Source organism: Peromyscus eremicus, chromosome 4 (genome assembly GCF_949786415.1).
Source record: "Peromyscus eremicus chromosome 4, PerEre_H2_v1, whole genome shotgun sequence".
Classification (NCBI taxonomy): Eukaryota; Metazoa; Chordata; class Mammalia; order Rodentia; family Cricetidae; genus Peromyscus; species Peromyscus eremicus.
The window spans coordinates 68,222,869-68,361,048 of record NC_081419.1 but is presented as its reverse complement, the minus strand read 5'-3'; the positions used below and the strand labels follow the sequence as shown (position 1 = coordinate 68,361,048).

General features: G+C 51.0%; 7 protein-coding genes and 2 long non-coding RNA genes across 27 annotated transcripts in view; 5 read left to right on the top strand and 4 right to left on the bottom strand.

Moving 5' to 3' along the window:
* The first annotated feature begins 23,572 nt into the window (after nt 1-23,572).
* On the top strand, nt 23,573-30,560 carry Slc35c1 (solute carrier family 35 member C1). 2 transcript variants are annotated; one of them, XM_059260977.1, is made up of 3 exons: nt 23,574-23,918; nt 25,125-25,654; nt 28,660-30,560. In XM_059260977.1, exons 2-3 carry the CDS (start codon nt 25,156-25,158, stop codon nt 29,217-29,219), a joined length of 1,059 nt encoding a protein of 352 aa, XP_059116960.1. In that variant the 5' UTR covers nt 23,574-23,918; nt 25,125-25,155; the 3' UTR covers nt 29,220-30,560. The 2 variants fall into 2 exon arrangements, with proteins under 2 accessions (XP_059116959.1, XP_059116960.1); XM_059260976.1 differs by having other exon boundaries at nt 23,573-25,654.
* A 3,567-nt stretch (nt 30,561-34,127) lies between these two features.
* Nucleotides 34,128-35,375, bottom strand: LOC131908383 (uncharacterized). The gene is made up of 2 exons (XR_009378572.1): nt 35,288-35,375; nt 34,128-34,578 (listed from the first exon to the last, which is right to left on the bottom strand). It is a non-coding gene; the product is annotated as an uncharacterized LOC131908383 (long non-coding RNA).
* A 16,816-nt stretch (nt 35,376-52,191) lies between these two features.
* On the top strand, nt 52,192-83,682 carry Cry2 (cryptochrome circadian regulator 2). Its single transcript, XM_059260975.1, has 12 exons — nt 52,192-52,462; nt 59,522-59,630; nt 61,940-62,082; nt 63,593-63,777; nt 64,371-64,459; nt 70,236-70,376; nt 72,797-73,108; nt 73,318-73,469; nt 73,584-73,786; nt 74,004-74,096; nt 74,682-74,823; nt 81,526-83,682. Exons 1-11 carry the CDS (start codon nt 52,251-52,253, stop codon nt 74,819-74,821), a joined length of 1,779 nt encoding a protein of 592 aa, XP_059116958.1. The 5' UTR covers nt 52,192-52,250; the 3' UTR covers nt 74,822-74,823; nt 81,526-83,682.
* Nucleotides 83,683-86,021: 2,339 nt separating this feature from the next.
* Mapk8ip1 (mitogen-activated protein kinase 8 interacting protein 1) lies at nt 86,022-104,026 on the top strand. Its single transcript, XM_059258903.1, has 13 exons — nt 86,022-86,119; nt 96,105-96,233; nt 96,288-96,393; nt 98,243-98,548; nt 99,907-99,988; nt 100,153-100,965; nt 101,106-101,181; nt 101,620-101,792; nt 102,063-102,172; nt 102,331-102,447; nt 102,614-102,684; nt 102,795-102,893; nt 103,273-104,026. Exons 1-13 carry the CDS (start codon nt 86,022-86,024, stop codon nt 103,343-103,345), a joined length of 2,253 nt encoding a protein of 750 aa, XP_059114886.1. The 3' UTR covers nt 103,346-104,026.
* Nucleotides 104,027-104,095: 69 nt separating this feature from the next.
* Nucleotides 104,096-104,806, bottom strand: Frey1 (Frey regulator of sperm-oocyte fusion 1). Its single transcript, XM_059260974.1, has 3 exons — nt 104,645-104,806; nt 104,418-104,491; nt 104,096-104,252 (listed from the first exon to the last, which is right to left on the bottom strand). Exons 1-3 carry the CDS (start codon nt 104,746-104,748, stop codon nt 104,131-104,133), a joined length of 300 nt encoding a protein of 99 aa, XP_059116957.1. The 5' UTR covers nt 104,749-104,806; the 3' UTR covers nt 104,096-104,130.
* A 1,814-nt stretch (nt 104,807-106,620) lies between these two features.
* Pex16 (peroxisomal biogenesis factor 16) lies at nt 106,621-112,809 on the bottom strand. Of its 5 annotated transcripts, none has more exons than XM_059260969.1 (12): nt 112,711-112,804; nt 111,812-112,269; nt 111,581-111,616; nt 110,739-110,815; nt 110,264-110,397; nt 110,035-110,135; nt 109,156-109,236; nt 108,882-109,034; nt 108,724-108,796; nt 108,477-108,596; nt 107,352-107,416; nt 106,621-106,803 (listed from the first exon to the last, which is right to left on the bottom strand). In XM_059260969.1, the coding sequence occupies exons 2-12, from the start codon at nt 111,921-111,923 to the stop codon at nt 106,745-106,747; spliced, it is 1,011 nt and encodes a 336-aa protein (XP_059116952.1). In that variant the 5' UTR covers nt 111,924-112,269; nt 112,711-112,804; the 3' UTR covers nt 106,621-106,744. The 5 variants fall into 5 exon arrangements, with proteins under 5 accessions (XP_059116952.1, XP_059116954.1, XP_059116953.1 ...); XM_059260971.1 differs by having other exon boundaries at nt 111,886-112,269; XM_059260970.1 differs by having other exon boundaries at nt 112,161-112,269.
* A 4,170-nt stretch (nt 112,810-116,979) lies between these two features.
* On the top strand, nt 116,980-123,151 carry Large2 (LARGE xylosyl- and glucuronyltransferase 2). Of its 4 annotated transcripts, XM_059260965.1 has the most exons (14): nt 116,980-117,245; nt 117,322-117,419; nt 117,725-117,807; nt 118,024-118,147; nt 118,342-118,513; nt 118,632-118,736; nt 120,253-120,365; nt 120,441-120,566; nt 120,644-120,799; nt 120,923-121,083; nt 121,523-121,801; nt 122,096-122,245; nt 122,356-122,551; nt 122,680-123,151. In XM_059260965.1, the coding sequence occupies exons 1-14, from the start codon at nt 117,143-117,145 to the stop codon at nt 122,887-122,889; spliced, it is 2,076 nt and encodes a 691-aa protein (XP_059116948.1). In that variant the 5' UTR covers nt 116,980-117,142; the 3' UTR covers nt 122,890-123,151. The 4 variants fall into 4 exon arrangements, with proteins under 4 accessions (XP_059116948.1, XP_059116947.1, XP_059116949.1 ...); XM_059260964.1 differs by having other exon boundaries at nt 120,644-121,083; XM_059260966.1 differs by lacking the exon at nt 122,680-123,151 and having other exon boundaries at nt 120,644-121,083; nt 122,327-122,472.
* A 4,324-nt stretch (nt 123,152-127,475) lies between these two features.
* Phf21a (PHD finger protein 21A) overlaps nt 127,476-138,180 on the bottom strand; it is a 182,740-nt gene continuing 172,035 nt past the window's right edge. For 7 of the 10 annotated variants that reach the window (XM_059260957.1, XM_059260956.1, XM_059260955.1 and 4 more), the window contains 5 exons: nt 136,018-136,181; nt 130,915-131,070; nt 129,240-129,315; nt 128,817-128,920; nt 127,476-128,010 (listed from right to left, as the gene is read on the bottom strand). In XM_059260957.1, the coding sequence (XP_059116940.1) occupies nt 127,756-128,010; nt 128,817-128,920; nt 129,240-129,315; nt 130,915-131,070; nt 136,018-136,181 (755 nt within the window). In that variant the 3' untranslated portion in view covers nt 127,476-127,755. Of the gene's footprint in view, nt 128,011-128,816; nt 128,921-129,239; nt 129,316-130,914; nt 131,071-136,017; nt 136,182-136,252; nt 136,276-138,180 lie in introns of all 10 variants that reach the window. The other 3 variants (XM_059260961.1, XM_059260962.1, XM_059260963.1) reach the window with 1 other exon arrangement.
* Nucleotides 129,346-138,180, top strand: part of LOC131909373 (uncharacterized) — a 15,828-nt gene continuing 6,993 nt past the window's right edge. For both annotated transcript variants that reach the window (XR_009378832.1, XR_009378831.1), the window contains exons 1-2: nt 129,346-129,433; nt 130,884-131,090. This is a non-coding gene — a long non-coding RNA (uncharacterized LOC131909373). The remainder of the gene's footprint in view (nt 129,434-130,883; nt 131,091-138,180) is intronic.

Sequence of the window (138,180 nt, the reverse complement as noted above, 5' to 3'; positions counted from 1 at the left end):
TGTGTGTGGGGGGGGGGGGGGTGTCTGCTCTCTGCTGCCCAGGGGTGTGCTCTACAAGGCCCTGGGGTCTACTCTCCACTGCCCAGGGGTGTGCTCTACAAGGCCCTGGGGTCTACTCTCCACTGCCCAGGGGTGTGCTCTCTGAGTCCTGGGGGGTCTGCTCTCCACTGCCCAGGGGTTTGCTCTCCGAGGTCTAAGGGTCTGCTCTCTGAGGCCTGGGGTTCTGCTCTCCACTGCCCAGGGATTTGCTCTCCAGTCTGAGCTGTGGCAGGTAAGTGGAAGGAGTGTGTGGATGTTCGTGTGTTATAGACTCAGCTGTTGCCTGGGTTGTTGGAGGAGAAATCAAATGCTTGTATCTCTCGCCTGACTTTCTATTCTGAGGCTCACAGTCTCAAGCACCCTCCCATGGCTCTGGGGATTGGCTAAACGGGGATTGCTCACCCACCCATCTTGCACAGAGCCATGGGTTCCAGCCTCAGTACCACATAAACTGGTACAGTGGTGTACACCTGTAATCCCAGCACTTTGTGAAGGAGCCGGAGTTCAAGGTTATCCTCAGCTATGTAAAGAGTTCAATGTCAGCTTGTGATATGTAAAACCTGGTCTAAAAAGAAATTAAATAAATAAAATAGCCTCCCAGAAGACAGATGTGGTGGTGCATGCCTTTGATCCCAGCATTATAGGTGAATTTGTGGGTTTGTGCCAGTCTACATAGTGAATTCCAGACCAGTCAAGGCTACATGAGGAACCCCCACCCCACCCCCCAAAAAAAAGCTGAATGTGGCTGTACACCTGTTACTCCTGTGCTGTGAGAAGGCAGAGGCAGGAGGATTGGGGGTGTGGTGGTTTATATAGGTTTGGCCCCCCATAGACTCGTGTGTTTAAATGCTTGGCCCATAGGGAGTGGCACTATTAGGAGATGTGGCCTTGTTGGAGTGGGTGTGGCTTTGTTGGAGGAAGTGTGTCACTTTGAGGGTGGGCTCTGAGGTCTCATATATGCTCAAGTTACAGCCAGTACTCAGTCTCCTGCTTCCTGCAGATCAAGATGTGGAACTCTCAGCTCCTTCTCCAGCACCACGTCTGCCTGCACGCCGCCATGTCCTACCATAACAATAATGGACTAAACCTCTGAAACTGTAAGCTATCCCCAGTCAAATGCTTTCCTTATAAGAGTTGTCATGGTCATGGTGTCTCTTCACAGCAATAGAAACCCTAACTGAGACCAGGGACTTGTTGCCAGTCCAGCTCCAGGCTCAATGAGACTGTGTCTCAAGGGAATAGAAAGGTGGAGATTACAGAGCAGAGCTCATAGCTTTACCTCCACGCATACACAGACACACCCCACACAGGTACACCACACACACAGACAGACAGACAAAATAAAAGCAGATAAACAATAACAAAACGCTGTAAACATGTAGCTGCTGAGAAGTGTTATGTCATAGCCGTGATACGGTCACAGTGGGGAGAACAGGGCAGAGCGAGGTATCTGGTACTTAGTGGGGAGTGGGGGAGCTGTAAAGACCACATGAGATGGGGGACACTTGGCTTTGTGAGACAAGAGTTCCAACTGACAAACCAGGTCATCGAGAGTCCTCCACTCACTCACTTACGTGGTACTGAGGCTGGAACCCCTGATGTCTGGATTCACTGTAGAGGGAAAGACAGTCAAATGCCAGCACCCAACAGATTGTAATAATCCCTTCTTTAAAAACACAAAACAAATGTTATAGGACCTGTTGATTTTTCATAGGATCTGTTGGTGTTTTTTTATTTTCAAAATGGTTTTAGACCTGGAGGAAAGTCATTGAGCGCCTAGATCAAGCCGCACCTGAACCTCTCATCACTTCTGGGCTTTTTTGAGTTTTCAGGTTTGAGTTGGGGGAGTTTCTACTTTCTGCTCCCTGAGACTGGAAGAGCCCTGACTGACTCATGTAAAGCTGGACGCACGGAAACAAAAGCCATCCTCAGGCTTAGGCTCTCTGCCATACCTCAGCTCTGTTTCTATGTTGCTTTCACTCTTAAGCAGGCTTTGCTCTCCCATCCAAAGATAACATCTAAAAGTCTGAATTCAACTTAGCTGCTTCCATGCAAAGAACACAGTCAGCATCTGTCACAGCAATACTGTGTAACAAGCATTTCCAGAAAGCTCGGTCGCTTACTACAATCTTTTGTAGTAAATCTCATAAATATGTGGGTCATGGGGCTATGCTGGGCTCCAGGCTTCAGCTGGGTTTGGTGAACTCTCCATCCTGGAACCTCCAGAGGAAGCTGTCATAGCCAACTGGGCAAATCTTCCTCAAAGTGGCAGTCAGGGGCAAACACACCTCACGCTTCCTTCAGGCCTGACTTGGAACTGGTAACTTGTCACTGCTGGACAGCTTCCATAGACAGAAGCAAGACAGGTAGCTGAACCCATGGTGGATCAGAGAGGAAGACTACTCTCCCACAGCAAGAATGGCAGGGAGGAAAAGGACTATCAATAGATAGCTTTATCTTCCTCCAGAGAACCTCCTTGAACTGAGTCCCTCACCTGACTCGGGGTGGCTACCCTCCCCACTGTGCCCTGGGTGGGAGATGGTAGGGAGGCTCATGGGCACTGTAACCATCATCAAGGCTACAGGGCCTTTGTAGGTACAGTCAGTCAGTCAGTGAACGGGTGAACTGCTTAGACCAGTGCTCAGTGTCTCTCAAAGCACATACCCATCTCCTGGGAATTTTATGAAAAGCACAGTTTCCATTTTGATGGGTCGGGCAGAGCCTAGGAGTCCTTTCTACAAGGACCTGCTGGGGTGCCTAAAGACCAACTACAGCATCTGAGTCTCTCAACCTTCAAACGCTACTTTTGCGTTTGCAAAACCCCTATCCCACCTGCCATGCAGACTTACTTGGCTACATCCTAGCTATTACCCCTTGTTCAGCCTATGCTCCTCAACTCCCTGCCTCTAGGAAAGAGCTCAGTCTGGACCAGCCTGGAATCAGAAGCAAGTATCACTGCACTTCCCATTAACTGCCCTAAAATGCTCCCTGTAATACCATTGATGTGATCCTCAAGACTCAATTATGGTTATCAGGCAATTAGGTGCACCACAGCGAGGTGATTGCAAAATTAATGCTGGCACCATCCAGCATCTTTGGATCCTCCCAGGGAACATGACTCCACCATCCCACATCTGGGAGACAAAGAGCAGCTGATCTCCCCCAGGGCTCTAAAAAGAATGTTTTTAGGAGAGGACTCTGGAGCTCCAAGGGGAGGGGACAGCTGATTCAGTATCTGCAGAAAGCCCTGAGCAGCCTGTAGCCTGCAGAGCAGCTGCAAAGTAAGGTAAAATCATGCAGAAGAATTAAAAAGGAAATCTCATCTTGGCTACACTGTGCTGGGCAGCGGTCAGTGCTGCTAAAGGCTGATATCATCGCCTTTTAAAGAGAAACAAATCCTCCCTACCTTCAGGTTGTTAGGGAAATGGCTTGTGTGTTGCCTCACTGTCTCCAGGGGCTCCTGTCTGAGCCTCTGTGTCCCCAGCTATGAAACAGGAGAGTAAGTCATGCCCAGCCTGTGAGCTAGACGAGAGGACAGTGTGGAGGTGACTTCGGAGCTTGCTGTGGACAATGCCAGTTCCTAGTGACACTGTGCCTATTTCCATCTCCACCCTCAGGGGGCCACAATTCCAGGTCTCTGTCCTTGGGAGACCATTGTACAAAGGGCAGTGGGTGTTCACTCACTTGGGACAGAGAAATTTGCAGTTATCTGGATGTGGAGAAAGAAGGATCCATGTCTGAATGGGATCTTCGACTTTTAAATGAACTTTAACCTATACCGTTAGTGAAGTGGTGCAGTGGGGACCCCAGGAAAGGGAGATGGGTGGAGGTGAGGAGCAAAGGACGTCAGCTTCCAGAGGAATGGGGGAGCCTTGGTGACTGAGAGTCTCTCTTACCATCTTGCCATCCCAGTTGCTGAAGCACACACCTACCTGGACATGTGCACTTCACTCACACACAGACACAGGCACAGTCCCACAGCAACATGTACGAGCACATGCCTATAAACTAGGGAAAGTAGGCTTCAGGGAAAGTCACCGACCGCAACATGCATTCCAAAGCAGACATACACAGAGATATATACAGAGATAGCCACTCACAGAGACCAACATACATGATCAGATGCATGCACAAACAAAGCACACACTCATACACATACATAATCACTTCAAACCAATCCTCTGGCCTCACAGCATCCTTTATAGTTGAGCCTGTGACTCCACAACTGTCCACTAGACTGCGCTCCTGCTCTAGAAGTCCCGAGGCCCTAGTCCGTTCAGAATAGAGAGCCAAGACTTGCTTGTGAAGACTCCCTACCCTTTCAAAAGTGAGAAAACTTGAGGGAGAGGGAGTGTATTCTAGCTCCTACCGGGCGATCCCTGCCCTGTTTCTTACAGGATATTATGGCCTAAAATGGAGAGCCAGGCCGAACCTGTAGTCACCATCCTGTTTATAGGGGAGAGATAAAAGAAGCTGAGGTTACGAAACATGAGTTCTCAGGTTCATCAGACACAGTCCCTAAGTCACTGACTCTGTGACCATGAGTGAGTTATGTGGCTTCTCTGTTCCCTCTCTCCTCATGTCAGACCTCCCCAGTTCTTCTGCAAACCCACTTCCGCATCCTCATGTGTCTATTCAGATCACCGGCTGCTCTCCCAATCCAGGTCTCATCTCAGCAGCACTACACACACACACGCGCACACACACACACACACACACACACACGCACGCACGCACGCACACGCGCACACGCACGCGTGCGCACACACACACTCTCACCCATGCACATCCAACCAGCCTCCCTGACCCTCTCTGCAGAAACTTCTTGCAGCTTTGAAACTGCCACATTGTTTCAAAGTTTGTTTGGTGTGTTGTTTAGTCTCCTTCTGGATGATGCTCTCTTAACGAAAGCAAGACCTGAGTGTCCTCCTTATGCTTGTATGGCCTCAAGCATGATGCCTGGTGGGACCCAAGGCCCAGGCAAGCTCCCCTGGCTCTGCACACAGCCTCAGCTCTGTGCTAGTGCTGCCCTCCAGTGGCACTAGGACCATGACGGCTGCTTTCTCTAGTGCTCAGGGTAACCTTTCCACCACCTCCTCTAGCCGGTCCACTACCATCTCTGTGGGACGGTGGAGAAGGAAGGACCTTATCTCCCAATAGTCATCCTACCTGGGTTTGAATGACCAGCCCCTGAAAAAACTAAGCTTAATGTCAGAAGACACCGGACTGTGATATGGTATCTGTCTCTACAAAGTTCCCTGAGGGGAACAAGCCAGTCCAACTCTATTTTATTGATGAAACCACTAACACCCAGCCCCACAAAAGGCAAAATTGCCTGGCCTGGAACTGGAGAGATAGTCTGGTGGTTATGAGCTCTTGTTCTTACAAAGGACCCAAATTCGGTTCTCAGCATCTACATTGGGCTGCTCACCCACAATGGCCACAAGGGATCTGACGCCCTCTTCTGGCCTCTACAAACACTCGCACACACATGGCATGCACAGAAATAAAATATTTTTAATTGCCTGCCCTAAGGTACCTAAAAGCCTTCATCCTCCACCCTGCTTGAGCACAGGGCAGCTGCATCTTGCAAAATGCACGCTTGCAAGTGGAAAACTACCCCGAAAAATCCGCTCCTGGTGTAGTATGTTTCTGCTCTGAGGCCACTTTTTCTTTTCCTGACATTGTCACTAATATTTCACTGAGGCCCTGCTGGAAATTAGCAGCGCGATTCCAGCGTCTGGTAGCATCTCGCTTCCTTCCCGGAGTTATTGATTTTTCGGGCTCCTGCTTCAGCACCACCACTGATAGAGCTTTCGGATGACATCGTTACGAAACAGGTAAGAGTGACAGCAGCTGTGACTGTGGACAGAGGCAAGCTGGTGGTCGGATTCGCCCGCAGAATTTACAAACTGCAACGCGCGTAAACGAGAGCGCATGCGCTGAAGAAAGCAGCTGTCCGGGTTTAATGACCCTGGCCACTGTGCCTGTCTCCAGCTAATAACCCACTTAGTGCCTCCAACTCTAGGAACTTGGGCAACGGCTGGGAGGCTGTTTTCGGTGGTTTTGTTTGTTTCAACATGGTGGGGGCGTTGCATTGCGATCAACTTCGCACAAGCAACTTCCACCTTGCCAAAGCTACTTAGGGTAGCCTCGATTCTCAGGAAGGTCTCTCTGGTTGTGCCCTTACCTCCACCACCCCAAGAAGGTGCGATATAGGAGCACGCTCAACAACAAAAAGGAGAGAAGAGCCTGCTTCTCCCTGCTGCCCTGCTCCCAATACAGTGGCAGAGAAACAGGTGTGCTTGGTTGCGGGACATCGAAGGCCACACTTATCTGGTCTCTTGATAGCCAAAAACATCAGCTAGGGCAAAGTCCATGGCCAGAGCTAGGACTTGCTGCCTGGAGGAGAGGAGCCTTACTTCCCTTCTAGACCCCAGCTACCCCAGAGCTTTAAGTTAGTCCCCAAATTACACTGTGGACAAGCCCTGTTCTCTAGACCTCAGCTTTCCCCTCTGAAAAATGAGATACCTTGGGTTCTCCTGCTGCCCCAACTTACACTGCCTCAGAAGGCAGAACTTCTGTGCCTGTTCCGCCGTTATGAACCCCTCTATTTACCTTCTGCCACTCAGAGCCGCTCAGGTCCTGCCCAGCTACAGCTGTGACTCTCCCCACCCTCATGTTCCCTTTTCTCTCACCAACCTCACATCTGTCGGGTTCTGGTGCCCCTCCGGGATTCTGTCCCGTTGGCAGGGTTCTGGTGCCCCCTCCCCAGGATTCTGTCCCGTTGGCAGGGTTCTGGTGCCCCTCCGGGATTCTGTCCCGTTGGCAGGGTTCTGGTGCCCCTCTGGGATTCTGTCCCGTTGGCAGGGTTCCGGTGACCCCTCCGGGATTCTGTCCCATTGGCAGGGTTTCGGTGACCCCTCCCCAGGATTCTGTCCCGTTGGCAGGGTTCTGGTGCCCCCTCCCCAGGATTCTGTTCCGTTGGCAGGGTTCTGGTGGTCCCTCTGAGATTCTGTCCCGTTGGCAGGATTCCGGTGGTCCCTTCAGGATTCTGTCCCGTTGGCAGGGTTCTGGTGCCCCCTCTGGGATTCTGTCCCGTTGGCAGGGTTCTGGTGCCCCCCCCCATGATTCTGTCCCGTTGGCAGGGTTCTGGTGCCCCCCCCAGGATTCTGTCCCGTTGGCAGGGTTCTGGTGCCCGCCCCCCAGGATTCTGTCCCGTTGGCAGGGTTCTGGTGGCCCCTCTGGGATTCTGTCCCGTTGGCAGGGTTCTGGTGCCCCCCCCCAGGATTCTGTCCCGTTGGCAGGGTTCTGGTGCCCCTCTGGGATTCTGTCCCGTTGGCAGGGTTCTGGTGGCCCCTCTGGGATTCTGTCCCGTTGGCAGGGTTCTGGTGGCCCCCCCCGGGATTCTGTCCCGTTGGCAGGGTTCTGGTGCCCCCCCCGGGATTCTGTCCCGTTGGCAGGGTTCTGGTGCCCCCCCCAGGATTCTGTCCCGTTGACAGGGTTCTGGTGCCCCCCCCCCAGGATTCTGTCCCGTTGACAGGGTTCTGGTTTGGGGTATGTGGTGGTTTGAATGAGAATGGCCCACAGACTCATATATTTGAATTATTTATTGGTTGCCAGTGGGTGGAGCTATTTGAGAGGAGTTAGAAGATGTGGCCTTGTTGGAAGAGGTGTGTCGCTGGGGTGGGCTTGGGGGTTTCAAAAGTCCACACCAGGCTGCCTCGCCCCCTCTCTGCCTGCTGCTTGGGGATCATGTGTGAGCTCTTGGTACTGCTCCAGTGGCATGCCTGCCTGCCACTGTGCTCTCCACCGGGATATTCACGGATCAATCCTCTAAACAGTAAGCAAGCCTCCACATCTAATGCTTTGTTTTATAAGCTGCCTTGTTCGTGGTGTCTTCTCACAGCAAAGAACAGTAACTGAGACAGGGCGCATGCCCCAAAAGGAAAACCGTGTCCCCATGTGACCTTTTAAGGAGAACTCCCTATTTATAGGCTATGTCTATGCACAATTGAGCATAGATGCATTATGGGAAGGGACACGAGCAGTAAGGAAAGGCCCTCTTAATAGAGAACCACTGAAACCACAGCCTAGCAGCCAAACTCCGCCCTCTCTTGCATCTGTAAAGGAAAACTCCAGACACTTCCTGTGGCCCTGAGTGCCCTCACTCATGCAGCTTGCTGTCAGTCCTGACGGTTGGCCTCTTTCTCATCTGCACCGTGACTTCCCTGTGAATAGTTTCCCTGATGCGTTGCAGTCTGTGTGAGTCTTTCAGTTCCCTATGTAAGAGTTCAAGATCTTGGAAACACTCATCCCATATTCAGACCACAGGCGAAACCTCCTCCAGGAAGCCCTGGGAGGGAAACCCTATGAGAGCTAAGACAGTATTAGAGGCTTCCCAGAGTCTCCCGGACAGCCCTCCCTCCACTGAGGTGATGCCCATGTGCCAGTCCAAATCAAGTACACCGTTTCTCTGGGGAATCAACCACCTCTCAAGGACCCCAAGGACCGCCTACTATGGCCACGGGTGCTGGGGACAATTGCTCAGTCAAGGGGTGGGTGGCATGTGCCAGCCTGACTACGCCCAGTTGTCTGCTGGGTCACATGCAGCCTCTGGACCTCCCCTTCAACCATGTGTACACGTGAGCCCTGCAGCTACATAGGCCATCCCCTGCCTGCACTGGCATCCCCTTCCACGGGTCAGCGAGCACAACCCTAGACTTACTCACGAGACACTGAAGAACTGGAATACTTACTCACTGGCCAAACGGATAAAAATCAGAGCCCAGACATCAAAATCTAAAAGTGAGCCAGGTATGGTGGCATAGGCCTATAATCCCAGCAGTCAGGAAGCCGAGGCAGGAGGATCATGAGCTGAGGCCTATCAAGCAAGATTCTTTACCCAACAAACAGATTTAAAGTCTCCTAGAAGTTAAGTTCTGGACCTCTTCAGCCCAGCAACCGCTCATTCTATTTCATACAACATCACCTTAAAATCACCCCCCAGCCACCAGCCAGCCATCATTTCTATTTCATACAACACCACCTTAACAAAATCACCCCCCAGCCACCAGCCAGCCACCATTTCCTCAGCACAGACTGGGGGAAAAGATAAAAAAAAAAAAAAAAAGATCTAACAAAAACAAAGCAAAAATATCCCAGAGCCTGGAAGGATGGCTCCCCAGTTAAGAGCAGTTGCTGCTCTACTTGAGGACTCAAGTTCAAATCCCAGCACTCACACAGCTCACACCTGTCTCTAATTCTAGTTCCAGGAGATCTGATAGCCTCTTCTGGCCTCTGTGGGCACCTGAGCACATGTGTGCACAAACACACCACACATACACGTAACAGTAAATATTTTTTAAAGTTACTGATTTGTTTGTTCTGTGTAATAATTATATACCGTGTAGGTGAGACTAAGGTAGTAGCATAATTAATAATAATAGCATTTTAAAATTGAACACTAACAGATATAGCATCTAACATATTTCTTAAGCACTTAATACACTGTGTTATTGGACTCCGGGATTCTGTACTGACAATCTCATTGAACAGCTGTGATAACCAATGAGGTAGGCGTTTCTGTTCTCAGCCCCCACCCTTTAGGACTGAAAATGTGGGTTAAAGCAGTTTAATTTGCCCAGAAGGGTGCTACACACTTGTAGTCTCAGAATCTCAAAGCTCAGGAGGTGGAGGCTAAAATTCAAGGCTTTCCTCAGCTACACAGTGATTTGGGGGCTAGCCTGGACTACCTAACATCTGTCTCAAAAACAACAAAAGAGGGATTGAACCTGAACTTTCTTTCTTTCTTTTTTTTTTTTTTTTGGTTTTTTTCGAGACAGGGTTTCTCTGTGTAGCTTTGCGCCTTTCCTGGAACTCACTCTCTAGCCCAGGCTGGCCTCGAACTCACAGAGATCCGCCTGGCTCTGCCTCCCAAGTGCTGGGATTAAAGGCGTGCGCCACCACTGCCTGGCTCTTTTTTCTTTTTTTTTTTTTTCCGAGACAGGGTTTCTCTGTGTAGTTTTGGTGCCTGTCCTGGATCTTTTTTTTATTTTATTTATTATGTATAGTGTTCTGTCTGCATATACACCTGCAGGCCAGAAGAGGGCACCAGATCTCATTATGGATGGTTGTGAGCCACCATGTGGTTGCTGGGAATTGAACTCAGGACCTCTGGAAGAACAGCCAGTGCTCTTAACCTCTGAGCCACCTCTCCAGCCCCTGTCCTGGATCTTGCTCTGTAGACCAGGCTGGGCCTCAAACTCACAGAGATCCACCTGGCTCTGCCTCCCGAGTGCTGGGATTAAAGGCGTGCACCACCACCGCACCATGAACCTGAACTTTCTAGGGTCACATAGAGACGTGGTGACAGAATCTGGGGACTTTATGAGCTCATTCTGCGTGCATTGGTGCTGTAATTTGTGTGTGTGTGGTCTTCTCTCTGACTCTGGGTTTTTGCTGTTTTGATTGAATGACCTAACACTTTCCTGTCTCTCCTGCCTGCTTTTTTTGTTGGGCAAGGCTGGGAACTGTCAATTTTCTCTTCCCTCTAAGAGAGTGGAAATAAATATCGGTGGAGTTTGTGAAAACATAGCTAACTAGGTAGAGTGGGCATGGATGGCTGGAAATGAATTTTTAAAGTCGAACAGCCGAGAAGGCAGACAAAATTGCTTTCAGAATGCAAGGGAAATGGGGAACTCTCCCCAGGGCGCACCGACCTTATCAAGCTGGGGACTGATGGCTGTAAACATGGATTTCCAGTCAGATTCCTTTCTGCTGATGCCTGTGGAATGTAGAGAAGCTTGGAACAGCTTTGCCTGATAAACGCATAATTGTCGGGAAACTATTTCTAAATTAGAAGTCCAAAAGTCTGACGGGAAGGTGGGAGTTAGAAATAGAATCTAAAATACTCACTTTGGGGGCTACTTTGATGGTTCACAGACAACAGTGATAGGTAAAGAAAAGGAGGCCAAAATTCTGTTTGAACAGTGTGTGAGTGTGTGTGTGTGTGAGTGTGTGTGTGCGCATGCTCGCAAGTTTGTGTGCACACATGTGTGTGTGTCTGTGTGTGCACACATGTGCATGTGTCTGTGTGTGCTCTTAAGAACACTCTAGCATGTATATGTGTGCAGGCATCCAGGAGGCCAAAGGTCAATATCATGGCTTCCTCAGGAGCCATCTGCCTTGTGTTTTAGAAACAGGATCCGTCACTGGCTTGGAACAGTCAGGCTGGGTGGGCTGACCAGTGAGAAGCAGGGGCCGTTCTGTCTGTGTGTCCCCAAGTCTGGGATTACAAGCACACACAGCCATGCACAGCCATGCACAGCCATGCACACCATGCACAGCCATGCACACCACGCACAGCCATGCACACCACGCAAAGCCATGCACACCACGCACAGCCATGCACACCACGCACAGCTCTTCCCCATGGGTTCTGGGGGTCAAACTGGAGCCCTCATCCTTGTGGGATAACTACTTTGCCAACTGAGTCATCTCCCCAACCAACTTAAAAAAAAGATGTACTTAATTTTTAATTGTGTGTATGTATGTGTATCTGTGTAGGGGTGTGTGCACATGAGTGCGGATGCCCAAGGAGGCCAGAAGAGGATCTTGATTCCCCTGAGCTGCAGTTATAGGTAAGCAGTCCAACTTGGGCCCTGGAAACTCAACTCTGGTCCTCTGAAAAGCAGGATCAACCTTAACCACTGAGCCATTTCTCCACTCCCTTTCTTTCTTTTTTCTTTTTGTTTTTTTGAGACAGGGTTTCTCTGTGTAGTCTTAGGGTCTGTCCTGGATCTCACTCTGTAGACCAGGCTGGCCTCGAACTTGCAGAGATCTGCCCAGCTCTTCCTCCTGAGTGCTGGGATTAAAGGTGTGCGCCACCACCGCCCGGCTCCACTCCCTTTCTTAAATGTCAGCTTTTTTGAAATATAACTACATGCAGGTTGATATCTGTAGAATTGAAGTTCTGAAATTTTTACTTATCCATGCAATAACAACACAACCAAGACAGTGACTGACATGGAAAATGATGAGATAGTTAACATTTCATCATTCCAGAAAGTTCCATGATACTTTTTGGTAATCAGCCTCAGCCACCCTGGTCAACCCAAGGTTGTATTTATCTATTCTAGAATTTTGTATAAATGTACACAGTGCTCTCAACCAGTGAGGCAGGCGTCTCTCCAGCCCCAGTGAAAGGTTTTTGAGTCCCACCCACCTCTCTGTTTGAAGGAGCAGCATTTCTGGCTTGTTCACTGGTGTGCCCATCAGACTATCAAACAGTGTTCTGCTGCAGGAATGTCCAGGCCGTAACACCACTGGCCCTCCATCATAGGAGCCCACCACAGTGTGCTGCCTTCCTGCATCTGGTGGGGACCAGGATTGTCTTCGTGTTTTCTATCTGAAACAATATACTAGGTGGTCAAATGACAGGTCGGGGGGGGGGGGGGGGCTGTCACCACTGCAGCGGCAGGTGTTCACCTCATTATGGGGTACAGATGGAGGAACTATAGCCTTGCCTTAATCTGGGGTGTCTCATGAGTTCTCGGGCTTCATTTTTCTGATATGATCTTAATATGCCCACTAGCTCTGATGTACTTGATAGGTTCATATCATCCCCTTCTACTTTTAGGGAATAAACTGTTTACAGGTCTGTGCCACAAGGTGGTGCCAAACCAGTTGTGCCCTTGATATACCCATCCTTATCCTGAAAATGGAGTTGGATGGAGTCTCTCTGGGCAAGGAACGGCCTGATGTCAGCACTCAGCATCACTAAAGGGGTGCAGGGTTGAAGAGCAACAAGAGAGTCCAGATGTGGCTGTTGGAACACACTCATATATTGAGTGCTTGGACCACAGTTGGTGAAACTGTCTGGGAAGGAGGCGTGGGGGTGGGCCCACACCATTTGTTAGTCTCTCTCTCTCTCTCTCTCTCTCTCTCTCTCTCTCTCTCTCTCTCTCTCTCTCTGCCTTGTGCTTGTTGATCAGATGTGCACTCTCAGCCACTGCGCCAGCACCATGTCTACCTGCCGCCATGCTCCTTGCCTACCTGCTGCCATGCTCCTTGCCATGGTCATGAACTCTAACCCTCTGGAACTGTGAGCCCTGAATTAAATGCTTCTCTTTGTAAGTTGCCTTGGTCATGGTGTTTTGTCACATCAGTTTAAAAGTAACTAAGATACCAGGACATGTTAGAATGGATCAGTCCAAAAGCCTGACAACACCAAGCAACGGGAACTTTTTCTTTTTCCTTTTCTTTCTTTCTTTCTTTCTTTCTTTCTTTCTTTCTTTCTTTCTTTCTTTGTTGTTTTTCGTTTGTTTGGTGGTAGGGTTCAAGACAGGGTTGCTCTGTGTAACAGTCCTGGCTGTCCTGAAACTCACTCTGTAGACCAGGCTGGCCTTGAACTCACAGAGTTCTGCCCACCTCTGCCTCCCGAGTGCTAGGATTAAAGGCATGTGTCACCACTGCCCAGCTGCAGCAGGAACTCTTATTCACGTGAGTGAGCAAGCAAAAAAGAAAGTCATTTTGGAAAACAGAGAAACACAGTCTTCCCATACAAGCTAGCAATCACATCCCTCAGTATTTATATCCTTTATATGACTTGAAAACACAACCACTAAAGGAAAAATAGCTTCTACAGAAACGTTTACAATAGCTTTATTCTCAGTTGCTCCAAACTGGACGCAATCAAGATGCCCTTCACAAGATGAGTGGGTAGATGAAGTGTGGAATGTCCTATCCAAGAATGGAATATAATTGGATTGTACCTCTCCCCACCAATTCACATGCTTAAATCCGAATCCCTCTCCCCATGTGACTGTCTGTGTAAAGATGAAGACAAAGTGTAAACATAGATGTACCTAACAACAAAGCCTTAAGAGATGTAACGCAAAACTACAAGAATTGAGAAAGAGATCAGTTATAGTCATCTGTTCATTAAACTGAGGAGACTGGAATCTTCATTATTTGCAATCATTTTATCCACAAATATCTTGTATTCATGTAGGTCCTTGTCTCACTGAAAGAGACAAAGTTCAGCAGTAGATCTTGCACATATTTTGTTAGAGTTATCCAGAACATTTCAGGGTGGGTTTTTTTTTCTGGTATTTTGTTGCTTTTCATGTTGTTTGCTATTTCAAGTGATACATTTTAAAAACCTCAATTTTCACTTGTTTACTTCTACTTATAAAAATACAATTGATTTTTGTATTGATCTTATATTCTGCAGCCTTGCTTAACTCACTTATCAATTCCCATGACTTTTTAAAGCAGCATTATTAAGATATAAATCACATACCATATCGCCTACCCACTTAAAGTCCACTGTTTGGTGATTTTTAGTGTACTCAGGACTCTAAGCGCATCACCACAATGGTTTTAGAATGTTTTCGTCATCCCAACAAAAAGCCTTCCTATACTATCTGCCCATTTAGAATATTCGAGTCGATGGCTTTTAGTATATTTTCAGACATCTGCAGACATCAGCCACTTCAGAATATTTCTCCACCCAGTAAAAGACCTTCATCTCTGTCTCTTAGGTCATTTCTCATTTCTCCCAGCTTAGTTCCGAGGCAAAAGCTTGTGTACCTTCTGTTTACATACATTGCTCTGTTCTAGATGCTGTAGAGGATGTTGTAAGATGTTGAACACCCTGGACCTAGTGGAAGTGGTTAGGTCCTTAAAGACACTGTCCTTAGAATAGATTTGTAATGTTCTCATGGGACTCTGCTTAATTTCCTCGAGAATGGGTTGCTATAAGAAGAGCAAGCCTGAGTTTAATTTCCAGCACTTACATGGTGGCTCCCAACTGTCTATCATGGGATTTGATCCCTTTTGCTGGTGTGCAGATGTCCATGCAGACTTAAAACACACACACACACACACACACACACACACACACACACGCACATAAAAAGCTGGGCGGTAGTGGCGCATGCCCTTAATCCCAGCACTCAGCAGGCTTTGTGAGTTCGAGGCCAACCTGGTTACAGAAAGAGAGTGTTGATCTTTAAAAAATAACTTAAAAAGAAGAGGAGGAGGAGGAGAAGCAATCCTCGCTCTTTCCTCGTCTCTGATCTTCTTCCTCTTCTTCATGTCTTCCCTTGTTCCTTCACGTCTCACGCACCACTCTGATGCCAGCGGCCGCAGCACCAGAGCCGAGCAGACGCCCCACCCTGCTCTTGAGGAGTTCCCAGGCAGGTTTTGGAGACAGGGCTACTGTTTCTTTCGCATTTGTGGCTGTGAGTGTCCCTCTAAGCACAGCTTTTCTTGAATCCTATGTGTCTGACATGTCACCATTTCCTTTAAGTTACCTCAAATAGTCTACATTCACATATCATTCTTCTTTGTCCCTTTGCTTAATCTCCACGTACCTGTGAGGTTTCCAGCTTTCTTTCTGTTGTTAATTTGTAGTTTCATTCTATTTTTGGTTGGGAAATATACTCCTGTGGCCTAACACATGCTCCTTCATGAGGTTCCCTGCACACGTGAAAAAATGTCTACTTTGAGTTGCTGGGTGAAGTTTTCCACATCAGTCAGACACGTTTAGTTAGTGGATGGCATTAACATCTTCTGTGTCCCCAGCAATTCCCATTCTGCTGCTCTATCCATCACTGAAAGCGCAATAGTGAAGTATCTGAAGTCTCCAGCCATCACTGTAGGACTGACGTCACAGACTGAATCCCTGTGTCGAAGTTTCCTTTCCTATTGCTGTGATAAAGTAGCCTGGATGGCAGCACCATTCCCTGGTTTGGGGTCCTGGGCTGCACACAGCAGAGAAAGCTAGCTGATACTGAGCATACACATATTCATTTCTCTGTCCTGGATGGTATGACCAGCTATTTCAAGTTCCTGCCTCAATTTCCTTACAATGATGGCAGAACCTGGAATCATGAGCTAATATAAACCCTCTCCTCAAAGTTGCTTTTTATCAGCATATTTTCTCACGTCAACAGAGAAAAAACTAGGATTTTTTTTTCTTACATTCTTTATCATGGCTGACTGGAATTTAATTTCCCATGGACCCTGTTCTATTTTAATAATAATTTTTCTTCCTTGTAAAAATTTTGTGTGGCAAAGCAGATATTTTTTCTTTTAGTTGCTACCACAAAATATGAATACTTCTCAAATAGACACTTTCTTGAGTGATTAACAATCTAAATGGAATTAAATTCTTTTGTTTAATGTTAAAATACTATTCTGCCAAATAATTCTGCCAAGACAGGAAATATAAAAAGTAATTGAATCTCAATTATCCTGCCTAGTCATCTTATTTAAATTTATATAAACATTTGTTGCTTCTGAAAGAGTGAAATATTCCTTCTAAAGTTATCTAGCTAACACATGCTTTTAATATTCACATGAACTGTCTATCCATTTTCCCATTTATTTAAATAGTTGAAAGGTAACAATTATTTTCACACAGAAAATAACAGCTTTCAATTATCATTAATTATTGAGCCATTTTTACCCAGCATAATAAACATTAGTGTGTCCACCAGCCGATGGGAATAATTGCCTCATACGAAGCACAGAAGATTTCTACACTTTTCTATGTTTAAAAAAACAAATGGTCAGCTATGAAGAATACTTCCAAATGACCAGTTTGTGTTCTTGGTGTGATTAGACTGCTCAAATAATGTCTCGTAATTGGGCATAGTAGTGCATTCTGTCAACCCAGCACTGGAGAGGCTGAGGCAGAAGAATCCCTGTGAGTTTGAGCCCATCTGGGCTCCATAGTAAGACACTATCAAAAAACAAAAACCAACCAACCAAACAAACAAACCAACTAGGGCTGGCGGCAAGACGGCCCAGTGAGTAGAGACAGCTGCCGTCCATCCTGACTGTCTAAATTCTGTCCCTGAGACCCACGTGCTGGAAGGCTAGCACCAACTCCCCTAAGTCATCCTCTAGCTCCACAGGTGCACCCACCCACATATGTGCACACAAAATCAACAAGTTACACACACTAAACCTATTAAAAAATAAACAAGGCTGGGTGTGGTGGTGTAGACCAGTAATCCAGCACTCAAGGGGCTCAGACAGAATGATTATACTGAGTTTGAAGACAGCCTATACTACGTGAGTTCTGGGCAAGCCTGGGATATATATAGAGAAAGATAACTCCTGCATCAAAAGTGTGTGTTTCAAAAAAAAAAAAAGTGTGTGTTTCTAAGTGTGTGTGTGTGTGTGTATGTATGTGTATAACTGAGATTGTGTATGTGAGTGTGCATCTGTGTGTATATGAGTGTGCACTTTGTGTGTGTGTGTGTGTGTGTGTGTGATATGTCCCTTTTGTAATCCCAGTTTCAGATATCTCACAAATGACATAGATATTCAACTATCTGATCTTCCAAAGGCTGAAGCTCAGATACTGTGATTGGAATATGACTTGTGTCCCCAGAGTCCATTGGAATTTTCCCCTGGATCCTGGAGTGGTGCTGAAGGGAGGTGGTGGATTTGTGGGGGTGTGGGTCCTTAGAGCACTATAAGCTGGACGTCATTTCTGTGAGGTGCCTTGAGTTATTGTAAGAGAATTCTTACAGAAGAAGTGTTAGCCCGGCATGTTGGCACACACCTCTCATCCCAGTGCTACAGAGGTAGAGGCAGGTGGGTCACTGTGAATTCCAGGTCAACCTCTTCTACATAGAGACCAGGGTTACATAGTGAAACCCTTTCTCAAGCCAGCAAGCCTAACCCTACTCACTCCGTTCTTCTGCTCCCGTTCCAGGGCTACTCCTAGCACGCACCACCTTGCACTTGCTCAGTCAGCCACCAAACCTCCATTGGGCACCTACGGTACCAGGGACCCTGTGGAATGGGATTCTGTGTCCTCCAGCATGAGCGTCACCTCTGTACCTTCGTCTCCAAACCTGGTGCACCTTACGAAGACACCAGTCATGAGATTTAGGGCCTGCTTTGAACTGGCGTGTGTTCATGATTCAGTCAGCCATAGTTGTAGAAAGCCTGTTTCTATTCTCATTCTGAGGTTGTGGGTAGGAATCCAGGGGTAGATGTTCCTCAGCCCTGTACACCTATGATGTGCTAAGCAAGCTACAGGCTGTAAGAGACACCAAAGCTGTATCAGACTGCAACGATGTGTCTAATAGCCTTAGTGTCAGTCTCCGACTCTCTCAATGCACACTTCCTGTGGGCCTACTGTGTGCAGGGCAGGGGACCATGGTAAGTGCCAAAGAACAGACTTCTGGAACTCAGCCTCATGCTCTTGGAGCAAAGGCCCAGATGCTGGCAGGGCTGGAAGCAGCTGGGCAAGCTGAGTTCAATCTTTTTAGGAATTGCTCCAGAGACATTCACTCCTTCTGAACCCATGCCCTTCTCTTCTGAGACAAAGACAGTCCCTAAGGTCCTGTGAAGCTCTGATGTTCTGAGAGCTTTTCCAACACGTGAAAAGGCTTTGGCTGGGCCTGGTGATATGGGTATAATCCCAGCTACTAGGAGGCAGAGGCAGAAGGGTCACAAGGTCAAGGCCATCTATGCTACAGAGTGAGTTCAAGGCCAGCTTAGGTAACAGGGAAACCCTGTGTCAAAATTAAAAAGGGAAAAAAATGAGGTGTGTGTGTGTGGGGGGGGTGCTGTAGATATAGTGGTAGAGCACCTGCCTAACATGCATGAGGCCCAGAGTTCAATCCCCAGCACAGAAGGAAGGATGGAAGAGAGGGAGGGAGGGAGGGAAGGAGGGAAATTTGGGAGGGAAGAGGGAAGGAGGAAGGAAATGCTGTGAGATGCGCAGTGCTATACACTAGGGAAGGTAGAATATCAATTAACAGTGGAGCTAGTAAGTCCCTGCCCAGGTTCAAATCCCAGTCCTGTCTTTTACAAGCTCTCATGACCCTAGGCAGGTCATAGGTTACTTTACTCTCTGAACCTCAGTTTCTTTTATTTAGTTAGTTCTCTCTCTCTCTCTCTCTCTCTCTCTCTCTCTCTCTCTCTCTCTCTCTCTCTCTCTCTCTCATCTTGTGTAGCTTGCCTGGTCTTGCTATACAGCCGACAATGACCTTACATTTCTGATTCTCCTGCCTCCACTTGACATATGCTCAGATTAGTGGTGTGTACCACTCTGTCCTGTTTTATGCAGAGCTGAGGATCAAATCCAGGGCCTCACACATACTAGGCACGCGCTCTACCAACTGAGCCACACCCCTAGTTCTTCAGTTTACCTTCTAGAAGGTGAGGCAATGTGAATTATTGTGTGTAGCCCTGAGGCCACAGGGTGGCCTGCGACAGTAACTGTTAGTCACCACTATCTCAGCACACTGTCACCAGGAAGCTCACAGCTGCAGTGGGAGATAAAACCAATGGGTGATGGAGCCAGAGGAAAACACTGGACAGTGGATCAGCCATAGGGCTACCAAGTTGTCCCATAGCAGGTACCCTAAGGATTGGGGCAATTGGAGCCCAGGCATATCCTTCAGACAAAAAGTAGCAATGCCAGGACACTCCCTAGACCTGGCATGTTAATTCTTAGTTATGATTATGAGCTAAATGCCTGGTGCAGCTACAAATAAACCTAACAAGTTTCTTCAGCTGACACTTAGCGGTTCCAGGGCGTGGCACCTGTACCTGTTGAGTTCTGGAGAGGACCCTCCAGTGGGTAACACATCATGAAGAGGCCAGAGCAAGAACACACACAAAAGAGCATGAAGACTTCCCTGTTCTCTGCACGGAACAGGAAACAAGAGGGCTGGGTGGGGCAGGGACCAGGCTTTTCTCACAAAGCCCTTGGAATATCTGCCTAGGGGTGAGAGTCCATGAAAACTACCTTAATCCCTTCTAAGGGTCCAAGAATGTCCCATCAGTCTCCACTTTCCAAGGCCCCACATTTCCCATATTTTCTTTTCTTCTTTCTTTCTTTCTTCCTTCTTTCTTCCTTTTTTTTTTTTTTTTTTTTTTTTTTTTGGTTTTTCGAGACAGGGTTTCTCTGTGTAGCTTTGGGCCTTTCCTAGAACTCACTCTGTAGTCCAGGCTGGCCTTGAACTCACAGATCCACCTGCCTCTGCCTCCCAAGTGCTGGGATTAAAGGCGTGCACCACCACTGCCTGGCCCTTTCTTTCTTTCTTTCTTTCTTTCTTTCTTTCTTTCTTTCTTTTTCTTTCCTTTCTCTCTTTCTTTTTTTTTCTTTTGAGACAGGGTTTTTCTGTGTAACTGTCCTCGAACTCGCTCTATAGACCAGGCTGTCCTTAAACTCACAGAGATCCTCCTGCCTCTGCCTCCTGAGTGCTGGGATTAAAGACATTCACCACCACCACCCAGCCCCATATTTTCATACTAGGGAACAAATCTCCAATGCACAGTCTTCAGGGGACAAAGGGCATCCAAATCACAACATCCAGGTACCTAAGAGATTAAGCAGAAAACAGGGTGAGCTGACTTCATTCAGCTCAGGAGGCAAACTGGCCAGGGTTAAAATCCAGATCTCTCGACCTCCTCTTCCTCAAGGGCCTCTTGAGCTAGACTTGCAAGTCTGGGCTTTGATTTTAATGACTGCACCTCACAGGGTGCTGTAAGGACTAGCCCAAAGAACACCCAAGAAGGTCTGCGCCATCCAGAGTCAAGTGCTTAACGGAAGTCAACTCAGGAAATAAGGATGATGCCTTAGAAATTTGACTAAAAGAAGAGCTGGATCTCTGCTCATCCCTGCATCTTTCCAAGTCTTGCCTGAAAGCTGTGCTCTTCAAGCTGGTACTCCTGCTGACAGGCCCTCTTAACCCCAGCTCCCCTGCCTCTGACCTTCAACATCAGCCCCACCTCTGGAGTCCTGAACCAACTTGCGGCTCTGAGGATTTGGTTCACTCTTTGATAACTAAACAGCTCCAGGCCCAGCAACTATCCAATCCCAAGCCTTTCCTGGGGCCTTCAACACAAGTGGTTAGCAGCCCAGAACTACCCAGGAGAACTGTTTCCATAAGGTCTCTGTTTGGCTAGAGAAAAGCAAAGACTAACAGCCCCACAGTGGCTTTAACTGATAGTTATTTATCTCCTACAATAAGCTGAAGGCAGCTGAGAGCAAAGGAGGGTTTAGGGAAAAGCTGAGCGCCAATGATTTCCCCATTCTCTGATCCATCATCGTCCTTGACTTTCCTCATGCTGTCCTTCAATTCGTGCTCACAAGAGAGCTGCTTCCCTTCCAGACCTCAGTTCTGCATTGTAGGCAGAAAAAAGAAAAGGAAGCAACAAAGACAACAGTACTACTTATTATCCAAAAGTACAGCACATGGTCACCTCTAGCTGCAAAAAAATCCAGAAGTAAGTAGTTTAGATGGGCACATTGGCTTACAAAATATGGGTAATATTAGTAAGGAAGAAAAATAAAATAATACAGGAAGAAAACTGTAGCCTGTGAGCCAAAGCTGGCTCACTATTTGTTTTTATAAATAAAGTTTTATTGAAATGCAGCTGTGCCCATTTGTTTACAATACTAAAATTGTTGAGTGTTTACTAATACTAAAACTGAATGTTTACTCAATACTCAGTGTTGAGTCATGTTAAGAGACTATCTGGTATCCAGAGTTTAAAATGTTTGCTCTCAGATCCTTTACAGAAAAACTTGCAAACGCTCCTGGAGTAGAACAGTAGTGGTATCTGACACAATTACCAGCAAAAGGCAGACTTCTCCTGGCCCCATTATAACTCTTACAATAAACTCCCACATCTTATGCCCCTTTGAAGCTGGTTCATTCGAGGCAATGCACAGACTAAGTCCAGCCTTGAGTTGGGAGCTGCATCGAGCAGTGGGGACCATGCTACGCTGAAGCTTTGGGGACAGATAGTTCACCCCAATGATCCCAAGACACATGGACTGATACATGACTGGTCAATGGTCCATTGTTATGTGTGCCCCCCCCCCCAAGCTGTGATTAAAGACATGCACACTGCTCAGTGTCTTCTGTGCGAACTGAGAACCCGGGCTCACAACTTCATGCTTGCAGAAGAAGCGCCCTTCCCCACTGAGCCACCTTTCTAGCCCTGTTGCTTTTGTTTTTTGAGACAAGTTCTCACTATGTAGCGCAGGCTGGCTTCAAACTGACCATTCTCCTGCCTAAACCTGCCTAACACTGGAACTACAGCCATGACCACCTACACTGGCATCTTCACATTTCTATTTCCTGGTTGAGTTCATTGACTTTGCACTCACCAAGGATGAACTGGTTGGAGTTTAATTACACTTCCAATTGCACTGAATACCGCATAATCAAACAACTTCAAGGAAGCAAACAAACATAATCTCAAAACAGACCAGTTTTTCTTGAAGACCAATGCCAGCTTGCCTGACTCAGAATAGTCCTCTCAAAAAAAAAAGGCAAGTGGTTGATAGCCAATTTCTTCCAATTGTTCAATCCCCTGCAGTTGTGCTGGTGACTGCGTGTAAGCTCCTGAGAAAGGCCAGTGAGGGGACACTCACGAGCAGGGAAAGAGCTCCCTGGCTGACACTCAAAAATTCAACGTAATTATCTAGGCCACCTGTAACAAGCTCCTTTCTGGAAAATGCTACCAATGAGATTGGTAAGATGAACAAATTATGCCCGTAGTCCAACTTCCTGTGACCTGAGGATAAGAGTCCTGAGCAATGTTTTCTGTGAGTGCTCCCTTCCCCAGCTGCAGGCCTGACAATTGTACCTTAAAAAGCCTGCCCTGAAACAAAAACAAAAACAAACAACAACAACAAAAAGCCTCCCCTAAAGGGCAGAATTCTGTGGACACGATAGTGTTCTCACAAATACTTCCCCTGATACCCTTACTTAGTTACAATAAATCACATGCAGGCCCTGGTGAGGCACACAGGGCTGCCTCTCTGCTCCCATGTACAGTTTCTTCTGAGACATTGCAGGAACCTCCCTCTTCCTGAAGTAGCACTTGTCTCTTCAGGCTGGACAGAGGCCACCTGTACCACTCTATGCCAGCGTAGAGAGGAGCTGTCATAAAAACCAGCACATCTATAGCTAAATGTGTTTCAAGTTTATATTTTGACAAGTAGTACTGATCCCCCACCCCTTTCCCCTGGCTGTACTGGGAATTGAACCCAGGACCTTGTGTATGCCAGGCAAGCACTCTAACACTGAACTACAGCCACAACCTTTTATCGGTGTCTCTCTGTGTGTACCCACACCCACTTTTTATTTTGAGATAAGGTCTCACTAAGTTGCCCAGGCTGCCCTTTAATTTTCTCTGTAGCCCTTGAACTTTTGATCTTCCTACCTCAGCTGGGATTACAGGCCCTTTATCATAGTATTTGAAATATTTTAAACAAGACATGTTTATGGTCAACCACACAAGCAGGGAACCCACTGCTTTAGCTAGTTCCACAATGAAGGCAGCTTGGCTTGGGACAAACTTGCCCACCCAACATTGGTGCTAGGAAGAAGGCACAGACAAGTCAGTCCTCCCAGCTCGGGAGTAAAAGACCTGCTGGTGGCCCACTCAAGCCAGGTACGCGGGACCGGGAGGGGTACCCTCCTCCGGTAGTGGCAGCATTCAGCGATTCCCCCACCCACGCCCTTCTGGAAGCATCAGGTTGGACCCGCAGAGCCAGGAATGCAGCTTTGTCAAGGGACGCGCCAGCGACGGTAACAGGACGGTGTCCCAGGAGGGTTGGGGCGGAAAGTGGGAGACAGGGTTGTTCTTAGATAGAGGAAAGGGGCCTTCTGGCTGGGCTCCCTGGGTCACCGCCCCACCTCGCCCCGGAGCCCGACGTGGCGCGCGCGCTGGGGACAGCAAGCAGGAAGTTGTACTGGGGGCGCGGCTTGGGCAGCATTGCAGGTACACCCGAGGGCACCGCGGGGGTGAGCGCCAGGCCCCTGCACCAGTCAGGAGCGCGCGCTAGGGCACCGGAGCCAAGTCCGGCGGACGGACAGACGGTACGTTCTGGAAGGGGAAGGGATCCCGGATACGGGTTGCTGCATCGAGAGGCTCTGGTCTGGGAGTCCAGAACTGACTGTATCGGGCGGAGGTGATGTGGCTTCCAGCCTCTGGAAGTGCTGCTGGGGTCTCTGGGACCGCGGTCCTCCTGACTAGGTTCGGAAGGGGTGAAAATGAGGGTAGGGAGAAAGGAGAGGACTGCAACAAGGTCTTCCCGAATGGCCTGGGCTTCGGGGGACGGGGAGCAAAGGGCTGTTGTGGGGGTCTCCAGAAGCGGAGGGGTGGTATTCTATTTTCTGGGAAGATGGTGTAGATGCACCTGACCAAGTCTGGTCGATCTGAAGGGGCCAGCGGAACTGACAGTGCGGGGGGCGGGGAGAATGACAGAGTCCTTCCAGGAAACGGGAGAGGCTCCAGCACCTGCAAACCCTCCCCTGGCCTCCGGAGGTTCCCAGAAGAAGAGGGCAGGACCATGGCCACAGGTGCAGACGTGCTGGCGCGCTCCGGGCTGGCGTTGATGTCCTGGCGGCCACGGGAAGGGCGAAAGGCCCGGAGAGCGGGCCCTTTAAGGCTTCCGGGAGGCGTGTCAGGAAATGCGCGCTGGGCCCGCCCCTCCGGGACCTGCCCCGCTGAGCCGGAACTCGCACTCAGCTCGCGGCCTCGGCGAGGGCTTGCACCCCCGTACCTCTCTGTCAGTGTTCCTCGGGCCACCTCCCTGAGCCTCCGTGACCTCCCTGCAGCCCGCCCTCCCGTAGGCTCGGCGCGAGCGCTTCCGGGCGCTCCCGCAGCCCGCCCTCCACGTAGCCCATGCTCCGCTTCCCACGAGGTCCGCGCCGTGTTCTTTCCTCCTCCACCCTGCCCTTCTGTCTCCCTCCCTTCCTTTCTCCCTGCGACTAGTCCCTATTAGGCACCAGCCCCCTGTCGTCCAGCCGGCCGTGGTTGTCAAGGCCCACACCCTTAGCTAGGCCCCTTCTCCTTTCCCTGGGTCTTGTCTCATGACCGCCTCCTCTGGGAGCGAGCGCGATGTGGAGAGGTGCATCTGGGCAAATCCGGAAGCAGAACTTCATCCAAGACGGAGGGGACCGTTAGGTCACCACGTGTGACAATTGAAGCCTGCACCCACAGACCCTAGCAGCTTGGCGCCCTGTAGACCAGGGAATGCTTCTGGCCGTGGGGTGACCCAGCTCTTCTGCCACCATGAACAGGGCCCCTCTGAAGCGGTCCAGGATCCTGCGCATGGCGCTGACTGGAGCCTCCGTTGCCTCCGAGGAGGCCGATGCAGACAGCAGGAACAAGCCGTTTCTGCTGCGGGCGCTGCAGATCGCACTGGTGGTCTCTCTCTACTGGGTCACCTCCATCTCCATGGTATTCCTCAACAAGTACCTGCTGGACAGCCCCTCCCTGCAGCTGGACACCCCAATCTTCGTCACCTTCTACCAGTGCCTGGTGACCTCGCTGCTGTGCAAAGGCCTCAGCACCCTGGCCACCTGCTGCCCTGGCACCGTTGACTTCCCTACTCTGCACCTGGACCTCAAGGTCGCCCGCAGTGTGCTGCCACTGTCGGTGGTCTTCATCGGCATGATAAGCTTCAATAACCTCTGCCTCAAGTACGTGGGGGTGGCCTTCTACAACGTGGGGCGCTCGCTCACCACCGTGTTCAACGTGCTTCTGTCCTACCTGCTGCTCAAACAGACCACTTCCTTCTATGCCCTGCTCACATGCGGCATCATCATTGGTGAGTGGGGTCCGGGAGCTGTGGGCAGCAGGATGGGCAGCGTACCTTAAAGGTGAAAACACTGTAGGTACCTTTACTTTATCTGTCCCAGGTCCCTTGCATCATCAGTCCTGGGAAGAGCCCTGTAGAGAACAAATAACTTCCTTATGGTCACTCAGCAAGTTAGGGACCCAGCCAGGGTGAAAATAATAATGTTAGCAGCAACTGCTACAGCAGAGACAACTGTCCCTGCTTGCATGCTTAAAATGTGCCAGGCACTCAGATCTAAGCATTTGATCCATGTTAACTCAACTAATGTGTCTGCATTTTACAGAGGGAAATCCAAGGCACAGAGAGGCTAAGTAACTTGACCAGCATCACACAGCTAATCACTGACATAGCTGGGATTTAAACATATCACACTTTGGCCACCATGCCACTGTTCTTTCTCAAGAGCTCCAGGATCCTGATTGTCTGTCCAGTTCTCTCTAAGGAGGACAGAGCATCTTTTAATAAGCTCATTGTCTCCCTCTGACATTGCTACCTTGAGGTAACATCTGAAATAGTGGGTAGACATGTTTAAAATTTTTTTCTTACTTTTTTTTGGTGTGTGTGTCGAGAGGGGGTGCACCACAGTATATGGGTGGAGATCAGAGGACAACTTGAGAATTGGCCCTTTCTGCCACCACATGGGCGCTGGGGATTGAACTCAGACCGTCAGATTGGCACAAGCACCTTTACTCACTGAGCCATTTCATTGGTCCTGTATGTATGCTTTAAGAGGCTTTAACTGTCTTTCCAGACGTGAGTGTTGTGCTGATCATTACACATGTAGCATCCTCTTTTACCCAGAAGCCCTCTGGGTGGCGGCATCCCTGTGGTCCTCTCCATACAGTTGAGGAAACGGAAACTCACAGAGGCTAGGCTACTTGCCAGGGCCCCACGACTAAGATAGTCTGGGATGCCATCCCAGATTGGCCACACTCCCTGGCCTGGGTTTCAAGCCAGTCTGCTTTGATCCAGCCCATTGGAAGTCAGCACTATGCAGTCAAACACAATAACTACAGGCCAGACGTGCTTAAATTCAGACGAACTTTTAAACATCTAGCTCCTCAGCTACAGGAGTTAGAACCTGATTCCGTGACCATCTTTGCAGTGCCCAGTAGTCATATGTAGCTAGGGGCTCTTGGCTTGGACAGCATGTGTTAGGGAACATGCCTGGCGGGTGTTGAGTTAAGTGACTGCTGGCTTACAGAGACCAGGGCATCTGTTCCCTCAGGTGGAAATGTGACCTTCATTTGTACCCGCCCAGGTTCTTTAGTCTGTCTTGTTTGGCCTACTTAGTCTTCTCTGGTGTCTCAAGGGCCCAGGCTGGGAGCTCTGGATGTAGGGACAGGCCGATGCATACATCTGCCCTAGAAATATTCCCCTGATTGAGCAGCTCCTGAATCCAGTAAGGGGTCTGGGCCAGAGAGAGGGCAGGTGAAAAGCTGTCAGCACTGGGGGACTCCCACCTGCCCCCCCCCCATACATCCTAAGAGAACTGGTACTCCTTACTTCCTTTGTCCTACAAGGTACCCTGGGATCCCACTTAGTTTACCAGCCCTGCCGGGTTAGAGGGGATGGCCCCCTAGTGGGGGGATTTACATGCTGGAAGGTACCCAAAGTAACCAGTAGCTGATAGTGAGGTGGCTGAGAGGCATGGCCGCCTGAGTGGCACAGAAAAGTGGAACCCTGTTGCCCCCAGAACTGGCCCCATCTGTTTCATCTCCCCCCCCTTCTGTGAGGGAGGGCCTGTCTCTGATAACTCTGTGGGGGTTCTAGAGGGAGTAGGGAGCAGGAGGAGCAATCTAAGCAGACTTACTGAGGAGTCCTTCCTGACATGAGGCTGCCCAAGTAGTACAGACTGGACACACACAATAGAATTAGTCTTTCCTGGGGACAATGGGGAGCCACAGAGGAAGATCATTTTAGTTACAAGACAAAGAGTAGATTGGTTAACATGGGAGCAAGAACATGGCCCCCATTTTTATAGAGGAAGGAAACTGGAACTCAGAGAGGTTAAGTAACTTCTCCCAGGTAGCTCAGCTTCAAAATCACAGAGCAGTCAGAGTCCAGATCTCTCTGATGCCTGTGCTGATCCTGCTATTCTATGTTCCTGATCCTTATGGAAGCAGTAAGCCTCTGCCTTGCGAGAATGCAGGATCTAAATAAAGAGACCAGAGTGTTGCCATGGGCAGGCACCTACCAGCCAGGGACAGGCACCTACCGGCCAGGGGCAGGCAAAGAGCGTTGTGTTAAAGGGCAGGAAGCAGGAAACTGGGAAGAGGCCTGGGTACTTGGTGGATCTAGAAGGGATTCTCCCGGAGAGGCCAGCTTTGGCCCTGAAGAATGGTAGAATCCCTGGAAAGACTAGCATTTTGGATGCAGACACACAGAGCTCTGTAGTGAGAAGTGGGGAGCTGAGAAGGTGGCTTGAGGCCATCGAGTCACAGAGAAAGTGCTGGCCAGATGCGGGAAGCCCAGTGCTGTGGCCCAGGAGCCATGGAGGTTCCTTGAACAGAGGAGACCCGAGAGTGTAGAGTCCCCAAGGGACTCTGCAAGCAACATCAGGCCAGGAGCAGCTCTGACCTCATGCTCACACTGAGGGAGCCGAAGCCAAGAGTCTTGTCGCTTGCTCAAGGTCACTTTAGCCACCAGCTGGCCCTCCTCCTGTAGAACATTCCCCCTGCAGGCATGTCGTAGCCCTAATTACAGTGATCACCATTATAATTAGAGAGGTAACGGGGCCACACTGTCCTTATACCTTCCCCGCTGCTAGACTGTGGCTGGGGGAGGGGAAGGGGAGAGGCAGGTTTTCATTCTGGCCTCTACTCCCTCGGCCCTTGTTTGGTGTGGGGGATTAAATGCCGGATGTGCTGGTGGTAAGGGCCACAGAACAGTCTGAACTGTGGTATCAGAATCTCATCCTTCTCCTTCCCGTTCTCATCCCTCTTCACCTTGTCACTCTTCTGTCTCTGATACAGGTGGTTTCTGGCTGGGTATAGACCAAGAGGGAGCTGAGGGCACCCTGTCCCTGGTGGGCACCATCTTCGGGGTGCTGGCCAGCCTCTGCGTTTCCCTCAATGCCATCTATACCAAGAAGGTGCTGCCAGCGGTAGACAACAGTATCTGGCGCCTAACCTTCTATAACAACGTCAATGCCTGTGTGCTCTTCTTGCCCCTGATGGTACTGCTGGGCGAGCTCCGTGCCCTCCTTGACTTTGCTCACCTGGACAGTGCCCACTTCTGGGTCATGATGACGCTGGGTGGCCTGTTCGGCTTTGCCATCGGCTATGTGACGGGGCTGCAGATCAAATTCACCAGTCCCCTGACCCACAATGTGTCAGGCACAGCCAAGGCCTGTGCGCAGACGGTACTGGCCGTGCTCTACTATGAAGAGACTAAGAGCTTCCTGTGGTGGACAAGCAACCTGATGGTGCTGGGTGGCTCCTCCGCCTACACCTGGGTCAGGGGCTGGGAGATGCAGAAGACCCAGGAGGACCCCAGCTCCAAAGAGAGCGAGAAGAGTGCCGTCGGGGTGTGAGCTCCTTCAGAGACCCGGGGCTGAGCCCAGGTAGGGCCTTCACAGCACTGAAGGCTTCCCATAGAGCCAGCTGGTGTGGCCCTGGACAATATTGTTTACATCCTCCTTGGAATATAGTCTAAGAGGAGCCAGGGTCTTCCCTGGGAATGTCAAAAAGCTGCCAAACCTCCTGTCCGCCCCAACCTGGCTTGGGGAAACGCTCCTGGGAGTGGCACCCCTTCCTGCCTCCTCTTGGGGCCTGTCTACCTCCATGTCGCCTCTGGGGTTGGGACCAGCCGCAGCCTTAAAGGGCTGGATTGATCACAAGGGAGATGGGTTGTGACTCCACTATGGCTAGTTGAAGGGAGTTGGGTGACTCCACATCTCTGGGACCCAGGGCAGGTAGAGTAGTCAGGTGCTATTAACATCAGGAACACCCCAGCCTGCCTTTGGAGGGAGGTGGGAGCTTGGCCGAGGGAGGAAATGGCCATTCTGCCCTCTTCTGTGTGGATGGGTATGGCAGACCCACTTATGGGGGCTGCAGCCAGGAGTGGCTGATGAAAAAGCAAACATTCACCTCTGCACTCCATATTTGCAGCTTTAGAACGGGGGAGCCACACATCTTTTACAGGTTAAGTAGGGTGATGAACCCCTCCGCAGCCCCTAACCCCAGCTTTACTACCTGGCTTCTCTTGGCCCAGAGGGGTCACCATCCCTTTCTCCAGCACTTGGCCCAGCTACCTAGCTGTACTCCATTTCTGGACTCTCTTCTCCATCATCGGCCTCCCCCAACACCTCCATCTGCAGGTAGGTAGTGGGGTCCACTCTTAGCCTCTGTTCCCGTGTGCTTGGACCCCCGAGCCCCTCATGACAGTAAGAGACATTTTATGTTCTCTGAGACTGGGGCTAAAGGAGCCCACTGATTCTCAGAATTAGCCCATCTGGCTCCCATCACAAAGTAGCCTAGAGCAGGTGGCTAAGAACAGAAGTTGGTTTATAACTCTTCTGGGGTCAGCAAAGCTCAGATCAAGGCACCCATAGACCCAGTGTTTCTGAGAAACACTCTGTCCACACACTCATGTGGGAAAAGTACAGACAAGCTACCTTGGGCCTCTTATATAGGAGCGCTAGCCCCATTCATGAGAGTTCTACCCCATGACCTGATCACCTCCAAAGCCTTCAACATAAAGACTCCAACATGAATCCGGGGACAGAAGCGCTCAGACCATAACCCCAGCACCACACCCTCATAACCTCAGGGTAGCGTCATTCCCCTAGTCCCTTCTCTTGCCTTTTGTACCCTAATTTCCTTGGGGTAATGTCTGATGTTTTTGTTCCTGTCATAAAAAGGTGGGGAGACTGTGTCCAGCCTTTGATTCCTATTTCCCACAATCCCAGGTTCTAATGAAGTTGGTGGGGCCTGATGCCCTGAGTTGTATGTGATTTAATAATAAAAAAAAAAAAAAAGACATAGAGGGTGTGTGTGGACTGAGTGAGGGACACAGGGCCCAGTGGAAATATAAAAGCCAAGTCTGCAGGGACCCAGCTACAGGCAGCCTTCCTGAGCCTGGAATCTCTTAGGACAAGGATCCTCCATATACCTACTCTGGGAAGTGGGTGGCCAGCGTTGAAGTTGCCATTAGTACCAGCTGCCACTGGCTGTGCACTTTACTGAGGGCAGACATGGCACTGAGAGCTGCCCACCTGCCCTTCATCTCCACAGCCATTCCTACTGTGTGGGGTGGGAGCCATCACTGACTCCCCACCCCATTTTACAGATGAGGACACTGAGGCTCAGAGAGGCTTGTGTAGAGAAAAGTAACAGAGTTCAGTGTGGCTGCTGTGTGTGTTTCTTTACCCCCAGTAAAAGCCTTCCTTCAACTGCTCTTAAACAGAACAAAAGCAACAAAAAAGCTATGAAGCTAGGGAGCTGGTCCTGTCACTACGGGTCTAGCCAGCCTGCACGAGGACCTGAGGTCCATCACTGGAACCCACGGGGGAAAAAACAGGCATGGTGGCACATACCTGTAGTCCCAGCGCTGGGGAGGCAGAGACAGGTGAAGCCCTGGCCAGCCAGCTCAGCCTAATCCCTGGGGCTCGATGGCCAGCCAGCCTAGCTTCATTGGTGAACCCAGGCCCTAGCGGGAGAACCTCTCAAAAAAAAACCACTGGATGATACCTAAGGTTGACTCCTAGCTTCCACATGTACACACATCTATGCATGTGTACACACGTGAACACACACACAAGTGGTAATGATTGATTAGTAAAGTCTGTTGCAGGCTTAGCGTGTGCCAGGCACTGGTCTAAACACTGATGTACATTCATGTTCCAGACAAATTCTGGTAGCATCCTCTTGTCACCGATGAGGGCTTCCCAGTACAGAGAGGTGAGCATAACACCTCACAGCACAGAGCAGACTCCCTGTCTGCCCACTGGGACGCTCCGTGAACACACAGATAATGGCCAAATCATCAGTGGCCATAGAATTCCGACCCACAGCCTTGACAGCCACCGAGACCAAAAGCCAGCCTCCTCTGCAGTGTCGAAACAGGACAGTCAGGTCTCCTCCCTCAGGCTACCTCCTCCGTGGACAGACACTCCCAAGCCAGAACCCACGCCCTCCTAGCCTGCCCACCCCCGGTTAGCTTGCTGCCGGCACCCCCTGGGCCGTCTGTCCAAGGGTGGCAGCCCTGAAGCCTGCCTTTTCTTCCCAGCAGGCCTCTTCCCTTCTCTGCCCACCTCTGCCAGCTACTGTATTAGCAATGGTGGCCAACTCCCTCGCCATAGCAAACTCTAACCAAATCATCCTCGTGCATTATCATCTGGGTGGTGTGGAGGGGCCCCCAAACAGCTTGACCACACAGCTGCCATGACGGGCTTAGGGGCCCAGACACAGCTTCTGTGACAGGCTTACTGGCAGGCAACACCCAGATCCAGGAAAAGCCATAAGCTGACACCACCCAGGGAGGGGGAAGTACCTAACATCCCAAACATTCCAACCATTAGATAAGGTGGCCAGATGTCCCTGAGTTTAGCACGTACCTATATTTTTGTTTTAAAGATACCCAGACAATTATCAGCCAATCAGGGTCCTGAACCCTAGAAATCCCCTCACCCCAACCTCTGCTATGATTAAAAAAAAAAAAAACCTCTACCCTGCTTGGGCTCAGGGCTCTCTGCTCCCACCAATGCATGGGACAGACAGACCAAGCCCTTGGAGCTTGAAAATAAAGGCTCTTTGCCTTTACATGCAAGATTCAGTCTCCATGGTGGTCTTTTGGGGGTCCCGAGATCTGGGCATAAGAGTGGTAAACACAGGACTAGAGAGACCTGTAAAAGGCCCCCCCAAATTCCAAATCTTAAAAAAATACCACCGGTCAAAACAGTTTGTCACTCTTTGAACTTCTAGGTTTTGAAGTTAGCTGAGCCCAAGTTGCAGTCTGTCTAGGCAGCTTTCTGTGACTGTCTCGACTATACCTGAGTTCATCAACTTATAATGAGAAATGGTTGGCTAGGCAGGATAGCTCTGCCTATGATCCTTGCACTCTGGAGGAGGCCAGAAGAGAGAAAGTTTGAGGATAGCTTGGGCTGTGGTGATATTTGTTTGTGCTCTAATAAATAAAGCTTGCCTGGAGATCAGAGTGTGAGCTAGCCACTAGAGGCCAGGCAGTGATGGCACACACCTTTAATCCCAGCACTTGGGATGTGGAAACAGGAAGTGATATGGCTGGGCAGAGAGAGGAAGTGATAAGACAGGGTGGAGACAGGAGCTTGGCCTTTTCAGTCTGAGGATTCCTAGAGGTAAGAAGTCTTTCCAGTGGCTGGCTGCTCTGCTTCTCTGATTTTTCAGCTTTCACCCTGATAGCTGACACCGGGTTTTTATTATTAAGACTAATTAGAATTCGGGCTACATTGGGCAATATAGCAAGACTCCAGAAAGGGCATGTTTTTCTAACCATTTGTGAGTTCAGTCCATGACTAATGGCCCTGCTTTGGGCCTGTGTTGAGCAGCACATCTTGGCTGGATTATGAAGCAAAATCACAATCACTGACCTCATAGCTAGAGCCCATGAAAAGGGGGGCTCACCCTGATGACTAAGGACTTCTCACTAGGCACTCCTGCACTGCTGCCTAAGGGTTCTAGATCCATGGTAACCAAGCCTACGACTTACAGATGACCTCTGGGGTGGCTGAGGATCCACACTATAGCAAATGTCAGCCTTGCCATCTGTTTCCTTGATCATCACACTGACATAGCCTCAGTTTCCTGGCCGTGTCTCGGCTGTGACTGTAGTGTCTTGACATCTCGGAACCTTGTCTGCCTAATCTGCAGAGTAGGATGACACTCTTCCCTCTTCCAGAGGGCAGTGGAGTGACGGGGTCACAGTAGCAGAAAAGGCCCATTAAGGTAAAAGCATTTTCTTCAGATCAAGACAATGGAATCTCCAGCCTGGATGAAGACCTAGCATTCCAGTTGGGCAGGTCAGTCTCCAAGGACCACCCTCAGGAAGCAGAACCATCTTACACATTGCTGAAGAACTAGGAGGAATAATTATCCCTTCAATTAAATAATATATCTTTCCTTCCCAGAATTCCTGCCTCCTGGCACAGTCTCTTACAGGGACATAGCCAAGTAGCTTCGTGAGTCTGCCAGCTTTTCTTTAAAAGAAAATAGATAAAAATAAAAAATAATATATATATATATATATATATATATATATATATATATATATATATAATTTTATGTATGGATGTTTTGCTTGCATGCATGCTTGCACCATGTGCATGCCAGGTGCCAGTGGAGGTCAAAGAGAGTGTTGCATGTAGGGTATACGGCGCTGCTTGTGGCTGGCGGCCACCGGCGGTGGCCATGCTGACGGAGGAGAGTGCTGGAGGAGAGTGCTGGAGGAGAGTCACGAGCCATGGTTATCTTTTTAGAGCTTTATTGGGAGAGAGTGGGGGAGAGAGGGAGGGAGAGGGAGAGAGAGAGAAAGGACAGATGGAAGGAAGGAGCAGAAAGGAAAGAGAGGGACACACAGAGGGCCCACCCGCTTTTTAGGCTAGGACACCATCGCAAGCTGATGATGTAATTAAGAACAGAATCCTTACATCCCAGACTTTCACTTATTATAAAAAAGCAAGTAGATGGGAATAGGGGTGTCGTTCCTCTCAAAAACTGCTTCCAGCTAACAATTGGACGTCAGTTGGCTCTTGGGGGAGTCTTCCAAGGTAGACAGGCATTGTGGGATGCTGTCTGTCATCCATTTGCTCTGGATGTGGCTGGGAACTTTCTGTTTGACAAGATGTTGATGACCTCTGGACTCCGGTTCTGTGGTGGTCCTGTACCATTAGCTGAACAGTGAGTTAGAACAGGGAACTGGGAAGAGAAAAGCTTGTGGTGCATGAGAATTTATTTTTTGGAATTAGGGACAAGGCAAAGACCAGGGCCCTGTCTGTATGCATGTGAGAATGAGTGGGTGGAGTTAAGATGAGTTAGGGCTAGAGTCAGTAGAAGCCGTAGAAACCGCCCAAGCCCGCCCATTTGAGCCTGCCCACTGCCGGCGGAAGTCAGACAGACAGAGAAGGTTGCACGTGGCAGACACAGAAGTGGGGAAGGAGAAGCGTTTAGAACTTTAGTAGAAAGCTTGGGGATAAAGTAACTCTTATTTGCCCATTCACTGGCAGAAGTTCCTGCGACACTGTTATGTGGCCAGGTTTACTGGTGCCCACCCCTGTCCACCAATGTAGGTGGTAAATGTATCGTATCCGCCCCTTTGTCTCATGTCTGTAGCTGAGAGAAAAATAAAAAATTAAAATAACAAACCGGGATCAGACTAAAATCTTGGGTGTCCCCAAAGAGTAGAGAGAGATCTATGAATCAACTCAAGTCACCGTTCCTCTTCATCAAGGGAAGGTGAAGGCTAGGCTGTACTGCAGTTGGTCCACATTGAACCCTAGACACCATTTACCCCCTCGTCAGGAGCGAAAATGTGCCTGCCATTGCCAGTACAGCCTGAGGACAACCCCTGGGGTGTCCGTCGCACAGAATATAGCTCAGACTACAGCCGCAAGAAGGGCAGACTCACTGTGAAGAATCATGACGGTATCAGTAGTGGTAGCTGTGTGGGGGTCCAGTGGAGGCCGTGAGGGATGCGCATGCGCTTGCGGTCTCGCTTGCAGTCTCGCGGTCTCACGGTCTCGCTGGATGGGGGAAGAGGCGGCAGCGGTCACAGCAGGTCCTTGGTGCTTGGTGGTGTATCAGAGTCTGAACGGCACCAATGTTGGTTAAACAGCGCACTGCTCATGGCTGCTTTTTAGGCTGGGACGCCGTCACAGGCTGATGATGAAATTAAGGACAGAATCCTTACATTGCATTCCCTGGGACTGGAGTTAGGAACTTCCATGCTAGTGCTGGGAATTGAACCTGGGTCCTATGGAAGGACAAACAATGCTCTTAACCACCAAGCCATTGCTCCAGCCTTTAAATTATTTTATTAACCAGACTAAGAACCCCAAGCAGAGACCCCAATTTCCCTGGTAACAACAGGATGAGATAACGCATGTGGCATTCATGACCTAGCTCCTGGAGGAAGAGCAGTGTGACTTTGTACAGACTTATCAAATCTGCTACCCAGACCTGGGGATTTGGCTGGGAGGGCTGCTGGGACAGCTCCATGCCTGCTAGGAGAGACCTGACCTGTGGGGGCTTCCCTCACCTCCCCAGGGCATCTCTACTCCTTCCCTCCTGCTGCCGTCATGGGAAGATGAACGTAATCGGCATAGGCATGAAGTCCTAATGAGAACACCAGCATGAACCACCAGTTACATCCATGTGGGCTGAGTGGGTACCACAGAGAACTGGACTGGAGGGCCAGCTCCCCAACTCCTGTCATCTTCTATCATTTGAGCATGTGGTCTTGTCTACTTCGTTTTGTGTTGCTATATCAAAACACCTAATTCTGGACAATATATAAAGACAACAGGACCATAGGCTCCTTGTTCTGATAGTCGGAAGATTTAAACGGCGTGACATCTGTCCAGGGTGCTCCTGGTGTGTCTCGTGTTACCTGGTGTCATGGGTGTGCACCAAAGAGTGGCCCTCTGTGAGGGAAGAAGCAAGACTCTGGGAACAGCCAGACTGTTATAACAGCCCACTCTTGTGGGAGCTAATCCACTCCCAAGACCAGCATTAGTCCCACCATGACTTTGATCATGACCAATCACCTCCACTAGGTCCCGCCTCTTAAAGAAGTCACCCCTTTGTCCAAATCTTCCCACTGGGGACTTGTGGGGTAACCGTCTCCAAACTATGGCAAGCCTAAATTGCTAGAACTTCCTTGCAAGAGAAACCAGAAGTCTGGAACTTTATATTCAGTCTCTTGGTCTTTAAAGGAAACTCAGATTGTAAGATACTGTGTGGGCTGTGTGGCAAACATACGTGCTGGCTGCAACCCAGGGCCCTGTGTGCAGGTCTCTTGGCATTTAAATTCTTTGAAAGCTTGCCACATCTGTGAGAGGTTGAGCATCACACAAGACCCACGGAGCAAAGGTGACCGCAGGTCTATAAGTGAGAGGCCACCATGGCCTGGCTCAGTTAGCAATGCCCTTCTTTCTCCACCTCCACAGAGACAAGCTTCCAGAAAGATCTCTCTGGCTGCCTCTGCCATTTTCCTGTAGCACTAAACAATTCTGGATTATACTGAGTCTTTCTTGTCAGACTTTCTTTGGGATCTCCAGCCCCCAGACAATGACATGGAGACATATTATTAATTATGAAAGCTTGGCCTTTAGCTTAGGCTTGTTCCCAACTAGCTCAGATAACTTAAATTAACCCTCTTCTATTCATCTACATCCTGCCATGTGGGTTTTTTTTCCAACCTCCATTCTGTATGTCTGACTCCCTCTGTGTCTCACTGGTGTCTCTCCATGAACCTCGGATTCCTCCTGTTCCTCTCTCTCCCCTGAAACCCCACCTATCCTCTCCTGCCTAGCTGTTGGCCATTCAGCCCTTTATTAAGCCAATCAGGTGCTTTAGGCAGGCAAGGTAAACCAGTGACGCATCTTTACAGCTTGTTCAAACGTCCCGCAACCCTGGACTTTGGGGGCAGGGTGGGAAGTTCCACAGCCTTCCTTACTGACCTCTTGCTGCTTTACAGGGAGTCTGCGAGACCAGTTCTGTGGTTGGTGTTGCTACTGCAATATAACAGTGTGAATGAGGGACTGACTAGCAGCAAGGCTGGCTGTTATCCTGAACAATGCTGCCAGGGGGGCTCCACGATCTCTTCTGAGAGAGTCAAGTGGTGAATTCTAGCCTACCAATCTGCTCCCCAAATCCCTCAGGTCTCATAATCACGTCAATAGGTAGGAAAGGCACAGTCATTTGGTAGCAACACTGAAGTCTACCCACAATTCCCTCTTCCTGCTGAGAAAGTACCTATCGCACCTCCCTGAAGCCAGGCTCTGCCCCAGCCCAGGGGTGAATTGTTGGTCTGGATTGCATCAGTAATCCCTGCATATTGGTCTGGGCAGTGGCAAGCATGCAGCTCAGGTCAAAGTGAGCTGAGGGGAGGCGTCATGGTGGAGAGGCATCCTGACGATTTCCCTCTCCTTTGCAAAAGGAAGGGATTGATTGGTCATTTCGCTGTTGTGAAAGAGGCAGCTGCACCTGAAAATGGATGAGCTCAGGGATGGGAGGAAGCTGGATGCTGGAAGACTGGTACTTATGTCATTCCGCACGCTAGCCTTCTGCCATCCATCCTCGATGTTCCCACCTACCTCAGGACCTTTGCCCATGCTGCTCCCTCTACCTGTGGTATTTCTCCTTTCTTCATCTAACTAGTACCTACTGTCCTTTCTGATCTCAGATCAAACTGTCCAATAAAAATAAACACAGGCTTAGTGGTCGAGGGAATTTGGATAGAAAGACTGAGATAGTGACTAGAATTAATAATATGGCATTGTATACTTGTAATTTGCTAAGAGTAAATCTTAAATATCCATACCACTAATAAAAAGATTACTACCTGAGGTGATAAGTAGGTTAATTAGTTTGATTACAACAATCACTTCGTACCATATTCAGACATCAAAATATTACACTATATGCCTTCAACATATGAAATTTTTATTTGCCAATTATAACTCAATAAAGCCACAAAAGGAGAGGAGAGGAGAGGAGGGAGGGAGGGAGGGAGGGAGGGAGGGACAACAGGAAGGCTGCACTGGCCTTAAACTGGAGAAGAGTTTTCTTGACAGGCAGCAGAAAGGCTGGAAGAAGTGAGTGGAGTCTACTGGGTGGGCAGACGGGGAGAGGCAAATGCCCGCGGGGACTGACAGAAGGCTCTCCCTGCTGTAGCTGGGAAGGAGAGGCAGCTTCTGTTCTACACTTCTCAGGACTGGGCAGGAGAGTCCAGAACCTGCAGGGAAGGCAGAAGCCAGAGCCAGGTTTGCTCAAACAAAGCAAAGACTGAGAAGGAGGCACTGGGCACACTGGGCAGCAGCACGCTCTCAGAGAAAACCTCTTTCTCTGTGCAGCTCTGCCTCTGCGGCCAGACTGCCTGGGATCGAATCTCAGTTCTGCCCCCTGCCAGCTCTGTGGCCTTGTACAGGTGTCTCATGGATCCAAGGTTGGCCTCAAATATCCTATGTAGCTGAGCATGACTTTGAACTTCTGACTCTCCTGTCTCCTCCTCCTGACTTCTGGGATTACAAGTGTATGTCACCACATCCAGTGCGTTTCATCACTTAGCCAGTACTGGTGAAGTAGCCAGTGTGTGGAAGGCTCTTAAAAAGAGTTTTTTTGAAGAATGCAACCACACAAACCACGAACAGCACGCTGGCCTGCCGGAGTTTGCTGGGAGCCTGGGAAAATCCTTGCCCCCACATTGAGCCAGTCGGCCATGGCATAAACAAGTAGCAATGTATCAGCCTTCGAATATGATGCTAAACAAAGATGGTGGGGGCTGGGTATGTGGCTGAGTTGGCAAAATGCTTGCCTAGCATGTGTGAAGCCCAGAGTTTGACCCCCAGAATTGCATAAAATGATGTTGTGGTACACATCTGCAATTGTCACCCTCAGGAAGTAGGGACAAGATGACCAGAAGTTCAAGGTCATCCTGAGCTACATGGCAAGCTTCATGCCAACTCAGGCTGTATGAGACCTTGTCTCCAAAAAAAAAAAAAAATGACAGCCATAAAAGAGCATGGACATGGTATATGATTGTGTTCATGTGAAATGCCTAGAATTGGCAAACCTCTAGAGACAGGAAATAGATGGGTGGCTGCCTCAGGCTGTCACTCACTCCCTCTGAGGTGGGAGGGGAGAGGAGATGCTCTAAAATTAGATGGTAGAGGCGGCTGCATAGCTCTGGCTGTAATAAAAGCAGTGACTTATGCGTTTAAGTGGGTGCATTTTTTGACATAGGTGCTATGTCTCAATAGAGCTACCTGGAAAGAAGGGTGCTCATATTCACAGTGGCACTACACACAAGATCCCAAAGTGGACACAGTGTCTGTCAGCAGATGACTCATGAAACAAAACACCCTGCACAGATACAGCGGACCACACTCACGCAGACTTCACGATAGGAGTTCCTCTAGAAACGAACGGCCCGATTAAGCAATCTCATCACTTAGAGAAAGCTGGAGTTACTCCCTCATCAAGGCCTTCTGAGGCACCAGGTGTGTGAGGCCAAGACCCCTTCTGTATGGCAGGTGAATATGCCCCAAACCCACAGGACAAAGCATGGTACAGAAGACACGGAGACCATCATTGTCCTTCGTCATCATTATCCCATGTCATACACTATACTTTTGTGACTGTGGCACGGTGCTTTGCCTAAACCACCTGCTTTGTGTTTCTATGTGATGTACATCACAGCATCACTGACAGGCAGGAACTTCATTATAATCTCCTGGGACGCCCACTGTACTCTGTGAGATCTGCCACTATCCATCCTTTGTGTGGCACGGGGCTGTATCCACCTACAGAAGAAAACACGTGGCTACACTTGGAAATATTCTAAGTGGGAGAAACCAGACACAAAGGGACACTTATGTGATTGGGGGTTAGTTTTCAGGAGCTGGTACCAGAGCAGAGGTAACTAAGGCATTGGGAGGAAGGAATGGCGGCCTGCTGTTTGATGGGTACAGAGTTTGATGGGTACACATCTATGTGGGTACAGGGTTTGATGGGTACACATCTGTGTGGGTACAGGGTTTGATGAGTACACATCTATGTGGGTACAGGGTTTGATGGGTACACATCTATGTGGGTACAGGGTTTGATGGGTACGGAGTTTCTATGTGGGATGATGCAACCTGGTTAAAATGGTTAATTTGTGCTGTGCATATTTTACAACAGTGAAATAACTCATATACAAAAAAATGGGGAGGGGCTGGAAACATGGCTCAGTTGGTAGAGTGCTTGCCTGGCATGCACAAAGTCCTGGGTTCTACCCCCAACATCATGTAAAAAACGGGGTGTGGTCGTGCACACCTGTAATCCTAACCCTTACGAGGCTGAGGCAGGAGGATTCTGCAAGTTCAAGTCCAGCCTGGGCTACATAGAGAAGCGTTCTCTCAAAAATGAATTAGTTAGGGCTGAAGAGGTGGCTCAGCAGTTAAGAGTACTGGCTGCTCTTCCAAAAGACCTAGTTCAGTTCCCAGCACCCAAAGCCAGTGGCTCACAACACCTGGAACTCCAGGTCCAGGGGATCCAGTGCCTTCTTTTGGTCTCCTTGGGAACCAGGCACACCCATACATGCAGGCAAAACACCATACACATAAAATAATGAAGGCATACAAATAAAAATTAATAAAATAATAGCAATGTTGGGAAAACCACACACCTGAGGTGACATAATAATCCTAATAACCAGTTGTCATAACAATTCTAACCCCCATCACTCAACACTCAGGGCAGGGTAAACTACACAATTTAGCAAACATAATCCTTGCAATAGCCTAGGAGGGAGGTAGGGTTATGAACTCTGTTTTCTTTTTTATTTATTTTTATTAATTTTAAATGATATGTATGTGTCTGTGTGGGTATGTGCACATGAGTGTGGGTGCCCAAAGAGGCCAGGGGTGCAGATACCCCTGGAGCTGGAGTTACAGGCCGTTGTGAGCCAACTAATGGAGGTGCTAGGAATTGAACTTGGGTCCTCTGGAAGAGCAGGATATGTGATCAACCACTCCACCATCTCTCCAGCCCCATGAGCTCTGTCTCATAGATATGGGAGCTGCAGCTGGAAAAGCTAAGGGCCTTGCCACAAGTCACCCAGCAAGAATCAGAGTCGGAAAGCCAATACACACACACACACACACACACACACACACACACACACACACACACCTTTCCTTCCTTGAGCTTAAGCAACAGTTGCTCTTCTTTCATGGGCAACAACCCACGAAATTGCTGGTTTAGAAGGAACAAGGCTACAGGCTGTCCTTTGTTCGTGCTTTTGCTTTACTGTATTAGCTCTTTGTCAATGAAAGGTCCACTGTCTGGCCTTGCTCCTTGTCACCCAGGGCAGGAACTGAGAGCAGGAGGTGACTCATGGCTCAGTCCCAAGGGTTCTGAACACGGCCTCCCACTCCTTCCCTGGCTTGTTCCAACATCTAATGGCCACGCCTAGGCTGGAAGGGTCTTGGATGTGGCAAGGATCAGAAAGGTGGTCACTTGCTCATGGACTTGTCCTTAGTTCAGGGTCAGCAGAGACTGAGGCAGCCTGGCAAACACCTAGGATGGACAGATGAAAAGGCACCCTGGCCACTTCCTGCTGGGGTGAAACCCTGTCTACAGGAGCCCAGGTACTGCCAGCAGCCAAGCTCAACTCCTGTGGCCTGCACAGCAGTCCTCTTCGGTTCCTAGGGAGATCCCCAGGACACTCTGTACCCTACAGCAGGCTATTAGACTTTTCCACTCAAGATTCATTCATTGTTCAGTGAGAAATTTTTATACAACACTGGCTATCTAGTTATACTAAATAAGGACACAGGCCAACAAGGCGGCTCAGCAGTAAAGGTACTTGCCACACAAACCTGGTAACTTGATTTCAATCCCCAGAACCCATTTAAAGATGAAAAGCATGCTTTTAGCGGGCAGATAAAATTTCTGCTCTTCTGAAACCACCATGGTTAATTATAGGAAACAAAGACTTTTTAATACTTTGCTGTGAGTATTCCTCAGCATACAAGAATCACATTAGTGCCTTTGGATTGTGTGTGTTAGAACTCCACACATGTACCATAGCATGCACTCGGATGCATATGTGCGTACACATAGGTGCACACATGCATACACACACACAAAATAATTATAGATAAAATACTGAAAATACATATGCATATCAGATATTACTGATAATACATAATAAATTTATTTCAAAACAATTCTTTATATGCATATAATTTTAACCATTCATTAGCAATGAAAGCCAATTTTCATGCTAATGAGAAGGATGTGCTTGTTTATTTTTACAGAAAGAATTGGATCTTGGCTATATTTGATGCTGCAGGATGTACAGTGTCTTCAGTGTTCTCAGAGTTGACTGATATTTTGATTCTGTAAGCATCAATGCTGTACAGAAGTGTGTTTAGGGCCATTTGCCAGAAATTCTGTTCTAATCTAAGCCAAAATCAATATGATTATTTTAACATTTATTAGATTCTATTTGCTTATTCATTTACTTATTTGTGTGGGTGTGTGTACCACAGTACACAAGCAGAGGTCAGAGGTCATGTAGAAATTGATCCTCTCCTTCTGTACGTGGGTCCCGGGAGATAACTCAGGTCCTCAGGCCTCACGGCAGAATCTTTTTACTCAAGAAGCCACTTCACCGGCTCAAATTTGATTTTCAGTGAAACACAAGCTAGCAACTCAAACAACAGTTTTTAAAATCAAACATTCTAACACACACAATCCAAAAGGCACTAACATGATTCTTGTATGCTGAGGAATACTCACAGGGAAGTATTAAAAAGTCTTTGTTTCCTATAATTAACCATGGTGGTTTCAGAAGAGCAGAAATTGTACCTGCCCACTAAAAGCACTCCAATTCATAGTGTGCTGAGATGTCACAGGCAGTGTTCCTTGGTGTTGTGGGACCTGACAGCATGCACAGTGCAGAGGGCAGATGCTGTGTGTTCAGAACTGAGGTTATAGTGAAGCTACAGGACACATCATGGGTGAGCACCACACGTGAACATCACTGTGAGCTCCACAGGTGAGCACCACAAGTGAGCACCACTGTGAACACCATAGCGAACAACAGTGAGTACTATGAGTGAGCACCACTGTGAGCACCATGAGTGAGCACCATGAGTGAGCACTACTGTGAACGTCACAGTGAGTATCGCAGTAAACACCATAGTGAGCACCACAGTGAGCATCACAGGGAGCACCCGGGTGAACACCACAGTTAAACTCTCACTCACAGGTGAAACTCTGTGAGTTTTGAGGCTAGCCTGGTCTACAGAGCGAGTTCCAGGATAGGCTCCAAAAGCTGCAGAGAAACCCTGTCTTGAAAAACAAAACAATAACAACAAAAAGAAGTAGCCAGATTTGAACCAGCGCCTATATACCCAAAAAGGTCGGGATATTCAGTTGGAACCTCCACCCTCCCTCTGCACGATCCTGAAAGCCCCATTCCTGTCTCTCTCTCCAAACCCTGTCAGCTCAAAGAGCCTTAGAACAAAGGAAGGGAGTCAAAAAGCCCAGTTCTGCTTCTTGGCGACTACTGCAGCTTCCTCCCCAATCCCTGCCTCACTGCTCAGCTTTTGACCACACTTAGGCACAAACCCAGCTGTGGCTGACATGTCATCACCCCTCTCCTACAACCTATAAAGTCTCCCTGCTTTAGTTCGGGGCTATGACTTCTCTGACCTCACTCTGAACTCGTCTGGGAGTTGCTTTGCTCAAATAAACTTGTTGTTACACTTTTTCAGTTTGGCTTGATCTGGCCAACTGCATTAGCAGAGAAACCTATTAAAATGGACAGGTATAGCCAGGCAGTGGTGGCGCATGCTTTTAATCCTAGCACTTGAGAGACAGAGGCAGGTGGATCTCTGTGAGTTTGAGGCCAGCCTGGTCTACAGAGCAAGTTCCAGGACAGTCAGGGCTACACAAAGAAACCCTGTCTTGAAAAAGAAGGAAAAAAGAAAGAAAGAAAGAAAGAAAGAAAGAAAGAAAGAAAGAAAGAAAGAAAGAAAGAAAGAAAGGAAGGAAGGAAGGAAGGAAGGAAGGAAAAACAAAAAGTACAGGGGCAGATGAGTGGAATCTGAATCCATCATTTGAGTCCCAGCTTGAGCATTGCTTTTTCTTAAGCGTCTAAACAAAAGTCTAACATTCATGCTGTCTTGTTACCTTTCTTTTGCTGTGATGCACATCATGACCAAGGCAACTCACACAAGGAAGGGTTTATTTGGGGCTCATAGTTCCAGAGCAATAGAGTCCATCACCATCATGGCAGGAAGCATGGTAGCAAGCAGGCAGGCATGGAGACTGGAGCTCAAAGCTGAGAGCTAAGGGGTCACATCTCAAACCAATAGCGGGAAGAAGGGAGAGCACACAGGACACAGAGCATGACTCTTGAGACCTGAAAGCCTGCCCCCAGTGACACACATCTTCTGTCAAGGCCATGCCTCCTAAATCTACCCCAACAGTATCACCCCAAGAATACAGGGGTATCCCATTCAAGCCCCCACATGTACAAACACAGGGATGAATCATAAATATAAATCTAAATCAAATATGTCCCAGTGGATGCCACAGAATGAACATCAGCCATTCCAGAAATTTCCATAGATGCCCTCATACCATCCAGTCCTATGAATAAGTAGTCCCCGCTGTCCAGGTATCGAATGCCATATATGAGTTTTTGTTGTTGTTTTTTAACTTGCAAACTTAAGTCTCTTCAGTGTGGACACAACAGACTTGTTTATTTAAATTGTCATAAACTAGCTGGTTGTGGCAGCACCTGCCTTTAATCCAACCTCAGGCAGGCTCTATGAGTCTAAGGATCGGCCTGGTCTACATAGCAAGTTCCATGCCAGCCAGGCTGCACAATGAGACTCTGTCTCAAAAACAAACAAAATTACTAAAGCCAGTCACATAATTCAGGTAAATAAAGAGCCTCATACCAATTTTTTTTTTTTTAAAAAAAAGCGAAATTGATGGGAGCCATGTAAATGGATTTTAGAATTTGAGGGGGAACGTTTTCTCTTGGAAGTCCTATGCTGGGCTAAAGTTTATTTTACATTTCTGTGGCAATGCTCTGTAATTTTTCTGCCAACAGATTTGTTTAGATATGGTTTACACTCCAAAAGCCCCACCCACTCACAGTACACACTTGAGTAGTTTTTAGCTTTTTCACAAAGGTGTGATACCGTCATTACCATCCATCACAGAATACTTCCTTCTTCAGATTCGCCCTCAGCCCTCTTTTTGAGTTTTGTTTGGAGACATTGGGTTGTCCCCGGTGGCCTTGAGGTCACTCTATAGCTCAGGCAGACCTTGAACTTGGGATCGTCACGGCTCAGCCTTTTAAGTAACTGAGAATACATTTTCTCCAGCCCTTCCGACCCCATAAAACACATTTCCTACCTCTATAGTTTTGCCCATTTTGAACATTTTACGTAAGTGGAATTCTGTTATATGATATTTTGGGACTGGCTACTTAATATGTTTTCAAGATTTATCCATGATGTAGTTCATGTCAGAACTTCCCTTTTAGAGATTAATCCTATCCCTTTATATGGATATACCATATTTTATTTATCCATCAATTGGATGATGGACATTTGAGTTATGACTTTTTTGGCTATTAACACCAAACATTACTTTTCCTGGTTGTGAACGTCACATAGTGGATATGTTCCTTTATAAATGAAATCTTTTCTGTCTGGCTTCTTTTGCTTATGAGGCTCATCCCTGTCTCCATTTATAACTATAGATTATTCATTTTTACTTCTGTTTAGTATTCCTTTGATAGGGTATAGTAAATGTATTTATCCATTCATTCCTTACAGACATTTGCATTGCTTTTTATTTAGAACTGTCACTGATAACATTCCTATGAAGATGCCTATACATGTCTTTTGGGGGCACACGCACATTCATTTTTTGTTTGGTATATGCTAGAAGTTAAATTACTGGGCCATATTGTATACTGTTTTGGGGTATCCACCAAAGAAGACTGCTCAAACAGAGATTTAAGCCAATAGGAATTCTTCACTAGCCAGCTGGCAACTACCCTGGGTGTTTGGGATCCCAAGGTGGCCCCAACTCTTTCTCCAAGTAAGCTTTTAAAAATAAAAACCATATCCAGGGTTGATATCAGTTAGTGAACAGTTAGCCAGAAGTGAGCTACAGAAGCCAAAAAGCAAAGTTGGTACATTTAGAGACTTTCCCAGAACTATGGACTTTGATAAATTGGGCCTATGTTCTCGTTTTGGGTGATGGGACTGTCTACGTGCAGAGTTTTATGGCCTGGATGGTACTTCCATCATGGAGTTGGTTGTGCTAAGGTCTGGAGGCCTGTTACAATATTGTTTACTGTAGGTTGTTTGGTTTTTCAGAATATAACGGCTGCTTTGGAAAGTGTTGTGGTGACTTACACTCCCAACAGTGGTGTATCAGTGTTTCTGTTCCTTGCTGCCCCCAGCACTTGATTTTATCAGTCTTCCAACTTTGCCCATCCTGGTGTGCCTATAATAGTAGCTCCTTGTGGTTTTTACTTCATATTTCCCAATGAATAAATAGAGCATCCAGCATCTGCTGAAGCATCCGTCCTCTGGGGTGGCAGTGTGTGGAAAGTGCATAGTCAAGCCCCTGGAGGAGGAGTTCATAGCAGCTCCCTGTATGCCTCTTTTTTGTTTAAGATTCTTTCAATATTCTGAGTTTCAGCTCTTTCATTCATTTTGAGTATTTGTTTTCTGAGACAGATTCTTGCTATGTAGCCCAGGCTAGCCTGAGAGTTGTGGTGCTTCTGCCTTGGCCTCCATGTGCTAGGATTCCAGCTCCCAGCTTTAGACTTGAGCTCCTTGGGGGTTATTAGGGTCACCATATCTTCCTCTATTCTGTAATTTGTTTTCCCACTTTCTTATTGTTTTTGATAAGCAGATGTTCTTAAATTTAATGCAATTTCAAACTCCAACTTACCAGCCTTTCCCTGAATGGATGTGGGGTTTTTGTTGTTGTTTTGTTTGTTTGGTTGATTGGGTTTCGGTTTTGGTTTTTCCGAGACAGAGTTTCTCTGTGTAATAGCTCTGGATGTACTGGAACTCGCTTTGCAGACCAGGCTGGCCTCGAATTCACAGAATCCACCTGCCTCTGCCTCCTGAGTGCTGGGATTAAAGGCATGTGCCACCACCACCACCACACACCACCTGGCTGAATGGATGTTTTTCATGTCTTGTTCCAGAAATTATTATCTGCAACACCAATAGGTGAAGAAATTTGCTGTTTCAGTTTGACCATCAGACATAGAGTCAGCTTGTGTGAGTGTTGATGCAATCAAGTTTCTCCTTCTGGTTTTTGTTTTTTTTACATTAGGGTACCTGGTTGACCCATTACCATTATAGGAAAAACCATCCCCCCCGCCCCACACACTTCACAAAGACATAATGTTATGAATAAAATGTTCAAATTTTTTATTTTATGTGATTGTTTTGCCTGCATGTATGTGTGTGCACCATTTGAGTGCCTGGTGCCCACAGACTCCAGAGATGGCATAGGTCCTCTGGAACTGGAGTTACAGACGTCTGTGAACCACGATGTGCTTGTTGAAGACTAAACCTGAGCTCCCTGCAAGAGCAACAACTGCCCCTAACAGCTGAGCCAGCTCTTCAGCCCTTGTCCCCCAATTCTTTTTTTTTTGTTTGTTTGTTTGTTTTTTTGTTTTGTTTTTTTTTTGTTTTGTTTTTTGGTTATTCGAGACAGGGTTTCTCTGCGTAGCTTTGCGCCTTTCCTGGAACTCACTTTGGAGACCAGGCTGGCCTTGAACTCACAGAGATCCGCCTGGCTCTGCCTCCCAAGTGCTGGGATTAAAGGCGTGCGCCACCACCGCCTGGCGTCCCCCAATTCTTATGGTTCTGCTTCCGGATTCTCAATTTTGAGCCATCTGCCATTTACCTTGCTCTCATGCTACACAGCACCTGTCATTCTCTACATCTCTGTTTTTCAAATGAAGAAAATGGGGCATGGAGAAATTAAGAAGCTTGTTCGAGTAAATACACCACTTACTAGTTAATGGTGGAGCCGAAAACCGAACTAAGAGACTCTGGAGTTGCGCTCCGTGCTTTCAAAAAGCTCAGCGGCTTCTCAAACTGGATAGTTGAAAGGACGATTATTTTTGTCACTAGGTTTGGGTGTATTGGCGGCTGCACTAAGGCAGGAACCCCACGGACTCGTACTTTCCGAGTCTGACCACTAGATGGCGTGAGCACCTTAAAGTCGCCATGCATGCCCCGCCCGCGGCGGCGTTGTCACCTTTCCACCAATCATCAGATATTTATACAAAGGGCAGTTCCAAAACAGGAATTCGTCACATATCGTCTCCACAGAGGACTTTGACCAAAGGAAACAAACAAAACAGAACCGATTTGTTTTAAAGCTCTTTGGGGAAGACAGACAGCATTCACTTTCTAGCTGACCAGTCACATCCTTGAAGTACCGAGGTCTCCCTTCGCTCCTCCTCTCCTTCTGCCTTTAGTGGGAGCAGGAGCAGCTGTTCGTTGCTCTTGTGAACAGGAAGGCGAGGAGCTCTAAGGAGGCCGAAATAGAATTCAAATTTCCGCTTCTTTAGTCATGTGCAGGCTTGTTTGCCCTCTCTCTGGTATCTCTACACTCATTGTAAAGCACAAAATTCCAAAGTGGACTTCGTCCTCCAGTACCCTTTCTTCATACTGACTTCCTGGCCCTTGAATGTTGCCCAGGTAATTCACCCAAGCGCTAGGCAGCCATTCTGTGGAATGAGTCATCCTTATCAACCTGAATACGCAAGCCACATCAAACAAAGTCGATGACATAGCAAGATGGAACCACGGCACCGCTAGCTGTTGAGAACACACTGCTCTCCCTCTTGGCTCAGATGTTCACAGGCAGTGTCCATAAGAAATCACTGAGTTGTTTAGGCTTATCTTTGTTTTTCATTGTTGCTGTAATTTTGTTTTTTCATTAATAAAAGTCTCATTCACTTCATCACTTATGGAACACGTGGTATGTGTAAGAAAACACATGGAAATTGCAAGGAAGGCAAAATTGGATGCAAAGCCTGTTCTGCATAATAGCAGCTGCTCACTGTGCCCATGGAACTAATACAACCCTGTTGTATCTATTAAGAAAGTGACAGGGGCTGGAGGGATGGCTCAGTGGCTAAAAGAACTACTTGTTTGTGGTGGTTTGAATGAGAATTCCCTCCATAGGCTCAAATATTTGAATGCTTGGTCCACAGTTGGTAGAACTGTCTGGGAAGGATTAGGAGGTGTGGCCTTATTGGAGGAGGTGTGTCACTAGGGTTGGGCTTTGAGGTTTCAGAAGCTGAAGCCATTCCCCGTTAGCCTTCTTTGTCTCATGCTTGTGGATCAGATGTGAGCTCTCAGCTACTGTCCAGCACTACGTCTGCCTGTCTGCACCCATCCCCCTCATCATGATGGTCATAGATTCTAACCTTCTGGAACTGTGAACCTCCACATTAAATACTTTGTAAGTTGCTTTGGTTATGGTGATTTGTCATAACAATAGAAAAGTAACTAAGACACTGAAGAATAGTCTGGTTCCCAGCATCCACATCAGGTGGCTCAGAACCTCCTATAGCCCGGCTCCAAGGGATCCAATGCCCTCTTCTGGCCTTCCTGCCATCCACATCCACATGGCATCCACTGACAAACACACACATAAATAAAATAATAAAGGTAAATTAAATGATAACAACTAACACAGAAATCAACGAGCTTGTCCAGGGTCACACAGAAGAAAAGCAAGTGGAATTTGAGTTCAGCCTCTCTATAAATAAGATAGGGCAGTCCTTGACTGCAGATAGCTCACAGTTTCCAGACACAGCATTCTGGGAGTCTAACAGAGAAAAAGAGAAGAATTTACTCCCTGAAAGGCCATTTGTGAAAGAATCCCCTCCTTACTCTCCTATTCTCTTCCTGGCAAGTCCTCAGTGTTGTGGGGACCCGAGGAGACAGGAATACAGTGCCTCAAGAGAAAAGGAATGAGGGGCTAGAGAGGTGGCTCAGTGGTTAGGAGTGTGTACTTTTCTTGCAGAGAACCCAACTTGTGGATGGTTCTCAGCATCCCCATTGGGAGGCTGGCAATAACCTGTAACTCCAATCCTGGGAAACACTCTGTTCTGGACTCCATTTATGGGCACATACTCATACACAGACACACAGCTAAACATGGCATTGAATATAATAAAAAAAAACACGTTTAATGTGGGACATCAATTCACTCAGCAAACACTTGCAGAGGAGATTCAAAAAGGTGAGGGTCAGGCAGACACTGGGATAGACTTGAAGGCACTGGCCAGTCTGAGTCTCTTCCTTTTGATTCATGTGATCCCTCAGTGCCAAGTCCTGAGCTAGACCTGGGAAACGCCACTGACTGTAACTTAACCAAGGTCCCTGCATGTCTGGGCTTATAGTGTGATGGAGCAGACATACCACAGCTAAGAAATTCCACTAGTGTGAGCTAAGGCCAGTGATCAAACAAAGCACCAAATGAGATGAGGCGCTGTGCAGGCTAGATCCGGGAAGCTGGAAAATGACAGCTGCCACAGGGAAAACAGGAGATGTAAAGGCTGTGGGCTGGGGCGTGTGATTTATGTGAGGGAACAGCATGTACGAAAGCTCTGGAAATGAGGATCACAGTGACGCTCTGGTTAGAGAGTGGTGCCAATTAGCACCATTACATTGCTGACTAAATTCTAGATTCTTTCATTGCTCATTCCCAGGTCGAGGCAGGGTTCTGAGCATGGGATCAACACAAGGACAAATGGAAACAGTCCTCTGCTTAATAGCTCCAGCACTCCTGCCCACTCAGGCCGTCTTAGGGCAGATGCAATATTTGCTGCACTCGATCAATCTGCAAATACTGTGCTGGAATCTCCAAAGAATCATGGGGCTTCCAAAGAAGAGGTAGGTAATAATGCCCTCCACATCTCTGATTCCCATACGGAATCCAGTTCAGAGTTGTAGACGATAACGGCACTGTGTCTACTAAACAGAAAGTAAATGAAAATAAATTCATCTGAGGGCACAATTACTGCCTCAACCCATATCCTCTGCAACACCTGCCCTTTCTCCCAAACTCACTTCTGCCGCATAGAAGGGCTTCTCCTTCATCCTTACGCCTTGCTGCATGCAAATGCCAAGATTCTCTGCGAGGAAGTGGGTTAAAAGCAGAAGCTTTGAAATCGGAAATTTCAGAGCGGAATCTTACTGGATTCACGGTATTGCGCAAGCCATTCAAACTGGGGCGCCCTAAGTTTGCCTCATCGGCAGAATAAGACTAACAAGCATCTGTTTCATCCGGGCTTGTGGAATGAACGTAACCGGGATGAGATGAGAATAGAAAATAGGACAGTTTGTGTAAGGCCAATCACCGCTCTGCTTGGCATGTGAACAGTACAATGAACCGCAAGTACGGGCCTGGTGACAGGTCTATCAGCCACCAGCGGGAGTCACCGCAGCCCCTGTCCTTCCCAGAAGCAGGCGGGGAACGCGAAACGCGTAGGAGATCCGGGGTCCCTCTAGACTCAGCCCACGCGGGGCGGGCGGCAGCGCCATCCTGCGTCACTGGCGAGTGGCTACCGGGCGGGGACCACACATGGTGGGAACGTGAGGGGGCGGGGCCTGCGCCGGCGCTGTCGGCCAATAGAGCGGAGGGGGTGTCCCGTCCAATCACAGAGGCGCGCCCGGCCTCAGGGGGCGGGGCCATGTCGGGGATCCGCGGTGTCATAGGCCGCTGGGCGGGCGCTGAGCAGGACCTGCAGTGTGGTCAGGGGCGGAGCCGCTGCCGGAGGCCCAGTCGGGGCGGCGATGGCGGCGGCAGCTGTGGTGGCGGCGACGGTCCCCGCGACGGCGATGGGCGCTGACGGCGCGTCCTCGGTGCACTGGTTCCGCAAAGGGCTGCGGCTCCACGACAACCCCGCGCTGCTGGCGGCCGTGCGCGGAGCGCGCTGTGTGCGCTGCGTCTACATCCTGGACCCGTGGTTCGCGGCCTCCTCGTCTGTGGGCATCAATCGATGGAGGTGAGGAGACCCTGCACTGCGGGGTGGGAACACCGAGCGGACTCCGGCCTGCGGCCACCGCTGACACAGCGGTCTCGCCCCTCTGAAGGCCACGACAGTCGGGCGGGGGCGGGGGGGGGGGACGGAGGTCATGACTCCTCTGTGCTGATGAAACTCTCGTCAGAAACGCGAAGACCTGCAGCCTGTTCCTGACAGAATGGGGACTTTCTGGTCTTGGGCTTTTAGAGATGTGCCACGGGGTGGCGTGGAGGGGTGAGGAAAAGCATTCTTCAAGGGAAGAAGCCCCTCTCTGACCAAGCCCCCTCAGGCTTCCCTAAGCCTCGGATTTGTTTGACTATCTCCCACCCCGTTTTCCCATCCTGGCTAACATCCTTACACAATCACCCTGATGGTGATTAGGGACCCTAGCTTAGCCTTAGCCAGCACTAAAAAGACCCCAAGGGCGTCTTCGGCAGTGCCACTTTGTGTCTTGACCTCCAGAGTAGTTCTTAACCCTTAAAATTACTATTATATGTACTTTTTAAGTTTATTGGGAAAGGACGTGCCATGGAGGTGTATAGAGTTAAGAGGACAACTCGCAAGTTCTCATTGACCATGCGGCTCCAAGGATCAAACTCAGGTTGTCAGGCCAGGAGGCAGGTGCCATTATCCGCTGAGCTATCTCCCAGGTAGCCCCCTTAACTGATCTGAGGGGACCCCTTCTGCAGTTGTAACTTTGCTAAAAAAATATTCGAAGAGGATGGCATTGCCTACCAGCCCTTCCTCCTATTGTCATGATACGATTTTTAGAGGACAGTGGGCCATGATAGATAAGACTTTTAGGAGCTGATAAAAGGGTAAGGAACCACAAAACCACAATGTCAAGAGCCCCTGATAACTCCCAGGAGGATGAGTCCTTCTCCACATTGTGTGACCCAATTAATAAATAGGTAGCTGATGTATTTTCTCTGTCGCCAGTATTCAAAAGCAGGTTTGGAGACATCATGTACCCATCACTCTTTAAATGCCTGCTAGCAGTGGCTCGGTGTTTGCATTGTTATGAGCGATGTTTGCTTATGGCCTTGCTGCACAGAGGAGCAAGGTAATTCCCAGGAGACAGTGGCTCTCAGCACCCCATTCTTTCCTCTCCAAGAGGGGTTTGCAAGTGCTCCTGGTAGCATGTCTATTAAATGCCCCTTCCTGTCCCATTTACGCAGAGGGAACAGCTAAAGATAGGCCTGTGGAGAGCCAGCCCACACTGTTTTCAGGCTGCGCCATTGCTCTGTCTTGCTCCAGTTTCCATAGATAGAAGGTTGAATTTGACAAACACTGCCAAATGACCATCTCTACTGTGGACGTTAAACCAAGCCCTAGACTTTGCCCTCCCCTTCTTTGATTGGCAGTGTGCCAATCTAGACAGAGTCAATAGAATCTGACTGTTTGTTATGTTGTCATGAAGGGTTTTTTTGTTTTTTTTTTTTTTTTCTTTTACTGAGATTGTGGGGAGCATTGCCTGTGGCTGCCTCTTCCTTTGTGGTAGTGGAGATAAAGGAAACACAAAGTTGGTTGAACTCCAGTATACTAGGAACTTGGTTTTATGGGGTTTTGTGGGTCACCCTTTTGTAGTTGCACTTTCAAGAGAATGAAGCAGGAAAAGAACAAGGCAGCTCAGATGCCTGAGTGAAATCTCAAATCGTGTGGGAATGCAGATGTTAATTGAGAGTTATTTTGTGAGTTGTAGCTGGTGGGCCGCTGCTAAGTATGGCAGTGAGCTCAGGTGTGCTCCCACAGCTTCCAGAACCTACGTTTGAGTAGAGAAAGGCAAGTAAACAACCACAATGGAGGAGGCCTAAATGCCATGAACAAAATTAGATGAGGGACAAACTACAGATGTGTTTTAAATATTTGGAATCTCTTAAGGATCTTTGAAAGCTTCCTGGGCTCCCCTCCCTGATTTATGATTCAGTTGTCCTGGCCTGGGTTGGTTGTTTTTTGTTTTGTTTTTGTTTTTAAGCTGTTGCAGCCAAGTGTCAGAAGTGCTGCACTAAAGAACCACAGAGAGCCAGGCAACCTGGGGAGTGTGTTGCTTCAATGCATTGACCGGAAGTCTAATTAGCTTTGGCATTTAGGAGAATGAGGCGAAATAACACCAAACAGATCGAATATGGTAACTGCTCCTGAACCTGGCAGCAGGCACACACACTCCAGCAGCCCCATCATCGCCCTTGCTCCTGATGGCTGGAGAGCAGGGCTGGATGCTGTTTGGTGCACAGGGTTGGAGGCAAGGAGTTGCCCCCTCCCACCCCAGCTGCACCTCTGCATAACTACAGCATGTGTAATCTTCCGGCGCTGCTTCTGGAACTTGGGAGTAGACTAAGAGAATGGGGCCGCAGCATAACGGCCCTGCCCCCTACTGCTTCAGAACCCGGCTCTGAAAAGTCTCTCTGGAAGGGTGGGGTCCATCTGGCAGAAGCGGGAGATCAGAGTCTGTCTTCTCTGTTACACTGGTTCCCTCCTGCAGATGGAATCAGATTAAAATAGCTACAGTGTCAGCTAAAGAGAAAGGCAACCAGAATATACATGGATGTATGTGCTTTCTCTGTGCCAACAGCACCTGTGTTTGTATATTCTGCTGGCATGGAAGACTGTCCTATTGCTTGCCTTGGTGATGGTAGGAAGCCTATGGGTCAGTTCTAGCTCTGTGACTCCCAGGAATGTTTTTCTTGCTCCGGTGCCATTTTCCTCTGTCCGCCCTTCCCCAGCTTTGCTGCATCTAGAAAGGAGGTGTTACAGGCAAGACCCCACACAAGAGGCAGCTGTGAGTGGCTTCTAGATTTTAAAATGGGTCAGACTTGATCCATTTTTACTTCCCTTCCTCTCCCTGTCACAGCTTAGATGCTGCCCAGGGTTCTCCTCCTACTCCATTGAAATCGTTTTGGCTCTGGCTCTGTGCTGCATCTCTTTCAGGAGCTTCCAGAACAGAGGGAGTTATAGAAATATGTTCTCTCGTAGCCATTTCTCTCAGTAGCCAGTGATACCATCTGGGAACTCTTGTTATCTGGTGAGAAAGAGCTTGCCTCATCCCAAGTGCTTGGAGCTGAATGCAGCTGGACATCTGGACTGTCGAAATGGATGGCCTAGGAACTTGGTCAGCAAGGAGATGGGATCTGTAGTTGCTGGGAGAGCGATTTGTGTTCCTTGAGCTGTTCACACTGCAATTCTAGCAAGGGGCTTCACTGTTCTGTAAGCCAAGGGCACGTTCCGTTTGCCCAAGAGGGGTGAAAACTTCAATCAAGCTCTTTAAAATTAAGCACTTCCAAAAGAAAAAAAAAAAAGAAAAACCTATATTTCTATATGAATGAGACTTAGGAAGCAATCTCTGCCACAGACTGTGGGGTTAAATTATCCTTTTTGTGGGGTTTTAAACTCTCTTAATTTCTTAGAAGTGAATTTTTATCTATTAATATCCTGTTACCTGTCCGCCAGCCCATAATATCATTGTTATGGTGAGATAAACTTGCTTGAAGCAGAGGAATTTGGTCAAGGACCATCTGTATCCAAGAGAACTATCACCCCTCTCCTCTGTGTTAACAGAAAACTGTTTCTCAACACAGCAATGCCATCCCTAGAGAAGTTCTCCCTGAGTACAATGTGTATGTAACTAGCCTGTTCTGAAGGGGTAGCCAGCCTCCTGGAGTTCTTGAATGACGGTTTTCTCTGTAATTTTTGGAAATCCCAATTTGGTTTTCTCTAGTTCTGTCTGCCCCGACTCCATGGGACTTACGTAATTCTGGTGCACATCTGTGGAAAATGGTGAGCTCTGACTGCTCCTTCAAGGACTGTGTGCTCTGCCACGTGATTGCCACTTGGAGCAAGGGTGAGGGTCAGCCCCCAGTACCACCCTTTCCAGTGCCCACTCAAGCTGTTTTCCTTTGGAGTCCCCCTCCTGAAGTAAGGAGAAGTGGGCAGGTGCAGAGGAGGATTCGAAGGGAGCAGCGAGGGAAGGCCCAGGTTCTCCCTGGTTAAGAAAGCCTAGGCCTGCCTGGTGCTCTCCAGGAGCAGCTTGCTCCAGTTCCTTTGTGCTCTGCAGAGCTCTCACCAGGCAGATCCAAAAGGTGATGCCATAGAACTGGCTTCCCTGTCCATGGCTGCCTGGAGGCTAGACACTATACGGAGACCTCCCTGTGTCTTCTTCCTATTGCCTTCTGGGATGCTGTTCTAAGTTCATCCTGGGGAGGAGGGATGGTGGATATAATTAAGTATTTCTTAAGGGCCAAAAAGTCTGAAACAAAAATGTGATGTGGTGGGGGTGGGGGCTCAGTAGAAACAAATTTGAAACAAAAATGCACTTTGTACATTGAGGTCAAAGTGAAGAGCATTCCACGGTGGAACTTCTTCAGTTTTCATGGACAAGTGCGTTCCCAGACAATCATATGGAAGGGCAAATTCAGTTCATGGCGGTCTAGGATGGAGCCCAGGAGTGTGTCTGTTCTAGCAAGTTCCTGGTCATGCACAGATCTGCAGAAAAGTATGAATTGAGCTCTGGTGCTCCCTAAGGGCTGAGCCCTAGGCAATACCATCCACCTCAGTGTGCATTGCTCAGAGCCGTGGGTGTGCTCACTGCTGAGGCTTAGGAGCCTGGTAGCTGAGAACAAACCCTGAGCTGTAGGGTCCCCAGGCCACCAATTCTGGCCAGTTACCAAGTATATTGTGTTGGGGGAAGTTACTTCGTCTTTGAATGTCAGTTTCCTCAGCTGTAAAATAGGCACGATAATAGCGCCCACCTCGTGGGGTTGTCTGAGAGTTAATGCATATAAAGTAAGTAAGATAGAGCTTTGCTCGGGAAGTACTCGGTAAATATAGCCATTGCCATTGGAAATTGCACCATTGTTTAGTTGCTAGTTGCAGGCTTTGCCTTCTGCCTCCTGTCAGAGAAGACAAGGGTACTCATCTGTGCTGCAGAGATGCTGCAGGAAGCTCTTCTTTAGATAGAGTCCTAAAAATAAAGCTGTGTAGAAAACAGGTTGCAACGTCCTCCAGAACCTGTATTTCCTGTGCATTGCAGCCTTAATAGCTGCAGATGGATGTTCTCTGCGGTGTGGTGAGCTGTGAAGATAGAGACCCTAAAGTGTATGGCTGGGACATCTTGGGGCTTCGGATGGAAGAACCTCCATCTTCCCGAGATGTTGTGGACTTGTGCCCTGCACTGTGCCTCGCAAGGCCTCCTGTTTCAGGTGGCTAAGGCTCTCTGCGCCCTTGAGCCTTCCTTATTTTTATTTTTATTCTGTATGTGTGCTGGTGGGAAGCAGCAAGGCCCAAGGGAGACCAATTCGAGCAGGTTTGTGGATCACTTACCATTTAAAGGGTGCCAGGTTTTTAAGTCAGAATTTCACAGCAGGGGAGCTTGAGGAGTGGTCATAACAGCCTCTGCTTTCAGTCTCCAGTCTCAACCCTTGATTCAGCCTATGTGCTCTTTAGCTAATGTGATGCTGTGGGGTAGGCTCCTGCTGGAATGTGGGCCTGCAGCATTGGCCATGGAATTGTGACATTTTGTGTACGTCAGAGGCAGGCGGGGCCTAGTTCTGATTGGCACCCTCCTGGCTTCTGTAAGCCTCCAGTAGTCAGGGAATGTAGCTGGGGATCTACAACATGTTTTGCAGGGACCATGACGTAGAAGCTGGCCTGTTGAGGCTCGGGTCCTGAGGAGGACGATAGGCATGTGACTGGACCGCCTAGATGAGGCTTGTGTCTGTCAGAGAGAGGAATTCCAGGCTCAGGAGACTCTCAGCCCTGGAGCAGAGAGCCTACTTGACTGAAGTGATTAGAAATTGACTGAGAAGAAAACACGGCTTTCAGAGTCTGATTAGCCTGGGCCTCTATGCCAGCTCAGTCACTTAATGGCTCTCAGTTTTGGTAAAACTGAGAGGTTAGTTTCCCTAACCTCTCTTGTCTGTTTCTTTGTCTGCAAAATAGGAATAGTTCAATTTCCTTCAAAATGTGTTGAGGGGTCAAATTAGGAAAATACAAAGCATAATAAATTCATGATCAAACTGATAGTCTTGGTCGCTTTGGGAAGGCAAGAGAGAACATTTCACTCTGTACCCATTTATCACTGGGGTTTTGAACCACATCAATAGTTACCTGGTTAAATGTTAATTTAATTTAAAATAACACACTGACAGACTCAGCAAAGGTTCATTTCCTTTCCCTGTTGCCTGGTGACCCAGTTCTCTTACACAGGCTCATGAGTATTTGTGTCCTTATCATATACCCAAGCATGCCACAATATCTGTCCAGAACACCTTTAAGCCCCTGCCTCTCTTGGTGAGAACCCAGGAGCCAGAGTAATGGAGAGGCCAGAAGAATAAGCAGTCAGACAAACAAAGCTCATGTGCGAGGGCTGAAGTGTCAGAAATGCCTGCAGCTCAAGCCATGCATGGTGTCTCATGCCTGTAATTCCAACACTTGAGAGACCAAGGCAGGAGGATGACAAATTCAAGACCAGCCTTAGCTACATAGACAAAACAAGTACACCATGCTTGAGGCTCAAGGGACTGTGGGACACAGAAAGGCCTGGAAAGTGAGCCACCTCCCAAACCGAGCCTCAGAGACAGCCCAGCTTGTGGGTGTGGCTTTAGTATTTAACAGACACACAGAAACATAGTAATAAGAGCTGCTCACACTGATCACGTGGACTCTATGTCCAGCTGTGTGCCTGAGGTTTTTCTTGCATTTGATTGGATTTTCTTAGTGATTCCATGAGTACTAGCAAGTCTACAGGCTCTACTGTTAATTCCAAGCCATGGATGAGAAAACAGATAAAAAGGTTAAGTCTCTGCCTCATATCACACAGCTATCTAGTAAGCTGGAAGTTAACCCCATCACTCCTGGACTGAGCTCAGGCCAGGCCCCCAGCCCTACATGTATCATACCAACTTTTTGGCATAAGCGGTGGCTGGGTTCTTAGGAAGGAAAGAGAGAGAGAGTATGTGTGCGTGTGTTGTGTCCTGTCATCCACCACCTCCACTCCCCACCCCACCCCACCCCATGTTACTAATGAGGCCTTTGTGGATTCTGCAGGTTCCTATTGCAATCTCTGGAAGATCTGGACACAAGCTTAAGAAAGCTGAACTCCCGTCTGTTTGTTGTCCGGGGACAGCCAGCTGATGTGTTTCCAAGGCTCTTCAAGGTGAGTGTGGAGGACTGAGAGGGGGATTCTGCTGCCTGGCATTTCCCCACACGGTGAAATGCTGTTCTGGCTGGCAGAATGGAAATACTGGTGCCTGTCTGGCCACTAAAATGGCTGCTAGGGAGGTTGGACGCAGAGACAGCCGGTCAGTTTGCCAGCAGGGTGGAAACTGGCAAACTGGGAAAAACTGGAGTTTTTTTTTTTTAAGGAAAAAAAACTCGGTAAAACCAGCATTGTGTTGGAAAGATCCCAGCTCAGCCCAGACATGCAGTGTGCTAAGTCCTTCCACCCCACTGCCTCTGGCTTCCTTATGTTTCCTTGGCTCAAGCTAGCACATTTTATTAGGGTTCGTTCCTGCCAAGACTTTAAGGGTGGGGTTTCCTGTCTAACAAGGGATGCTGCCCACCTCAACTTGGTCTGCTTATTAGGGAAAAAGTCAGTCAGGCATTTGAGGGAGCGTCCCTGTTTCTCTGTGGTAAGCAATTAGTAAACGTTTCATTTGGGGGCCATATTGGAGGCAAGCCCATTTATTTCCTCTTAGCCCCTTTAAAATGCATGTTTTAGGGCCCAAGCAGAGGTAAAAGTTCTCACAGATAGAGCATTCTAGAGCTTTCTCCTTCATTCTCAGTAGCACTCCAAACTGTGCCAGGAGGGAAAATCTGATGTCAAAGCAAATAGCTTCATAGTATGTCTCCCCCATCCCATAATTTTGTACATATCTATGAGTCACCGGACACTACACTAACATTCTCTGAGGGCTGACTGAGTCCTGTTCCAACTATAACACACGCTAACCCCCTCCCCCCGCCCCCCTGTAGCAGCCCCTGGGGCTAGGTTCTGCTGCCCCAGGTTTACAGGTGAGGAAAGAGCATGCGCTCCCTGGCCAGGAAGTGGTCTCAGGCTCTCTGACACAGAGCTGTGTGTTTACCTGCGTACCATATACATGCATTTGTTAGGCTGTGGCACTGGCCTACTGTGCATGAGGTCCAGGGTTCCATCCCAAGCACCACAGCAAAACCAACAGTAACAGGAAGCATTGTGTCTTTCTTATCCCTCCCTCCACATTGCCCCTCCCTCTCCCAGCAGCTCGGAGGCCTGACAGGCTATTGCTCCGAAGTATAGAGGCGTTGCTCACTGAGTCACTGCCTGTGTGTTTACTGAGCTGCTGTGAGCTATCAGGCCCCATGCTGGCTGACGAGACCTAGAGATGGGTGTACAGCATACATGATTTCTGTTGAGTTCACACGACGATGGGCAGAACAGGCAGGTCATGGGCAGCTTCATCGCCTGGGACAAACGCTGTGTGGAAATTGGACACAGGAGAATCCCCCGAAGGATGGGCCGTCGTTTAGTGCGACGCTCCTGAGTCACAGGGTTTTGTGACTACGTAATGATGCCGTCTGTGCAAACCACTTATCAGAAGAAGGGCTAAGGAAACGTTCAGTGCGTTTGTGCTTTGACAGCTGGAGACCCACCCTGCGAAGAACTCACTCCCTGGGCAGGATTGAACTAGGCTTTCTGCCAGTGGTTCAGAGCTTTAAAGGCCTGTGACCACAGACTGGTTAGATTGTTTGCTTCTTGCTAGTTACATGCTGTAGGGCTTTCTGTGACTTGTCTGGATAGCTTTCACTGGGGCAGCTTTCTCCTGGCGTTGCTAGGAGACCAGGCTATTCCTACCAGAAGTGACTGAAGGCTCAGAAAAGAATTCCCCTCTTCACAACCTGCAGCCCCCTCCAGTTTGTTTCCCAGCCTCTGGACTATGATTGCTCCTCTTTCTCTCAACTCTGAGAGCCATTAGCTCTGTTTGCTTCTGGCCTTGGGAGTGTTGCTGTGGAAACCATTAAGACACATTTACATAGCACAAGTCTGCCAAGAAAACTAGGCCACAAGTTAGACTCTGAGGAGGCCTGGGAAAGGCTGCAGAGCAGGCCGGAGCTAGTGATCCTGTGTGTGTCTCCCCCACCCGTTTCCACTGTGAGTCAGTGCCTCTCTGTGGGCCAGGGGCTCCCCTGGGAACATAGTATTTATAGCTTCATTGTCCCACCTTAAGGCCACAGTGAATGCGCGGGGCCTTCCCACGAACTCCACCACGGCAGTGCTATTGGCCTGACTCTCCTGACTGCCTATTTCACACTTTCTGAGCCTCGGGTTCTTTGCTTTCCAATTGAACAATTGTCTGGTGCCCTTTGTTTGTTCTGTAGCCTTTGTAACATAGCCAGGATCGGCCCATGTTCACCACCTGAGAAGAACTGAGTGCCCCGGTCCCACTTCTCAAACAGTCCTGAGCGTAACAGATTATCTCCCCACAGGAATGGGGGGTGACCCGCTTGACCTTTGAATATGACTCTGAACCCTTTGGGAAAGAACGGGATGCAGCCATTATGAAGATGGCCAAAGAGGCTGGTGTCGAGGTGGTGACTGAAAACTCTCACACCCTCTATGACCTGGATAGGTAAGACATGGGGGCTCTTGGTAAGGTTGCCTGTGGTGAGGCGTGGTGATTTGCGCCCCCCCCCCCCCCCCCCCCCCCCCCCCCCCCCCCGCCAAAGTGGAATTTGGACCAGTTCAGCAAGAGGGCCACATGGCTGATGAGGTATGGTACTTTCTATAAACTGGACAAGAATGGGCCAGAATTGGGGCTAAAGAAGTCACCAAGAGGTTACCCAGTTTGGATAACAAAGGCTTGCTTAAGCTAAGCCAAGCTGTGGAAGCAGGGAGGATCCGTCTCCACACAGGGTCTTCATAAATCTGCTGTTAGCTCTTTGTGCTTCATGCTCCCCTCTTTGCTGAGCTCCCAAACTCCATCTCCTGACCTTGACAGACCCCACCTGTCACTCTCCCAGCAGGTCTCTGTTCCCACAGACCTAGTTTCCAGCCCTCTGCTGAGTCCCTGTCTGCCCTGCCTATCTGGGTTTCCAGGCCATGCATTTTGATGCTGTTTGAGGACTCTAGAGACCCCTGCAGGGTGCTGATAACCACAGCAGAGTATCCTTCCCCAGTGGCCGGCCTCTGTGCATCTGTCCCCCATTCCCTACTGGAGATGTCACCCTTCTGTTACCCTGCTGCTTGCTCCCTGCCCTCCTCCTGCAATCAAAGGCTGGCTGCCAGAAGGCTGGGTCACACAGCTGTGCACGTGAGCCAAGCCCTCGGGAGGAGCGGCTTGGTGTGGAGCCCTTCCCCTGCCACGTGCCAGGGGAGGGGCGGGGCTGCAGAGGCAGCAGCCAGCTTCTATCTGGGCTAATGGGGGCAGTGCAGGGAGAGCAAATAGGGAAGTGAACTCACCCAGACAGGCAGGCCTTGCATAAGCTTCTTCTCAGCCAGCAGCAGCCCAGGAATCTGGCTGCAAACCGTCCAAGTTTATGCTTATGGAAGCAGTGGCATTCTCTTCTTCAGCCCTCATGCCTGTTCTTCTGTGTGTGAAAAATACTTGGCATACTTCACACCTCTCGACGTTGTTGCTGTTTACCACAGCCTCTGATTTAGGGAGCCTTAGCTGACCTCTACATCTCTGCTCTAGTAAACAAGGCTGATCCTCCAAGCAAGGAGCATGTCACAGCCTTCACCGTACATGCTCGAAGTGGGGTAGAGAGAGCCTTGGTGTGGTCACATACATGCCCAGAAGGCCCATGGGGGATTTTCTGTCTGATTAGAGAGATATGGTCAGTCTCTGTCTCTAGGCTGCTCCACGTGGATACCAGGGAACCTGGAATTGAGTCCCAGCTTTGGCCCTGCCTTGCTCCATTACCTGAGGCACCTGTTCCAGCTCTCTGGGCTTCATTTTCCCTCTCGGTAAAATGGAGATACAGCCTCCCCTGCCCCCCGTTTCTACTCAGGGGTGGGACCGTAAGCTGATGAGGAGAGTGACCCTCAGAGCTTCTGAGTCTGTGCTCTATTTTGGGTGGTCAGGGACCCCAAAATAAAGGGCCTCAGGAGTGACTTTAGATGTACTTTGGGCTCCCCAGAATCATCGAACTGAACGGGCAGAAACCGCCCCTTACCTACAAGCGCTTTCAGGCCATCATCAGCCGCATGGAGCTGCCCAAGAAGCCAGTGGGCGCTGTGACCAGCCAGCAGATGGAGAACTGCAGGGCTGAGATCCAGGAGAACCATGATGACACCTATGGCGTGCCTTCCCTAGAGGAGCTGGGTGCGTACGTTCTGCACCACATCACACAGGCTGCTGCTCCCTGTGTGGGTTATGGCTTTCTGTTTCTGTCTTTGTCAAAGTTAAAAAATATTGGCCTAGTGGCACATGCGTATTATCTCAGAACCTGGAAGACAGAGGCAGGAGAAACAGGCCAGCCTGGGCTACATAAGACCTTGACTTAAAAAAACAAAAAACAAAACCAGAAAAAGTTGCTATTACCCCCACCCCTACCCCCATGACCAGTGAATTTCTGCCTGTGCCCTCCCAGGCTGCTGTTTCTGCTTGGAGCCTCTTTGTGTAGTTTCTCCTCTCCAATAGTAGAGGCACTGTCTGGCTCTGGCCTGGTCATTGGGCTTTTCTCCACAAGGATAACTAATAAGTCCACCTTCCTTCTTCTGTCCCCATGCCTCCCTTCTTCTTATCGGAATAAAGCTAGCCTTCTTCACTTGAAGGGTTTTCTCATCCCAGTAGCACCAAGTCCAAGGTCTGTGGTTTCATTCAAAGAGCAGATGAACAGTGGGAATCACCATTTGTATAACTGTTAATCAGATGACCTGACCTGCAGTGCTCTCTCGCCCGCTGCTCCTTTGTAGGGTTCCCCACGGAGGGACTTGGCCCAGCCGTCTGGCAAGGAGGAGAGACAGAAGCTCTGGCCCGCCTGGATAAGCACTTGGAACGGAAGGTATGGCCCTGTTTCTGAACCCCAGAACTGCAGGCACACAGCAGGGGTATGGATCAGATTCATGTCCCTGGAGCCTCGTTTCTCCAAGTGGTTGAACACTGAAAACTTTCTGGTGGCAGAATTAACAGCAGCTCCTGGTTAGAGTCTGTCCCTGTGCTGACCACTGGCTGAAGTGCCTGGTTGTATTGTCTCCCTTCATCTGTCCAGCAGTTCCACAGGCATCTGATAGATCACAGAGCTAGGCTTAGAGAGGTTGAGTAACCTGCCTGAGGTCACACCATTGGTAAGTAGCATAGGGAGGCATAGTTTCATATGCGCACACCGTTTGCACCAGATGAACTTTCTTCTGTGGACAGGTTCCGCTTGCTGAAAGGGCATCTAACCAGGCTCGGTGAATGCCAGCAATCCCAGCATTGAAGAAGGCTGAGGCAGAAGGATTGCTTTAGGTTCTAGGCCAGACTGAGCTACAGAGTGTCCCAAAAGAACCAAATCATAGAAATATTCAGTTGGTAAAGTCCATAAGGTCAATCATTTGGTGTCAGATGGCCCTCCCCATCTTTCTTTGTTTCCTCCACAGCTTACTTCCCGTTTGCTTAGACCCAGATAGCAAATGGCCCACCTATGTGGTGGGACTCAGCAAGAAGAAGGGAGTCTGAGGCCCCAGAGGTTCTGTCCCACAGTGTCCATAGTCCTCACCTGCCTGTGACCAGATGAGCAGAGCAGGTTCCACAGACTGAGGACTCTTGCCTCCTAGTTCTCTGATGCTGTAGCCTCTACAGTCTGGCCCTTAAAAGCACAGCTTTTTCTGTCCCCACTCAAGTGACACGGCATTTTGCCAGCAGGTAGATGATAGCAATGGAGCTAGGGTCCATGGCAGCCTGCTTAGGAAGGACGTTTTCCAAGCCTCAGGCGTACCCATCCAGCACCGAAGGCTGTGCTGATGGCCCCATCTTCCCTCAGCTCAGCAGACTCAATATTCCCATCCTGATGTTTCTCTCAGCCCCCAGGCTAAAAACAAGTTCCTCCAGTTTGAGTCAGCAGCTATAAGGGACCAGCTTTCTATGTCCACATCAAGAGCTTTGCCCAGGGCTGGGTTACAGCATGGTAGGAGAGTGTTCTCCAGACATGCTCAAACCCCTCATCATCCTAGGAGCAGGTGAAAGGGAAAAACAAAGCACTATGTCCAGAGAGTCTTAGGCTGTTTGGAGGCAGAAATGTGGTCAGGTGCAGGGGTGGAGATGACCAAGGGAATGGCAGGAAGAGCAAGACTCAGGAGTGTCAGAGTTATTAACCTGTGGCCTATAGAGTCTCAGTTTTATTCCCGTGAAAGTATCTTGTAGAGGACTGCCCTTCAAATCATCAAGTTGGGAGCCCGTTTCCTTACACCCCTGGATGCCAGCCCACTCCCCGCTCACTGGGGACAGCCAGAGGTGTTGAGTTGAAGAAATGAAACGTTTTGGTTCTTCAGATCTGAAGGGAGCAGCCATTTATATCAGGATGTTCTATGAGCCAGAAAGGCTGATGAGCAGGACAGACATGGAGAAGCTTCCAGAAGAACATTTTGTATAGTTATGGATGGCCTAAGGGTTAGGAGAGCAGGGTTCAGAGGGCTGCAAGAGCAAAGAGCATCAGGATTAATTATCAATCGGGGTTTCACTTGCAACTGGCTTTTGAAAGAGGAGTTTTTCAAACGAATATGAGGAATCTAAGGTGCAGCTTTTGGGTATAGATAGATTGAGGTGTCCCAAGAACGTCTGAGCAGATGTCCTCCATCTCTTGACCTCACTGTCCTCTGTCTGAGTCCACTGTCAGGTCAGCTGCCCTTAGCAGTGGAGAAGGTAGTCAGCTCGGCCTGTTTTTTGTCTGTCTAGCTCACCAGAGGAAGGGGCTTGCCTCTTTTTCAGAAGCTTCAGTAAAAGTCCAAAGAAATATTTTCCTTGGCTTGGCTTGGCTTGGGTCATATGCCCTTCCCTGGCTCGGTTACTGTGGTCGGGGATGGAGTGTTTCCCCTGACCACATTCACATCCTGAGCCCACTCCTAGAGTCAGAAAGTAGGATTAGATCTGCCTTGCCCACTAGAACTGAGATTTAGAGAAGGCAGGTGTTCCATTAAAGCCCTTGATGCTCTTACCAAACGAGGGTAGACTGTATGTTCTTTACCTCTGGAGTTCTCTGTAAGGACATTCTGATTCTTCAAAAAAGATTGACTTATTTTAATTCTATATGTCTGTTTTATCAGCATGTATGTTTATGCACCACGTATGTGCCTGGTGCCCACAGGATCCAGAAGAGGGCATTAGATCCCCTGCAACAGGAGTTACAGACTGCTTTGAGCTGCCATGTGGGTTCTGGATCCTCTGAAAGAGTAGCAAGTGCTCTTAAATGCTGAGCTCCAGTATTCTGATTATTAAATGAGAAAAGGATAGTAGAATTAGAGTGCCACCATTTTGCAGCCTCAGTGATGACACATGCATTACTGACCACAGACACCATCAGAGAGACAGACGAGCATCATGTGCCCCGTACTGTAGACTTCACAAAGGATCGCACTCAAGTTCATTCCAGTCTCTGGTACCAGCCAACTTAGAGGCAATACACAGGATGAACTGTACCATGAGCGTGCAGGTAGCAGAATCCACACAAGTGCCTGTGTCCTTCCACAGAAACATCAAAAGGAAAAGGAAGAGGTGGCGGCAGAGTATGTGCTTAAAAGAAACTTCAGTATGAATACTTTTTAAATGGCTGAGACTAAGCTATAGGACTGAGGAATGCACAGTTAGGTGGGGGGACAGCAGGTACTTAAAAATCCAAGGATAGTTGTGGAAGAACGAAGCTGCTCTAAGAACACTTCGCAAAAGTAGAAAAACGTAAACATCTAAAAAATGTAGGAAGTTATCATTATAAAAGCAGGAGCTGATGTCACAGGCAGGGGAGAGGAGCCCAGCCTCCTGAGTAGCTAGCCAGGTCCTGTTTCCAGATCTTTGCTGGTGATTACCTAGATGTTTGCTTTAGAAGAATTCACAAAGCCACACATTTGTGTGGGTCTCTTTGTCTGCGTTTCATTTAAAATAAAAAGATTGAGGGCTGGAGAGGTGGCTCATGGGTTTGTTTCACAAGCAGAAGGACTGAGTTCAGATCCCAGCTCCCACAGGCACAGCTAGTCATGCAGTTTAATGTAGATGGAACATAAGCTTCTGCCCCAAAAAAAAAAAAAAAAGTTGATCGTGACCTCACACACCTGTAACTCTAGTTACAGGGAAGATTGCTGGGGCTTTCTAGCAGTCTAGCCCCTCCCCAAAAAGAACCCACAAAAATGAGCTCCAGGTTCAGTGAGAGTACCTATCTGAAGGAAATATATTCGAAAGCAATAGAGGAAGATACCCAGCATCTCCTCTAGCCTCCACACCTGCACACATGTACACGCGTATACAGGTGTACACGCGTATACAGGTGTACACAACACACACACACACACACACACACACTAAATAAATGAAAATGTTATGGGGGTTGAAGCTGCAGGATCAGGGGACAGGGAGCAAGGAGATGTGCTGGCAGAAGTATCCAGTGTCTGCTAAGAGACGACACTTAAGCAACCAAGTGCAAGTGCAGGGGAGGTAGGCAGCAGACAAGGACCACATCTGCCACTGCTGGGGACAGCCAAGTGTTTAAGGAACAGGGGACGGAGAAGCCAGAGAAACGTGAGCTGCTTCGGAGCTGTGTGTCCTTCTCAGTCCTCTGAGCAGTGCTGGAGGCACTCCGTTCCCAGTGTGGACAGTGCCCTGGAGGAGGGTATCTTCGTATTCCAGTCTCGATATGATCTTAGCAGTAGTGAATGGAAAGAACAGTACACATCTGAGAAGTCTGGGTGAACAGTACCGGGACATGGGGAAGGATGGAGGCTAGGTCTGTTCTTGAGGAGTGAGGGGGATAAAGTTGCTTTCTCTGCAGAGTCCAGAGCACGTGTGAACTTAAGGAAGAGAGCAGGTCTGCACATGGCAGCCGGTGGAACCAGCTGGCCTGCAGCTGTAGACATGTGCCTGCTCAGAGGTGGGCCTAGGGGCAAAGGCAGAGCCCAGACCTGTAACATTGGATGTACCGCCTAACCTTATTCTGACTCACCATTGGCCAGACAGCTTTATCAGAACAACACATATTCACATTATACAGAAAGATATCCCACAGCAGTGGGGAGTGAGCAGCAAGATGTGGTACTGCTGAGAGCACCCAGAATACACGGACAGCAGTGCCTGAGGAGTCAGTGGTGTGGGAGGGACTGGCGGCTGGTGGGTACCCATGAAGTCAAAGAGCAAGGCTTAGTTAGGCAGGTGGCTGGAAAGTGGTGATGGGGATGGGATAATGGAGACAGGTTGACTGTGGAGGAAGGGCCTGGTGCAAGAGACCCATGGTTGTCGTAAGTCCTTTGTTTTGGGGGATATTTGGTTTTCAGAGGAGAAATGAGATCATTATTTCATATTCTTGGCATGGAAATTCTGGGGGAGAGTGTCTGGTCCCAAAGACACACTAGACAAGTCTCACCCGGTCCCTGTGGCTCCTCCCAGCACCCCTTACCCTGTCCCTACCCTAAACCTCTTCAGCTCAGTCGCTGGGCTTCCCTTCCCCCAGCTTCTGATTTCTATGTAATCCAACCATTTTGGATATGCATTCTCTTGGTCTGTTGGCCCTCTCTCCTCTCTTTTCCTCTCTTACACTCCTGTCCTCTCTCCTCTCATGATCCTGTTCAGTCTGTACCCTTCCGGATGCCTCTGACTGAACTTTTCCTCATATCTACAGTAAAATCCTTCTCCTCAACTGTGCCTCGGAGCAGCCATGTCCTCATTCTCATTCAGAGAGGAAGAGGGTGCGGGAAAGCTTGTCAATGATACTGGGTACCTGAAAGTGGAGATGTTTTCCCTCCTGGCTGAGGAAGGGTGAGGTTTTTCATAAACTGCGCCTGTCTGCTTGCCATAGGAAGGAAGGACACCTGAAAACTGATGGGGAGGTATTGGAGTGGGCAGGAAGGACAGGTGTCAGGAACAGAGAGATAGTAGCATGGAGACTGGAGTCTAAAGTGAGACTCCCAGGTTCTCTTACCAGACTCTAATCCCAAGAGAGTGACAGAAGCCTTTTGAGCCTCATTATTCTGTAGAAGATAATAGCAGAACACTCTGAGTATTGTTAAGAGCTAGTGAGAGTCTCCTTGGAGAGGAGAGCAGTGTGCTAGGGCTGTGGATGAGGAGAACAGGACCAGTACTGTAAGACTGGAAAGGTCTCAGGAGAGAAAGGCTCTGTTGGTCTCCGGAAATGGGTTAGGAGTTTCCTGTTTTCCTGACTCTTTAACAATGGTGAAAAGCCCCTGGGTGTCCTAGACTCAGCGGGCAGCCTCGGGCTTCTGGTGACTAGAACAGGGACTGAGCGAGGAATATTGTTTTCTGTGAAGCAGATGCCTTTCCCGCTACTATGTAATTACAGAGTTTGTTCCATGCTTTCAGCGTTCTTTCCTACATCATTTAATCCCCAGAGACGGTAAATGCTCTTATTTAATAGCTAGGTAGCTGAGGAGCTAAGTAAGTCCTTCAGTCATCCCGTAGACTGAACTTGGAAGTCAGGGCAAGGACACGGATGGCTCTCCTTCCTAGAGTCCCAGGCTGGAGGGTGGGATGCATCAGTGCTCAAAGCCTGGCTCGGGGCCTTTGTTGTTTGTTCTTTGACCTTGGGTGAAGAACCCTCACTCTAACACCCAGGCCTTTCCTTCTGTCCCCTCTCTCTTCTGCAGGCCTGGGTGGCCAACTATGAGAGACCTCGGATGAATGCCAATTCCTTGCTGGCCAGCCCCACGGGCCTCAGCCCCTACCTGCGCTTCGGATGCCTCTCCTGCCGCCTCTTCTACTACCGCCTCTGGGACTTGTATAAGAAGGTGAGGCACAGCCAGCATGCGCTGTCGCCCCAGGCACAGCACTCACAGCGGGCGGTCATCCCAGAAAGGGCCCTTCTCTTTGGCTTTGGGGCTGGGCTGTGAGAGCCCTGAGACACTCAGTTCAGAGAAGTCAGAGGTGACGGCTTGCTCACGACTGAGTCACTGACGTGAACCCAGATTCCCCTGTGGTTCTGGGGAAGGGACAGAAAAGCTGGCCTAGGGGCTTTAGGGGTGGTGCATTCTCTAGCAGATGATGGTGCAGACTGGGACGCAGGGTGGGAAGTGAGCAGAGTCTAGAGGCAGTCCTCAGCAACAAGGACAGCTGCTGGCACTGGAGCTGGGACCACAGTCGACAGGAAGTCCAGGAGAGGCTGCTGTCACTCAGGAATGGAGGGCTGGTCTGAAAGGCTGCATCAGGACTGTGCCAGGCAGCCCGGAGGAGGCTCTGGGAAAGCACTCCACAGAGAGGCTCCTTCGTCATACTGTACCTTTGTTTGTTACTGTTACTTTGCCCAGCCAGCATGGCTTCGTGGAATGGGGCTTGGCAGTTTGGTGGATAAGTCATCAGGGGAGGGGGAAATCACTGTGTAGTCCCACCTGATCCTTTCACGTCTCTGACTGTTGCTTATACATTATTTAACCAAAATCCAGACTTGGTACTTCTTAATTTTTTTCAATTGAAAACAGATTTTTTTCATATAGTATATTCTGATTACAGTTTCCTCTCCTCCAATTCCTTCTAGATCCTCCCCACTTTCCCACCCACTCAAATCCACACTTTCTTTCTCTCTTTCATTAGAATACAAACAGCCATCTTAAAAAAAAAAAAAAAGAAGAGAAAAGAAAAGAAAAAGAAAAAAATAAAAAATAAGATAAAATAAAAACAAACCTGAACAGGACAAAACAAATGAACAAGGTTGGGGGCAGGGGCAAAGAAAAAGCCCAAGAAACACATATTAACGCAGAGACATAGACATTCATACACACAGAAATCCCATAAAAACACAGAACCAGAAATCATAATATATAAGCAAAAGAACTGTAAGGTTAAATTAAAAACAAACAAACAAAAAAACACCCGCCAAAGCATTATGAGACAAAAACAAAACAAAAACAACCAACAAAAACACCACTGAGTTTGTTTTGTGTTGGCATCTACTCATCTACTGCTGGGCATGGGGCCTGCCCTTAAGTGTGGTTTGTATACCCAATGAGACCCCATTGGAGAAAACTATTTTTTCTTTGTGAGTGGTTATCAATTAGAGGTAGCTTCTAGGTTAGGGGTGGGGGCTTGTGTCCACTTCCTCTCTCAGAGCTGAGACCCCATCCCGTTTAGACTTGTGCAGACCTTGTGCATGCTGCCACAGTAGGAGTTCATATGTGCTTCAGTCCTGTTGTGTCTAGAAGGCTTTGTTTCCTTGGTGTCTTCTATTTCCCACTGGCTCCTACAGTCTTTTACCTCCTCTTCCAAAGAGTTCCCTGAACTCTGATGTGAGAGATTTGATGGAGACATCCTGTTTAGGACTGAGTGTTCTGAAGTCTCACTCTCTGCACATCATCCAGCTGTGGGTCTCTGTGTTAGTTCCCATCTACTGCAGGAGGAAGCTCCTCTGATGATGGCTGAGTGAGACGCTGATCTATGGAGATAGTGGAATGTCATTAGAAGTCATTTTATTGCTCTGTTCCTTTGGTTTTTCCCGAGGTCCATGGCCTACCCCCCAAGGTTCTTGGCCACCTGGGCAGTGTCAGGGATGGGTTCCATCTCATGGAGTGGCCTAAACCCAATCAGAGAGTGGTCGGCTGCTCCCACACTTTGGGTTCCATCTCATGGAGTGGCTTAAATCCCATCAGAGAGTGGTCGGCTGCTCCCACACTTGGTGCCACGGTTGTACCAGTGTATGGAGCAGGCAGGACACCATCATTCATCAGAGGGTTTGCAGCTGGGATGGTGTTTAGCTTTCCCTCCGGTAGCCTGCAGAGTATGTTCTAGTACCATGAGCACTAGTTAGTGGAAGTGAAGGCTCTAGGTAGGCACCAGTTAACTTCTCTCAGTTCAGTGATAAAAAATTAGGTGTCTAGATTTTATAGCTTTTAATTGCTGATGATGTGTAAAATCTCTTCAACTTTCTAGAAGGTAGAGCCACAGAGTCCTGAGTAGTCTTGAGGACTTTGGTTCCCATAGCAGAGTCCCATAGCAACATTCCCCCACTACTAGCCATCTGAAGTCATTCTTGATGCTCAGAGCAGGGCCTGCATGTTGCACACTGTGAAACTTGTAAGTCTAGTCCTTCTGCACATGTCGGGGATTTGGAGCCCCTGCACTTGGGAGCTACTACACTCGCTCTGTACAAGAGACCTGAGCATCACAGTGCTAAGAACCAGGCAGGTGCTCACCTTTGTGTGCTATGCCCACCCCTCAGGTGAAGAGAAACAGCACACCCCCCCTCTCCTTGTTTGGACAACTCCTGTGGCGAGAGTTCTTCTACACAGCGGCCACCAACAACCCCAGGTTTGACCGAATGGAGGGGAATCCCATCTGCATCCAGATCCCCTGGGACCGCAACCCTGAAGCCCTGGCCAAGTGGGCCGAGGGCAAGACGGGCTTCCCTTGGATTGACGCCATCATGACCCAACTGAGGCAGGAGGGCTGGATCCACCACCTGGCCCGGCACGCTGTGGCCTGCTTCCTCACCCGAGGGGACCTCTGGGTCAGCTGGGAGAGCGGGGTCCGGGTGAGTGCAAGCTGGCCTGTACCCTGTGACCAGGCCTAGCCACAGTCAGCCCCCTTCTAGGCTGGGGGCTGGGGTGGGATCCCTGGGTCCAGGAGATCCCTTCCACATCCTCCGAGTCCTCAACAGAAGGGCTTTGGCTCCTTGGGGTATTATAGTGACTTAGAACCAGAGCGTCAGGTCTCCAAGAAGGCTGGTTGTCCCCTGTCTAGGTATTTGATGAGCTGCTCCTGGATGCAGATTTCAGCGTGAACGCGGGCAGCTGGATGTGGCTGTCCTGCAGTGCTTTCTTCCAACAGTTCTTCCACTGCTACTGCCCTGTGGGCTTCGGCCGCCGCACAGACCCAAGTGGAGACTACATTCGGTGAGGATGCTAACCAGACTTTCTGGCTCTGAACCACGGGGACGTCCTTTGGGACTATGGGCCCTTTGAAGAAGAGCCACAGTGTGCTGACACATCACCCGATGTGTGTTTCAGGAGATACCTGCCCAAATTGAAAGGGTTCCCCTCTCGCTACATCTATGAGCCCTGGAATGCCCCTGAGTCAGTTCAGAAGGCCGCCAAGTGCATCATTGGCGTGGACTACCCTCGGCCCATCGTCAACCATGCTGAGACTAGTCGGCTCAACATTGAGCGCATGAAGCAGATCTACCAGCAGCTGTCACGATACCGGGGACTCTGTAAGGACTCCTTACCCCACTGATATCTCACTCACTCTGGGGAGGACTTAACCTGAGGCTATGGAGAACACTGCAGGCTGAGCCAGACCAGGCTCCCTGAGCAGCCTGGGGTGCTGGGAAAAGGTGGAGGCAGTACCCTCCTAGGAGGTCCTGCTCTCCTAGCCCCTTTGTTTCTCATGACCTACAGCCCTCTTCTGACTTTGTCTTTGTCTCCCAGGTCTTCTGGCATCTGTCCCTTCCTGTGTGGAAGACCTCAGTCACCCTGTGGCAGAGCCCAGCTCTAGCCAGGCTGGGAGCATCAGCAACATGAGTGAGTAGTTACATGGCCTCTGGCCTCCCTGGCCTTCTGTGAAGTGCCACCAGCACTTCAGTCATTCAGGACTGAGGCCAAAATGACTCTATGCCTGATGAAGCCTATATTCCACTCAGGGCACAATGGGACAAGGTCCATTGAGCTTTTAAAACTCCACTGCTTGCCCCGTAAACAGTGAACAGTGAGGAGCAGTGTAAGGATGGGGAGGCGAGGAGTAAGATGGCCCAGGGGTCTAGGTAGGAGAAGCAGGGAGAGAGTGAGGGTGCTGGTCAGCTTGGTGATGCTCCATAGTGTGGAAGTGGCCAGAACTCCCGGGGTTTTCCCAGGGCTTCGAAGGGAATGCCTCACCTTCCGAGCAAGGGCAGCAGATATGCCACATCAGTCTCTGGTCTGGAGCCAGGGACTTGAGACCAGAAGTTGGCCCTGTTGCCAGCAGGCCAGGCCAGGCCCTCCTCACACAGCTCTACGTGAGGTCACTGCTGAAAAGGAGGCCAGGGCAGGGCTCCCTGTCCCCAAAGAGCAGTCATTGTACAGCGTGAGACCATTGTGGTATGTAACTGTACTTGTCTCTCCTCTCCACAGGCTCCAAACCGCTGTGCAGTGGCCCAGCTTCCCCAAAACGCAAGCTAGAAGCAGCTGAGGAGCCTCCCGGTGAAGAACTGAGCAAGCGGGCTAGGGTGACAGAGATGCCTGCCCAAGAGCCATCAAGCAAGGATGCCTGAGAGTGAGTCCTTGCAGAGGGAAATGACATGGTTTAGAAAGCTGATCCTTGCCAACCAGAGGTCCAAACAGCAAACCAGATTAAAATCTGATAGAGTAGGATTTCAGCTCAAAATTCCACCATTCTGGCTTTCTTATCTTCTGAAGCAGTGGTTCTCAGCCTTCCTAATGCTGCAACCCTGATCAGTTCCTCCTGTTGTGGTGACTCCCCTCAACCATAAAATGATTTTCATTGCTACTTCATAACTGTAATTTAGTACTGTTATGAATTGTAATGTAAATATCTGATATGCAGGGTGTCTGATACCCATGTCGAGATCCTCAGATTGAGAACCACTGTTGTAAACCTTTAGGGGGGCTTGTTTATTTGTTCGAGATAGAGCCTCACTGTGTAGCTGAGGCTAGTCCTGAACTTGTAGCAGTCCTCCTGCCTTATCCTCCTGAGTGGCAGGATTTCAGATGTGAGTCAACATGTCCAGTTTACCTCATAAAATTTAAAGGGAAATTATTATTTTTTAAGGAAAGAGGGATTTATTTTGGAAGAAAGAAATTTAGAAGTTTAACTCCTTTGTTTTCTGACTAGGGGAAAAGGAAACGGGTTTATTTAGCTTTGTTCTGTTTTTCACTTGCCTTTTCTGCCTGCTAATGGGAGGCAAATCTGAGACCCGGATGTGAAGTTGTGAGTGGCAGCTGGGAAGCTGTGTTCTCTAGGCAGGCCAGATGAGGGCAACACTGAGCTCTGGGCATGAGGAAAGGATGGTCTCAGCCCTGGAAGGACCAGAGGGCCCAGCTGGTCTCTGCTTCTGCTTACAGGGTCTCTCCTCTTTTCACAGAGATGAGCTTTGCACATCCCAGTCAGTGCTCATCTTTTCTGGAAGGTTCCTGAACCACTCCAAAAGGAAAAAAAGACAGACAGATCTGCCTTCTCCCTGTTCCTCCTTCCCCAAGGCGGGGAAGGCTTTTATGCCAATATTGGAGACGTGTAGCTTCGGTTCTCCATTAATCATATGTCAGGCTGTTCTGTACATCTGCATCAGTAGACTGGATGGTGCTTTTCACTGCAGAGCTGTTTGGTTCTTTTTCTGGTCCTGATCACTTGAGGGCCTCACTGGGGCTGTCTGTGTGGAGTGTCTCGGTTTGTGTGCTCAGTGAGATGGCAGGCACTTGGTGCTGTTGCCCTCTAGACATTGCCAGTAGGAGGGCAAGGCCATGCTGCCTCATCCCTGGAGGAGCCAGCCGCCATAGACGCCATGCTGTCTGTGGTGCTAAGCACAGCGTGTTATGGCTAATGAGCTTGCTTGGGTAATGCCCTGATTTGGAGGCAACATTAACAAACAGAAAGGTTAGCTGTGAGAGTCAAGACTGCACAGTAAGTTATGACATACGGTACAATATGGGCTTGTTGCCTGCAGATGTATGGGGAAAGTGACATATAAAGCATTCATATTAGTGTGGGATCCATCCACAGCAACTTAGGAAAGGAAGACTAATAGGCTACAGTTCCCAGAAAATAACGGTACAGACCTTCAGCTTATGAAAAGAGAGCTGTTTGGTGATGGGCTGTGTGATCAAGGACCGTGAAATGAACTTTACACCAGGGAACCTGAAGAAGAATTGGATTCAGGCAGGGTAAAGAGTGTTTTAAATAACAGAAAAATCAAAGTTGACTTGATTTTGTACAAATTACTTAATCTCTAGGAAGAGAGTTTTCCTTCCTGAAAAATGGGTGTTGTTCCCAAGATTAAGTGCAGGTGTCAGTCAAGGACATGTGGGAGTGCAGATGCAGGTTGAGCATCTCTGTATCCGAGCTCTTGCACCCAAAATGTTCTGAATCCATAACTGTTTGAGTTTCAACACTGAAGTCTATGCAGATCCCTAAGTCCGGAAAACCCTGAACTGTAAAACACATCTGGTCCAGGGCCTGTCAGATAATGATGTGAAATCACTCAGCCTGGGATACCAAGCCTCCCGCTTGGCTAAAACAGATAGGACCGTTTTTCTTCCCTCTCAGGGGCCTCAAAGGTAAAGCTCATGGGTTTTTGTGTGGTGGGCCAAAGATGGCTGTTGCAACCCAGCTCTCAGTGCCTCTTCAGGGCAGGGACAGGACAGCAAGAGTGGCTGGGCTCACTCACTCAGTTAACATGCATGTTCCCAGTTCCCATGATGGGTCCTGGACTCGGTTATGTTGTGCACTGGACTGGCATCCCCCACTTCCACTTTAGGTAGTAGGAGGAGACGGTGTAAGCTGGGGTATTTTAGTAAGAGGCCATAGTGTTCAAAAGAAAAGATGCAGCTGCACAGGAGGAGAGAACGGAAAGGCTGGGACGCAGAGGGGCTGCTGACTTAAGAGGCTGCGCTTTAAGAACCCTTGGCTTGGACTGTGTCTAGGACAGGCCCCTGGTGGGGGTGCGGTTAGCTAGGAAGTACAGATCATGGTAGACACCAGCAGTGTCTGTCACACAGTGTGCAGGCCTCACAGCCCGGGCCTAGCTCGGAAGTCCTGGAGCATAGTACTTCCTGCTGGGATGGGAATTATTGGGATTCTTGTCTGTGCGATCTGATGCTCCTGAAAGACTATAATACTAGGCAGAGGGGCCCCTTGAGGGAGTTCTGGGAGAGAAGCCACCTGTGGAACAGGATGGTCAAACTTGCATCTGGAGGAGAACTAAACACTGGATGGGGCCCTACAGAGAACCAGGTGGGCAAGAGTCACTTGAGAGGCCTGATGCTGATGCCAAGCAACGTCAGCCGTGCAGAGGAGTGCCTTTCTTGCCTTATAGTTTGGTTGCCCATGTGTCACCTACTGGGATCTCCAGGGCTGTTTTAACGGCATTGCTCTACAGCTTCATTTAGGTAGTTAAGCCAGGCAAAGCTCTTGAAGATGGAAAGGAGCCAGGAAGTCAGAGGATGTGGCAGGCGCAGATTTCTTTCTAAGACAGACAGTGGGAGCGCCATGTTTTTGGAAACCCCAAAAGAAAAGTGCCTCCTGTGTGCAGGCTGGGGCATCTGGGCCTCAAGACCCTCGTCTGTTGTATTAGACGCTCTAGAGGAACAGAACCTACAGAATGTTCATGTTTACAAAAGAAAGTATTAGATTGTCTTACACAATGGGCTAGGTAGTCCAACAGTGGCATCTGCACACTGAAGAGGCTAAGAACCCAGGAAGCTGCACAGTCTGCAAGGCTGGTGGTGAAGGCCAGAGGGTTCAATCGGAATCGGAAGGTCAAAGAAGGATTCTGATGTCAGTGAAGAAGGGCGTAGCAGGATAGATGCTCCTAGCAGCAAGGAGTGCGGGCAGACAGACAGACAGCCCTGCCTCTCTCTTGGACCTCTCTATCTGGGCTGCTGCTAGAAGATGCTGCCCCTGGGGACAGTCTTAGCCTTCAGTTAGTCCTCCCAGGGCAAGTCCTCACAGACCTGCTTAGAAGCAAGGCTCTTGGTTGATCCCAAATGCAATCAAGTTGACACCCAAGATTAGCCCTCGCAGCTGTGAAGTGCTTTGTCGTTCTGTCACCTGCCCTGCCGCTGGGACACACATGTCAGGATGTCAGGGAGAAAACCAAAGCCTTTGTTTGAAAAGTCTTAACTGTGAGCGAAGCACACCAGGCCGCGGAGGGCACAGTGCTGTCTTGCATGTGCTTCCGAGGGACTCTGTTCACCTGACTGGTGGGCCACAGAGAGGAGGCTGTGGGCCCAGTCAGAGTTGTGTGGATGGGAACACGTGCCCCTTCCTGCCCATCCCTGTCCATTTTAGTCACCTGACTTGGGCTGCAGGCCAGTGCATTCCCCACTTTTAGTCTCTTGGCTCTGCTCTATGGCATTGTGACCCTGCTTCTCTGGTGCTGACTGTCTCATGAGCAGTCATTATGATTTAAATCAGTGTGCAGAAAAACATCTCTAGGATCAGTGGCTTCCATGCTTGCCTCAAACCCACGCCAACCGAATGTTCTACATTTAGTTTTTACAATGTTCACTAAACTGAAAAAATAAAACAGTGAGCTTCCAAATAGCAACCCTGTCAGCTGGTTCCCTTAACCCCCAGAGCTGCTGACACAGGGTTCCGTCAGCCTCCGGTTATGTGCCGGCTTCTCTCATTGATCCAGTGATTTTACCGTGGGACAGCATGAGTGCCTCATTTTCCTTTCCAGCTCTGCACAGCAATCTAGTGAGAGAAGCCCCTCCACGCACGAGGGTCATGGTCAAGGAGCCCCTTCCCTCCCTGGCCTGTGCTTTGTTGTGCTGAGGTTTCATTGCCTAGAACGTGACTTCAGAATCCTCCTTGTTACTCTGACACTTGTGCAATTAGTATGTGGCAGGTGTGTCACTGACAGCCTATCCAGTGTGGAGGTGGAGACAGCCCAGCGCCCCCAAAGAGCCTGGCTCTGCATCCCAGGCCTGTGCTGCTGGCTGCAGAATGTTCAGGTGTACTTCAGCTCCGATTCTTAGCTCCTGACATGGAAATGAGCCATAAGAGAGGAGGCTGAGTGCTTTTCATAAATGATAAATGGTGGTGGAACTAGGTTTAAATTGATCTCAGGAATACGTAATGTGTACATGTGTTAGAATAGCACATGGTAAGCTAGGCATGGTGATGCCTGCCTGGAATCTCAGCACCCAGAAGACCAAGGAAGGAGGGTCAGCAGTCCAGGGCCTTAGTTATATAGCAAATTCAAGGCCAGCCTGGATTATATGAAGCCCTGTCTATGAAGAGAAGAGGGAAGGGGCAAAACATTTTTTAAAAATCACATACTATGCCATTCTGGATCATTTAAAATGAATTTAAAATTTAAGAAGGTATGTCCATAATTCCATGAGCCCCCAAGAGTCGAGGGCAGAAGGAACAAAGTGGAGGTGCGCTGGAGTTGGTGTTTCAGGAGGAAGCCCACCTCAGGTTTAGCAGCAGGCTAGCTCTGCTCAGAAACTGCAGTCAGTGTTTCCGTAAAACAGTGCTCCTCACAGAAGAGCATGGCTGCCTGCTGCAGCACGTTCTCCATGGGGAGGTGCATGGCTGCAGTTACACTCGGTTAAAGGACAAGGTCCGGGGAACTGCCCGCACCTGTATCCGCTTCTGCTCTGCCTGCTGCCCAGCTTCTGTAATCTAGACAGTGTCACTCTCCAGGTGCAGGGGCTTCAGATGGAGCGTGCGGCCTTAGAAGGATTGCCTGAGCTCTGAACACCTTAGTCCCAGCACCTAGGAAGTGGAAGCAAGAAGATCAGGAGTCCAAGGCTGCCTCAACTGCATAAGATAAATAACCAAAATAGGATGGAATGTGCTAGAAGGCTAAGTTAGGATCCATGTCTCCAAATGTGTCTGACTTTTAAGAGTGTTTTCTCATTTCTCATTTCTCATTTTATCTTGTGTAGGTATCAATCTCTATGCCACTATGTTGAATTTCTTCCTTTTTACATCTTGTAAAAGTCTTGGTGAGGTATATTATAAAGTTCACTTACTGGTTAAAAACAAAACAGCAGGGGCTGGAGGAGAGATGCTTGGAGAAGCTCTGGCTTCTTGTGGATAACCCAAGGTTCAATTCCCAGCAGCCACATGGCGGCTTGAAACTGTAACTCCAGCTCCAGGGGAACCTGGCTGGCTTCTGGGGGCACCACATACTCAATGTGGTGCACAGACAGATGCTGGCAAAACATTCTTACACATAAAATTAGTAGTTTTTTTGAAGCTCCCAGTTTTTGAGTCCTGAGGGCCTGGGAATTCCTATCTTGGCTGTTTGTATGGACACTCCTGTCAGTTCAGTTTCTCATTTATGAAAATGGAGGCATAACAGGTTGTCTTGGTCTGTGAGGGTCTGCGAGGGCCTCCATAGCAAAGCACCACAGAAGCAAATCCTTGGCTCTGGAGTCTGGAGTTCAAGGTCATGGTCTCTGGTGCTTGCGAAGATTTTCCCTTCTGTTTTGTCTGGGTCAAAGTTCCTTTTCCATTTTATGTCACCCTAGTCACCTCATTTTACCTAAAGAGAGTCACAACCTAAGGTACTGGGAGTCAGAACCTGAGCCACGTAAATGGGGACATCAATTGTGGACACAAGAGCATGCCTGCCCTGTGACCACTCCATCAGCCTGTTGTTACAGGCAGCCCAGTAATTATGATGGGCTTACCCTGTCCCCTGGTATCTGATAGGGCCGTTTCTCTCTCTCTGCCCCAGATCCAGAATGTTCTAAATCTTTCAAATGATTCATCTTGTGTCCCCATGCCTTTCCTTCTCCCCCACCCCATCCTGCCATTGTAGCCCTGTGCCAGGGTTCTGTGATTGGTGAGTGGAAGTTTGCCCTGCTGGTTCTAAACACAGTCATTGCCTTAGTCTTCAGAATCACTAGAACCAGGCAACTTCTCACACAGCTACTGTTCCTGACTCTCCATCTCAGAAGCAATGCTGTGATCTTGCCGTTTGTGAGCAAGTGTCCTTCAAGAAGTCAAGTGATGGCCATGTAGCCTTGTCCTCTACTGCCCTCATCCCTGGGTAGAGGGTCTGTAGGGAACAGTTGTCCTGGGTTCAGAGAAGTAGCATTCAGCCACTCCCATGGTTGCCCAGCAACAACCTGGCCCTGGGGACTGTGGCCCAAGCAGCACGTTCACCAGGCTGTCCCACTCCCAGTCTGGGGATCCCCAGAGAAGCAGCCAGAGGAGCTGGTGCCTGGGCAACTCAGCAGCCTCCTGAGTACCCTCTTTGCACGTGTTTTTCTCTTTCAGCTGGAGAGCCATCGCTCCATGACAAAGCCCGGGTGCCTGAGCTGCCACGGCCTACAGAGAAGCCAGTCACCAACAGACAGCGAACGAGTGTGTGTGTGTGTGCAGAGGAAGGCGTGGTGTGCCATTTGCGTGTGCATGCATCTGTTTACACTCTCGTGACCTTGAATGTTGCCTGGGCTGGAGGAGTCTCTGGATCATCCTTGTCACCAGGGCTGCTTCCTCAACTCCAGACACAGGACAAGAAACCACAGCAGTGACCTTCAGCCCAAATCTGTCCCTGGGAGCCCCCTTCCTTGTCCCAGTAGAGCGTGGTGGTAGGACTCTAGCTGGGGTTCTGGTCTCTGCTTCCCCAGACTCCTCTTCCTCCCTCCTCTCTTCAGACAGCTGAAGAGAGGGCCACATTTTTTCACTCTCACCTCAAGAGTCCTGCTGGCTTAGTTCCTACTTTTTGACACTAGAACCTAAGCAGGCTGGAATAGATGCTTCCCATTCAGACTTAACCAGCTTAGCCAGTCTTTTAAAATCCCATGCCACTGGTGGGCTCTTCCTTCGATGTCTAAGACTGCAGACTGGTGTGTTGTATGCTCAGTCCTACCTATGCCAGCCTCAGACAGCATATCTGTCTTTGTAGGACCTTCTAGAAGCCAAGTGAGGACTAGACTCCAGTCTTCTGTCCCTTCCCTCGCAGCTAGGGGCCAGCCTCAGCCTCCCAGGAGCTGTAGACAGGCCAGGATCAGAGCTGGTGGAGGAAACCAGGTCCCATGGCATAAGGGCCCCTGGTCCTCTGGCCATACTCTCAGGCACATGCTCCAGCAAGTACTGCTGATACTCAGCCAGGCAAGCTAGCCAGTCTGTGTTCCGCGGGCTTCCAGGGCCCACCCTGGGGCCCACCCTGGACTGATCAGCACCCCTACTGCCGCGTCAGCTCTTCGGGACTGGGCTTCAAGGGACTCAGACAGAGGGACTGAGGTGTGGGGTCCTGCCTGGTGCAGTAGGTGAAAGGTCAAATAGAAATCACACCTGGCACACCATCCCCTTCCCAGAGAGGCAGTAGAAGGTTTGGTCTAGAGAAGCCAAACCTTGCTTTCCAGGGGAGCCATCTCTCCTTCCCACTGTTGGGTCATGTGGAGAAAGAAGTTATGAAAAGGATTGTGGGTAACTGAGCAAGTCTTCCTTCCGCCCCTGTGGCCTGCACTTGAGCCACAGTGTATGTGTGTGGAGTGAGTGCAGGGTGTGTGTGTGTGTGTGTGTGTGTGTGTGTGTGTGTGTGTGTGTGTTCCTGTTTGGATTTTTGTTCTCACATGTAACATTAAGCTGGCCTTTGGGCCTTTTCCTCTCTACCTCCCCTGTGACCTTTCCTAGCCTCAGAGTTATTAATACCCTTGGCCCTGGCCTTCACTGTGTCAGACCAGAACCCTGGGGCCAGGCTCCCCTCTCCTCCAGCTGTCCAGCACATCTGACAGGCTTCTTTTTGAGATGGCCTCAGGGTTTCTCATCAGAGAGCTGCCTTTAGTCCAACTGTTTATGTCCATCATTCTGACTAGAGACATCCTATGATCGTGTGGAGGAATGGCATGGGTGATGTGTGTTCAGAACCCTAGGGTTTGGCCTTCTGCTCCCCAACCGCAGGCCAAGAGGAAAGAGGCCAGGCGATCTTGCTGGAGGGAAAGCAGAGTGAGCCTGGAGAGCTGGTCTGAGAGGGTCAAAGGCTAGGTCTGGGTCCAGTATTTATTTGCAACACCTTCAGTTATGGGGACAATGCCCTTCTGTGCTTTTTTGATGATGGCTCTCTTCCCAAGGTACAAGTTGGCAAGATCACCTGTCCCCCCACCTCCTTGACATGCTGGCCCATTTTCAAGACAGCTTTCCAGTGAATGAGGCAGTCCACCCACCCCCAGAGCTACAGGATGAACTGGCCAGGAGCCCTGGGGTGGCTTCGTGTCCTTTTGCCTAGCCTGAGTGGCTCTGAGGGCTGTCACGGAGCAGTGCCCCATGTCCTGCTCCTGGGACCTAGCATGGAGAAGAGGTGGTCGCAGGCAAGAAGCACTTTACAGAGCTCCCTGTTGCTGGGAAGGTGTTTCTCCCACAGTCTGTTTGTGAATTTACCGTTTTATAAATGTCTGACCCTGTCTGAATAAAGCTGTGTTGTGTAGTTGATCTTGTGGGAGGTCTGGAACCTGGTGCTGCTGAGGTTGAACCTGGGTAAAGCTTTTAAGCCAGGCCATGTTGGTTCTCTTGTAATCAAGTCTCTAATTTCTCCTTGGATAGAGGAGGCTGTGTAAACTACTATAGCAAGCTGGCAGCAACCCTAGAGCTTGGTCAGAGTCAGAGTTAGTCAGCTGAAACAATGCAGGGCACCAGACAGGTTCCTGAATGTCACCTCACAATGGCACCAGGCAGCCTACTGAGATCCAGAGTCCTGCATCCATTCTTTATGATAGTCTAAGAACGCATGTGTGCCCTCTGGACACAGTTAAGGAAGCCACAGCCAAGCCCCGAGGCCTGGTTGCTGGCTCTGTTTTGGGCCATCTGGCCAGAGTGCCGTGCACATGGGTGTTCCTGGTGGGAGGGGGCTCAGGCAAAGCCAAAGAAAATCACAATCTGCTCTACAGACAGGAGGAGCTTTACTCTAGGACTCATTCCTGGCTCTGCCTCCAAGCTCCCACTGGCCTACTTCCTACCAAGACCAGGGCCAACCTCCCTCTCTGGGCTTCTCATGTAGTTCTGGCTGGGCTGGAGAAGCTGAGATACCTTTGTTCTTGAGCAGAAGGTTCTAGAAGAGGGGACTGTCCTACATACTCACATGCTTCCGACTTCCTGGGGATGCTGCCTATCTGAAGCAAGCACATATTAGCCGTGATAACTAGGCAGGACTGCTTTCCTGGGCAGAAGGGAGGCACCCGTAACAACAGCACATGGTTAGGGCAGGGCCTAGTGTGAGAGGCCTGAGCCAAACGAGAAAGTTAAAGTGACCAAACACCTCCTGAAGCATCAACGGCAGGGAGGGAGAGGCGGCCAAGGCGTCTGGCTCTGGGCTCTAGAACGTTCTTAGGGCTAAAGCAGGGAGATTGAATTCTGCAAGGCAGGTGCCTGCAGCTTCTTGCTGGGGAAGAAAAGGAGGCAATGTTCCCAGTTGGCAGTCAAGATTTGCAAACGGAACTCCGCAGACTGTAGAGCATTTGTCTGTCCTGCTCTACCTCTGTGAAGGGCAGGGTCTGTGGCCAGAGGAGTGAAGAAAGTGGATGGGAGGCACTCTGACCCACCCAAGCTGGGCCCTGGCCATGGTAGTCCATGTAGTGTGAGAAAGCCTAATACAGGACCAGGAAGAAAAGTGTGGGGAACAACCAACCAACAGACCCCCAAGAAGCCATCTCTGGGGCAAGAGGAAGGTCCTGGGCCTTCAAACAACCAACAGGCCTCCTCCAAGAAGTCTGCTCTGGGGCAAGAGGAAAGTCCTGGGCCTTAGGGTGGGAGAAACCAGTTCAAGAGTGTGTGTGAAAGGGGTGCTCTGCAAAGAACACAGTGGGAAGACAAGTGCTGGGGAACTGGGCATGAGAGTTTACACTAATCCTCAGGCTTAGCAAGAGACTCAAGATTGTCACCAGTTCAAAGTCAGCCTAAGTTACATAGTAACTTCCAGGACAACCTGAGTCCTGGCATAAAGAGACTTCACAGGGCTAAGAAGCCAAGAGCAGTGCTCAGGTCATCATGGGTAAATGGGGTTCAAGGAGGTCTTGACAGAGGTGCCCCTTTAGAGAGAGTTCTGGGAGAGATGATCCCAGTGCACAGGTGGGGGTTCCCTGCAAGCATTTCTATTCTGTTTCTTCCTCACCACAGACATGGAGGGATCATACCCCATTTTACAGATGGGAAAGACAAGCCTTACAGCTGTGAGGTCACCAATGCAAGCCCCCATTGCCTGTTTACTTGTGGAACCAAGCTATGGTCTTAGGCTACCTGGCTCCAAAGCTGACTGCTTTTGGACTCCACTCCACCACCCTCTCTCCTTTTTCTGCCATCTTCCGAAACCCTCCTTCCCACTCCCGTTGCTGTGGAGGGCCAAAGACAGACTTGGGGAGCAGGACCCTGCCATTAGCAACCTGATGCCCTGGATCTAGGTCCCACGCTCTGGGAAGCAAAGCTTTGCGGGTGCCTGTAGAGTCGGGGGCGGGGGTTTGGGGGAGTGTTGGGGAGGCCGGGTGGACCCAGGGCCACCGGACCAAAGCGTCAGCACCTCGGAGAGCGCCGGGGGGCGGGGCGGGGGCGGGGCCACGAGACCCCAGCCTGCCCGGGGGCGCGCGCGGGGCGCTCTCGCGGGGGCCGCAGGCAAAGCGGCGCGCGGTCCGGAGCCGCGCCCGCCCCAGCCGAGTCCGAGCCCTGCGGCGGCGGCGGCCTCCTCGCCGCGCCTCCTCCTCCATCGCCGCCGCCGCCGCCGCCGCCGCCGCCGCTGCCTCCCGCGCCGCGCTCCGCCCGGATGGCCAGGGCTGCGCCCGGGAATGGCGGAGCGAGAGAGCGGCCTGGGCGGGGGCGCCGCGTCCCCGCCGGCCGCCTCCCCATTCCTGGGACTGCACATCGCGTCGCCTCCCAATTTCAGGTGAGCATAGCGGCCGCGCGCGCCCCGCCCTTCGGCTTGGCCTGGAGCCTCGGGATCCCCGGGGACCCAGAGGGCGGCGTGACTTCCGGGCCGAGCCCCCAGACCCTGCAACCCAGGTTGGTCCAGGTTGGTGGTCACCGCGTGTCCCCCCTCCCCCCATCTCCCTCCACCATTTCATGTCCTGAGGTGGGGTGCTCGGGGTGGACCTGGGGCAGAGACCTAGGAGATCGACTTCCCCCTCCGCCTTGGAGCTGAGAGTGGGTCTGGGGTTTAGATGGAATTCTCGGTGCAGCAACCCGCCCAGACTTTACCCTACTGCGTTCCAAGGTTTCTGGCCCAAGGTGGGGGCAAGCTCGGGGTTGGGGGCCCGCGGGCCCCAGTTCTCTGAGGTAACAACCTTGATGCTGTAAGGAGGGTAGTCCCCTCCCCCAGCTCGCCTGACCAGATTGCTAGGCTATCGTGGGCAAGGTCTGGATTTGGGCAGCTCCCACCTGGTCAGTTGTGTAGGCAGAAGAATCGCTTTCAACCAGTGGAACCCAATATGCTTGTGGGAGGGGAACCTGCCTGTGAATATCCAAGGATGTCTTTGGAGGTCCCTACTGTGATACATACTCAGGACCCGACCTGAGCTCCCCTTCTATCCACCTCGAAACTCTAGTATTAGACCAGGTAAATTTCAGAGACATAAGGGGTGATGTGTTGTGCCGGTAATGTCCTCTCTTACACACACACACACACACACACACACACAGGCACACACACACACAGACACACACACACACAGACACACACACAGACACACACAGGAGAGAGAGAGACAGAGACAGAGAGAGAGAGAGTTGGTGGGGAAGAAGAGAAGGGTATTACTGCTCCAGAATCCAGGAGAAAGAAGCTGAGACCTATCTCATTGTTCCCCCATCTCAGGAGCAGGCGCCTTTCTGTCTCCTGGGGCCCTTGCCCCAGCCAGGCCCCAGCTGGGCTCTGGCGCCAACTCATCTGTTGAAGGGGTCTCTGGCTCCCAGGTCCTCAGGTGGGCAGAGACCCCCCCAGGGATCTCAAATGATATGATCGATCCCTGAATCCTCCAAGGGGGCCCTGAGCCCAGAACCAGAAGGAGGCATCCAGAGGAAGGTTCCAAACCTGAAGGAAGGCTGGAGAACTGCAGCCTCCAGGCTAAGAATTGAGATTCTCCCTAGCAGGTTAGAACTTTGCAGGGGGAGAAAATAAACTGTGAGGACCATGGGTTCAAATCCTAGCTCCACTGTTTCCTCACTGCCTGATCCAAGCATGCTTTTGTCTCCTTTGGCCTCATCTGTTGAGTGGGCTAATTAATATTGATTCCAGCCTGGGAAGGAGATAGTGCATATCAAGTCACTGTTCAACAAGTAGCCTTCTACCCCGGCAGGAAGCTGCACAGCTTGTTTCTGTCAAAGCATTTCTCCAGGGTAGTTCACTGAACCTTCACAACCACCCTGAAGGTGTACCTTGGTCTGCCTTTTGTAGAGCAGAGACATTGGAAAATACAGAGGGCAGAGGGGCTAGCCTAGGGACCACAGAAAAGTCTGAGACTGGGTCAGGACTGGAACCTGAGACCAGGTCTGAGCCTGCTCAGTTCCCCCTCCCTACAGGCCCTACCTCTGGCCCAGGATAGGCTCACATCCCCGATTCTGGCAGAAAGTTATCATTTAGTATAGAGGTCTGAGAAGCTGAGATGAAGGATACCAGCCAGGGAGCATATGACCAAATCTGGGCTATGGAGAATGAGGGCGACAGTATACTGAAAGGTTGAGGAGTGGGCTGGCCCTCCAGGACACTGTGCCCTGGCTGTGAGACAAAGCAAGCTCGTGGGAATAATGCTGGGCAGTGTCTTGGGCCCTGCATGCCTGCTGCCTACTTCAGCAGCCTCCCCTGCCCTTTCTCTGGTCCCGCCTAAGCAGCCATTGGTCCAGCCCCGTTCAACCCTGAGCAAGTATGCTGTCTTGTGGCACTTTGGTAGGTTGTGGGTTCAACTGCTCTTTTTAGCTATGTGCTCCAAGACTGGGCACGTAAGCCCTTTGGGTCTTTCTTTGTTCTTCAAAATGTCTTCTTTAGGCCCTGCTCAGGATGGTCCTAGAACTCAGGGGTGTGTGTGTGTGTGTGTGTGTGTGCCATTTCTACTGTGAGCTTCTAGAATGTGTAAGTGGTGCATACTCACACTTTGCTGTCCCCGTTACTCAGCCCAGAATAGGTTCTCAACAGTGCCTTACTGGTTTATTATTGAATTGAGGATGGATGTCCTGGGCACATTTCCCCTAGAGAACAAACAGAGCAGTGGTGAATGCTGACCTCAGGGAAATCATGCTAAGAACTTGTTGTGGACAAGAGTGTGTCCTCCTGTAACCACGGGAACAGGTTAGTATTACCCCTGCTTTCAGATGTGGAAACCAAGGCATAGAGAGGTAGAGGAGCTGATGTGAACCCAGAAAGTCTTATTTCAACTCTGCCACTAAAAAAGAGAGCCCTGGGATACTGGGGAGCACCTTTAGAGGGATAAGCATGTGTGGACTTGAAAGATGGGAGCGTCTGTTGGAAGTTGATTTAAATGAGTATGTTCTGGGTGTTTTTTCTGATTATGGAAATCTTCCATCTGGTCCCTAGTGGTTTGTCTGGATGTGGGGTGGAGCGAGGACTTTGTGCTTTTTACTTTACCTGTTTGGGTACCATTTGGCTTCTTATTTTTGGATTAGCATGTGTATAAGTTACTAAGTTACTTACAGCATAGCAAAAAGATATTTTTAACTGATCCATGTTCTTCATAAAGGAAGCTCTAGGGGAGAGAATTTAGAGCATTACACAATGGATCTATTGGTCCTGGATGTGTGGGATGAAGGGGTGGAACAGGGGACAGTCATCCCAAATGGAAGGACCACAGAACAAAGGGATATTCATGGGAAGTAATATGAACAGCCTGCTTTAAGGGTATGGCTGAGTTCTGGATAAGGGAGATCTCAGATTATCAACTTACCAGGCCTGGGGTATGATGCAGTGCTAAGTATGCTGGAGGGCCTAAGTTCCAACTCTACCACTGCGGAAGAAAACAAATTAGAGAGAAGAAAAACAGTCCAGGAAATCTCTCTCTTATGTAGAAACATGGAAGGACCAGTGACTTCCCCAAGAACACACAGCGAGTTAATGACATGGTTGGGATGGAGCCCAGGACCCAGACTCCATCTGTGGTTTCCACAGACCCTACTGCTCTGCCTGAGCATGAGAGATGCTCACCACAGAGCTGGGGTCCCATTACCTCTTTACAGAGCTGTATACACTGTCTTCCTTTGCCGGGCTCACCAGGAAGGGCAGTATGCAGAGGTCCTGACCTGGATCTGACCCCCATGCAGGTGACAATGTAGAGGAAAACAGTGTCTGACCAGCTAGGCCAAGTGTGGTGGCCGTACAGGTCCAGGGCCCACAGGGGAAGGTCAAGCAATCCTCACAGAGGAGGAAAGTACAGTGGGGAGGACAGGCTAGAACAGGCAAGCCTGCAGGGTGACACCTGTCTGCCAGTGTGGAGAGCAGAGCTGTGCAGGAAGCGGGAGGCTGTGTTAGGAGGCTGGACTCTTCAGCCACAAGCAGTGGGTGCTGGCCTGGGGTCAGGCAGGGACTGACAGCAGCCGGCGGATAGTCTGCTCGCGCTCTGGCTGCTGGACAGAGTAAGTGGGTAGGCCAGGAGACTGGTGGTCTAACCAGCCATCCTGCCCATCCTGCAGGCAGATGAGAAGCCTGCATGGGGGACAGGATGGGAGATGGTTAGAGGATGGGGCAAGCCAGATCCTCCCACTGGAAGGGAGGGATCTAGTCGGAGGATGAGGAAGACACAGCAGTGACCAGCTGGTACTGGCGTTCCTTGGGAGATGAGAACCAGGCAGGCAGGGGTCTAGTCACCTTGGCACTTTGCAGATTTCAGATTGGTGATCTTTGCTGACCCAGTGGGTGGAGTCGAGTGGGCAGTTGGTTTGGGATATGGAGCTTGGGGGAGGGCATGTCCTAGAACCATATTCCTTGAAGTGTCAGTGTTCAGAGAAGATGGCTGTCACCTCAGAAAGAACCCAGGGGATGGTGGAGGACAAGGTGGTCCGGTAGCCAGGCTGGGGACCACCAGCCATGTGTGGTGAGGTAGGCCAGTTGCTGCCTCTGGCCTGGCTCCTGGTGACCCTATGGTGTAGAGCAGAGGAACTGGCTAGCCTCACACAGCCCACCTGTAGCCAGGGAAGGAGTTCTACCCCAGCCTTCGAGCATCCGAGCCCTCATTGGGGTCTCTGGATCCCTGGGAAGTGGTACAGCCTATGTCACCAACCCCAGCTCAGGGGTCTTCTAGAATATCATCTTTGTCCCCTGGCTCTGTTCACATTCATATACAACTCTGGGAACCTCTCCTGGGTACTGGCTGTGTTCTGTTACTGGATATGCAAGTAAGGGCCACACAGCTCCTACCCCGACCAGGTCCTACCACCCCCCACCACTCCCCACCCCCGCCCCAGGCAGCCAAGGACTCCATCATCTAACGGGTGCTTAGTTAGTGTCTGTGTGAATAGCTTTGCATAGGATGGGGTGAGTTTGGGAGATTGAGACTGGTGGTGGAGAGACTAGGAGCAGGGGTCCGGGGCTAGGCTGTGGGAAGCAGAACCACAGATGTTTGCTGGGTACAGCAAAGGGAAACTCCTCAGATTTCACCCCTCCCACAGCTCTGTCCCTATGGGTCTTGTGTCTTCCCAGGGAAGCCATAGGCCATCCAGCCTGCCTCCTCCATCCAACACCCACCTTTTAAAAAGACCATGTCTCATGTCACTCAGACTGGCCTGGAACTTGCTATGTAATTGAAGAGGACCTTGAGTTCCTCTTGTTGCCGCCTCCCAAATGCTGGGGTCTAGTCACCTTGGCACTTTCCAGATTTCAGATTGGTGATCTTTGCTGACCCAGTGGGTGGAGTCGAGTGGGCAGTTGGTTTGGGGTATGGAGCTTGGGGGAGCGCATGTCCTAGAACCATATTCCTTGAAGTGCACAGGTCCGTGCAGTGCGTGGGGGGGGGGGGGGGCTCAAGCACCACTCGTTGCATGCAAGGCCAGCGCTCTGTGGTGGAGCTGTGGGTGGAGCTGTCTCCAGGCCCAGACTGCCCTGTTGCTTATTCTTTGGTTATCATTCTCCATATTCACACACAGACTCTGTGGTGTTTATTCTAGAAGACACACAAACTGTCTGTTCAGTGGAATGCAGTGCCCCACACTTCCCATCCCACTCTGGGTTAGACTCCTGCATGGCTCTAGCGACCCAGTTCTAGCTTGGTGACTAAAGGGTCCCACAAATTGGGTCAGCAGTGCCACCCAGGACAACATCGTACACAGTTTTGTATGTAAGGGATTTCCACATGTGGAATTGTACATTTGGGGGTGTTTCTTCCAAGCTGAGTCAGCCACTGTTCACAGAATCCTTGCCACATATCTCGGAAGTCTTTGGGCAAATTTAGCAGGTTAACCCAGAGTGGGGGCTGTTCCATGGAGGAACTCATTTCCTGAGTTGACTGTTGCTGTTGCTGATGGTGGAGATGACTCCTCTATGGAAGGGGATTAATTCTAGATCAAGAAGCAGCTAGACTACCTAGTCCACTGGCCAGGGGCATGAGGGTACCCTGAGAACCTGGCTTACCCTGCCTTCCAGATTCAGCCAGGCTGTTTTCCCAGAGGCCCGGATAGCCTGCCCTAGACTCTCTGTTGAGAACACAGGAAGTTGGATCCAAAAAGGGAACTGACCTAGACCTTTGCATGGCAAACATGTAAAGACCTGGGAATGCTGGAGTTTGCCCAACCCTTACCTCGTGGCACCTTATATTACTGGCCAGCTGCCCTTTGGGGGGGCCACCGTGGGTCATACAACCCAAAAGGAAAACTACTGTCATTCCAAAACTGCCACTAGGCGGGGCTAAGAGCCACCAGAAAGGTGGAGTGTCCTGTTCTTCAAAGTCAGAGGAGCCAAGGGGCTAGACACTGGGTACCCTCAGGATCTCTTGAGAGCCAGCTCTGTAAGATTTAGGGCTGCCAGGACAGGCCGGACCCCTGGATCTCAGGTGGGTTCTATCACAAGAAGCCCCCAGGGGCGCCATGGCTGGGGCCAAAGGTCCCTTAGCTGGTCTCCTTAACTTAGACAGGAAGCTGGAAGACTCAAGAGAGGCTTCTGACAGCCCACACCTGGCCTTACTCAGTGAAAGCTCAGCGCTGTGCTCGGCCCTCACTTCCTGGGTACAGCCACCTCAGCCTGTGCCTGGGTTGAAGGAGTGCATGAGGAAGCGAGGACCAGCCGGAACTGCTGCAGGGATGGACACACGGCCAAGAGTACGGAGGCAGCCGGGCAGCTGAAAGCACATGAGAATCCCGGAGCAGCTCTGCCTGAGCCCAGTCCAGGACACTGCAGAGCGTGGGGTGTGGTCATGGCCACAAGCTGAGCAAGGTGTGCTGGGGGCCGTCACTGCAAGAGGGTATGTACTGCAGGAAGACAGATGCCCAAGTCAGGGTGGTGTCCAGTGACCAAACTCAGACACAGGGCCAGCAAGCGTGGCTATGCTGTGTGTCTGTCTGCACAACATGGGCAAGTCGGGCTGCTACCCTGGGAGGCTGCCCGAGGTCCAGCCCCGAGGAAGAAGCTGCCAAGCTGCCAGGGCTGTGTGATTCTTCTGTGCCACCTCCCAGACCAGGGCTCAGATTTCCAAGAAAGTGCCTTAGGGCAAGGTCGGGAGGAGCCTCCTGCCTTCCCGACTCCCCGTGACTCCAGCCCCCTCTTCTTCCTTACTGTTGGTGTCGTCCCTTCCCTTCTGAAGTGTCTCTGGGCTCTGCCCGGGAGATCTAGACCACCAGTGCCTAGAGAAGAGTGAGGTGACAGCCGAGGACAGCCCTTGGCCAGTCCTTCCTCCTCTTCTTTGGTAGTGGCCTCCTCCTGACACTCTAATTCAGACACTCCGACTCATTCTGAGGTGGCAGACAGAAAGGAAACTGCGTCTTACCCCTGTGAGATGGCCCAGAACCCCATCCCAAGGTAGTAAAGAAATGTGGCAAGGTTGGTGGCATCTTAAGAAGGGGGAGGATTTGCTCTCAATGCTCCTACCACCAGGCCTGACCCGGGGTCATTCTGCCCGGCTTATTCCGCTTAGGAGAATCACCCCAAAGACAGACAAGGGTACTCACACCAAGGTTTCTAGATGGATGGAACATGTCATCCCCTGGGGCTTCTTTCCTGGGTGAATTTAGGAGAGAAGGCAAGAACACCCTCCCTGCCCTGAAGGCAACTAAGGACTAATGGAAGGCTCCTGACCCCTAGTCCATAGCTCTTCTTGTCTTCGTCCAGTTAACCCAGTGCCCTCATCCGGCTTGTCCCACTCAGACCGTTGTTCAGGAAAGGGCTCAGCAGGCCATGCTGAGGGGCCGTGGATACACAGGGACACATCCTCTGGCCATATAGACTCCTGCAGCCCGACTCCAAACCCTCCAGTTTGAGAGGAAGGGTAGAGACCGAGGCTTTCCTGTGGCCAACACCTGGCATGTGTCTGCTGAGCACATAGTGTGTTTGACGTCCTCACCAGCTCCAACCTCCAGGAGCATCCAGTCTAGATGGGAGCCAGGAAGGGAGAAATGTAGATGATAAGGGGGCGGCATTCCATCCAACTCTGTAGCCAGGATGGGTAGGGCATCTCTGATGGGTCCAACCAGAGGATGACGCCTGCCCTATTGAGAGGGGTAGGCATGCCCAGTTTGAAGGCCTTCCACGTGTACCATGCAAGTCCCAGGTTGGGACTGTTGGGGCCCGGTACCCATTCTTGAGGAGCGAGGCTCAGTGAATAGGTAATTGCACACAAGGCTAGAGTCTGCCCCTTGCAGAGAGCCCAGGAGGGGTTTGAGTGAGGAGAGAAGGGATGCTGGTGTCCCTTGAGACTTTGCCTCATGCCCATAGGAGGGGTAGTACAGGTATAGGGAGACTGAGGCCAGCAGACAGGGGCACCCCCTTGTCTGGTGGATGCAGGAACTGGACCAGGGTTTGGCAGTGAGGTGTGTACAGAGGGCACCCGTAGAACTGGGGCATCTGAGGACACCTCCAGGGAAGATGCCCAGTGGGACCCAGGAACTGCCATGCTGCCTGAGTCCCACACCTTACAGGTAGACTGCGTTTAGTGTCAGCTACAGGGCCAAAAGGCCAGACTGCGGAGGATGCTCTGGTTTCTGGACCAGCCCCCTGGCCACTTCCATGCCAGCTGGTGGCCACACCCCCATGTCTGGAAACCTGTTACCCCTTGGGGTCCGAATCTTCCAGGACAGTTGCTACTAGAGACCTCCAGACCCAGTCAAAATCACTCCCAAATGACTCCCAACCATGCTCCAAGTGGGTCCTCATTGCTCTCTCTCTGGAAGCCCCAATCCCCGACCCAACCTCCCTGGCCCTGGGCGGGCGTGCAGAAGCTTCGCAGACGCGGTGTGGAGGCAGAGCCTGTGACTGTGTAAATTCGGGTGTCCATTTTTGGGGCACCTTGGAAGCCCCTCCATCTTCCCACTTGGCACCCTGAGTGTGGCGCTGGCCCTTTAAAGCAGATCAGGGTCTGGCTTTGAGGGGGAAAAAAATACCAGATTTCTGCCGTCAGCTTACAAGCCTGGCCTTGGGAGGAGGGAGGGTCACTCCAGCCCCCAACAGGGGCATTGGAAGGGCAGGTGGAGCCAGTAGCATTGATCGCAGTAACCTGATCCCGCGGGGGAGGCGGCGACATCGCAGCGCGTCGGGCCGCCTAGGGAGGAAGCTGCCCGCATCTGAGGGCTGGGCCAGGAAGAGTTGGGGCTGGGGCCTGGGTGGGCAGCTGCGGCCTCCTCTCGGGCCCATCTATTTTTAATGAGCTCCCCAGGCTTCTGCAGCCGGCAGGATGCAGAAAGGCAGGCCCAGTTGGTGGAGGCCAGGAGCCTCAGCCCTGCCTTGAGCTCTGGCCCCCCCACCCTTCTGGGCATGAGAGGGCAGCCCTGGAGCCCCGCAGCCCCCTGGCCGGGCAGGGCTCTCCATGCAGCTGGTACTGAAGATGGATTCGAGCCCAGACAATGACAGCTGGTTGGAGGATCAGTGGGAGCGCTGGTAGGGTCCTGGGGGCTGACCTCCGGGTGGGGGAGGGGTGAGTCGGGGGGGAGGCGCTCCATTGAGCTCAGGGCCCCTGTTCAGATTGAGTGAGGCAGAAGCAGAGGTGTGAGCCTTCTAGGCTTCCCTGGGAGCTGCGCCCCGTCCTTCCTTTCCTGGGTGACCTTGGATGAGCTTGTGTGCCTCTGCTCTGTGCCTAATCTCCTGGTCTCTGGGAAAAGGCCCAGGCATTCTCTTCAGCTCCCCAGATGTCCCACTTACGCCGAGCCAGACAAAGTGCCAGGGTTGGGATGGGCAGGTACAGGGCACAGGCCGTCATCACAGTGGCTGTCAGCAGTACATCTCCAGGTGGGCACACAGGCTGGCCTGGGCTCCTGGAAGCCTGCGAGTGTCTGGTACTCAAGGGCTCTTTGTGGTCTGTCACAAGCCCGAGCCTGGGCCTTCCCTGACCCCATTTGCTCAGGGTCCTTACACCAGATGAGATTGTGTAGTTGAAGAGACGAGACCAAGAATGTAAGAGAAAGTCATAGCTTTTCTTAGAACAGGCAGATTCCAGGTCGCCCTCACTATTACCCTGGCTCAGTATTTTTTGTGGGTTAGAGAAAGGGCCCCTGCTGTGCCTTCTGGTAGCCCTTTGGGTCTTGTTACTGTGGAGTGCAAAGGTTTCCCTGCTCTGGGTACCTCTTGGGGTTGAACTAGCCTTGGCACTTGCTTTGGCCATGGAGGCATCTCTCCAACAGAACTGAGGCTCTGGACAGTTGGGCCTTCTAGGACCGCCTTCTGGTTGGCAGCAGGATGGAGAACTCCCAGCTGGTGATGCTGGAGGAACCTTGAGCTGCCTCCTCCGCCACCCTAGGTGGAATGCCTTTTGGCTCCAACCCCGAATCCTTCCCCTGCCACTGGTACAGACTGAGTCCTCCATCCGGGAGCTGTCGTCTGCCTTCCAGAGGCTTCCCCCGAGGGAGAAGAGGGAGGCACCAGCAGGGTTAGTTGAGGCTTAGGCCCCCTAGGTTGTAACATTGGTTTCTGTCCCCGCCAGGCTCACCCACGACATCAGTCTGGAGGAGTTTGAGGATGAAGACCTTTCAGAGATCACTGATGAGTGTGGAATCAGCCTGCAGTGCAAAGACACATTGTCTCTCCGGGTAAGGGCTGGGTCTAGAGAGTCTGCGTGGGGTGGGGGGATGGGGACAGAAGTGAGGGCACCCCTCTATTTACAAAGGAGCTTTTGAGTAGGTGTGGCACCCCTAGGAAGTGAATGAACAATGCAGGAAGCACCTAGTGCAATGTTTGGCACATCTTGGGTGCTCAAAGCAAAATCCTAATGTTTTGTATTGTATTCTCTTCTCAGTGCTCAGGCAGGAGGCAGCTCCTTCAGCTGCTCACAGAGAGGGAGCAGGAGGGCTTGCCATGTAGGACAGAGGCAGTGAGGGCCAGAATGAAGGCAGGGGCCTCTCAGGAGCTTCTTGGCAGAGGACCCGCAGCGGGACAGGGCGGAGTCTGGTAGACTCCGCAGTGCTTTGGGGCAGGAGAAGGGAGCCAGGGTGCTGCTGGGCTAGCTCCTGTGACTCCTGCTGCTGCTGCTGCTGCTGCTGCTGCTGCTGCTGCACCACCCTGACCACACTACCAGCCTTTGGGGGCTTTCAGTGGTGCCTGCCGAGGGGTTCTTCCAGTACTGGTATTACTCTGAGCCCCTTGGCTTTGCCATAGTGACAGGCTGTCTCCTGTCCTTATGTCTGAGTGCCAGGGTACCAGGATAGATGGGAATCCCCGTTCTGTTGTCTGAACACAAACCAAAGACTTGCTTGCAGGATGGGGAAGGCAAGTGCACTGGGCTAAGTGTCCGAGTCCAGCACTTTATCTAACCAGGTACTTGAGTAGCTAGATGTGACATTTAGATAGCTGTAGAGTGAGCTAGGGAAGGGTATTTGTCTTAGACCTCCTGCTATCCCTAGCACTTTTAGAAACTTCCAGGCAAAGGAAGGCAAGCCCTGAGGATGACTTTCCAGTTCCCATTCCCAATCCTCTACCTTCTGGCCAGGCCAGAAAGGATGGAGGCAGTGGCATTCTCCTCTGGGCTTGGGGAGTGGTCCCAGAGCTGGGTCATGACTTCTCGAAGGTCCCATACCTGTTCTGGAGTTTGAAACTACTGTCTCCTACATGCAAAGCTTTCAAGAGGGTCTTTTGCAGTTAGCCAGAACCACCTCCACCCCTACCCTGGTAGTGCTCGACTAACTAGGGCAATCCCCCGGTTGGAGCTAGTCCAAGTCTCAGTGGCTTTCATGCACACTTTGCAGTGTCCTCTCCTCTCTGGTAACCTGGAAGACAGCAGTATACAGTCAGGGGATCTGTCCAAGGTGCCAGGAGTTAGTGGCCACATTGGAAGTAGCAAATAGGGACTATAAAGGCAGGGTTGGAGGAAGGAAGTGTTCAGGTTAGAGCTGACTGGCAAGAGCTCCCCCTCAGAGTCCCCCTTGGGGTCCAGTCAGGGCCTCCAGTCCCCACTGCAGTCTTTCTCACCTGGCTGACACGCACTTTTCCCAGTTTGCTTCAATGGCCCCTTCGAACGCCAGCTGTCTCACCCATCCCTACTGGGGCCGGAATTCCTGGGCGACCCCTAGGTCTCCGTGGCAACAGTGGTGATTTCACTCTGGGCTCGGCTTACCACCAGAGTGAGGTCACTGGCCGTTGCCAAGGGAACGGGAGGGTTCAAGGAGTCCGGAGGGGGGGGGACCGTGGGAGCGGAGTGGCGTGGGCGGTTCCTTCTGGCCTGGGGACGCGGCCTCGTGGTGGGTGGTGGGGTGGGGGGGTGGACGGGAGTGGCCCAGCGCTTGGGTCTCTGCTCCGCTCCCTGTCTCCCTCCCTTCGCGGCTGCCGAATGGGCTCGTCCGGTGGGGAGGCGGGGCACAGCGGCATCAGACCCGCCCCTCCCGCGAGACCCCTCCCCCGCTCACAAGGCCCCTCCCCTGACGCCCCTCCGTCCGCGCCGCGCAGCCCCCGCGCGCCGGGCTGCTGTCTGCGGGTGGCAGCGGCAACGCGGGGAGCCGGCTGCAGGCGGAGATGCTGCAGATGGACCTGATCGACGCGGCAGGCGACACTCCCGGAGCTGAGGACGACGAGGAGGAGGAGGACGACGAGCTCGCTGCCCAACGGCCGGGAGTGGGGCCTCCCAAAGCCGAGTCCGGCCAGGAGCCTGCGCCTCGCAGCCAAGGCCAGGGCCCGGGCACGGGCAGCGGAGACACCTACCGGCCCAAGCGGCCTACCACGCTCAACCTCTTCCCGCAGGTGCCGCGGTCTCAGGTGAGCTGCTCGGGGCAGAGCTGAGGGGGCGGCGCCCTGGGTGGACAGGGAAGATGTAGGGGCGTGGGCCTGCTGGTGGGGTCGAGGACCCTGGCATGATGCCTGGGAAGGAGCAGGTTTTCTGCAGGTAGACCAGAGGAAGGACTTGTCCAGGGGCAGGAAAGTCTGTCCTGAGAAGGGCTGATCCCAGCAGGCTGGGTATGGGTTCTGGAAAGGGTCGAAGGGGTTGCCAGGGACTCCAGTGGGGAGAGTCGCAGGGGACTAACAAAGGAGTTGGGTTCCTACAGTCGTGACAGGGTCCTCTTTGGGTTGGGGGCTTTGGTGAAGGTCGAGGCGGCGGCAGGGCCTGGGGAAAAGAGCATCTGAAATGGGATGAAGATGGAATGGGAATTTAGGGTCTGCAGCCAGTTGGACATCTCAGCAGCTGGACATTCCAGAAAGCAGCAATAGAGATGGAGGATGGAATTGTTTGACTGAGTTGGGGCCTAGGGCCCCTGGCAGGTGGCTGGATGCCAAAGCGGGGCTGCCTTGACCCATTGTCTTGTAGGCCTAGGCAGGAGAGGTACTGGGAGGGAAGGAGCTGGGGAGGTGGAGCTACTGGTGGAGAGTTGAGGGGCTGCAGGGAAGAGGTTGGTCCCTTTCCCAGGATCCTCTGGCGTGGCTTCTGGCAGCTCAGTTCATGAATGTGTGTGTGTTGCTTATCGTGTTCCCTGGAGAGGGAGCCCAAGTTGTGTGTGGAGAGCCCTGTGCATGGGCACTGTTCAGGGGTCTCAGGAGGCTGAATGTGGCATGCATGAGCGTTCTGGGAGATCCAGGAAGGAGGGCTGCTGACACTACATCTGTCAGTCCTCAGTCACGTGGGGTGAAGTGGGGGTGAGTGTTATGGAGTCATGATTTGAATGATTCATCCAGGCCCACAGGCCAGCTTTTGGGGAGACCCTTCCTTGTACCAGAGTGCCCCCACCACTTTGCTAGACCCCAGCTTTCTGGGTCAGTCATCCCGTCCTTCACCAGGGCTGGGTTTGAGCATCAGAACATGTCTTCCGTCAGCGTCTGGGGCTGCAGTCTGACTCTCCTGGGAGCTGTGCTTCTCCCTCCGCACCCTCTACTCAGCACCCACGCTGGCCAGCACCACCATTGCATCTCTTGAGGGTTGTCTCCAAGCCAGCAGGCCCGTGGGGAGGGTGGTAATTTCCCACCCTGGCTGCCTGCTGGATGGAGGTTGGCAGAGAGGCCTTTGGCAAGGCCAGATGGGGTGGGAACAGCCTAGGGATGGCCTGATGGGGGCAGGACCGGGGCCTCCCTGTGCCGGGCACTGCTGACCGCTTCTTCATAAGAGCCTTTTGTTCTCTGCACAGGACACGCTGAATAATAATTCTTTAGGCAAAAAGCACAGTTGGCAGGACCGCGTGTCTCGGTCATCCTCCCCCCTGAAGACAGGTAAGTGAGACCTCTCTCCCTGAGTTGGAGACCCAGTGTCTTCTTCACCTGGCCCCCCTGGGCTGAGGTCGCCGGTGACTGGCTGCAGAGGACAACCGGGAAGAGGAGGGGGCAGGTATCTGGAGTGGGGCCCAGCTCTCAGTACCAACTCGCCTGTCCTCTAGGGGAGCAGACACCTCCACATGAACACATCTGCCTGAGTGACGAACTGCCGCCCCAGAGCAGTCCCGTTCCCACCAAGGATCGCGGCACCTCCACCGACAGCCCTCGCCGCCGCAGTGCTGCCACGCAGATGGCACCTCCGGGTGGCCCTCCTGCCGCTGCACCTGGTGGCCGCGGCCACTCCCATCGAGACCGAATCCACTATCAGGCAGATGTGCGGCTCGAGGCAACTGAGGAAATCTACCTGACCCCAGTGCAGAGGCCCCCGGACCCTGCAGAGCCCACCTCCACCTTCTTGCCGCCCACGGAGAGCCGGATGTCCGTGAGCTCCGATCCGGACCCTGCGGTTTACGCTGCAACTGCAGGGCGGCCACACCCCTCCATCAGTGAGGAGGATGAGGGATTCGACTGCCTGTCATCCCCAGAGCGAGCTGAGCCACCAGGTGGAGGGTGGCGGGGAAGCCTCGGGGAGCCACCGCCGCCTCCACGGGCCTCCCTGAGCTCGGACACCAGCGCCCTGTCCTACGACTCGGTCAAGTACACACTGGTGGTGGATGAGCATGCCCAGCTTGAGCTGGTGAGCCTGCGGCCATGCTTCGGAGACTACAGCGACGAAAGCGACTCTGCTACTGTCTACGACAACTGTGCCTCTGCCTCCTCACCCTATGAGTCAGCCATCGGTGAGGAGTATGAGGAGGCCCCTCAGCCCCCGCCTCCCACCTGCCTCTCGGAGGACTCCACACCGGATGAGCCTGATGTCCACTTCTCTAAGAAGTTTCTGAACGTCTTCATGAGTGGCCGCTCTCGCTCCTCCAGTGAGTCAGTGAGCGGGGAATGGGGGGGGGGGGGGGGGAACCCTGGCCAGGGAGAGCTGATAGTCTGTCTGAGAGCAGGACAGAGCTTTCTACTTGCCCCACGCTGAGGCCTCCTCCTCCAGCCTCTTGACTTCCTACAGGTGCTGAGTCCTTCGGGCTGTTCTCCTGTGTCATCAATGGGGAGGAGCAGGAGCAATCCCATCGGGCTATATTCAGGTGAGGGCTGCCCCCTTCCCTACCCCCCTTCCCTTCCCTACCAGCCCATCACTGGCATCCCTCTGCTGCTGGGGGACAGTATCCCCCTGTAGGAACTCACCTTAATGACAAAATGCTGGAGTGTCATGAGGAAGCTAGGACTATGCACCTAACCTGGTGAGGGGCCAGAGAGATACCTGCCCTGCATAGAACCTGCACCCCATCTTGCCTCTAGGCAAGGTGCTCATTTTCCATGGCTTTTTCATTATCAAGGCCTAGGCTCCCTTCCTCCCTGGCCCCTGAAATCTTGGGTAGCAGATGCATATCTGAGTGTCATGTGTCCCCTAGGAGACAGCACTGTGACAGGCGCACGGGTATTTTGTAAATGTCAGTGGCTCAGGACCCCACATTAGGCTAAAGAACCCTGACAATCAGCACCTCACATGCTTTTGGGGACAGGTTTGTGCCTCGACACGAAGACGAACTTGAGCTGGAAGTGGATGACCCTCTGCTGGTGGAGCTGCAGGCAGAAGACTATTGGTACGAGGCCTATAACATGCGCACCGGAGCCCGAGGTGTCTTTCCTGCCTACTATGCCATTGAGGTCACCAAGGAGCCTGAGCACATGGCAGGTAGTACTTTCCTCCAGTTTGGTCCCCCCACCCACCCCTGCCTCTACCCACCCGCCTGGCTGCCAGTGAACATGCACCGCAGGTCTTAGGCAGCCGGGGAGGAGAGCAGAGGTTCCATTACACAGTGAGGCCCAGCCAATCAGGGCATGTGAGGATGGCAGCATCCTCTGCTGCCTGAGTCACTCCACATGCTGCACCGTCCCTTCTTGGCTTGGCTCTGAGCCCCCTGCTGATGGCTCTCTTGCTCCTTATTGTATGGTTGCTTTCTAGCCCTTGCCAAAAACAGCGACTGGATTGACCAGTTCCGGGTGAAGTTCCTGGGCTCCGTCCAGGTTCCTTATCACAAGGGCAATGATGTCCTCTGTGCCGCTATGCAAAAGGTACCCACATCCGGCTCCTCGCCTTTTCCTGGGGGGTGCCTATCCTCAGCCAGCCCTCACTATCGGGGAAGAGTACACAAGGGTCTGGAGGCAGTGCTGGGACAGAGGGGTCCCCAGAGAAACACAGAGCTTCCAACACGGCTCTGTCCCTCATGCAGATCGCCACCACCCGCCGGCTCACCGTGCACTTTAACCCACCCTCCAGCTGTGTCCTTGAGATCAGTGTCAGGGGTGTCAAAATAGGTGTCAAAGCCGATGATGCTCAGGAGGCCAAGGTGACTTCCTTCAAGCCCCAGCCTTCTTGCCCCATGTGCGTCTCCTTCCCCTTCATTTCTCGCCTGCCACGTGCCTCTCTTCTCCCTGTGGACCTGCCCTATCCCCACTGGCCCACCTGCCCGCTTCCCCCTGCAAGCTGACTGTCTTCTCTCATCCCTCCTGTAGGGAAATAAATGTAGCCACTTTTTCCAGCTAAAAAACATCTCTTTCTGTGGATACCATCCAAAGAACAACAAGTAAGTAGGAGAGGCAGACATGAGTGTCCCAGTGGCAGTCCTGGGCCATCGTGGGTGGGGATGGGTAAGAACTTTGTCTCACAGATAGATGCCTGCCTGCCTTCCCACAGGTACTTTGGGTTCATCACCAAGCACCCTGCTGACCACCGGTTTGCCTGCCATGTCTTTGTGTCTGAAGACTCCACCAAAGCCCTGGCAGAGTCTGTGGGGTAAGAGTGTGTGTGTGCGTGTGCGTGCGTGAGTGAGTGTGTGTGTGTGTGTGTGTGTGTGTGTGTGTGTGTGTGTTGGTGAGGGTCTGCCCAGGTAATATGCCCTGTCACAAGACTGGAGCTTCTTCATGCCCAGTATTATTATTACTATCACCCTTGTCCTGGGAGCCCCACTCCTGGAAGAGGTTGGGAGGTGCTAAGGAGCCCAGGGTCTGGGCCACTTCCTTGTTAATTAGCTACTGGGCCCTTTCTCAACTAGTCCTGTCCTCTTTGGGAAATAACTGCCCAGAGAACAGAGCTAAGCCGTCCCAGAGTCCCCAAGAGCCTTCAGAAGAACCTGGCTCGAGGCTCCTGGTCACCCAGTGTCCCCATTTTCCAGGCGTGCATTTCAGCAGTTCTACAAGCAGTTTGTGGAGTACACCTGTCCTACAGAAGATATCTACCTGGAGTAGCAGCGCCACCACCCTCTGCAGCCCCTCAGCCCCAGGCCAGTGGTAGGACAGCTGGCTATGGACAGGATGTGGTACTGCCACAGAGAATGGGGAAGTGCGGGCTGCTGGGGTGGGGGCCGGGGTGTGGGGAGAGGCAGATGCAGTTTATTGTAATATATGGGTTTAGATTCATCTATGGAGGACAGTACAGGCTCTCTGGGGACTGGGGAAAGGTGGGGCTGGGGGGTCAGGCCTCTGACCACAAAGGGATCCCCTAGGAACAGAGGCACTGCCCTCCCTATCCTGGGCCTTGTTTCATGCCGGGGACCCTGGCTTCTCTGGCTCTTGGCTCCTGCCTTGACAAAGCCCATGCCACCTGGAAGTGCCCACCTTCCTGTCCCCACCTCACCTAGAGCCCTGAGCTCAGGCTGAGCCCGACCACCTCCCAAGGACTTTCCAGTGAGGAAATGGCAATACACGACAGTGAAGACCTTGTTCTCAGCCGACGTTGTCCGTGGGGCCTCCAGGCAGCTCTGACCTCCAGCCTGGCCAGCATGCTGGTCCTGGCAGGCTCGTGTGTGCAAGGAGAGGGCTACAGCAAGCCCTGCCTGGCAGGGACAGGCCGCCTCAGCTGGTCCCAGCCAATCCCATCACTGTCTTGTCACCTGGCTACTACTATTAAAGTGCCATTTCCTGTCTGGACCACAGTGGGTGTATTCACTCGGACCCCTGCTGGGCCTTCTTGTTACACACAGGCTAGCAAGCCAAGCATTTGCTGCCCAGAATAGCTTTATGTGGGGTTCCCATCACAGATTCACATCGTAGTAATAGTCAGCCATGTTGGGCCCGTCCCGCTTGCGCTGCTGGGCCTGAGAGAGAAGGGGTCGGGGCCCTCGTGGCCACGGGTGCTTGGGTCTGACCCCATAGTCTAAAGAGAGAAGAAGATAAGGGTGGAGGGAAGAGCTGCTGACCCGTGGAATAGGGCTGTAGCCAGCTCTGAAGAGGCAGTCTGGGAGGAGGAGACACAGGACTTGGCCCTAGGGGACCTCTAGGGGCACCTGCTGTGGAGGGTGGGGAGGGAGAGAAATACTACCATCCACTAGGCCTGAGAGCGGCTGAGAGAGTTCCAGCGGGGCTGAAAATTCCTCAGGAACAGATCGCAGAGACCTGTGGGAAATGTTGCTGTGCTGAGCCCTGGCCCAAAGGCCATAGCCACTCTCCTTTGGGGGACAGCCCAGGGTGAAGTCTTCATACACTAACCCTTCCCAGGATATGGTCAGCCTTGTCAGAGTCTTCTAGGCCCTGAGGCTCTGGCCTTACCTCTGGGGCTGCGGTCGAAGGAGTGCGCCTGCCAGGATGAGGTAAAAAAGGAAGAGGCTGAGCCCAGCCCTGGGATACAGAGCCCCCAGCATGGCGAGAACCATCTCCTATACAGTCCTTGCTGTGGCTTCTGCCTGCCCCTCCCCCAGCAGGACAGAACCTGGGGCCAGTTCTCAGGGCCACCTCACAAAGGACATTAGTTCCAGAGCTCAGCATCAGCACCAGCACTGCCTTCCTTCACGTCTTGAAGACTTTGGAGACAGGGTTTCTCTGTGTAGCTTTGGTTGTCCTGGGACTCACGTTGTAGACCAGGCTGGCCTTGAACTCTGCCTCCCAAGAGCTGGGATCAAAGGTGTGCACCACTACTGCCAGGCCTGGAGAAGACTCTTGTTCCATAAAACTGCTTTAGTATTATGTCCCTGCCAGGAAACCTCCCTTCCTCAGTTCTAGGGACCTGGAATGCCATGTTAGCCAACTCCAAAGCCTCATCCATCACTGGACTCCTGGGTACCACCCTATTCCTCTACCCACACAGTCCCCATGGTCTGCTGCAGTTATTCATCCCCTGCCCCATTGCCTTGACTGAGCGTCGCCCATGTCATGGCTGATGTCAGCCACTCTCTTGTCTCTGCGCAGAACACCAAGTGTATGGTGCCCTACCAGACCTTTCCCTGGGCCTCATGCCGTCCACTCCGTATGCCCGCACAGCACAGCACTTCAGTGTTGTCTCCACCAAGACCCTGCACAGCTGCTTTCGACCCACAGCCCTCCCTGCCCCAGCTGCTGTCAGGAAACTGACCTCAGGGTGAGGGTGTGGCTTGGCGGTTAGTCTCTACCATCTCCAGAATAACACAAGCGCTGCAGTTTTGAGTTTCACCGCCTGCTGGAAGGCCTTGCTCTCCTCTGCCACACCACCTCCACCTTCAAGATCCCACTGTAGTACATACACAGGTGACCTGGTAGTCGGGAACTGCGAGGCAGGGACCATAGGTGCATGGCACTGAAGCCTGCTACAGTGTGAGCACCCAGGATGCTTGAGCCTGAGCAGAGGGTCACAGGTCCCAGAGCCCCCAGACTGACAGGCTGCCTTTGCCACTGCTGCTCCGAGCCCAGGGTTGTGCTTCTCAGAATCACACAGCAAGCATGTCAGGTTGAGTTGGGACTCGGAGAGCACATTGGAGGGGAGGCCTGAAAGACGGGTGCAAACAGTGTCCTCCAAAGTCGGGGGCACCACTGCTGAGAACAGTCCATGCAACAAAAGGACAGGGACAAGGTAGGGGTGACACCTTAACCCTAGAGTCCCTCACTGAGACTGCCATGAGTTTGAGGCCAGTGAGTCTGTCTAAAAGACAGAAAGAGAAGGACAAAGGGAGAGATGGGAGGACGGACACTAAGGACAGTGAGGTTCAGGCCCTCTTCTCACTTCCCCACAATAGCCTGCATGGCTCCAGCAATCTAACTGTGTACACAGGAGGAGAAACACACACACACACACACACACACACACACACACACACACACACACACACAAACACAGGTTCACACTCTATCCCGTCCCAGCCCTGGCACATCTGACTTCTGCCATACCATAGAGAAGAGCTTCTAGGGCTCAGGGCTGGGCTTGCTGTTTAGCCCTGTCGGGGGAAGGGGAAACAGAGACCCTGGCTAGAAGGCATAGTGGACCATGGTCCTCCATGGCCTAGTTCCACTCGTCTTCACCAGGGACCAGTGAGAAGGGAAGCATCTAGTCACGCAGTTCATTCAAATGGTGACCCACGCTGGAGAAAGTTGAGTCAGTCTGCCGTGCCGAGATGAAGCTGCCCCCCCTGGACCTGACGGAGACTTCCTGCCCAGGGACAAGGCAAGCTGCTGTGGCTCCATCCCAGGAAGGCATGAGAAGAACAGCTGTGGTGACCAGGGCTGAGAAAGCAGAACTGCCAGGGCAGGTGCTGGCTGGTGGACACAGAGCCACATGCTGGAACACTACCAGAGTCAGTTTTATTAGAGAAGAGGGCCGGGGGACTGGAGGGCTGAGGCAAGGCCCACCCAGAGCAACAGAGCACACCACGTGACCCGCTCTGCACCCACTCCTGCTGTCTGTCAGCCCCAACTGTAGAAATAGATTTTCTGCCAGGAGGGCAGGTAGTCCATGAGCGGCCCTGCAAGGAGAGGGAGGAGGCGTTAGGGCTAAGCCGGGCCCCCAGGCACTGCCCCAGGCCCCCGGGCACTGCCCCAGGCCCCAGGGCACTGCCACCAGCACAGCAGCTCACACCTGCACCATTTGCTCTGTCTCCTGCCTCTCTGCCACCGCCATGCTGGAGATGTGATTTACAGACAAGGACCCCTGGCTTCAGGGGAGCCAAGTAGCATGACCAGCATGTCTTCCTTTATGGTCGGGTACCCAGACAGGCCCCAAGGCCCCTCCTTGCCTTACCAGATCAGACTGCCTCCTATGATTCAGGTCACAGAGTCAGGAGAGGGCTTGCCACCTGATGTGGTCTAATAATCCTACACACGGGTACTCTTCCAGCCACCTCCACACCTCCATGGGTCAACTTAGGCCCTGGAGTGTCACCTCCCAACACCAATTTAGGGTTCACACTTGACTGCCCAATAATCAAACCAAAAAGAGACAGAACAAACAGTAAGATAGGGCCATTTGTGCCTCAGGGACATTCCACAGCCACACTGTCCCGCCCATACTTACTTGCCACTAGGCCAACGCCAGGGACATGGTCTGCAAGGAGCTGGAGTAGGAAGAGGATCTTGGCTCTGAACAGGAAGAGAACAGCATGGTGGGTGGGTCCCCGCACACCAGGAGCTAAAGGCCTTGATTGAGCACCAGGCATTTCAGAAAACAAGGGGCTAGGACAGACCACTGGCACTGTACCTATCTACAGCTACACCTACTGTTCACAGTTCTGTCCACTTGGCAGTCGGTACATATCACAACGCTCTCTCCCCCCTTTTCGACCTTCCCACCATTGGCATTCAACAACAGTGCTTCCTAAAGGTCCCTTTGTAGCAAGGCCTGTGCCCTGGAGGTTTCTGGAGGAGGTAAACTGGTAGAAGAGCTGAGCTACTTAGAAACCTCACAAGCCAATGCTCAGAGTAGGAAGGGGACCCGGTGCTAAGAAGGGTCCCTGCTGGCTCAAAGAGATGCTTGTTGTCTAAGATATGGGACTTTCCACAGGGGAACTTGGGGTGGGACAAAATGATATTGGGAACAATCAAAGAACACGTATGGGATGGAGGTGTGGTTCATGTTTAAGGCCTTGGGTTTCGTCCCCAGCAGCACTGAGGTTAAAAAAAGACCTAACATTTATCACATGCTCATTGCGGATACCAAGCACAGCCAGACCCATTCAGTTATCTGACCCCAACAACACCCTCTCAGATGGGTGTCATCACTATCCCCACTTTTTAGGTGAGGAATTGAGCCCAGAGGTCTCACAGTCCAGCTCCTGCTCAGTCAGGTACTCCACCACAGATCACAGGTACCCTGGCAGGCTGTTCTGAGAGATTTCTCTGGCTAAGGCAGATGCTCTGATCCCTCATAGGTGATCAGTGTGGGATGGGCCAGCCCCTTTGAAGTGCAGCACCTGCTCTGAAAAGTGAATACCCTGTGGTGGAAAGGGCTGGAGACAGGTGGTCTGCCTCAACTGTGGCCTTGCAGAACTCTTATCTACCCTTGTAAACTCACACTGGCCTGACAAGGCAGGTGGTTCTAGTGGCTGCTTCCTGAACAGCTCCAGAACCGGCAAGTACTCAGCTGACCCCAGCTCTCTCCATGCAGCATGGATGGCCCCGCCGATGTGAGGGTGGTCCTTACTCAGAGAAGCGGTCATAGAATGGCGAACGCAGCAAGTAGTACAGCAGCAGGATTGTACGGCGCCTCAGCTCTAGCCGCTCCCTTCGGGTCAGGCTCTTTCTGTCACTCAGGAGACTCAGGCTGTTGGGAAGGGACACAGGAACAAGGATGAACTACGTCACTGAGAGGGAAAAAGCCAAAGACTAGGATAACCAAACAGCGAGCAGAAAGCCCCATGGCAGGAATGGAATCCCTTGCGGACACTCACCTAGTCATATCTACCACACCAGACAGTAGCCAGGGTGTCCATGACCGCTGACCCCAGAAGCCCAGGCTGAGCACTGACGGTCAAGGTGTCAAGGATGTCTCCAGTGCAGGGTCCAGCTCCGCTCCTCCCCAACCCACCTCCAGCACAGCTAAGGATACAGTGCAGCAGGGGCCGGGCGATATACAAAGACTCTGCAATGGTCTCCTGCAGCCCCAGAGGGGTTGGGGGTGTGCTCAGTTCCTCCTGCTGCTGCTTCTGCCGAATTTCCCGCTCCTGGGGGGCTCCCCAGTGTCGTGAGTGCAGGGATGGGCCTAGAACATAAGGATAGGCAAGTCAGCCGCAAGCTGAAGTGGGTGCGGACAGAAGCCAGTCCCTCAGGCTCACACTGACCTCAGCACCTAGGTGCCCAGTCCAGCTACATCTTCCACTTACTGTTCTGGAGTGTTCGCACCACTCTGTTTGACCGTTTCCCCACATAGGATGGCTCCTGGCTGCCTGGGTTGTGCTCACCATCTAGCAGGTAGAGACGGGACATAATGTAAGAGGGACACATTCCTAGCAGAGCCTGCAGAGAACATGTGTGCAGCGAATGCTTGAGGAGCTACTGGGAGAACACAAGAGCCTGTCCCGAGGCAGCGCTTGAGCGAAGGTGATCACACCCAGGGACTGTGGTTCACTAAGAAATCTTTACACAGAGGGAAGCATTCTGGAACCTACCCTGGCCCAGGAAGAAGGCCATCATAGTCACAGCTAAACAAGAACCTAGGCTTCCAAGACACTGGAGGAAGAAAGGGAAGGCCCAGCCCAACCACAACTATTGGGGCTATGGGACCATGAGGCCATGTTCTCTCTATCCTTTGCTGTCATCATGTTGATGTGGGAGGCACATCACTGTCTCCACTCAAGGCAGGGAAGCGACAAGGCTGACAGAGGGGCCAAAGCAGTCTTGAGCTGCCTCTTGAGGCTGTGGTTCATGATGCAGAACCAGGCCCAGAGACACTGTTGGCAGGACACCTACTTGTCCTAGTTCCTGAAGCCCACAAGACAGAAGGAGAACTTTGACACCACAAGTTCAAGTTCAGGGGTGGGAGCGTATCTCAGTGGTAGAGCACTTGCCTCACATGCACAAGGCCCTGGGTTTGAGCGCTAGGATCACAAAAAATCAATAAAACCCCCCAAGTTGAAGTTCTGATTTTCTCCAAACCTTGTCTTTCTTAGAGAATAATGGGTGCTGAGCTGATGGGAAATGTGCTCCAGGTCCACAGCGCAGTCCCATGTCCCATCCCACTTCAAGGCAGAGAAGCAGCTTACCCAAGGGCTGTGCCTGGGTCTCCCTGTCCAGCGGAACAATGGGGGGTGAGGTCTGAATGCCAGCCTTGAACCAGATCAGCAGGAACATGCGCAGGACAGCCCTGAGTTGGGAGTACAGTACAGTTAGGGGAAGTGGCGAGAAAGTAGGTTGTAAGGCTGCTCTGCTGAGCACCCTCAAAGCTGGCCTGGGTCACCCCACCTGAGTCCTGCCCTCCACAACCCAACCTACTTGGCCAGCTGGATGAGAGCAATGACGAGCCAACGGCCTACTTCACCCCACACCTTGGCAGCCCCCATCTCCATGAACACCTCCACACACTCCAGCACGCTCAGCCATGTCAGCAACTTCTGCTGGGACAGCGACTGCAAGAAGCCCAGAGGTCAGGGAGCTTCTCTAGCCCCAAGTGCTGTCCTAGAGAAAGAGGCTCTCTGCAGGTGGGGACTTGCCCTTTTCCAAGCCTCACACCCGAGTTCAGACACGAACTCCACTGCTCACAGGCTGGCTGGCTTGGGACAGGCTTTCCCATCGCCCTGACACTTCATGCATATGAGACTAGGACAAGGAACACTGGTCTGAGGCTCATATGGACACGGGCATGTCTCACACTCTGAGACTGCAACATGTACCACCTGTGTGCCGGTGATTACTGTTTTCTTCCCAAGTCCCTGAGCTCCCCACCCTCAGCTCCCGGCAGAATTCTCACCACAGGCAACTTTTTTCGAAGCTCCTTCCGGAGGATCCCATCATTGAGCAGCACCAGCAGGTTAGAGGCAGAGTACACTGAGAAGCAGAGCGTGGTCTTCAGAGGCTGGCTCTGACGTGGCCTTCCACCCCTCTCACCTTTACCCCAGAGCTCTACAGATCACCTGTCACAAGTCCTACTCAGCTACCCACAGACTGTGTGGAAACCAACACGCCTCTTCTCCCACTTCCCGAGAGCCCTGTTCTCCTGAGGATGGCATCTGAACCAATAATAACCGAGCTGATTACAGTGACAAGCTAGCCCTTGTTCTGCTGGACCACACTGGTTACTGAGCTACTCAGAACTGCCTGTCGTACTCCAAACAGCCAGATGTGTGGCTCCACCATGTCACCTTTGCCCTCTCTGCAGATCGTCCCCTCCTTTTCAAAATCCACCTCACCCTTTCATGACCATCACTGCCCCCGCTAACGAAGCAAACACAGCTGAGGCACTTGTAGTATGGGGGTTGTGGCATTTGGTCCGAACATCAGGGACCATTCCCCAGCCTCACTGACCTTTTATTCCCTCAGCTAGACATTACAACAGTGCCCTCCTCCTCCTCCTCATAGGACTGATCAACTACAAAGGGCAGAAAAGTTGCTTAATCCTGAGCCAAACCAGGAGTGAATGGCCAGTCGAGGTCCTCCCTCGCAGGTCTCCCAACTCTGGGAACACCAAGGGTCCTGGACAGTGGACAGCTGAACTTGTCTGGCTGAGTTATTGATCTAAAGGGCAGCCCAGGCCCCGGAGCCAGGGTGGTCCTCTGGAAGCCTTGTCCCTCCCCAGTCCAGAGCCCAACTCACCCAACTCAGACAGCTCGTGTGAATCGGAGAAGCGACCTGGGAAAGAAGGTACAGGAGGCGTTGGTGAGCGTTTGTTCCACCCTGCGGCTTTGGGCCCCCTAACTCTCTATACGCCACAGGAACCTAGACAGAACTCAAACACGGTGACCACTACCCTGAGTCCGCAAGGAAAGGGCCATAGGAGTCATGGGTCAGGGTCCCGAAGAAATGGGTCAAAGGTCAGTGTGGCACCTGCCAGCAGGTAACTGAGGCCCCGCACTGCCGTCTCCAGCTGGGCCGTGGCGGCTGGGTGACGAGTCACGTACTCCTGGTAGCGGAGGCCCAGGAGTCGCAGCTTCTCCATCCTGCTCCGGCCACCGACAGCCCCACTAGCCGACAGCACAGCTGGCGCGGCGCCCTGCGTCCTGCGCCCTCCTTCCTGCTTCCGGCCCTAAGCCCGCCTCCCAGTTGCTCAACTTCCGCAGCCCAGGACCAGCTAGACGCGCGAAGGCCCTGCACGTCCCTTCACCCCATCTCTAGCACCTCCTCCCAGCAACCGTGAGCTCCCACCCTCCCTCCTTCCGGCCATTGGCTCCCTCACTCTCCGCCCTGAAGCTCCTAGAGCCTCAGGCATGCGGTCTTCAACCTTCTTGGTTGGCTGGCTTGGCGCCTGCGCAGTTGCAGCTTGGCGGCAGGCTGAGCAGTTCATTCTAGAGGAGGGAACACGAAGTCTCAGGCTTTCCCAGCAGATCGCCGAGAGGCTCGAGCGAGAGGGCGGGACAGCAAAGGGCTTGGGATTTAAGGCGCAAGGAACCTCGAAACTGTCGTAAATGGGTCTCACAAACCGCCAGTTTCCAGTTCCCCACAAAAGCCAGTGCCGAGGAAACTGAGGCAAACCTAGCCAGCAGATTTAGTGCCGTGGCTCCGGCTCCAGCTCCTTCAGGGCATGTGGACCCCCAAAACCCGTAGCCAGATGACTACTTCGGCGGGGAATACTCTGGCCTAGCCTTCTGCTCTCTACTTAGGGATGAACCTGCGCATAAACTTCCCTTATCTGCACCTCAGATTTCCCTGTCTACAAAATTTGGGGGGGGCCGACTTGGACCTTGAACTCGGAACGAATGTCAGCGTTTTCTGGCCCTTAGATGTACCTCCTGGCTCTCAGGAGAGTTGGGGTAACTGCTAGAGATCCACTTCTGAACCGAGCAACAAAACTGCTAAAGTCAAGGCGCTGTAGAAGTGGGGGGCGGGGGGCGGGGAAACACGTTCCGGGGAATCAGCTGATTGGCTGTGCGAAGAGGGGGCGTGGCAACTCTGCGCCATTGCTGACTCCGCCCGCGAATTTATGGTATCCGTTGAATTAAACACGTTTGTTTAATACCCTACCAAATATTATCTTCAGACAAGGACAAGATATGCCCAATAACGCTCATCCAGTATATCACATGCATGTACGAAAATGCTATCATGAAGCCCATATTTTGGTTTGTTTGTTTTGAGATGGTCCCACTATGTATCCCTGACTGGCCTGAAATTCACAGAGCGGCCTACTTCTGCTTCTTAAGTGCTGGGATTAAGTGCGAGTACCATCAAGACAGGCGAAGCGCATTGTTTTGTACAGTTCATAAACACTAATAAAAATGTTCATAAAGGAGCTGGAGAGATGGCTCAGGGGTTAAGAAATGTTCACTTAAGAATCTTTTGAAAAGCTGGGTATGGCACTGGATAGAAAAAGCACTTGTTGCTCTTGCGAGGTTTGGTTCCCAGTACCTGCATGGTGGCTCACAACCATCTGTAATTCCAGTTTTAAGAGGATTAGATGCCTTCTTATGATCTCTTGGCAAGCACCAGGCAGGCCCACATGTGGGTATGCAGAAAGACATGCAGGCCAAACTCATATATATATAAATCCTAAAATAAAAGGCTGGGCATGGTGGCTCATCCCTGTAATTAATTCCAGTGTTCAGGCAGAGTCAAGGGGATCGATGAAAGTACAAAGCCAGTTTTACCGTATAGTGAGTTCCAGGTTAGCCTCAGCTAGAGTAAGACTTTTTTTTTTTGTTTTTTTGTTTTTTTGTTTTTTTGTTTTTCGAGACAGGGTTTCTCTGTGTAGCTTTGCGCCTCTCCTGGAACTCACTTGGTAGCCCAGGCTGGCCTCGAACTCACAGAGATCCGCCTGGCTCTGCCTCCCGAGTGCTGGGATTAAAGGCGTGCGCCACCACCACCCGGCCCAAGACTTTGTTTTTAAAACTTAAATTAAAATTATTTTTAAAGTGCCTGCTATGTCTAGTCATGATTGGAATGCTGCTTTAGTTTGAGCCAGAGGCAGGGCATTTTTTTTTTTTTTTTTGGTTTTTTGAGACAGGATTTCTCTATGTAGCTTTTGTGCCTTTCCTGGAACTCACTTGGTAGCCCAGGCTGGCCTCGAACTCACAGAGATCCGCCTGACTGTGCCTCCCGAGTGCTGGGATTAAAGGCGTGCGCCACCACCGCCCGGCCAAATGACCTTTTTTTTTTTTTTTTTTTTTTTTTTTTTTTTTTTTTTTTTTTTTTTTTTTTGAGACAGGGTTTCTCTGTGTAGCTTTGCGCCTTTTCTGGATCTCACACTGTAGACCAGGCTGGCCTTGAACTCATAGAGATCCACCTGCCTTTGCCTCCCAGTGCTGGGATTAAAGGCGTGCGCCACCACCGCCTGGCCGAGGCAGGGCATTTTAAGCACCACACTCACCAGGAAGCCACAATACACTATCACTTCCTTCCCTTTTTTTGTCTATGTGGAGCCATGATCCTGTTGTTGCCAACTGCACTCATGCCAATGCCTGCAAACAAAGATTCAGGGAGAGGTGCTTGAACCTCAGAAGAGTCTATGGTATGGGCACCATAGAAGTCATTCCTCACCCCGTCCCAAGTGCCACAATGTACTCCTCATCCTATTGGCAATTATGATGGATGGTTCAGTCTTCATTGTCCACTTGGTGGGTTTGGAATCACTGTAGAAACATACCTCTGAGTGGGTCTGTGGGTGTGTCTCCAGGCGAGAGGACTCAGCCTAGATGTTTGTCTCCTTATTTCGTGGGTTAGAGTCCTAGGCTGAATAAAAGAGAAAGCAAGCTGGGCATCAACGAGCATCTTTCCCTCTCTCCTGAGTGAGGATACAACGTGGCCAGCTACCACAGGTCCTCTGAAACCACAGCTGTCCCACCATGATGGATTACACCTCAAACTGTGAACCAAAATAAATTTCCCCTTATGCTTGCTTCTGCGAGGTATTCATTTTGTCACAGCCACGAGCAAAGTAACTAATACATCAACCTCGTCAGATTGGTGGGAACTCTTGTCCACAGATGAGGCCCAACTGCTTGTCCCAGATAGCACAGCAAGGCCCTGACCAAAAGGGCCTTGGGAGCATTCTCTAACCCAGCAGGAGCCATGACATGATGAGGCAGGCTTGGCTAAGATCTAGGCTCAGGAACTCAATGACTTTACTGCCTTTTGGGCTGTTCCTCCAGCCCTCTGCTGCAGCTGGAGTGAGGGTGTGTGTGTTTGTACGTGTGTGTACATGTGGACAAGTACATGTGTGTAAGATTTCACCAGATGGTCTTTTGTTCTGGGGAGGAAGGAGAGGCCTGGAGGACAGAGTGGAATACCACCTCCCCTCCACATCCAGACAGTGAAGGGCCCTTCTCTCCAGTACAGGGGACTGGACCCAGCCAGGCTGTCTGCAGCAGGGCTGCCTGAATTTCCTCTCTAGATGCGGAGCCTGATTAGGCTCTGAGACAAAGAGCAGAGGTGTGTGCAGGCTGGGCAGACTGGAAGGAGGCCCCTCCCTGCTGGATTCCTGCCTGGACCTGGCTGCAGGGCTGGGCGGCAAAGGCCTCTGATAAATTGGGCTGGATCCTCTCTCCTTCAGTCTGTCCCAAGTCACAGAGGAAGAAAGACCAGTTGGACAGGCACAGATGAGGACACAAGAGACCCAGAGAGGGTGCTGGACAGGTCCAAGATCACAAAGTAAAGTCCTGGGCAGGGCTGGCTCAAATGGGGTCTCAGCTCAGAGGACTAGATTCACTTAATTCCTAAATGTACAAGGGGCAGCTTTCGGTTTCCATAGCAACCTCCAAAGGCTCACAGGCTGATCCCCCATCTCCTAGAGAAAGGCATTCTGATCACCCAGGGGGAGGAGCCAGCCCCAGGCTGTTGTTTATGGGTCTGCCTCATTTTATACAGCTGGACCTTGGGCTAAAGATCCAGCCTGAGCTGCTGGTGAGGCCTAGTGGAGTCCTTGGAGGGCAGGTCCAGTTTCCACACACTGAACACCTGGAGTTGGGTGCGGGGGAGACCCACAGAACAGACAAGCAACTTCAGCTACCCTTGAGCTGGGAAGATAGCAAGAGATGTGGAGTTCTACATTCCCGGGGAAGGAAGGGCAGGGGCAGGTCCCAAGGTAGAAGACCTTAGGGAAGGCCTAGTCACAGCTGGGAGTCCGTGCAGGAGCAGTAACAAATGGCCAGAGGGGGTAGGTTCCTTTCACTCTTCAGAGACAATCTCATCTTGTGTCCTCAGGGGTGATGTGAGGATTAACTGAGCAGAGGCTTGGCAAACACTTAGCTCAGGGCCTGGCACTCAGTACGTGCTCAACCGACCATGGCCAGTCTCCTTCACAGCCCAGAGCTCCCTGCACCCCTACAGGATCAGAGACATGCCTGAGGCCTGCTGAGGGGTGGAGGAGAGAAGAGGGAGGAAGGGATCCAGGCCTTGGAGCCCGGCACAATCAACGCACTCTAGACAAGGGCGGGGGGAATCCACGGCCCTGCCCAGGCGGCAATGAGGCCCTCTGCCAGCTCTTATGCAGGAGAGGAGGTGGCCTTCAAAAGGGCGCGGTGCCCGCGTTTTCAGTCGCTGCTGGGCCGGGCTGGGCCACCTGGACTAAGGGCTAGGGAGGACGCGCAGGCTACAGGTGTCCCTAGCAGGCCCAGCGTCCTGTCCCCGACCTGAGCAGGTGTCTCCAATCCTTGGACCGGACATTCCTTTCCCATCCCCCGCCCCTGGACTCCCGCGGTGCCAGGGCCAATCCTTTGATCCTGAGCTCCGGGTCACGGGTCCCTCCCCTTAATGGGAGGAATGGGGTCCCAGATCCAGGAGGGTGCAGGTAGCGGGCACAGGGCCATCCTGGATAGCTGTCCCCGCGGCCTTCAGCTCTCCTGTGCCTTGGTGCAAAACCACCCGAAGGGGATTGTAGGTTCGGGGCGGGTTTCGGAGCTGTCCAGTGCAGGGTGAGGGTGGGGCCCTGTCAGGGGTCTCCCCGCCCCTTCCAGCCCAGACTAGCAAAAGGTGAAACCTGAGCCCAGGTTGGGGGCGGGGCTGTTTCGTGGCTCTGCCCTAGTCCCCGCTACCCGCTGTCGCTGGAGGAACAGGGCCTTCCCCAAGGCACCGGAGCAGGTGAGGCCGACGGCTGTGCCCGGGCAGGTAGAGCAGCCGACGGGCCCCGCGGCCCAGAGCTCCCCCTCCTCTGGTCTTTGGTCCGCAGGGTCCGTGATGGAGTCCGCTGCCCGGGGTCGCTCCCCGCCCTGAGTCCCTCAGACAGCCATGCTGCCCCGAGGGCGCCCCCGGGCACTGGGGGCCGCCACGCTGCTGCTGCTGCTGCTGCTGGTGGTGGTTGGCTTCTTCCTGTTCGGCCGAGACCCTGAGTGTGAGCACTGTGAGCTGGGCAGGCGAGGTGGGGACCCAATGTGCCCTCTGCCTGCTTATGCCACGTGTCCTTTCAGACGGACTACGGGCAGCTGCCACCTTCGATGGAGACCCGTACGGGAGCCGCAACCGCTCCGCCTCCGGCCTGCACCCTCTACTGCCACCCAAGTGCGAGGTAGGTGAGCGGGGCCCCTGGCGGGTGCCACCCCCAGGGTTCCTGACCCCAGCCCAGTCATCTAGGCATCTATGAGAATCACAGTACCTGACATCTGGCCACCCCGCTGGGACATCTCAGGACGCTTAGAACGCACGCCCTCTTCACTCCCCAGTTTCTCCACTTGTGGAATTCAGGCGTTGCCTCTAGGCAACCCTTTCCCCAGCTCTGATGCAAGGTGGGGGCTACACTGTTCTAGGTCAGGCTGACTAGCCCGGCCAGTAGAAGTTGGGGACTGCTGCTTGACATAGCTGTTCCCTCCCCAGCTGTTGCATGTGGCCATCGTGTGTGCGGGATACAACGCCAGCCGAGAGGTCATCACCCTCGTGAAGTCCGTGCTATTCTACAGGTACAGACAGGCCTCCGGGATGAGGATCAGGACCCCACCCACCACGCACCACTGTACTGAGTTTGTTTCCTCATCTGTACCGAGGAAACTGAAGTCCTCTTCTTAGGAAGGGGGGCGGGGGGGGGGGGGTTCATCGGAACATCCTCAAGAGCTCCTTGTAGGAGATAGGGCCTCTCTATTCCTGCACAGCCATGCCAGGCTCTTTCCACCCAAAAGGAAAAATCCGCTGCACCTCCACCTGGTAACCGATGCTGTAGCCAGAAACATCCTGGAGACGCTCTTCCGAACATGGATGGTGCCAGCTGTGGTGATCAGATTCTATGATGCTGAAGAGCTCAAGGCAGGAGTCCCGTCTCCCACCCACCCCCCATGCACTCCTGCCTAGCTAGGCCCATCCTCTCCTTACCCCCAGCGGTGGGTGGTGGGAGGGGAAAGACCGTGTCCTACCAAACCTGGAGCCCAAATCTTTCACCTTTTTGGCGGGGCATGGCTGATTTCCACTGTGCCACTTGGTATGCTCTCCCCTCCCCCCAGCCCCTGATCTCCTGGATCCCCAACACGCACTACTCTGGCCTGTATGGGCTAATGAAGCTAGTACTTCCCAGCATCCTGCCTCTCAGCCTGGCTCGAGTCATTGTCCTGGACACTGATGTCACTTTCTCCTCTGACATTGCGGAGCTATGGGCACTCTTTGCTCACTTTTCTGGTGAGACACCTGCAACTCTGCCCTAGCCTGCCCGCTCCCCGGCTTACCCAGGTGTTCCTGCTGTGGACTAGCCCGAGCCCACATCCCCAGGCAGCTCCCTCCTGCCCTCCCCTCCCAGACAAACAGGTGGTCGGTCTCGTGGAGAACCAAAGCGACTGGTACCTGGGCAACCTCTGGAAGAACCATAGGCCCTGGCCTGCCTTGGGCAGGGGATTTAACACAGGTGGGCACAGTGGTGAGGGAGGCAGGATGGGGTGGGCAGCTGGGCCTCAGTGGTGGGATGGGCACAGAATACTAGGAAGCCCCCAAGAAACTCCGGCAGCGTTGTGGAAGGGCCAGGGGATGAAGAGAACTCTCCCACTTTGCATGTTTGGACCAAATGGCTGTGGTCAACTCATTGTTTCCTTTAAGACCCCATTTTCACATCCACTTCATGGGAAGAGTTAAGATAGTCCTGCCGTTACCAACTGTGAGAAGACAGCTGGGGAGACCTCTTCTCCTCCCCTCTATCCAAGGGAATTATGGGTGATTATGTCTGAACCTCAGAAAATATAGTTCCGTGTTAACAATTTGGGCACGTTCTGAGAGATTTGCCATTAGGCAATTTCATTGCTGTACAAACAGCAGAGGGTGTATTTACACACACCCAGATGGAGTAGCCTACTCTTCTCTGGGCTGTGGTGTGGTCTGGGAGCAACAGGCATGTTACTGAATTGCGTGTTTACTGACAGGCAGGCAACTGTAATACAATGGCAAGTATTTGTGTAGCTGAAAATGGAAGCAGCACAGGAAAAATACTAAGTTGCAGGTTGGTTGGTTTGTTTGACAAGGACTCAGTCTGGCTTTGAACTCATTATGTACCTGAGGATGACCTTGAACTTCTGATCCTCCTGCCTCTAGCTCCCCGGGGCTGGGATTACAGATATGTGCTACTTGGTTTATGCCATACTGGGGCATAAGCCACGGCTTTATGCATGGTAGACAAGCACTACAATTGAGCCATATACCCAGCCTCAGGTGGTGACTTTTTATCTCATATAGTCACGTACCATCCATCGTGTATGCTTTATATCGTCGACCAAAGCACCTGTACCAGTTAACACCTGGCAGCCTGGTGTGGTGTTGTCTGTTGTTTTCGTTTCATATAATCGTGTACCACCATAGTGTATGCTTCATATGGTTGATCAACGCACCATTAGGTGACACCTGACTGACCTCCAATTAACACCTGGCAGCCTGGTGTGACGTTGCCTGTTGCTGCTGGTAACCCCAGTTTCTTGGGAGGCTGAGGCAGAAAGATTGCAAGTGTGAGGCCGGCCTGAGAAGCTTAGTGAGACCCTATTTCAACATAATAATTGTTTTTGGAGATTTGTTTTATGTCTATGAAAGTTTTGTCTGCATACATGTGTGTGCACTGCATGCAGCCTGGTACCAGCGGAGGTTAGGTGGTGTTGCAGCCTCTGAAATTGGAGTTCTGAGGGTTGTGAGTCACCATGTGGGTTCTGGTCATTGAATCCGGGTCCTCTGCAAGGGCCACACGTGTTCTTAAACATGAATCCATCTCTTCAGTCCCTCAAACTCAAGTTTAAAAAGGAGCTGCAGGTGTAATTCAGTGGCAGAGAGATTGTCTTGAATGTATGAGGGTTTGGGCTCCCCCCAGTACTACAAAACAAACATTTCAAAAGATTCGGGATCTGGCTGTCCCTGGTGGGCATGGCACCCTCTCTCCCTGTTGACAGGTGTGATCCTGCTGTGGCTGGACAGACTTCGGCAAACTGGCTGGGAGCAGATGTGGACCTTGACGGCCAAACGGGAGCTCCTGACTCTGACGGCCACGTCTCTGGCTGACCAGGTCTGGAGGACTCTTTGTGGGAGCAGAACTGAGGGGCAGGCTGGGGGCTGAGATGTGTTGTCTGTCACTGCCTAGGACGTTTTCAATGCTGTCATCAAGGCGCATCCCGAGCTGGTGCATCCCCTGCCCTGTGTCTGGAATGTGCAGCTGTCAGACCACACACTGGCTGAGCGCTGCTACTTGGAGGCAGCCGACCTCAAGGTGAGTGGAGACTGCAGGAGAGGGGACTGTTGCTCACTCCCTGGTCTAAATCCCCGCTGACACCTCCCGGAGCCCAGGTGATCCACTGGAATTCACCAAAGAAGCTTCGAGTGAAGAACAAGCATGCAGAATTCTTCCGAAACCTGCACTTGACCTTCCTGGGGTATGATGGGAAACTGCTGCGGCGAGAGCTCTTTGGATGCCCCAACCAGCTCCCTCCTGGGGCTGAGCAGGTAAGAGGGGCCACACTACCTTGCCTTTGGGAGGTTTTGCCGCTCTGGACTCAGGTGGGCCTTGGCTGGAGGGCACGTTGTCCTGGGCCAGCCCCCTTCTTTCTTTCCCTGGACCCTGCTCAGTTGCAACAGGCCCTGGCACAGCTGGATGAGGAAGAGCCCTGCTTTGAATTCCGGCAACAGCAGCTCACTGTACATCGTGTGCATATCACCTTCCTGCCCCACCAGCCACCACCTCCCCGGCCTCACGATGTCACCTTGGTGGCCCAGCTCTCTATGGACCGGTGAGGGTGTGGAGGGCAGCCCCGGGTAGCATGGTATAGGCTGAGATGGGATTTGAGAGAACTATTTTATCTGGTAGCTTATGATGGTGTGGTAGCGAGCTACTGGTCCCTGGAAGAGTCCCAGAAGTTGGAGACATTGGATATGATGGGAAAAGCTTGGGCTTTGGAAGTCTTTCTGTTGCCTAGAACTGCCCCTGGGGTGCTGGGGGACCATGAATAAGCCTCAACATTTCAGGCTTTTAGTTTGCTGGTCCGTCAAATGTGGGTGCAACCCCAGGGGGTAGTTATAAGGATGAAAAGAGACCAGCTCTGTGTGATTGCAAGGTGCTTAGTCACAGGATGGGGCTCTGCAGCCGCTAACTTTGGGGAGGATTTCTAGCCATCCTGGGCTTCTGTGCACCAGGGGCCCGAGCAGGGCTGACCACCCACCTCACCCCAGGCTGCAGATGCTGGAAGCCCTGTGCAGGCACTGGTCAGGCCCCATGAGCCTGGCCTTGTACCTGACAGATGCAGAGGCTCAGCAGTTCCTGCATTTCGTGGAAACTTCGCCAGTGCTCTCTGCGAGGAAGGATGTAGCCTACCATATAGTGTACCGGGACGGTCCCCTCTATCCAGTCAACCAGCTCCGCAATGTGGCCTTGGCCCAGGCTCTCACGCCCTACGTCTTCCTCAGTGACATCGACTTCTTACCTGCCTACTCCCTCTATGACTACCTCAGGTGGGCCTGGAGGGCAGGAGAGGGGCAGCATTTGGGGTATACACCATCGGGGTCAGGGTATCTTGGGAACCCCAGGTTGCTGTGTCCGTTTCTTTCTGGGGCTCAATGGCTTCTGCAAAACAGGGCTTGTCTTAGGCTATTTCTTTGGGCCACCGCTGAGTCAGGGAAGCAATGCCTTACTTCAAACAGCAGTTCTGTGTGGCAAGGCTATCTCAAACAGCCGGACTGGCTACCTGGAAGGCTCAGCAGGGGTGAGCCCCATGGGCTGAGTACTCCTCACTTGCCCCTCCCCAGGGCCTCTATCGAGCAGATGGAGCTGGGCAGTCGGCGGAAGGCTGCTTTGGTGGTGCCTGCGTTTGAGACCCTGCACTACCGCTTCAGCTTCCCTAACTCCAAGGCAGAGCTGTTGACCTTACTGGATGCAGGCTCTCTCCACATCTTCAGGTAAGAGAGACCATGTTCTGCCCCATTGATTCCATGCTGCCCCTCCCCAACCCCCATGAGCTCACAAACTCCTAGTCTCAGCCCTGTTCCCACCTGATCCTGTTATGCAGGTACCATGAATGGCCACAGGGTCATGCGCCCACAGATTATGCCCACTGGAGGGAGGCCCAGGCACCATACCATGTGCAATGGGCAGCTGACTATGAGCCCTATGTGGTGGTGCCCCGTGACTGTCCCCGATATGATCCTCGCTTTGTGGGCTTTGGCTGGAACAAGGTGGCCCACATCATAGAGCTGGATGCTCAGGTGAGGAGGGTACCTTGTTGCCCTGGCTGTGCTCTGCCCCTTCCTGGTAGGCCATGGCACAAGCTTGCACTTCAGCCTTCACTTGCTCCTCCCTAGTTCAGCCCTGGCTTCTGTTCTCATTCTTATAGGAATATGAACTCCTGGTGCTGCCCGAGGCCTTTTCCATCCACTTGCCCCATGCTCCAAGTCTGGACATCTCCCGCTTCCGCTCCAGCCCCACCTATCGGGACTGTCTCCAGGCCCTCAAGGAGGAGTTCCACCAGGACTTATCACGGCACTATGGGGCTGCAGCCCTGAAATACCTCACTGCCCTGCAGCAGTCCCAAAGCCGGGCCTGAGCTTGCCAAGCTGCCCCTGGCCAAGGCTCTCTCACACACACACACTCCTGGAAGACACTGGAGAACCCTGGTGGGTGCCCACCCTTACTGCTATTTAAGTTATTTAAGGTTTTTGTCAGAGGGGCTGGGGTGGAGCATCTGCGGGGTTCCTGGCTGGTTTCCCTGTTGGGGTCCAGCCCTTCTTTGCCCCAGCTGGTTTGGGGCTAGTTCCCCCAATCCCTTTTCATAATAAAAAATTTTTAAATTGGGGTTTTTCATTTTATATGTGAGTACTTTGCCTGTATATATGTATATATGTATGTGCAAGAGGGCTTTAGATCCCTGGAACTGGAGTTATAGGTAGTTGTGAGCCACCATGTAAGTGCTGGGAACCAAACCCAGGTCTTAAGCCCTGGGCCATTTCTCTCAGCCAACAGTAAAGTTTTAAAAACCACTTTTTGTACTCTGGCTGGGGAATCAAGGACTCTTAGGGTCTGAGGGCGTCAGTGGGCAGTAGGAGTAGATTCCAGCTAGAGTCCCAGGACAGTGTGAACCCTCAAGGGCCACAAACCGGAGATGGAGTATCTCACCCACACTTTCCCACCCTAGCCCCAAACGCAACACCAAGAGGCTGAGAGGCTTTATTTGGCTTTATTTAGTAAAATGTTAAAATAAATAAATACAAATTGATCGGCTGCTCTGTACCCCCCCACCCCCTCCAAACAAAAACCAAACAAACAAAACAGAAAGTTTGAAGCACAAAACTCCAAATACAAATTCTACCAAGACTGAAATCACAAAGGGCATGGACACAGACAGGACTGGGTCTGGCTGGCTCTTACCTATGAGCTCGCTGACTTCTGGTCTGCTCAGCCCGCCCACCCGACTGCCACTCACCCTGGGCTAAGAGCGAGGACACTGGAGAGGAGTGCAGGGGCCAAGGCTGCCACGTGGAACTGCTAAAGAGTGCCACCCTGGCTCTCAGGACTCTTCATTCCTGGGGGAGGGCCAGCGGAATCTTCCCGGGGGTCACCCATCTCCTTGGGGAGGAGCTGACAGGAGCACAGACTGAAGGCAGGATGAGAAACGAGACTCCCGTTTTCTGCCAAGGGTGCTCGGATGAGGGGCGGGACAAGGTCCACAGTCATTACACAGAGCAAAGTAGCCTGCACTCAACAGAAGCCATGGACTCTGGAGAAGCCAGTGTCCGGAAAAGGGCCACTGGTCCCTCCTCCTCCTGCCCCTGGGAGGAGTGTCCTCAGAGTTCAGCCCTTTAGGTAGGTAAGGTCCATATCCAAGAAGGACCTAATGGGAAGAGACCACTTGAAGTGTGAGCCGGGGTGGTGGTGGTGGTGAGTCAAGAAGGCTCCAGAAGCCCCAAGAGGAAGCATCATGAGGTGGTGGAGAGGCAGCTGTACATGCAGACAGACAGCTGGAAACCCTGGGTCAGTGCTGGGTACACATGGACCCTGAGCATTGCCTGTTGGGCTTCAGACAGGAAGCAGCAGCAGCAGCAGCAGGAGAGGGGGCCCTAGAGGATATCAATCACCAAGATGGGGGCCAGCTGGAGGCTGCCTGGTGGCTGTCACTGGCTCCAGAGACAGGCCCCACACAGGTAGTGCCACCCAGGGACTGTCCCTAGCTGAGTGCTCCCTGAAGGGTGCCGTCAGCAGGCAGATAAGGAAGGAAGAGATGAGAACTGGTGGAGTCAGCAGAGGCAGGCAAGACTGTGGGTTCAGAGAGAGAAAGGCCCCTTCAAGTGAGAAAGACGAGATGATGGTGCTGGCCTCCCTGCCTTTACAGCCTGGTCTGGGGGCCCAGGGGACTCCCAGTCCGAGGCCCTCCAAAGCAACTGCCGAGCCAGTGGGTCTCCCACATGTGGCTGCAAGAGCAATAGACTGCAGGGGGGAGGGAAGACGGAGGGGTGGGGGCAGCTCAGGAGGAGCAGCCTGTGGGTCCCGCACAGTCACAGCAGGGCTAAGGGGACAAGGAGCTCTGTGCTGACAGAGTGAAGGGCATGTAGACGGAGGAACAGGGCCCACAGTGGAGGCCTGGAGCAGGGCTACATTTTTGACTCGGCTCCAGTCGACTCAAACAGCTCATTTCCAAACATCAGAAGAAGGGACTCTACGCTGCTCAGCTCCTGCACGGTCACCAGCAAGCAGCTCTTCTGGGGCAAAGGCCTGTAGTGATTGGTTTCTCAACCTCTTTCCATCACAGTAGGCACTGTGTGCCAAGCCCTAGCCTATGGGCCCAGACAAGTCCAATTGGGGGTTGGGAGATTGAGGAGCCAAGACGGGGCATCGGCCTGCTGCTGGTCTCTGGTCCTCTGCCAAAGATTCCTCCGACTAGTCCAGGCTTCTCCAAAGCTCACGAACTAGACTTAGCACCTTGGTCTCTGAAGAAGAAAAGAAGGCTCTTTTCTGCTCCCCTCAGTCGACCTGAAGTCAGAGGCCTGTGTGGCCAAACTACATGCCCTCTTCTCAAATGCTTGGGAGAGGAATGGACGGCTGGTGTGGACGGACGGGCCTTGCTCACTCTCAGAAACACCCTTCTCTGCTGCAGGTACTATCAGGTTCCAGCTCTCTCTCCCTGGACCTAACTGGGCAAGGAAGAAGCAAAAGGGCCCTTCTTGCTATTCCTAGACCTGGGGGCCTGCTTGGCTCCAGAGAGATGCTGCTGTGGACCTGACGGCAGAGCCTAGGTCTCTGTCCCTCCACTCAAGGCCATGTAATGGCCAAAGGTTTCCAGTGGGAGCATGCATCTCATAGTGACTTTCCCCCATGGTATTGTAGGGGAGATGGCTAGAGAGCCTTTTTGAACCCCAGTTTTCCAAGAAGAAAAGGCCACAACAGGCCAAGCAAGGCAAGCATAGTGGATTCTAGCCCAGGGACACCCAGGAAGGGTGTAGGTGGGTGGAATGGGAGTGAATTCTGACCCTGGTGCCAGGAGGCAGAGGACAGCTGGAGCTTCAGCCCTCTCTCTTCAGTGCAAGATGGACTTGAAGGTCACCTGGGCTCTCAGAGACATAGGGACCCTCAAGGACTCTCCTTCCTTAGTTCTGATGCAGCCAGCCTGCACCCCACCCCACCCCCAGAGACCAAGTGTACAGGCAGTGAGGCGCCTCACTGGTCACTCCCCCCAGGTGCCCCCGAGGCATACATAACGCTGGTGGCTGAGAGACTGAGAACAGCACCAAAGGAAGGTCTTAGGTGGGCACAAGCCTGCACTCCAGCAAGGTCTGAGACCGTGGGGAGACCCCACCATGCACACTCCATTTTGGCTTAAAACACAGGAGATGCGATCCCTGTACTAAAAAGACAGCACAGTCTGAGGAGGGAGGAGGTGGGAGGACCTGCCATTCTGAACATTGGCCCACCAGTCTAGAGGCACAAACACAGCAAAATGTCATCGTGATCAGCAGGTTCTGTGCTAAAAAATTATAACTACACGGCATTTTCTCCAGTTCTGACACCTTTTTAATATAAATCACCGTTTTTAGGAAACAAATAGCACTTTTGTAGATTTTTTTTTACAATGTTTCTTACCTTGATCTTAATTTAAGTAACACTAGGAAGACCTCAATATCTTTTATTTTATTTTCCTTTTTAATTAAAAAAAGAAAGTTGCTGTTGTTTTCCCCAGGTACAAAGATTTTTTTGCCCTTGCATTAAAAAAACAAAACAAAACAAAAAAACACCAAAAAACAAAACAAAAACAAAACAAAACCAATAGTGCCCAAACGATGACACAGGACGCACGAAGACTCACTGACCTCACTGACACTATAACGCCTAGTCTACCATGCAAGGTCTCACTACCCTTAACAGGACCGTCAGCCTGAAAACAGCTTTTCTATTCCTTAGTTTAGTTCTTGTTACAAAAAACAAAACAAAACAAAACAAAAACAAAAAAGGTAAAATAAACAATGAAATAAAACTTTGTTTAAACAAGAACAGAAATAAAGAATAAACTTGAAGAAGAGAAAAGGGTCGTCTCCATTCACACACACCTGATCGTGCCACACCTGGGTCATGCTGCTCTGCTCAGAACCTTCTCTTCTTATAAATATAGAAAAAGGATGGAGCTTGTTTTCAAGTAAAACCTCTGATCCGCCTTTCTCCCTCCTGGACCACGCATACCTTCCCTTCCCTGCTTCCCAGCCTGGGGACCACCCGGGGCTGTGCACTACCCAAGCAGAGGGAAGGCAGGGCTGCTGGAGGCCGTGGGAGAGCGGAGCTGGGGAGGGGACCTGGGCTCTCCCGGCACTAGCCCCCTCCAGGAACATTAAATACTGCTTATGTCATATACTTTCCCACCCTGGCTCCCCCCCAGCCTTCCCGGCCCTCCTCTGGGCACTGGGTTAGTTAAACCTCTATTTCCTTTTTTTTCTTTTTTTTCTTTTTTTTTTTTTGGTTTTATGGTAGTGAAAGTTTAGGAACAGGAAAGCCCACACACTCTTTGGACTTGTCTTTTCTACCTAAACAAACGGCTCCCAGTAAGGATCTGAAACCTGCTCTCCTCCCTCCGCCCGTCCCTGCTCCCCACCCAACAGAACAAAACAAACCCACCGTGGCTGTGGAGGCTGCTGCAGGCACACACTGGTGTATAATAGAGAGAGTAAATATATTATTTCACTTGGCATGGTGCTGGCAAAGAACCTCCAGCTGGCACTATTTCATGTAACATGGTCCAATCTTTGCATGTACACACAGAACTAGAAGAATCAATTGGCAAACTCGGTGCCACTGGCACAAGCATCTTCTCCTCTCTCTCTGGAACCAAAGAACCAAAAGAATTCTGTACTTTCCAGAAGAAATCCGGCTTTGCGTCTTCTCTAGAGTCTCCTCGCCACTGGGACTGTGGCATCTCCTCGAGGGAGGGCTGTTATTTAGTCTCTTCCCCCTGGTTACAGTTCGCTGTGCAGCTCTGCGAGGAGGGGGAGGGGGCAGGGGTGGAGGCGGCGTTGGCAGGGGGGGTGCAGTCTGGGCCATTGGAGAGGGCCCCCGCAGTGGCCTCAGAGTCTACAGGTTTAGAGAGGTCGATGCCATGGATGAGGCGGATGAGTTGTTTCACCTTGTCCAGGGAGCTGCGCATCTCCTTCTGCCGTGCCAAGATGGTATTCTTCATCTCCATACATTTCTGCAGCAAGTCACAAGATGAACACTCAGCCTCCGGGCCAGCAGCCCCAGGGGAAAATGCCCCCATAAACTAGTCCCTGCGCACTGCTCTGCACCCTACAACTGTGCTGCTCCACCTGGTATGGGCAGACACGAGCAAAGGAGGAAGACAAGACACGAAAGGGGGGCCAGTGGACAGGGTGAAAGCCAACTCTTATCTATCGGATACTAGCACTTACGATAATGCTACGATGTTACAGTCACCAAAAGAGCTGCCCTGGAGCTAGCTTCTGCCATGGTGACAGGGATTAAAAAGCCAGTGAGAGATGTAGGGAATTTGACTGGAGGGTCTGTGGAGGACCACTTACTCACTCATAATTTAGAGGTGAGGGCCTGGGTGGACCAGTAATGTTTAGGAGACCTAAGGTCAAGGACAAAGGACTCCAGTCAGTGAACCAGGCCCTCTAGGTCGGTTACCAGCTGGTGGTCCTTCTCTTAGTCCAGTAAATGAGGTCTCTGTAAGAGTCACTCAAGCGGGCCTGGGTCTGCCCAGGGTCAGGAGAGGCTCTAGGCTCCTCCCACGCACACAAAACTGCACAGGCACTGGGTGGTGCTACTCAAGCTCTGCCCCTAGAGACAGCAGCCACAAGGACACTCCGAGCTTGGGCAAGTGTCTACCACGTGTCCCGTGGCCATGGCTCCTGAGCACCGCACACTAACTCCGAAGGCAGACTTCGGCTGCCCCAGCTGCTCACGTCCACACCCAGGACATCCACACCCAGGACTGGAGCCCACCCGGGTCCAGCGCTGAGAAGGGAAGGTGCTTACACTTATGGAACTGCTGAGCTCCTTCACCTTCTGCTCCAGTTGTTCTCGCTCCTGCTTCAAGTCTGAACTCCACTTAAGTAGCTTCTGTTTCTCCTCTTCTTTCGCTGGGGAGAAAGGAAGTTTTAGGTGATCGACTCTTTGCAAAGCTTTCCTGGGTCAGTCGAAGACAGTTGCCCTAAAGTGCCCTCAGCCACACGGCCAGGACACAGCACCTGACCACCTGGACTTTCCTTCTTCCGGTGTGCTGGCCTTGGGGGCTTGGGCCAGGCTTTACATGGGTAAGGTGCCACCCTTCACAGCTCCCATCTCAAAAGGTGGTCCACACACTTTCAACTCCACTCAATAATGCATTCTCATTTTCCTTTGAAAACAAAATCAACCTCACCTTCTAGTGGCATTTTCTTCTGAAAAGGCGGACCTTACCTGCTTTGTAGGCAATATAGGAATGAACAATGGCTAAAGTTCCAGGCCATGGAATTGCTTCTTCCTTCTTCAGCATCTGAAAAGAATTTAGAATTCTATCTTGAGAACCAAGGTCACAGCAAACACCAGTGTCTGTGGCTGAAGATCTAGGGAGGCTTGTGGCCGCATCACCCCAAATCAGACTACAGATAGAGGTAGAGACTTGGAAGCTTTCCTGTATCTTCAGAAAAGCCACATGAGGGGCTGGAGATATGGCTAAGTGGTTAAGAGCACTAGCTATTCTTCCAGATGTACAGGGTTCAAAACCCAGCACCTGCATGGCAGCACCCACATGGAGTCTATAACTCCAGTCCCAGGACATCTGACACCCTCTTTTAGGCTTGGAGGGCCTAGAGCACTAGGCATGTTACAAGGTACACAGACATACAAGCAGTTAAAACACAGATGAACATAACAAAATGCCACCTGAGCTGGGCATGGGGGAGCACGCCTTAGATCCCAGCACTTGGGAGGCAGAGGCAGGTGGATCTTTGTGAGTTTGAGGCCAGCCTGGGCTACAGAGTTCCAGGTCAGCCAGGGTTACACAGTGATCCTGTCTCAGAACGAAGGCAAAAATAAAAGCATCCATTCAATCAAGCAAACAATAGCCGTCCAACTCCAACCACTTTCTACAGCTAGAACCAGCGTACAAAGCTAGACCCTAGCATGGTGGTAGTCACCTCAGGCAATCTTGCCTATGATTTGACACAGGCTGCCTGTTTCAAACTTAGTGTTGTTATCTCCCTCAAAAACTCCAAGGAAGTTAAACACAGTTCTAAGTCTGTAATCTAGCCCCTGTGTAGGCAACCGTCAGGAAGGCCACATGAGAGGAGGGCAGGCGAAGGGCACCCAGGCCACACCAGAGGCAGGTGACGGGATGAGGACCAAGACAGGTGTGGTCACAGCTGTCGCCAGCACTTAGGAAGCCAAGGCAGGAGACCCAAGTTTAATGGCAGCCTGGGCTCCAGAGAGGTCCTGTTTCAATACACTGTGGACTTAAGATGAAGCTCAACAGTAGAGGGGCCTAAGTAGCACTCACAAGGCCTTGGGTTTGGGTCCTGGTGTTACAAAAGGAAAAAAAAAAAAAAAAAAAAAAAGAGGGAAATTAAAAAAATGACCTCAAATCAGGCTTTATTGATTTATTTTATTTTAGTGTTTTTGATACAGTATTTCACTTTGTAGCCCTGGCTTGACTGAAACTCATTATGTACACCAGACTGGCCTCAAACTCAGAGACCCACCAGTCTCAGCTTCCTGACTGCTGGGATTAAAGGCGTGCACCACCACCGCCCGGCTATGTATCTTATTTTTTGTTTTGTTTTCTTTTTTGTGATGGTCTCACTATGTAGCTCAGGCTGGCCTTGAACTTGTCAAGCTCTTGGCTCAGCCAAGCTCTTGGCTCAGCTCTTCAAGTGCTGGGATTATAGGCATGTGCCAGTATGAGGGACTGAGGGTCTGCACTTCAAAAGGGAAAATGAGTCATTCCTCATAGAAAGAAGTGACACTGCTGTGCCTGCATGCTGTGCCAGGAGGATGGGGCCTATAGAACAATGTGCCAGAATGAGAGAGAAAGGAATTTCCAGGGCATTGTCTTTCTCTTCCTAGGTCCCTCATCCATGTGGCCCACCCCCAGTACCTGGTCCTGACATCTGGGGCAGATCCACATGCCCTTGGGAATTGTTTTCAGAGGAGGGTCTAAGCAATCCAGATGATACACACGCGAACACGTGTCACACATCAGCAACTGGCCACTCTTTCTGCAAACACTGCAAAAATCCTCGTGGATATCACCCTATGAGACGGAGAGGAAAGGTAAGAAAGACAAGGAAGAAGGTGAGCACGCAACGTTACCTTGTACACTGTGACTACACTAAGTGTTTTCCACAGCGAGCTGGCGGCCCAGAGATGGCCCTCCAACACGCTAGTGTTAGGAAAGGAGTCGCCAATAGCACAAACTTCCAACTGCTCACAAATCTCAGTTTCTGGGGTGGTAATTTAACTTGAAATTTAAACATGAAGGACTTTCTTTAAACTTACAAATTTAGATTGAGAATTTAACCTTATAAATTGGAGTTTACAGCAAAGATCTTCAGTTGCTCGGGCCAAAATCAATGGCTTAGGTAACAGGTTGGCACTTCCAATGCCAAGAATCCAACTTACAGACCAGAGATCCACAGACCAGAGATCCACATTATGAGAGGAGCAGCATTTATTATCTATTATTTGAGGAAATTTGAGAAGAATTTGGAAACACAGGCACAAAATAAACTGAGCACCTTGCCTACTTGGGGAAAGTATAGTGAATGTTCAAAAGTGAAAGGCCCAAGCCAGGAGCAGAGGACTTATTGAAGCTTCTAACATGTGGAACTGGAGGAGCCACAGTAGTAGCCGATGATGCTCTGTAGAACCAGCACTTGGCATTTGCTGCTCAACAGACCATCATCCAGCAGGAGGCTTTATTCTTCCCCATAAAATATTTCACTAGATGAAAAAAGAGAGGCAGCCCCAGTCCACTCTACCACCCCCTTTGTGATAGTTCCGGGGCTCAGGTGCTTCTGGAGCCCTCAGAACAGAACACACCATCAAAACACAACAACACAGATCTATTTAAAATCCGGAGGAAAGAACACAGGGAAAATAAAACAAGAGCTTTTAAAGATGTGTGTTTCAGCAAGTCAATGTGCAACTTGTCTGGATGCGAATCAACACATGGATGAGGACGACAGGGAAGGGAAAACCAGGGCACAAGCTGGAGGACATAACACGTCAGTGCTAGCACACTGCTTTAAGATGTCTGCAGTATTCTGCTAGAAAGCCTACCACAGAACTGCAGAGTAAGCAGCAAGATAGGAATTGATGCCCAGTCCCTCCTCCACCACCACACCACTGAGGGAATGCATCTTCCAGTTATAGTTTCTCTCTGCAGGAAACTCCCTTTGTGTGTATGTGTGCATGTGCACTTATACATGTATCTCTCCAGCCCCATCTTTCAAATTTCATATTTACATACACTACAGCAGCAGTATTTAGTATTTGAGTGGTAGAATTTCTTTCTTTTTTTTTATAATTTATTTTTATTTTAATGTGCACTGGTGTTTTGCCTGCATGTGTGTCTTTGTGAGGTTGTCGGATCCCCTGGAATTGGAATTACAGACAGCTGTGAGCTGTCATGTGGGTGCTGGGAAATGAACCCAGGTCCTCTGGAAGAGCAGCCATCTCTCCAGCCCAAGTATTGGGATTTTTATGTACTGCAAATCATTGAGGACTTCTGAGTTAATTATAGAATCTCAGAAGTTCTAGCAACACTACACTGAGACAGAACAACTCCAGAACACAAGTGAGCAGTGAACAGCCATGACAGCACATGGGATGCTGTATCTGGAAATCCTTTGTCTAGTCCTGAGAAAGAAGGTTGAAATGGTGCCTGATGCATTAGTATTATCGTGTAAATAATTTTGGTTTATGTACCCCTGAAAAGTGCCAGTGACTCCAGACCATATTTTGAGAACTGCCCTAGCCTAACAGTTTAAATATAAAATTCCAAGAATGTCAGAATGAATATAAAATACAGAGACAATTCATCCATCAAGGTCAGTCTTTGCCTAAAGAGTGGAGATCAAAAGGCTTAACTCTGGTGACAGGTCATAAGCAAATGGTAAGCTGAAATGTGCCTGACCATGACATTGCTGGGAACATGCTGCCTCTACCAACTCCAGCTTTACTGTGTGCTAAGAATGTATAATTAGTCAACATATCTTCCCTTCCCATAAAAATGACAGCAGCAACAAGGTCCATCCTGAGGACTAGTGTCTGGCTGCGTCTTGTATTACCAGGTCCTTCTAGATAGTTATTGATCCCCAGAAAATGCTTGGCTCTCAACTGTTACTGTTTAATTAATGTCGAGGCTTATGCTACCCAGCAGCAAACACACAGAACTCTGTGTGTTGATTTTAATCACGGCTGTTGTTGGGATACTGTAAAAGTAGAAGTCAATTATCTTTAGAAAAAAAAATGTATCCCATTGGGTTTAACTTAGGAAATTCTGAACATTTTTAGTGATTTCAGAAAAGCGTTATTTTGCCTTTAGATTTCTGCAAAGAACTATGTTTGTGTTTTAAGATGAAATCTAGCAAAAGTTTTCAGTTTGTCATTTGACCAGAGTGGATCCTTTAGGTCTAGTCTGTAAAAGAAAAGCATAAACTCAACCAAAGAACCCAGACCAAGACAACAGGGTATAAGAAACTCGAAGGCAGAGGTTCAAAGCCCCCTCCCCCAGCACTGTGCACCAATGCACAGGGAGTCAGTGACTGCTGACTTCTTTGATTGGGGAAAAACTAGAACAGTCTTTGGTACCAGCAAACATGGCTTCTGACAGGGTCTCCTGGTGCACATTAGCCTGAAGTTAGAAACCCTGCATCGGTGACCAGGGCCAAAGGAAGGACGGATAGAACGCCAAGTCTTTAGAACCAGGAAGAGTCTGTAGCTACAGCTACAGCAGGAACGGAACCTGCTGGAAATAGACCTCTCCTATGACCCCAGTTATCCAAAGATAATACTTTGTTCACTGTCTCCCAAATTCTAACTCAGGGCTTCAGGTGGCATTCTCGTGGAGAGGGGAGTGCCATTAGTAAGTCATGAGAACCTTCAACTCAAGGAATATTGCACCGGAAGACGGCTAACAAGAAGCTCTGCAATTCCTAAGGGCTGAGGGCATGGACAAAGACATTCCTGTTTGGTTGCTCCAGCCTGTTCCTCTTGTCATCGTCAGTAAAAGGCAGCATCAGCCTGCTGCTTGTTTAGGCCAGGAACTTCATAGTTATCCTTGACAATTCTCTCTCCTCATTACTCAGTTTAATCCACCCAAATCTTCAAAACACAAACAAAACTGCTCACTTTTCTCCATCTCTGCATCGGCCACTCCATCAGGACCAGTCAGGTGTCATTATCTCTTGCCTAGAACACCACAGCAGCCTCCTTATTGGTCTCCCTGCTTCATTCCATCCTTCCCAAGGTCCCTCTCTCCCCAGTGCTCCTTTCAAAATCCAGCTGGTTCTATAAGCATCAGGAGCCACCCAAGGAGGCTGAAGTCTTTGGTTATCAGTCTGTTAGGAAACTAGACTTACTATCCACATGCTCTCAAAGCTGTCTCCCGCCAGAGGGAAAACAGACTTTTACAAGCAAAAAAACTCAATGGAAATTATCTCAAGAGATGAAAGTTAACACCACCACCAACAGGCTGATGTCACATGCCTCCTGCTGCAATACACAGAGAAGAACCTGTCATTCCTGATTCTAGGTGCTTCCGTCTATTCTGGACACAACCCAGTGGGGCAACCGTCCCACTGAAAAAGATGCCACCGTTAGGAAAGATACAGGTGGACTGAGGGCCTGGGGAGACAGCTCAGTGGGTAAATGCACATGTCACCAAGCCTGAGTTCAATTCCGGGACCACAAAGTGGAAGGAGAGGACTGACTCTCAAAAGCAGTTCTCTGACCTCCAGACATAGGCCGTGACATAGGTGTATACACAAAGACACAGCTACACATACTCTAAATGAATAAATTGTAATAAAAAAAAAAGATGGCCTAAAAACTCTTTCAGAATAAAGGAGAGTAAAGAGATTCAACAGGATAACAAACGCCAAGAGTGACCTTGGACAAAGGTAATTACTGGGACAAGTAGAAAAACTGGAATATGAACTGAGTATTACACAACCAATGTTAAATTCCCATAATTTCATTACCACACAGTGGCTACACACCAGAACACTGTCATTCTTAGAAGTGAAAAATTTTAATTGCCTCAGAAAAAAGTGTGCATGCATGCACATTTGCACATGTATGTGGGTGCAAGCATGTAAAGGAAGACACAAACATAGCAAGTTAACTGATGAATCAGAGCAAATGGTGCCACTGTCCACTACACCACTGCTGCAACCTTCCCCGGGTTTGAGAATCTTTGGGAACATCTGTAGATGGAGATTATGTCCCAGCACTGGTGGTCTCCTGTTGTACTTAGAGCCTTGTATGAGCAGGCCTGTCACCTCTCCGGTCCCTTCTCCCTCTGCATGGATGATGCCTTCACCGTCCTGGCATTGCACCTTGTCCCTTCCATTTCTCCTCCTGGTGCTCATCTCTGCCTGACAGGTTACATAGTTGTTCCTTTGTTGCCCACCTCTTCCTACAGAACACAAGCCCTGAGTGCTTGCACACTGCTTGGTTGTTCCTTGCTGCACCCCAGCCTCATGAGCAGCATTCGCTCAGCAGAACAGTGTTCAGTGAGGATCTGCTGAGGGAACTTGTTGCTTTATAAGTGCTGGAACCTGCTTCTGACCAGCTCCAAACAGAAAATGTCACACTTCTATAGGTGTGCCTAACACAGCAGCAGGGCTACTAGATGCTTCCGCTCTACTCACGCTCTATCTCCAACACTCCAATGACAGAGACCGCTCAAATGTGTAAGTCCACGTCCCCACCCTCCTCTGAGAGCTCATGCAGAGCTGATCAAATCAGACTCTGAAACCCTGGGCTCCCTGGATTTATGTGAACATGACTCTCTAGCACAGAAAGAGCTGAGACCCCAGAAGACAGCTGCCTGGCATGGTATGCAGGCATTCTGCAGGGTCCCATCGTCTGTTCCCAGGCTATGGAGGAAGGGTCCACCTGGTGAGGAGACAACACAGGACAATGGCTTCCCAGGTGAGCTCTCGGAGAGAGTGCATGTCCCCCAGTTACTTACGTCTGTGGAGGTGGGGCTGGGCAGGGACACAGGCTGCACAGGTGCAGGGAAAGTGAATGTGGTCTCTGTCTTTTCATTTTCAGGGGAGTCGGGATGACTGGATGGGGGGGATGTTGGGGTAAGGGCTCCAAACCCCAGCACTGCATTGTATTTTGGAGGACGACCTATATACCAAGAGAAGGGAACAAAAGGGGAGAAGGGGTAGGGAAAGACAGGGGAAAATGGTCTTACATACCTTTGGCCAGTGTTCCTCATTGGCTAGCATGGAAAAGGAAGTGAGGTAGCAGACAGAAGGTTAATACACAGGCCAGAGGAAAGAAAAGAAGCAAAGATTTCAATGCCATTAGAAACAACTACATGAATTCTAAAAGAAGGGAGGAGAAGGGAGCCTTAGAGAGTGGTAAAAGGTGCTGGCATTTGTAAAAAGACCCATCTCCACAGATCATGATCATTCCTGGACTCCCACAATCTGAGGTTTCTAATAGGAGGACCCAGGGGTCACGAAGCAAAGGAGCCTGAAGCCAGAACAGAGTTTTTTTCCTGGGTTTTGTGCATCAGTCACTAAGGCTTTTCTACAGCCATCTCCTAATGACCCTCTGTTTTTATGAATGGATTTACTCAGCATTTCTGCTTTTCCATGTCTCTCCTAATGACCCTCTGTTTTTATGAATGGATTTACTCAGCATTTCTGCTTTTCCATGTCTCTCCTAATGACCCTCTGTTTTTATGAATGGATTTACTCAGCATTTCTGCTTTTCCATGTCTCTCCTGTCAACAGTTTAGACCTTTTACTGCTAGTAAGAGTGGAGGAAGGCAGTGTGAGGAGGCAGAGTTCCAGTCAAGTACTCTGGCCCTCGGCTGGCAGAGCCACCGGGAGGGAGTTTCTGGAAGAGCTGGAGTGTGAGAGTGTAACAGCGACTGCACAGGCTTCCAGCCTTGGTTGTCTTTGTGCTGCTCTAGGAGCTGCCTCACTGCTTCACTCCACCAACAGGCATGGACTGCATGCTTAAGGAAGGACAGGGGCATTTTTGTGAAAGGTCCAGTCTGAAGCAATCTATAAGCAGTCTAAAAAAGCAGAGGCCAGGGTCACAGGAAGTCTAGGGCAGTTGCTCTTACCACACACCTAAATCAAGATCCGTGTCTCCTGAGAGTTGGATGACAGCCTCTAAGCTGTCAGTGATCATGAGTACAAACCCAACACACCAAATTAAGAAAAGCCAGTGAAGCCTGATTTGCCTACCAGCACTGGTGAAGGCTTTCCCACCAGTCAGTTTCTCTCAGGGTCGTGCACAGAAGTTATGACAGCCAGACAGAGTCTGTGTCACAAAGACAGACTGACCGGTCTTTTCCTACAGAACCTAGTGCTGTGAGGAAGGAAACCGACAGCAAACCCTTTGCTTATCCAAATAAGGCATGTCCACAGCACTGCAAATGCAGGCTTTAGCCTCTGACCTTTCTGGCTCATTTAACCCCTGTTCTCTAAGCAGATAATACCTCCCAGCAGGCCAATTAAATGAGGCCACTGGCTGGGGACCTCTTATCTGAGAACAGTGTGGTCACTAAAAAATAGCTGAACACAAAACCAAAAAGTACCTTATGACTGTGGCCCAGAAGCCAGTACAGAGCAATAACTTAAGGTTTCCCATCTAGATGGGTTGGTCACTTTCAGGGCAGGACAGATGAAAGATCGTCACCGAGGCTGGCTGTGCCTCAGGAATATAATGCACATTGGTAGGTCTGCCCACGGCAGACAAAGGTCAGGGTGACCTCCAAAGTCTCCAACAGCTCTGAGAGTCTGTGTGCATGCACAAAGATCAGTATGCTAGTCACTCACTCGGCAACCTTTCCAGCCTGCCACTGTAACTGGGGGACACATTACCGCATGGAAAAAGGGATCCTGGGATATATTACTAACATCAGAGGGTGATTTCAGTACCTTGTTTATGAGTCAAAGCCTGAACTATTAAGACCTACTTAGACCTGTGTGATGGGAGTTGCTGCTGTTTTGGTCTGCCTAGAGTAAGGTCTGGAAGACAGGAATGTTTGCGTTGAGGAGCCTGTTTTCCCAGCATCCCTTTCTTCCTTAGCTAGAGATGCTCATGATAAAAGATTCTAAATTCTCTTCCTGGAAAGTCTGCAGATCATGGAAGCTCAGTCCCTTTC

Coding starts and splice junctions, on each gene's coding strand:
- Slc35c1 (XM_059260976.1), top strand. CDS start 25,117: ATGAACAGGGCCCCTCTGAAGCGGTCCAGGATCCTGCGCATGGCGCTG. Junction 25,655..28,659: donor CACATGCGGCATCATCATTG/GTGAGTGGGGTC, acceptor TCTCTGATACAG/GTGGTTTCTGGCTGGGTATA.
- Cry2 (XM_059260975.1), top strand. CDS start 52,251: ATGGCGGCGGCAGCTGTGGTGGCGGCGACGGTCCCCGCGACGGCGATG. Junction 73,470..73,583: donor CCAAGTGGAGACTACATTCG/GTGAGGATGCTA, acceptor TGTGTGTTTCAG/GAGATACCTGCCCAAATTGA. Junction 74,097..74,681: donor TGGGAGCATCAGCAACATGA/GTGAGTAGTTAC, acceptor TCCTCTCCACAG/GCTCCAAACCGCTGTGCAGT.
- Mapk8ip1 (XM_059258903.1), top strand. CDS start 86,022: ATGGCGGAGCGAGAGAGCGGCCTGGGCGGGGGCGCCGCGTCCCCGCCG. Junction 98,549..99,906: donor CGCAGGTGCCGCGGTCTCAG/GTGAGCTGCTCG, acceptor TTCTCTGCACAG/GACACGCTGAATAATAATTC. Junction 102,448..102,613: donor ATGATGCTCAGGAGGCCAAG/GTGACTTCCTTC, acceptor TCCCTCCTGTAG/GGAAATAAATGTAGCCACTT.
- Frey1 (XM_059260974.1), bottom strand. CDS start 104,748: ATGGTTCTCGCCATGCTGGGGGCTCTGTATCCCAGGGCTGGGCTCAGC. Junction 104,492..104,644: donor CTTCGACCGCAGCCCCAGAG/GTAAGGCCAGAG, acceptor CATTTCCCACAG/GTCTCTGCGATCTGTTCCTG. Junction 104,253..104,417: donor GCTCTCAGGCCTAGTGGATG/GTAGTATTTCTC, acceptor TTCTCTCTTTAG/ACTATGGGGTCAGACCCAAG.
- Pex16 (XM_059260969.1), bottom strand. CDS start 111,923: ATGGAGAAGCTGCGACTCCTGGGCCTCCGCTACCAGGAGTACGTGACT. Junction 111,617..111,811: donor CCTCAGTTACCTGCTGGCAG/GTGCCACACTGA, acceptor CTTCTTTCCCAG/GTCGCTTCTCCGATTCACAC. Junction 109,035..109,155: donor GGTGCGAACACTCCAGAACA/GTAAGTGGAAGA, acceptor CTTATGTTCTAG/GCCCATCCCTGCACTCACGA.
- Large2 (XM_059260964.1), top strand. CDS start 117,143: ATGCTGCCCCGAGGGCGCCCCCGGGCACTGGGGGCCGCCACGCTGCTG. Junction 118,737..120,252: donor GGGCAGGGGATTTAACACAG/GTGGGCACAGTG, acceptor CCCTGTTGACAG/GTGTGATCCTGCTGTGGCTG. Junction 121,084..121,522: donor GCCCAGCTCTCTATGGACCG/GTGAGGGTGTGG, acceptor ACCTCACCCCAG/GCTGCAGATGCTGGAAGCCC.